The sequence below is a fragment of the Delphinus delphis genome, chromosome 7 (genome assembly GCF_949987515.2).
Source record: "Delphinus delphis chromosome 7, mDelDel1.2, whole genome shotgun sequence".
In the NCBI taxonomy this organism is placed as follows: Eukaryota; Metazoa; Chordata; class Mammalia; order Artiodactyla; family Delphinidae; genus Delphinus; species Delphinus delphis.
In genome coordinates, this window is record NC_082689.1 from 92,768,205 (window position 1) to 92,912,383 (window position 144,179).

Here is a 144,179-nt window from a genome sequence, read left to right on the forward strand (position 1 = left end):
AAGGGATGGAGGGGGGAGAGAGAGGGGAAGAAAGAGAGAACGAAAGATAGAAAGAGAGAGAAAGAAAAGAATGAAAAGAAAAGAAAGCAAGAATGAAAAATTCTGGTTTAATTGATTCCCTCTGGGGTATCCTCCCAACTGGAGATCAGCATCTGTCCATGAGACCCACCCCTGCACCAGTTTCCAAAAAGAGTCACTGGCCCTGAGCAAAATGGGCTAGAAGTAGAGACTTGTAGGTTGTATGTGAAGAGACATACATCGTATGCTATGTTTCGAGACGGGTGGAACCAGCCACAGAGTCCTCTGGGGCACAGGGTCTGCCTGGACACGTGTCTGCTGCAGGACACCCCATCATCGGAAGAGTTCCATCCTTTCCCTCCCTGTGCTCCTCACTGCCTCACCCAGGGCTGCTCGGAAGATCAAGGGGTGGTGGCCGCAAAGCTGGTGTGAGGATAAATCCACCATCAGCCACTGTGTGTTCTTTGCCATCACCAAAGAATGATTTTGAGGGACTCACTAAGTGAAAAAAACCAGACAAAGAGGGTTTCCCTGGTGGCGCAGTGGTTGGGGGTCCGCCTGCCGATGCAGGGGACATGGGTTCGTGCCCCGGTCTGGGAGGATCCCGCATGCCGCGGAGTGGCTGGCCCATGGGCCGTGGCTGCTGGGCCTGCACATCCAGGGCCTGTGCTCCGCAGTGGGAGAGGCCACGGCAGTGAGGGGCCCGCGTACTGCAAAAAAAATAAAAAACAAAACAAACAAACAAAAAACAAACAGACAAACATGTCACAAAGAAAGAAAACTACAGGCCAATATCACTGCTGAACACAGATGCAAAAATCCTCAACAAAATACTAGCAAACAGAATCCAACAGCACATTAAAAGGATCATACACCATGATCAAGTGGGGTTTACCCCAGGAATGCAAGGATTCTTCAATATACATAAATCAATCAACGTGATACACCATATTAACAAATTGAAGGAGAAAAACCATATGATCATCTCAACAGATGCAGAGAAAGCTTTTGACAAAATTCAACACCCCTTTATGATAAAAACCCTGCAGGAAGTAGGCATAGAGGGAACTTTCCTCAACATAATAAAGGCCATATATGACAAACCCACAGCAAACATCATCCTCAATGGTGAAAAACTGAAACCATTTCCACTAAGATCAGGAACAAGACAAGGTTGCCCACTCTCACCACTCTTATTCAACACAGTTTTGGAAGTTTCAGCCACAGCAATCAGAGAAGAAAAGGAAATAAAAGGAATCCAAATCGGAAAAGAAGAAGGAAAGCTGTCACTGTTTGCAGATGACATGACATTATAGATAGAGAATCCTGAAGATGCTACCAGAAAACTACTAGAGCTAATCAATGAATTTGGTAAAGTAGCAGGATACAAAATTAATGCACAGAAATCTCTGGCATTCCTATACACTAATGATGAAAAATCTGAAAGTGAAATCAAGAAAACACTCCCATTTACCATTGCAACAAAAAGAATAAAATATCTAGGAATAAACCTACCTAAGGAGACAAAAGACCTGTACGTGGAAAATTATAAGACACTGATGAAAGAAATTAAAGATGATACAAATAGATGGAGAGATATACCATGTTCTTGGATTGGAAGAATCAACATTGTGAAAATGACTCTACTACCCAAAGCAATCTACACATTCAATGCAATCCCTATCAAACTACCACTGGCATTTTTCACAGAACTAGAACAAAAAACTTCACAATTTGTATGGAAACACAAAAGACCCCGAATAGCCAAAGCAATCTTGAGAACGAAAAACAGAGCTGGAGTAATCAGCCTTCTTGACTTCAGATTATACTACAAAGATACAGTAATCAAGACAGTATGGTACTGGCACAAAAACAGAAAGATAGATCAATGGAACAGGATAGAAAGCCCAGAGATAAACCCATGCACATATGGTCACCTTATCTTTGATAAAGGAGGCAGGAATGTACAGTGGAGAAAGGACAGTCTCTTCAATAAGTGGTGCTGGGAAAACTGGACAGCTACATGTAAAAGTATGAGATTAGATCACTCCCTAACACCATACACAAAAATAAGCTCAAAATGGATTAAAGACCTAAATGTAAGGCCAGACACTGTCAAACTCTTAGAGGAAAACATAGGCAGAACACTCTATGACATAAATCACAGCAAGATCCTTTTTGACCCACCTCCTAGAGAAATGGAAATAAAAACAAAAATAAACAAATGGGACCTAATGAAACTTCAAAGCTTTTGCACAGCAAAGGAAACCATAAACAAGACCAAAAGACAACCCTCAGAATGGGAGAAAATATTTGCAAATGAAGCAACTGATAAAGGATTAATTTCCAAAATTTATAAGCAGCTCATGCAGCTGAACAGCAAAAAAACAAACAACCCAATCCAAAAATGGGCAGAAGACCTAAATAGACATTTCTCCAAAGACAATATACAGACTGCCAACAAACACGTGAAAGAATGCTCAACATCATTAATCATTAGAGAAATGCAAATCAAAACTACAATGAGATATCATCTCACACCAGTCAGAATGGCCATCATCAAAAAATCTAGAAACAATAAATGCTGGAGAGGGTGTGGAGAAAAGGGAACACTCTTGCACTGCTGGTGGGAATGTGAATTGGTGCAGCCACTATGGAGAACAGTATGGAGGTTCCTTAAAAAACTACAAATAGAACTACCATATGACCCAGCAATCCCACTACTGGGCATATATCCTGAGAAAACCATAATTCAAAAAGAGTCATGTACCAAAATGTTCATTGCAGCTCTATTTACAATAGCCCGGAGATGGAAACAACCTAAGTGTCCATCATTGGATGAATGGATAAAGAAGATGTGGCACATATATACAATGGAATATTACTCAGCCATAAAAAGAAACGAAATTGAGCTATTTGTAATGAGGTGGATGGACATAGAGTGTCATACAGAGTGAAGTAAGTCAGAAGGAGAAAGACAAATACCGTATGCTAACACATATATATGGCATTTAAGAAAAAAAAGGTCATGAAGAACCTAGGGGTAAGATAGGAATAAAGACACAGACCTACTAGAGAATGGACTTGAGGATATGGGGAGGGGGAAGGGTAAGCTGTGACAAAGCGAGAGAGTAGCATGGACACATATATACTACCAAACGTAAGGTAGATAGCTAGTGGGAAGCAGCCGCATAGCACAGGGAGATCAGCTCGGTGCTTTGTGACCGCCTGGAGGGGTGGGATAGGGAGGGTGGGAGGGAGGGAGACGCGGGAGGGAGGGGATGTGGGAACATATGTATATGTATGACTGATTCACTTTGTTATGAAGCAGAAACTAACACACCATTGTAAAGCAATTATACTCCAATAAAGATGTTTTAAAAAAAAAGGAAAAGAAAGCAGAGGCAGGCAAAATCTCCCGTCACAGAGCCATGCCCACCTCCCACCCAGTACTTGTCTCAAACTTCTTCTGCTGTGAGCACAGGTCTGCCCCAGTTACACAAAGTGGTTGTTGCCAGACACTATGCTTTCTGACCTGGCTTTGCTGTTGTGTCATGACCCACAGATGATCAGCCTGAAAGGATGGTACAGCTAACCAAGGACATCCGAGGTCATCTCCAGCTGGCCTGGGGTATCTCAATCGGCTTTAGCCAAAGGCAGATAAAACCTGGTAGCGCTGAGGCACCGTTGTATATATGATGTCTCCTTATTTTTAACGTGCTGCCATTAAGGTAACATCCTGCACCACCGTGATACTGAGCTGAGGCTGACTCCAGTCATGATCCCAGAGATCACAGGCCCTTTGTCACTCAAGAGACTTATGCCAACAGCGATGTAATGTCTGTGTATCGATCAGTATCAAAGGCATCCCTCCCAGGGTGAGAGGACAAGGGATCATTTGAATTATCTCCTTTCCAGCCTTTCTCTTTCCATCTGTACTTCCTGAAGGCTCACAGAGCCACAAAGAGGAGAACCATAATGGTTTTGCGGGGGGCGGAGTACCACAATTACTGCTGTTTCCACACCACTATAATACAGATTCAACTTCAAAGAAAGAGTACCCCTTGCTGGTTCATGTCGGCCGAGTGGAGGAAGCAAAGAAGGAAGGAGGGACACCTGTATAAGGCAGAGGGGGCCCCTAGTTCTGTTTTAGTCATTTGTCACAGTGATTTACAGTGGGGCTGTGCCTGCATCATTTTCACTCCAATAATGAATCATTTATGGAAGAGTCCACGGTACTTGCCTGTTTTATTGCCACACAGCCCAGCAAGAAGATCCATGGAACATTTTCTCGACAGAAGACTTCCTTCCACATCTGGGACACTAAAAGCCTGAGATGCACAGGTTTCCTTCCCCGGGGCACAGACTCCAGCCATGAACTGTAGTGGGTCAGCCTGACCACCAGAGGGTACCCTGTGGTCAGATTTCCCTCTCCCTCAGCTCTAGGTTGGCGTCCCTCCTGAGTCTGGACAGAACCAAGTGTCAAGTGCATCACACAAATTAATACTTAGGGTTTTTTGGGTTTTTTTTTCTTAACACTGCCTCTTGGGATGATATCAGACTCTCACCATACATATATATTTTGCTTTTGGCAATGTCCTTTGACCCATGCTATTGTGTACCCTAACTGAGGAATAATTCTCTGAACATCGTGCTTTCATTACGACAGCTGCTTATGTTTGCAAACCACTCATTTCAACACAACACACTATTCAAATCTCCATGACTCCAGGATGCAGGGAAAAGAGAGAAGTGACCCTCTCACCAGCCAAATCAGGGCTCATGGCTCTGACATGATGGTCATTGCTATGGGTTTTCCATCCCAAAGGTCTGATCCCCACCAATATCCTATCTGCTCTTCTATTACGGGTCTTCCCAGCCATCTTCTTCCAATGGGAAGATAATGATCCCTGGGTCACAGAGAGCTTTCAGCTGCGTTAAGAGAATGACTAGGTTTGGTCATTCCTGTGACAAAGATCTGTTTACAAGCTGGGTGGCTGTAGCTCCAATGCTCTATGGCCGTGGACCTGAATCTCCTCTATGCAAAGTTTGCTGGTCCATTAGAATGGGTGACTGTTCCCCTTCTTTTCTCAGCCATCGTTTTCCTCTCTGACTTCACTCTGAAGCCTCCCAAATCACAGTGTCAACCCCTGGGCAGTGTGCTCATACATAATCCTTTCTGTTTTTCAACATATTTTCAGCGCATTATCACACTGACATCTCATAATACAAAGCTGAAGTGCGTCGAGAGGGTATTCATGAACTTTTCCAATTCTCCCAAGCAAAATCAGTTGGTTTGCTCTGTACTCCCATATGTTGTATACCCCCTTTACGATAGATATTTTTGCTGTGTTGTAACTGCTCCTTTACCAAGTTCTACCACTAAGTGCTCCCCTAAGGCAGGGACTAGATTCATCTTACAGCTTTCTATCTTCAGAGCTTTGCAAAGTTCTCGACATACAGTCCGTATTGAATGAACGTTCCTTTGAAATAAAACACCCATTTGACAAATAAGGAAATCAAGTCACCCAGAGTGGCCAAGGGCACCACATGCCACACCCACGGCTTGAAATGAGTAAAGGAAGGATGTGGGATAGCACACGTATGGTCCAACCAGAGGAGTAAATAATCAATGAGAGAATATGTGGATTCTGACTTTAGAACAAGCATCCCGATAAATGCAAAAGATTTAATAATAAGGCGTGAGCAAAGTCCTAGATTCCCATCCAGGGACTAGTGGGGTCCTTAAACTTCTGTGGGTTTCAGCTTTAATTATTCAGTTTGGAGGATAAGATCTATAATGGCTCATTGAGATGGAGCCGGCTGAGTCTACAGCCCATCGATATTCTTGCTGAGAAGATGCTACATATATATTTGCATAGGTGTACCGCACGCAGATGAACAGACACACGTGTCACACGGGATTAACAAGACAATATGCCGTATCACCAAGTGGAATCAGGGTGGAAAGAGCAGTCCAGGCACCTCGAGAAATGTCTAGAGGACAAGAGAGCTCAGGGAGCAGAAGAGTGCAGAAGGTCGTACACAAGCGGGACTAACCTGTGAGTCAGGAGTAGCTGAGAAGGGAGGTAAATGACTCGAGAGGGAAGCACAGAGTGTGTGTATTCAGAGGACAAAAGTATCAGGAAACAGGGGAACTGCCTTTTCCCGTGGTCCTTCCCTGTCCATGAAACAGGGTTTGTGTTTAAAACAAACAAACAACAACAAAAAAAAACGGTCTCCATTTCAGTTCAATGTCTCTCTCTCATCTGAACTCACTCCCATTTCATTTCTTTTTGCTGCTAAACCCCAAATCTAAATTAGGTTTGACCCTACAGTCCAGTCTCATACCATTCTGCACTTTTACTTCATGGAAAAAAAACCTTAATTATACATCCACGTAGGCTATTATTTGTCTGTTGCCTTTATCCCCTACCAGACTGAAAGGTCTTTGAGAGCAAGACTTGTACCTGTTTGTTCATTGCCGAATCCCCTCAAAACCGAGAATATATTGTTTAATAAATGTGCAATTAACAAATGAAAATCAGCAAAATTTGGAAAGTGGGTCCCTATGTAAATGGCGAGGCTGCTTTCCAGGCCCCAGTTGCTTTGGCTCCCTCGGCAGCTTATCCCCAAGTCAAGTGAGGACAGCAGTGACAGGTGCAAACGCAGCCTGGCCTGCAAATCTGGACCTGTGCCGGCAGTTTGAGAAACACGACCTCGGAATTTCATCAGCAGCCCCTGCCTCTGGCGGCTACACCACATCCCCTCACCATTTCCTCTTGGTCAAAACGGAAGACACAGGGAAGTTTCCAAACAAACTTCTCCTGATGAGCATTAGACCCCCTCCCAGCCCTGCCCAGATGCCCCAATTCAAGCATCCCGCCTCCAACCCAGCCTGGTAATGAATGGCTTTGTCTGCACACACCCAGAACCGTACAGTACAGTCGTCTGACCTGTACCTCCACCTGCACGTCCCTGGGGCTATTTCTGTTTTTAAAAGAGCTGAAGCAACTCAGTCTCAGAAAGCATAGGTGACCTCTTGAAGGTCACATAGCTAAAAACCCATACAAGGGGACTGAAAGAGAAGAGCTCAGCCTCATAACACGAGTGACAATGCAGTGCTCACCATCAGCTAGGCAATCTGCTAAACGCTTCCTTGCTTTATCCCTGTGAATCCTCACAACCGCCCTGTGAGACAGGTCTAGTATTAATCCCGCTTTACAGTAAGACCAGAGTCACAGATTAGTTACCTCGCCAGCCCAAAGTCACTCAGCTTGAAGATCTGGATTCTAACTCAGGACCACATCTGACCCCATGGCCTAAACTCTTTCCCTGACATATTCATCACACAGCTACCGAGGTGATTTTTCCCTCCCCCAGCTTCTCACTCATTCAGTTATAAACTCCCTAAGCAATGGGGCTACACTGTAGGAAAAGTGACCCATGATTCATGAAAAGTGTTTGACAGTAGGATTCACCCAGCGGAGCCTTTCTTCAGAAAAATGCCACATCCAGTCTCCACCACTTTTCCAGACACGGCTTGTTCCTTGCTCTCCCATCCACATCAAAGTTTGGACCCTTGATGCCTCCACAGAGGCCTTCACCCATGCCTTCCCTCTTCCCTCCCAGTTGCTTCACCACCACACTTGACCTTAGCGAGTTTTCCAGAAGCAATGTCTCCAACAACCCAGCTCTGGTAACTAGCACGTGCCTAACACGCCTAGGGGGCATCTCTTTACAATCCAAGCGCATCTTATTTCAGCCAAATCTACGGGGGCCAATTCTGTCAGTTCTGTAGTAAAGTCTTGTGTTTGGGTCTCCAGTGTGACCATCTGACGCTGCTGCTGGAAGCCAGCATTTCTGCAGTCCTGGGAGTAACAGAGCTCTTACAGCCCTGAGGGTGCCCTCTACCCGGGGCTCCTGTACTCACCTTTTAACACACAGCAACCTTAAGAGGGAGAGGAAGGCCAGAGCACAAAGGCTGTGAGTGTAGTTGCTTTCTTCCTTGCCTCTTCCCACCCAGCCCTCTGAAGCCAAGAGCGTAGGCATAGCTCCTATACGTTGAGTCCCTACTATGTATCTGCCTACCTTTTTCCATTTAACCCTTAAAACTACTCCATAAGTAGGCCATAATGTTCCAAATTTACAGGTGAAGAAAATGAGATCTAGAGAGATCAAATAACTTCCCACAAGGTACAAAGGATTTGGAAGCCAGCTTTGCCTGACCTCAAGGCTTGGAGTATCGGCCACCATGCTAAGCTGCCCCATCCACTCTCTCTATAAGACTTAAGCTTTTGCAAAGCAAAACCCAACTCTTACCTTCCCAGACAATGCCAGCAAGAAGATGAATCAGGAGCGCTGTTTACAGTCAGCACATAGTAGAGACTGCATATGACACACAAGCAGACGTCTGTATTCTAATCTGCAATGAGTTCTGCTCCCACCTCTGAGATTTCTTACTGTATAATTGTTCCCACAAATCCAGACTGAGTTGCTGCGCCTCTTATTTAGTCTTTGCATTCGTTGGCCCAACCAAACTTAAAAATGGCAAATTAAACAAGAAGATGATGTGCTACACGCATGCGCTATCGATCAGGCTGAGACAACACAGAGCAGGAAGCCTGTCTTTTAACGCACCGCCAATATTTCTGCGACGCTTGACAACTTCCTCTAAGGCCTTTCAATAATTGCCTGTGTGCTTTGGTTTTTGAGTTGCCTGAACTTTGGGTGATGGAATCACAGCATATCATTTTAATCTCTTTATAATGGACTGGAGTTCAGTTCAGATAAACACGTCTCCTGAGTGCCCGGGCCAGGAGGCAGGAAAGGTCAAGAAGCAGGTCTCCCCACCTGCCACAGGGATCCCGAAAGGGCTGAAGTGCACCCTCCAGCTGAAAACTACAAAGGCTTCTGGGTCTGCTGCTCTTTTCCCTAAACCAGGGTTCCCCAAATGTGGTCCCCAGACCAGCAGCATCTCCATCACTTGGGAAAACACTACAAAGGCAAATTCTCAGGCCTTTGTTCAGATCAATCCTATATCCACATCACCCATTAGTAGCCACTCAATAAATATGTGTTGCTCATTGATTCAATAGCACCGGGAGAGGGATGAGTATAATGGAGAACCACACGGATGCTGAATGTCATCTCCTTCATCTCTGTCCAATGATGGCTTCTATTCCCCAACACAGTGATGCTCTAACTTGACCTCCTTCCAAATCATCTGAAAACACAGATTTCTAGGCTCTACCCCAGAGTTTCTGATTCAGCAGGTCTGGGCTGGGGGCCCAGAATATACAGGATAACAAGTTTCCCGATACAGACGCTACTGCTTGTGCTGGTGTCGGGACCACACTTTGAGAACCTCTGCCCCAGAGGTAGGACTCACCTGTCTCCACTTCCAGCCTCTCTTTCAGGTCTTGGCTATGAGACTTATTTTTAAGGCCTTCTCCCTAAACTTTTGAAACCTTGGCTCAAAATATTGCCTGATCCCCAAAATAACCAAAACCCAAACAAGAATGAATTCCTTTCTCTTTAAAAGAACAGGTGAGACCTTAACAATACAACAGTTGCTTTCTTCATTCAGGAAATAGAAAAGCAGAGACGGACAGTTGTTAGGATTTCACGGTCAGTTTTTACTGCTGAGCAGGTAGAGAACATGCACGCTGAACGTCTTGGTTCCTTTTTGGAAGGTTGCTCTAAAGTCTCCAGTAGCCTTTAGAGTTTGCCCAGCCCCAGGTACGTGACGGCAGGGCTCAGTCAGGAAATGTCATGCTGGATCCACAGACCCACCTTCCTCTGGGGAACTGACTACCCAGAGCAGGACAATAAGCCACCGACTAATATATGTGATGGAACCAAAATAGGCTACAGCTTTTCCTCCCAGGAAACCTGGCATTGAAGACATTCCCCACCCAGCAAACGCAAAGCCTGGAACAGAGACCCAAAGCAGAGCTGCATTCCGTTCAGTCTCTAAAGACACAGCCACAATTTCCCACACTCGAATTAGGAAACATGGGGCCAGTGGCCCCCCCAAAGCATCTGGGACACATAGCCATCTTAGTTACAAGGCAACTGGTGGTGAATTCGCACAATGAAAGAGGCATTAAAATTTGTACATCCTATGCAGACGGAAAGGTGTCCCCAAATCTATTCTCTCGTGGTCAGCCAAATCACGGTGTATTCTAAGTAACAGGCATCATTCTGCAGGTCAAAAATGGGGATTCGTGGTGAGATATGAGTCCTTAACAAAAGCATATATGAAAGGAAGAAACTTCCAGAACATCCAAAATGTATGGCGGCCACACTGAGAGCAAAACTGCTCGGAAAATGTAATTCTTCCTTCTCTGCTCAACCTCCCACCACTGTCACCTTTTCCAGAGGCCTGTCTGAGCTGAAATAGGTAAGATTTTTGCTTCGCCAGTACGCTTTCCACCCAAATGTCTCAAAAAGAGTTACTTGATATTTGCATAATTCTAATAAAAATGTGTTTTTGTGCTCGAATTATCTGGACAGTTGCTTCCATTTTCCTTGGCCTTGGCGACAGAACCCCCAAACTTTGTAAGACCCTTGCCTTCCCTGGATTAGTTCACTGGATCGGTTGTTTCCAAACCTGGCTTATCCTCAGCATAACCTGCAGAGTTTTGTTTCTTGGTTTTGTTTTTTCAAGTACAGATTCCATGTCCCAGTCCAGCCTGCTGAGTTAAAATCTTGGGAAGGAGGAGGCAGAGCCAGAAAGCTGTGTTGGTTTCTAACACATACGTAGGAACAGCTACCCAACTAGGCGGGCACAATGACCAGTCAGGTTTAGAAACGGCTGCACCAGGTAACACAGCTTTTCAGGCCTCAGAGCACGTTCTCTGTCATATTCACAGTGTCCTGTGGGGCCAGTGGGAAGGAAACAGTGTACGTCTACAGGTCCTCTAATTATCCATTTCTAGTCCATCCACTTCTATCCTTCGGATTTTCTCATTTGCTGTGGGCGCCGTAGACTCAAGTTTACCAGACACACTGTTGCATGGCTTCCCAAAGCCAGGAAATTACTGCACTCGCCCACTCCACTCCATCTTCCTGGAGGCCTTGTAATCCATCCCAGAATTCTGGCACAGCAGCATGGAAAGGAAGTGAGTGCAAATAAAGACATATGAGAAAAGGGTCCAGTTGCTGGGGCTCTTTGAACAGGAGAATCAAAGCCTCGGGGAGGAGCTGCTCGCGGCTGGGAGGGCGCTGGGGGTGGTGGGAGCCGGCCCGAGGCAGCTGGTGCGGAGAGCAGAGCAGCCCTCTACCGGCACTCACGCCCACACAGAACATCTGTTCGCGCCCATGGACGTGCAGGGATCTTTCGCTGTGATTAACTTGCGGGGTGGGGCGGGGGGCAGGCGGGGGAGGAAGGCATTCAGCTGCGAGGGGAGATTGGGAGAAGAGAGGAAGATGAACAGTTTGCCTTGGCACCTCTCCTGCCATCAGCCCTGCGGTGTGAGTCTCTGGCTGTAAAGGTGATGGTCAGACATTGGACACCGCTTTCACGAGAGGCTTTTATAACGGTTTTAGCGAAGCAGAACTGCTCCTGGGCCCAGGTAACCCCAAGTTGTGTGGGAGACCTGTCTGAGTCAGGGACCAGTCAGAGAAGCAGAGTCACTGTGAGTGATACGGAATAAGGCATTTATTACAGGGGTCAGACTTCACCCAGCTATGGGAGGCAGCAGGTTGTTTCACGCAGGATGTTGCTTCTGAATCTGGTGCTAAACTTGAAGTTGCTATAGATCAGCTAGACTGTCAGTCAAGAAGGAAAACTGGATGTGGACAAGAGCGAGGACAAACTGGAACCTATGAGAACTAACTGGGACTTGCATCCATCTCCCACCACCTGCAGCCTCCACGCCCTGGGTGATGTACGGGAGACGCCAGCCACCTTCGCTCCCAAGCTGCTGATGCACCTGGCCAGGGATGCTCAGAAGTGGAGGATCTGGACGGAGCTGCCCCAGCCAGAGAGCTGATGGTCATGCATGGCGGGGAGCTGCCATGGTGCTCAAGCTGACCACCCGAGGGGGGGGAAATGGCTGCTGCTTCCCTGCCGCCTTCTAAATCTCAGGCAAAATACTTCCTGCGAGCAGTGCTAACTTGATCCTATAAAGAAAGGGGGATCCTGTGAAAGGTCGCTCTTGCTGAGCTAAGGTGACGGAACGCAAATGTACAACAAGATTTTCTCCCTGCTCTGGCACTGAGACTGGTAGCTTTGGGCACCCAGCGTTTCAGTAAGTTTGGCGTGAACTCTGGAGTTCTTCCAGTGGGCAAAACTCCAAAACAAGAACAGAGAAATGGATGCAGCTCTTCAGGTCAGCTTGCTGGGCAGTAGATATCAAAAGCATCTGGGGAAGGAAAGGAAGAACACAGCAGACTGTTCTGGGAGCATATGAAAGCCCATCTGGAGACTCCCCCAGATAACTGGGGGATACTTTATCCCCCAGGCAGGGGTTTCGAGAGTGGTACCACTGCAATTTGCACATGAATGGAGAGGTGACCCCATTTTGTGTTCAGGGATGGGGATGCCTGGACAAGCTGGTCACGTGGGTGAGTGACATATTAGAGTGAGAATTTCTAATTTCCCTCGCGCTGGAAAGGAATACGAGAGCCATTGCCTGGCTCTCCTCTCATATCGCCTCGTCTTCATGAGCACCCTATGTTTTAGTCATGCCAACCCACATGCAGATCTCTTAATACACCACACGCTTATGTGCTTTGGAACTTTTGCATTTGGTGTAGCCTCCACGTAGAGAGCTCCCCACCCCTCCTGCCCTTCTTCACCCCCTACCCCTGAATAACAGACACTCAAATTCCAAATCTCAGATCAGGTATCCCCTCTTCGTTGACCACTTGACCACTGGGGAGTTTCAGTTAAGGGACTCTCCCATGTACTGTCTACTGATACAATTCTGAACTCGCCTCTTCCAAGGCATTCACTCTATTTTTAAGGAATCTTATTGAGGTATAATTGACCTACAGGATACTGCACATATTTAAAGCGAATAATTTAAATTCCACATATAAACAATATCATATGATATCTTAAAAAAGGACACAAATGAACTTATTTACAGAACAGAAATGGAATCACAGACAAAGAAAACAAACTTATGGTTACCCAAGGGGAAGCAGGGGGGGATAAATTAGGAGTTTGGGATTAACATATACACACTACTAAGTATAAAACATATAACCAACAAGGACCTACTGTATAGCACAGGGAACTAAAATAATAAAATTAAATTAAAATAAAGTGAACAACTTGATACATTTTGACATAGGTATACCCCCATGAAAGTATCACAACAGTCAGGATAATAAACAAATCCACCACCGCTAAAAGTTTCTGTATCATCCTGTATAATTTCTCCCCCTTAACTCCTCCAACTCCATCCACAGGCCAACTCTGATCTGATTTTTATCACTATAGATAGATTAATTTGCATTTTCTAGAGTTTTATTTATTGGACTCATATACTCTTTTTTGCCTGTCCTCTCTCATACTCAGCATAATTATTTTGAGATTCATCCATCTCATGTATGTCAATAGCTCATTCCTTTTTATTGCTGAGGAGTATTGCATTGTATGGATATACTGCAGTTGGCATATCCATTCACCTGTTGGTAGATATTTGGGTTGTTTCCAGTTTGGGGCTATTACAAATAAAGTTTATATGAACACTGTGTACAAATCTCTTTATAGACATTATTTCCTTTTCCCTTGGGTAATACCTGGGAATGAAACAGATATATGGTAAGTGTAAGTAGAATTTTTTTAGAAACTGCCAGAATGTTTATCAAAGTGGTTGTACCATTTTACCTTCCCACCAGCACTGTATGAGAGTTCCAGTTTCTCCACATCCTAGGCAACACTTGACATGGTCAGTCTTTTTCATTTTAGCCATTCTAATAGGTCTGTCATGGTATTTTACTGTGGTTTTAACTTGCATTTCCCTAATGACTAGTGATGTTGAGTATCTTTTCATGTGCTTTTTTTGCCATCCATATATCTTATCCTTTATCAAATATATGATTTACAAATAGTTTCTCCCAATCTGTGGTTTGTATTTTTATTCTCTTAATGTTGTCTTTTGAAGACCAAAGCTTTTTAATTTTGGTGAACACTAATTCATCAGTTTTTTAAACAACTGTATCATTTCTTTAATTCTCTAGTAATTGTCTATTCAACTCTTCTAGTCAGTGAATTCCTTGAGGGCAAAGGCCACCTTCTGCCATCTCTGCATTCCTAGCATCAAGACAAGGCCTAGCACTTATGAGACACTGAAATTATAGTTCTTATGGTTACATTATTATTCCTGGTTGTTATGGGAGAGCCCTTGAGCTTCCTGGCATCTGCTGTGTAATAATTATTCCTATTTACAGGAAAAGAGATTTTTAATCAATGTGATCATTTTTCTTAAGCAAGGAATGCCTATGAAGGCCTCTGTACATTTCCCCATAAGATATCTGTGTATTTGAATAGAGAGAATGAGTAACAGGAAAATTCTCTCCTGAAGACCCTTCATTTGGGAATCACTTTTAATCAGGGAGAGTCCTTTCTTTCTAGAATAAGTAAAGAAAAATCTTATAAGAGTGTCTCCCCATGGGCAGAAATCAAAGGGAAATTCAAAGGCAGGATTCAAGGAAAGCAGTTCAAGTAAATTTCACCATCAGCCCCAGGAGAGGTGTTTTAAGAAAGAGATAAAACATCTCCTCCATCTGTGAGAACCACTATTTAGAGATTCCCTCCAGCGGTCCCACTATAGGCAGCTGGCCCCCATCAAGGTTTTCCACATGGACAACACCAACAGTGATGCTGGCTCCTTCAGGCCGACAGCAATGAAGGGCCCATCTAAATATTGTTGGAATGTTAAATTCAATAGAAAACGAATAGACACTTGTCTTGTGGAGTCCTGAAACTGCCATCTTTCACAACAACATGATTCTAAGGATGATTTCAGTTCTGGAAATATGGGAGATTAAAGTAACAACCAATAACCACAACAAAACCACTTGCTTCAAAAACCAAGAATTGCTGATAAAATATAATTTTTAAAATATTTTTAAACTATATTGTTAGACTCCCAAGAAAAAAATAAGTGGAAATTTTCAGAGGCCAAAAAGGAGCATGAAACCAGAGTAGCAGCTTAGAAGCTAGTAATGCTGTGGGTAAATAATACAATGGCTTGAGTTTTAAAACTGTAAGAGAAAAGATGCTGGACCCAATGCAAGACTGGAGAGTTGGAATTGAGAACCCTCAAACTGGAACGCTGGAAAAGTGATATCCTCTGAAAATATAGACTAGAGCAAAATCTATCAGCACAGATAAACAAGAAGTCTTGTCTGTCTTTGAATTCTAGATGAGAAAAAAATGTCTCCTTGGGGAATTAGAAATCTTAGACAGAACTGGGGCTCAAATTTACCCACATTTTCTAGGAACTCCTCAGTTGAGAAATTAGCATAAAAATTGATCATATACCTGTGATAACTCTGAGGGTCATGAAAAGCAAAATCATTAACACCACAAGGAATTCAGGGAAGAAAAATAGGCTAATCAATTAAACTTTTCAAAATCCACGGGGAGAAATCTACCATATGGAAAAGGCAGCACCTGCAATAAATACAAGACTAGACTCTCAAGAACTTGAAGTAATGGAATTAAAATCTGAAAAAGAATTTTTAAAAACAGCAGGTAGTATTTAAAATAATTAAATACTATTTAATTAAATCTCTAATTTTAAAAAAGAAACCTTTAGAAAAGTTGAATAACAGGCAACCTGTAGAAGTTCTAAAGAGTGTAAATAGTAAGCATGAGCTAATACACATTTTTAGATACAAGTCTATACCTAATAATGGTAACCCTTCAAACTCCCAACATATTTCCAAACAAATTATTGTTTGGAAATAATTCATGGATCAATAAAAGTATTTTAATAAATATTAGAAAATATTTTGCACTGAAAGTAAATGAAAATACCATATATCGAGATGTGGGGATTGCAGCTATGTAGTACTTAAAGGATATTTTTTATAATGCATATAATAGGACTTAATAAAGACTTAGAATTAGTGAGCTCAGCATCCAACTCAAAAAGCTGGGAAAAGAGTAACAGTAACCTCCCATCAAAAACTGGATAATAAAAGAAATTCTAAAGATCAGTAGGGAAATTAATAAAAAAGAGAGAAACAATAGAAAAATCAATACAACTGAAAGTTCTCTCACTGTCGTGGCGTCTCCCGTTGCGGAGCACAGGCTCCGGACGCGCAGGCCCAGCGGCCATGGCTCACAGGCCCAGCCGCTCCGCGGCGTGTGGGATCCTCCCGGACCGGGGCACGAACCCACGTCCCCTGCATCGGCAGGCGGACTCTCAACCACTGTGCCACCAGTGAAGCCCCAAACTGAAAGTTTTTATTTGAAAAATGACTAAGTAAAATAAACAAACCTCTGACAAGACTGATTAAGAAAACAGTGACTGAGTTAAAAATTACACCCATACACATATGCTACCAATAAAAAAAAAAAAAAATAGGAAGCTAGTTACACATACAGTGGAGATTGTCAGAAATCACAAGAAAATACTACGAACAACAAAACTATGAACATTAGAATATTTAGATTCAAGATACAATACTTTAGAAAAATATAATTCACCAAAAACTGTTCAATAATATGTATAAAATTTGAATCGATCTATAATCAGTAAAGAAAATGAATCATTACTTTAAAATTTATTCACACATAAGCACACACGCACACAGGCACATACATACTTAAATATACCCACAAAAAAACCCAACCTCAAACGATTCCATGGGCAAGTTCTACCAAACACTGAAGGAACAGGTATTTTCAATCTTATTCAAATTGTTTCACAAAACAGAAAAAGAGGAAATGCCCCCCACTCATTTTATGAGAGTGGCATATCCTTGATACCAAACGAGACAGGGCAGTGCGAGAATCGAAAACCATAGGTCAATCTCATAAACACGAGCACGCAGGACATTTTTATAAACGATTACCAGACTAAATTCAGTGACGTAACAAAAAAACCTTGATGGCAGGTTTCATCTCAGAAAGGTTTAATGTTAGGAAATCTATTTGTACAATCCACCCAATAAAAAGTAAATAAGAAAAAGAAGCACATGATAAAATTAAATTCCCATTCTGGGGGGAAAATTCTTAGTAGAAATAAAAGTGATTTCTTTTAGAAAAAGGAAAATCTATCAAAAACAAATCATCAACAAAGCCATAGTGAAAAATTAGAGCTTCCCTTTTAAAATGAGGAAAAATATAAAGATGTCAGCTATTATTGCTTCTATGCAAACTTGTACTGTCATTGTTAATCAGTGCAGTAAGATAAGAAAATGAAGTTTTAAAATGTAGGAATTCGAAAAAAGAAAATAGTCACAATTCCCAGACAATGTTGATCAACACAGAAAAAGTCAACAACATCTATAGACAAACTCACAGCACTAATACGAACATTCAGTAAAGATGCTGGCACACAAACAATATACAAAGTCAATAATGTTCTCACACACTTGCAACAAATAGAAGATGTGATTTTGAAAAAGTTGTATGTAACAACAGCAACAAAAGCTATGAAGAACATAGAAGTACATCTAACAAATGATGTGAAAACATTCATGAACAAAATATGTTTTAAAAATTTAAGAGTACATTTAGAGAAACTAAATAAATGGAGAGATACACCGTTTTGTTATTTGGGACACGGATTTGACTGGGTATAACAGAGATTTTGAAATAATAGTGGTTTAAACTATTAGCCTCTTTCTCTTTCTCTCCGTAATAATTTGGAGGTAGGCATTCCACAGCTGGTATGGAAACTGGGGCAACTAATGTTATTTGCCATATTTATAGATAGTTGCAGAAATCAATTTTCCCACATTAATCTATAAATTCAAGTTCCATTATAAATCCCAATGAATTTTTATATAGGATAAGCTCATCATAACATTCATATAAAAGAGTGAAGGGCCAGGAATAGCAACACAATTTTGAAGAAGTAAAAGGACGGTACCATTTACTGTATATCGAAACACATGATGAGACAAAGGATTTGAACAAACATTTCTCTAAAGAACGTATGCAAATGACCAAAAAGCACATGAAAGGAAACTCAGCATCACTTGACATTAGGGAAATGCAAATCAAAACCACAATGAGATATGACTTTATACCTATGAGGATGACTATAATCAAAAACAGAGACAACAACAAGTGTTGATGAGGATGGAGAGAAATTGGAGCCTTGCAATAGAATATTATTCAGCCACAGAAAGAATGAAGTACTGATACATGCAACAACATGGATGAAACTTGAAAAATGCTAAGTGAAAGAAGCCAAAGACAAAAGATCACATATTGTATGATTCCATTTACATGAAATGCACAGAATGGGCAAATCTATAGAGATAGAAAGTAAATCAGTGGTTGCCAGGAGCTAGGGTTTAAAGGAAGAGACTACTAATGCGAATACAGTTTCTTTTTGGGGTGATAAATGTGTTCTGGAATTAGACAGTGATAGTAGTTGCATAACTTTGTGAATATACCAAATTTTATATTTAATAAAGGCAAATTTTACGGTACATATATTATATCTCAATAAATATAATAATAACTTATGGGGTTATAGCAATTAAAACAATGTGGTTTTAGTATAGAAGTAGACATCTTGACCAATAGAATTGAATACAGAGCGTAAAAGGGAACTACATACACACAAGCCAGGCATATGACACAGGTGACATTATATAGGGAAAGGATGAACTCTTGAAGAAATGATGAAAAAAATAAAATTAGGTTCCTCCTTCATACTTTCCCCAAAAGAAATTCCAAACAGATTAAAGATACAAATATGAAAAAGCAAAACTGTAAAACCTGTAAAATAAACATAGGAAAATATCTTTAATGAATTTGGGATAGGAAAGGATTTCACAAGTCACAAAAAAGAAAAAAACAAAGGAAAAAGAAATATACAGTCAATTTTAAAACACAAAGCAATCATAATATGATCATTTATGAATACACACCCTGTAGTTAAAATAGAAAGACGTTCATGAGAATAACATACATCAAGTTCAAGCGAATAGTTACCTCTGGGGACAGAGGAAAAAAGGAGAAAAAGACAATACTGGTGGGCAACAGCTGTGTGGGTATTAACTTATCTTCCTCTTCTTTAAGAACTCTAAAGCAAAGATGGCAAAATAATAACCATCATTTAAATTTTGTGATGGATACATAAGGGAATATCATATTATTTCCTCTAGTCTTCTGTAGTTTTTTGAAGTGTTTCACAAATAAGAAAAGTTTTATTACATATTAACATACCATCTTGCTGAGAAAGTTGAGGGATCCCCAGATGCATCCTCCTACCTTCCCAGGGTCAATACTTCTGTGGTGAAAGCATAGAATGTTAATCATCTTCTCGAAGTTAGAGAGCAAACTTGTGACAGAAACGGCGCGGAAACCCAGCTACACTCCACCGCAGTTGCCTGCTCTTTCTGGAACAGCACGTGTCTGCCGTGCTGGACAAGCGTTCAAGTTCTTTCCACTCTAAAGTGTTATGTGGATTTACTACACCAACAAGAAATCAGGGAAGAAACTTAAATCACTGCCTTTGCAAATCACTATTTGCTGCTAGTCCTGAGGACTTATTGCACCCTAAAATCAATGAGGGAAAGGAGAGTAAGGGAGTGAAAATAAGTACTTTTACTCCTCTGAAGTGCAGAGTATTACTCCTGTGCTCCATGGGGCCATCCCTGCTTCCCTGCTCTACTGCGTGATCACAGATACCCAGGCAAAGGCAACCACCAGCGGCTGCCAAGTCAGGACAGGGCAAAGGTGCACTTAGAGAAGCTCCCGCTAAACCGGGGACCTTCAGCAAGGAGCCTGCCAACAGCAAGGAGGGGCCACGCAGCCGCAAGGGAACTAGAGAAAGCCCACCTGCCCAACTCTTCCTCTTTAGCGACAGAACGTGAGGGGGGCAGCTCTGGGCACAGGTTAAGGGCATAGAGTGATGCAAAGCTGAGTTCTGGGAGCACACACAACATGCCCAAGGCAATGATTCTTAACCCTAACCACACATTATAATAACCAGGGAACCAAAAAATAAAATAAAAGTAAAATAAAAATTTAATTTAAATTAAAAAAAAAAACCAGATGACCAAGTGCCGCTCCCAGCAATTCTGATGCAATTGCTTTGAAGCAGGCCATTGGTATTATTTACTAGCCCACCAGGCAATTCTAATGTGTAGCCTCTCTGCTAAGGACTAAAAGCAATAATTTGGGAGGACTTTTAAGAGAAACGGTTTCCTCAGGGCTGACCATAAATGGAGTGAAATCAGATAAGCCCAGGTTCTAAAGCCAGCTCTGCTACTTATCATATGACCTGGGGCAAGTTATGCAATTTGACCCAACCCCTATTTTTTCTCATTTGAACCTGGAGACAATAACACCTACTCCTCCTGATAGCAGTAATTGAGATGATATACACAAAAGAGCGCCTGCCACGTGGCTATCATTATCAACAGTCATCTGGACCCCAGGAATGGTTCATCTGTGGTCAAGTGCATCCTGTGGTGGTGACTGATAGCCAGAGAGAAGCCAGAGCCTGGCATGTCTCAGCCACGCCTGCATTTGTGGAGGAAGGTGATGACCCACACACAGCACCTTACCTGGTTCTTTCTGGATCAAACATTGGGCTTTGGCTTGGATGGCAAGGCCTTAAACAGTTAACTCTCAGTTATTCAAAGGGATGGAAAAGAGCTAGTGGTAGTGCTATAGACTGAATGTTTATGTCCCCCCAAAATGCATATGCTAAAAACTAATCCAATATGACGGTATTAGGAGGTGGGGGTCTTTGGGAGGTAACTGGATCACGAGGGGCATTAGTGCCCTTATAAAAGGGACCCCAGAGAGCTCCCTCACCCCTTCCTGCGTGGAAGGACACAGCAAGAAGATGCCATCTGTGAACCAGCAAGAGGGTCCTCACCAGACACCACATCTGCTGGTGCCTTGACCTTGGACTTCCAGCCTCTAGAACTTTGAGAAATGAATTTCTGCTGTTTATAAGCCCCCAGTCTACAGTATTTTGTTACAGCAGCCCAAACGGACTAAGACAGGTAAGTAACCAAAAGATTCCCTATTGAGGATTTGAAATGTATCACAGGCTGTGGTAGGCAGAATAATGAGCCCCCAACGCTACCCACATCCTACTCCCCAGAATCTGTGAGTATGATAGGTTACCTGGTGGGGAGGAATTAAGGTTGCAGATGGCATTAAGTCTGCGAACCAGCTGACCTTGACATGGGGAGATGATCCCGTATTTGGGGCGGGCCCAATGTCATCACAAGGGTCTCTGTAAGTGGAAGAGGGAGGCAGAAGAGAGAAAATCTGGGAGATGGTATCGTGAGAAGGGCTGGACCAACTGATGCTGGAAGAAGCTACTGGAAGAAGCAGCGGCCGCAAGTGAGCAACGTGGGTGGCCTCGAGAGGCTGCCAAGGTGAGGAAACGTACTGTCCCCGGAGCTTCCAAAGGAAGACAGCCCTGCTGACACCTGGATTTCAGCCCATTGAGCCCTTTGACCTCCAAAATTGCCAGATAATAAATCTGTGTTGATTTAAGCCGCTGAGTTTATGGTAACTTTTTTTTCCAGCCTCTGATTCCATTTCACTTTTTTTTTCTTCTTATGTCTTTCCTTAACTGTATAGTCCATCACCCTGGCTCAGTGCCTGTCACCAAAAACTCTGCTGGGATTTCACAGTCTCTGACAGTCCATTACAGCTTGGGGTGCCCATCTTAAGTCTGTGGTAACCACAGCAATGGAAAACTAATAGGACAAATACTTGTATAACCAGAAGGTTTTCAAGTCCTCTCCTTGGGTGACCCTGGCTAAACTAGATGGCTGGGTGGTGACTCAAGGAAGCTGCAGACCAGGGAAAAAATGACCCTTAAAAACTGGTGCTTGAGAAGCAGATTCCAAGACCTGAGGTTTATTCACTCATTCACTTGAGAACTGGACAGTGGGTACACCAGATGAATCTGCAAGGCATGGTCTCGGACTGCAGGACCTCACCATCTAGACGCAGGAGGCAGTGACAGAAACAGGGAATTATGAGTGCTGTGATCTATGTCTACTGGCAGGAAATATTCCCCGTGAAGTGATGTTCCAGCTGAATTTGGGAAAACCGGCAGGTATTTGTGGAGCAAACTAAATTCCAGGAAAAGAGAGGTGTGAGTCAATGCGGGGCTCTTGCGAACACAATTCCCTATAAGCTGCCCCATGTGGCCCAAAAGCAATAGGTAAGACTTGCACTCTACATACCCTCTCCCCAGACCAGACGCCCCTCTGGGACATCCCCGGCTTGACCTGCTGCGCAGTATGGAAGCCCTGGCTCACATATCTCTCTCTCACACACCAGTACGTTACAAGTCTCTGACGCGTAGTAGGTGCTCAGTAAAAACTGTTGCGGGAAGGAATGGATGGAGAGAGGGAGGGAGGGAAAAACACCAAACTCCACACCTTCCTCATCCCTCACCCTCACTTCTAAGCTTACTTCCAGGCCTACTACTCAACCTCACTCTGATGTTCACCCCAGGAGCCCCCCTCAGCCCCACTCCCACTTCAGAAGCCCCCGAGACACAGCCCTGCCCACCTCCTCCCTGATGGACCACATTCCTGCAGTCTCCTCCCACCGCTCCCTCTGGTCTACCACCTACTGCTGGCCATAACCCAGCTCTGCTGAGAGAGAGAAACTAAGATGCTGGTGCCCTTCCAGAGCCCTTCCACTCTGGAAAGGAAAATTCCTTTTCATCTGGAAGAAGAGAGAGGGAGACCAGGTTCATACAGGTCTGTCTCTATTCTAATGCACTGGAGACTAACCCTCCTTCCAAACAGAAGGTCACACTTGTTCTCTAAAGAAAAGAGAGTATTTCTTCTTCTATGACAGTGATGCTTTTTTAAAGGCCTCTGGCACCCACCTAGAAATCCCAGGTTTTTAAAATAATAACGTTCTGTGACATGGACAATTGCCATCTCGTTGTTTTTATTTAAAATGTGACTATCTTTTAGGAAAAATGTCATTTCTTCATTGATCAGTATTACATAACCTAAGTTCTTTTTTTTTTTGTGGTACGGGAGCCTCTCACTGTTGTGGCCTCTCCCGCTGCGGAGCGCAGGCTCAGCGGCCATGGCTCATGGGCCCAGCCGCTCCGCAGCATGTGGGATCTTCCCGGACCGGGGCACGAACCCGTGTCCCCCGCATCGGCAGGCGGACTCTCAACCACTGCGCCACCAGGGAAGCCCTAAGTTTTTTCTTTTTAAGCTTCAAACGGGTCCCTACTCTCCCACCCTCTTACTGCTCAGTAAGACTACTGTTCCTACATGCTCCTAGGTATAAAGTCTAGAGCTTGCCAGGATTCTTACCATAGGAATCACTAATTTTAAGTATCGGCTGACATTTGCTTCAAACTATATTCACGTTTATTTGCCGTTACAACTGGTCCCCCGATCTCTGAGCTTTTCATAAACAAGCAAACAAACAAACAAACGAAAAACCTCAAACTAACGTGGCAGATAGTTCGACCAGCCCAAAGCAGTGGAAACACAGCATTGAAGAGTAAAGAATTTCCAAACCAAGATTTAAAATCAAGAATGTATTCAACTTTATAGTCAACAGCACCTGTGGCACACTGCACGTCATGTATCACTGTCCAGTCTAGACCATTAGCAGGGGAATTTGCAGTGGCTTCAGATGGGCCTAAGCAAGACACCTCACCCGTTTCACAACTTTGCAGAGGGCCGCCTGGGCAAAAACCACACAGCCAAAACCCGATGCAAAAAAGACGTACTTTACACAGACCAAGATGGAAAAGATGAATCAGTGCAGGGTTTTTTTCCTTTATTTGTATGGTTGTTTGGGGACCTAATGAGAACAGTATTCACACTGTGTGTGTGGGAGGTGTGACCCACACAGCCAGCCTGCTGCCCCAGCACTTTGTGTACTGTACACACTCCAGGTCAGAGCTTGATTTGTGGCTGTGAACATTGTTGCTCAACTAGTCAATAGTTGCCTTTCTCACTGCACCTCTGACCACGTGGCAAAAATCCTCAGCTTGGATTATACAGGCCGCGTTGCCCAAGAACCTGATTGGTCTGCCCTCGAGAATGGTTTCTCACCTGTGCATAGCTCTGTCAAAACGCTCCAAGAGGCTTCAACCTTTCTGAATGTTCTATGTGGCTTTCAAGCTGTTCTCACCCATCCAGAGAAGCTGCTTGCACACTTCACCTACCTCTGTGTGCACAGCAGGCCTGGCGAGCTTCCCACCACCACTCTGAGCCTTCTGACACCCAGCTCTTGATCCCCTTTTCCAGACCAGTTGGTGGCCCTTACCTGCACTCCCCTCATGTCTTGTATCTACCTGTATTGTTAATATGCAACAGAATCATAAGAGGATAATATGTGAATATGTTAGGTTCAAGCTGCATCTCATTTATCTTTGAACCTCCAACGTGTGAAACCATGACTAGCATCTAAGAGGTTCTCAATAAATGTGTCGGTGAAGCAGACGTATGTCATTGCTAAAGCTCCCTCCCATCAAAGGAAAGTCCAGAAAGTAAAGTTAGTCCTGCAAGGGCCTAGCAAATCCCAGCTAGACTGCTGGCTGGGTGGGAAGACCTCCCTTCCCCCATGAAGCCCACGGCTGCTATTCTCCACTCCTTGTGAGCCACTGGAGTTAATTATAACAGGCAGTGAGGGGCGCCTGGCTCTATTTTAGCATCACTCTACCAGTCTGACTCTGCTTTTCCCTTAATGTCGAAGACAAAGGACATTTGGTCTGATGGGAATAATCATCAAGTGGGGTGTTAAAGAGATTTGCTGTCCAGAGCCTAACTCTGCAACATATGAGGCTGTACAGGTCGTGTCTCCTCTCTGGTCCTCAGCTTATTCATCCTTAAAATGAGCTTGGATGCCACTTCACACCCACTATGATGCCATAATAAAAAGACAGATGATAACATGTGTTGGCGAGGAGGATATGGAGAAATTAAAACCCTCGTACACTGCTGGTGGGAATGTCAAATGGTGCAGTGCTTTGGGAAAAAACCGCTTTGGCGGTTCCTCAAAAAGTTGAACTGAGAGTCACCATAAGACTGAGCAATTTCACTCCCAGGTATAAACCCAAGAGAAATGAAAACATACTTTCAGACAAAAACTTGTACATGAATGTTCATAAACATACTTTCAGACAAAAACTTGTACATGAATGTTCATAAATATACTTTCAGACAAAAACTTGTACATGAATGTTCATAACAGCATTATTCATAAGAGCCAAAAAGTGGAAACAACCAATGAATCAACCAATGAATGGATAAACGAAATGTGGTATATCCGTATGATGTAATATTACCCAGCCGTAAAAAGGAACGAGATACTGATACATGCTACAACACGGATGAATCTTGAAGACATTATGGGAAGTGAAAGAAGGAATGGGGACTCTTTCATGGGTACCAGGTCTCCTTTGGGAGTGATGAAAATGCTTTGTAATTAGAGAGAGATGGTGGTTACACAATATTGTGGATATACTAAATGCACTAAATTATACTCTTTAAAATGGTTAATTTTAAGTCGTGTGAATGCACCTCAATTAAAAAAAAATTAGAGCTGAAGAAAGTGCTTTTTTTTTAACCCAGCCTAGATTGTATTAATCTTTTACCAACAGAGTCATAAAGTATCATTTCTAATATATATTTTTTAATGGAAAGGGGGGCCCACAAAAGCCTTCTGCAGCCCTGCTGGGGGTGGAGGCTGACTGTCCCACTGGGAGTTGGTCCCTTGGGGCAGACCCGTCAGCATCACAGGCATTAGAAATGTGAGTTATTGAATCCAAAGTGTCCTTTTTTTAACACCAGGCTGGGGTGGCATTTAGAAACGAAATCAGTAATAATGACTAATTTTTTATTCAGCCTCCTTTCTTTACTCATCTGGACACTGCTAGATATTCTGCCTACAAAGGAGGCCTCCCCGTTTTACAGATGTGGGAAGCGAGGCTGCTTAGAGAAGCTAAGTGGTTTACCAAAGTCACACAGGATGGAAGAGTAAGAGCCCAGGAATCACACCGGAGTTTGTGCATCTGGCTTTTCCCATCATACCATGTGGCCTCCTGCAAAGGGATATTTGGTTCTTACACAAAAGCATCTCAGCTGTAGCAAACCCTGAAGGTTGTGCCTTCACCCAGAGCTCGGTTTCTGATAATAGTCACCGTGGGCTTTCTAAAGTGTGCATGCACTTACGTGGGGGCAGGACCTGCCATGAGGCTCTGTAGGCAATCTTGTAGAGACAGTAGGCTATAAAAACGATCGGAGATGGGCTTCCCTGGTGGCGCAGCCGTTGGGAGTCTGCCTGCCAATGCAGGGGACACGGGTTCGTGACCCAGTCCGGGAAGATCCCACATGCCGCGGAGCGGCTGGGCCCGTGAGCCATGGCCGCTGAGCCTGCGCGTCCGGAGCCTGTGCTCCGCAACGGGAGAGGCCACAGCAGTGAGAGGCCCGCATAGCGCAAAAAAAAAAACCACCCTCGGAGAGGATAAACAAGAGCACAAACAGGATCAGAAAAATCTGTGGACTGTCACTGGAGGCATTTTCTTTCCTCAATCTGAAACCACCACAGATCAATTTCACTTGTAGACTGACAGCTAATCACTTTCTGATCTCATTAGCAGTTCCAGGGCTTAAGTGTATTAGTGAGTCGGGAAGGGGGAAGTGGGTTTTGCTCCAAATAGCAGAGGGATGGGGGAAACAAGCCTCACACACTTGACTTTCCAGAAAGATTCATGCGAATCAGTTGAGTTCAAGATCTGCTTGCATAAAGGTCAGTAGCAGGTTTGTAAGCCCGACCTAGAGGGTGGCCCTTTGGGAAACAGGTTAAGAGGGGCAGAAGTGCTTTTAGACTGAATTATTTAACCAGGGAGCCTCCTTCCAGCCCAGCACCTGGGGCGACTTGGATACAGGAAGATGGCCTTTCAGAATCTATGCCCAATTACCCAGTTAAACAAACAGAGCCCCAGGCGTCTCTCTGGATACCACATTTTATCATCTTTTGGCCGGGGACAGTTTCCAAGAAAGCTGTCCTGTTGAAAAATTGCTGGGTGGTGAGAGAAATCAGCGAAAGGTGCATATTTGTAAACAGAACCTCTAATATTCATTATTTTTCCCAGAAGCGATAAGGCCAGCTCCACCGCCACCAGATAAAAATGGCTTTGAAGGCTGTGGCTGTCATTCCGATGACAAATGTATTTTTCTTTGCTGCCCAGAGCACACGTCTCTTGACACACTCGCAAGGGGGGGAATGTTAATTGCTAAGCCCCACTGGAAAAAGAGAAGAGTGCTAACAACGCACTATTTTAATGAGAGGGTCTGCACTGCCAGGAAGGGTTGATTTAAACCCTTTGCTCACCTGCCTGTTCTCCAAGGAGAGTTCTCTGTCTTGTGGAGAAAATGGGGAGCAGGGGGGCGATTAGAAAAGAGGTGGTGTGACTGCTGAGCTGCACAGAACTGGTTAAGAGCTGTCCTTGAGAGCTGCTACTTACTAGGGTGGGGGCAGCATGTTCTCAGGGGAGGCCGCTATTACAGGAATGAAGCTGGTGTGGGGAAGATGCAGCAAAGCTGGCAGACGTGGATGCAGCAGGGTCTACTGTGGATGCTCAGCTGCCTCGATCCCACCTCCCTCTTCTTCTAACCCAGATCCCTGCAGCCCACATTTCCCCTCCCTGTTCCATGCCGAGTGTCTCAGGTCAGGGAGTGTGAAAGCTGGGAGGGACCACAGAGATCAGCTGCAGGCGGGGATGGCAAATACTTGCCCCCTGCACCTCCTTCTTCGCCTCCTGTGCCCAGAGTAGACATCATTAATTGATCACAGTGCTCGCTCTTTTTGAGTCTAAATGCAGCCTTAAAATTCTCTTTAGCTCACCATTCCAAAAAGCCATGACAGATTCAATAGACCAGATGAAACTTTTCCAATTTTAGTTTTGTCTAACCTTATCTCATTTTTTTTCTGTTTTAACACGTTTCTTGTTTATTTGGCTAAAGATTCCATACTATACTAATGTTCTTGATTTTCTTCTTTTTTTCTTCTGTCCCTGACTCCCTTGCCTTTAAAACAAATAACCGCTTTACTGAGATATAATCCACATGCCATAAAATAAACCATTTTAACATGTACAATTCAGTGATTTTTAGTATATTCCCCAGGTTGTACAACCTTCACCACTATCTAATTTCAGGACATTTTTAATCACCCCAACAAGCCACCCCTAAATCTATCAGCAGTCACCCCTCACTCCCCGCTTCTCCCCAGACCCTGGCAACCTCTAATCTACTTTCTGTCTCTTAGGATCTGCCTCCTCTGGACACTTCATATAAATGGAATCATGCAACATGTGACCCTTCGTGTCTTCAAGGTTCATTTTTTTCCCTCTGGTATCCATTTTATTATTATTATTAATAATAATTATTATTATCATTATTACTTTTGGCCACACAGCTTGTGGGATCTTAGTTCCCCAACCAGGGGTCAAACCCTGACCCTCAGCAGTGAAAGTGAGGAGTCTTAACCACTGGACCGCCAGGAAATTCCCTCCTTCTGATTTTGAAAGAAAGCAAAACCTTCTCGTGGCTCCTACAAGTGTCCTGGGCCCCAGGCACTGAGGCTGCAGGAGAAATGGGCCCCGCCTCCCAGGCCGTCTCCCACCCGCTGGAACACCACCAACCCTGTAGCCACCACACAGCGCCTCTGCCGGTTTCTGACACACCTCCTCGGGAGGTACCCAAAGGGCCAGGGCCTGAGAGTGAACAAGGTGGGGGAGGGGTGCTGCCCTCCCCCCATGTCATGCCGTGCCTGCCCTGCTCCCCACTGCCCTGCTCATGGCACTGACCCAGAAATTAGATCCAGCTCATCCTTGACTCAGCCCACCCTGTGAGGCCCGGAGCTTTGATCTTAGGCCAGGCTTGTCTGCCTGGTCTGTTTCTCACTTAAAACAGCTCCCTCCAGAGGGTTTCCTTATGCAGAGAGATTGTCCACCATCAGGGCTGAATCCCAGGGTGGGCCAGCTTACGAGTAAATGCTCTGCTGTTAGCAAATCTCTTCTGCTTCCCCTGTTACCAGCGGGCTGTTCTGGAGGCAGCTCAGAACCCTGCGTGGGCAGCGGGCACAGGGCACAGGAAGCTCAAATTTGTGCCTTTGTCAATTTTCCTGGCCCCTCCTCCCCAGTCTGTTCCCAGAAAACTCCTTCTGCTCCCTGAGCCTGTCCAGCTGGATGGGTGGGAAAAGGAGACTGGCTGTCAGACCCTTTAAAGGGACTTCCAGAAATTGGGGTGGGGAGACGGAATTTTGAGGAGAGGACCACACAAAGGGGGCCTTGGGGAATTTACATCTTCTGCGTGTGATTAAGTGGCCGACAGGCTGAAGGGAGGGCTGAGAGCCAAAGGCCAAGCCAGGAGGCTGCAAAGCACAAGACAGTTCCAAGGCCTGTGAGCCAGCAGGAGGCAGCGCAGTGGATGAGGGTCTAGGTGACCACCACTCCTGGGTCCTGCCCCTCTCCCTGATCCCTCTCCGTCTCTGGATCCCTCAATCCTTCCAGAACTTCCACAAAGAGTCAAACTACCCACAAGCAGTTATCAGACCCCTTGTTCATTCACTCATTCATTCATTCATTCACCTACCTTTTCCCAAGTTCAGGATGCGGCCAGCACTGTGCTAGATGCCAGAAACACATGAGCCAGGTGTGGCCCTCAGGAACGTGTGGCCCAGGGGTCATCACAAAGAGGAAAACAGCTCAATAAAGGCGACCTGGTGAGAGCACCAAGGAAAGAGTGTTAGTTCTTCCTGGGGGTGGGGCTGGGTGTCAGGGAAGGCTTTAGGGAGTGTACTGGTTCGCTAGGGCTGCCATAACAAAATAGCACAGAATGTGGGGCTTAAACAACACAAGTGTATTTCCTTGCCATTCTGGAGGCTAGAAGCCCAAGATCAAGGTGTCAGCAATGTCGGTTTCTCCTAAGGCTTCTCTCCCTGCCCTGCAAGTGGCCTTTCCTTGCGTGTACGCATCCCTGGTATCTCTACGTACACCTAAATTTTCTCTACTTACAAGGACACCAGTCAGATTGGGTTAGGGCCCACCCTAAGACCTCATTTTAAATTAATCACCTCTTTAAAGATCTTATCTCCAAATACAGTCACATTCTAAGGTACTGGTGTTTAGAGCTTCAACATAGGGATTTGGGGGAGACACAATTCAGCCCGTAACAGAGAGGCTACCTTTGGCTGTGCCACAATAGCAGAGCCAAAACCAGCCAGATGGGCAGAACAGGCAACTATTCGTGATATCAAGCCCAGCAGAGCAAAGACCCAGAGATATGAAACACTTGTCTCCTTCAGGGGGTGGCAAAAATTCTCATAGGTGGAAACACAGGACAGAGGCCAGACAAAAATGCAGCAGCATTCAGGAGGGCTGCGTGTTTTCCTGGCAGTTGAGCACGGGAAGGTGGATGGTGGGTAACTGTTCAGGTTCTGAAAGTCCTCATGTGTAGATGGACTGTTGTGCAGATTAAATAAAACAAAGTTTATTAGATACCCAGTGTTTATAACAAACACTTACTACTCTTACAAGTGGTGTTTTCCTTCTCCACCTTTGTAATTCTTTATGTCCTTCGGTGACCAAACATTAGTTTTATAATGAAAACATAAGCTTAAAAAGGTAGTCAAGAGGCAGCAGACGCTGGGGAAGTCAGAAGCGTGAGAAAATCCGTTCCGTGTCGCTGTCTAATCAAGCATTTACTGGGTTTAGTTCTCTGCTCGGCGCTGCGTGGAGGGGAAAAACAACCTAAGGCAGGATCCTGCTGCAGCCGAGTTGACAGCTCATTTGGGAATATTCCTCAGAAGATGAGCCCACCCCACAGGTTGCTGGCAGGGGCGCTGCCATTGTAATCACAGCCCTCACTCCTCAAGCCCCCAGAAGGCACAGTACTCAGAACCGGTAGCTAAATCAAAGCACGAGGGACAGAAATGACTTAAAAGACCTCCCAGAAAGTGGCTGAAGGCCATAAGCTCTCTTGGAAAGGACTCTGAGCTCACCTTTAGGTTTCCTTGGAACTGTAACAGAAAGAAAGCTTGGAAGATCTGAGTGTGCCGGTCTCCGAGAGGGACGTGGATGGAGCCATGAGCCTGGAGCCAGAGGGACAAACCTGAGTTCTGGCTCTGCCTTTTCTGACTGGGCAACTTTGGTGGAATCACTGGTCAATGAATCTTTCCTAGTGGTTGGTTCCTTCATCTCCAAAATCAGGAGCAGATTACGACCCATTCCCATCTGCCTTAGGACCAAACACGGTAATTAAGGAGAACATGCTCTGAAACCCCAAAGTTCTACACACCCTTAGCTGTCTTCCAGAACGGTGAGGCCACTGGGCTTCCGGAGTGGAGGTCCAAGGATGTCTCTCTAGTCCCAGCCTGGGTGTACATGGAAAGCATCTGGTTGCTGGTGGGAAGCATCCTGCCTGAGCTCTCGGAATGGGTCCTGCGTGTTGTCAATGCTCCTCAAGTGATCCCAGTGTACGGTCAGGGTTGAGAGGCACAGCTTCCTTACCAAATTGGCTGACTAGGTTGCTTTACTCTTTTAGCAAAACAGACTTCTTCCACAGTTGCAGTGGTAGAGGAAAATCTCTCCTTCCAAAACCCGCGTCCTCAGCAGTCAAAATCCTCCCACCTAATTACTAAGGGCTTTGGATCTCAAAATTTAGTGTGTACAAGAGACATCTGGGATGCTTGTTAAAGAGGAGGCCAGGGAACCCCCCCCACACCCCGCCTCGAGATTCTGATCCAGTCAGTCTGAGAAGGGACTCAGGAAATCTGCATTTAATCACATGTGGTCTAAAGAGAATGCACTGGACTCAACAGAAAAACAAAAACCCTTAAATCTTATTTTTGCTCTTCTACTAAAACAATGAGTAACCTTGGCCCTCTAACAGCAAGAATAACCACAATAGTTATTGTTTATTGAGCACATACCATATTCCAGGACCTTAGGGACAGTGGAGTCTTCCTAAGAGCTGGGGGTGGGGGGTAATTCTGGGTTGGCGCATGCACACCCAGCATCCCTCCCTCTGTTGAGAGGTGCCCTTCCCCCATGTCATGTGACTCAGGTAGAACTGCCAATCAAACGGCCCAGTACCACCCCCCTGGGGAGATGGAGTCAGAGGAGAACATGTGACTCAATCCCAGCCAATCAGGATCCTCCTCCTGGGAGCCTGACTTGAGCGAAGAGAGGTTAGGGCCAAGGGCAGGTGCCACCTGCTTTTCCCAGGCTGAATCCCCAGCCAGCGTTTCCCAAGACTTGGTGGTTTAGCTCTTTCTCCCGTTTCATGAGCTATCCAATAGCCTACCTGTAGATCTTTTTCTGGATTAAGTTAACCAGAGTGGGTTTCATTTATTACAACAAAAATTTAATGAAACATTTATTTTACAGGTCAGAAGCTGAGGCTGAAAGGAAGTAAATGCCCCAAGGTCTCCACAGCCAGGAGAGGACAAAGCAGGATGCACAGCCGGGCATGTGTGGCTGCACATTACCTGTGCCTGACATTACACCATGCCCCTCATACCCTCCTGGGAGATCAAAAAACTGAGAGGGGGAGGAGAAAGTGCACTTCAAAAAAATACGTATTTATATGCTTTGAAAGGTATGAAGAGAAATTTAAAAGTTACCATTAACTCCCACACTCATCCCTCTGTAGGTTTAAAAGCTCCCAGTCAGAGACCTAGACTAATTGTTAATTTATCCATTTCTATTAAATGTCCCAAGGGGCAGACCAGCAAATCTCTTACTAAATTATATATTACATTACAACACATAGCAGAGCAAAAAAGGGCATAGAAATGCAAACAGTGGTTGCAGTCGGGAAATTGCCAAAGAAAAGTATTTCAACAAGGTAAACAATTAGCAGAATTCACCACCACTTTGGTTGAGCTTCTATTTTATTTGATTAAATTACTGATGTTTTAGATTCATGGACCCTAGATTAGGAACCTAAAATCGCACAACAGAGGCTAGACTTGTGGTCAAAAGTTTGACCAAGTCATTGAATGCTTACAAGCATTAAATCTTCCCACTCTTGCTCCTAGAACACATGGCTTCCTCTACTTCCTCTTCTTTCTTTTTCTTCTTCCAACTATATGCATGAGGCTATCAGGCAAAAAAAAATCTATATTTGACTCCCCAATATGACTTTTGTTCTGCTATTCAGCACAGTGCAAAGCCAAGACCAAGCAGGTATTTGTCACTAAACAGAAACTAATCTAGCAGAATTTACTTTAAAAACAACTGACCTCACTGGAGGATTCCAGGCAGCCTTCTCACGCCCTGTATCCCCTATGTGTCCTCCACACCTAATGCCCCTCACGATAAGCCCTTGGCCACGTTCCACCCACTGCTTCACTGCACTGCTAAGCCAGTACCAGGCAGCAGTTTGCTGGAGAACCACTAACTCCATTGCTGGGAATTTAATCTAAAAATACGACCACCAATGTTTAGTGATCAAATATTTAGCCCTAAATGCTATTCAGAATAACATTGCTTATAATAGGAAAAAAATGGAAACAATGGCAATGTCTCAAAATAAAAGATTAATTAAATATATTATGGCATGATCATTGTAAAAATCTGGTTAAAGAAGAGTTAAACGTTCATCAGAAAAATGTACATGAGAAGCCGCGTAGCACAGGGAGATCAGCTCAATGCTTTGTGACCCCCTAGAGGGGTGGGATAGGGAGGGTGGGAGGGAGACGCAAGAGGGAGGAGATATGGGGACATATGTATATGTATAGCTGATTCACTTTGTTATAAAGCAGAAACTAACACATCATTGTAAAGCAATTATATTCCAATAAAGATGTTAAAAACAAAAGAAAAATGTTCATGGAATATGTTCATGAGAGATTGTTAAAAAAAATGTATGGAACAGTTATATCTGTTGTGATTCCAATTTTGTAAATATATATGAAATATTCTCCCCCCCAAAAAGATTGAAAGGATAGTCATCAAAATAGAAAGGACAGTTATCTCTGAGAACTACAATTATAAATTATTTTTATTTTATTTTCTGACTAGTCCATATCACTTAAATTTTAAGAAGAAGAAAGGATTCTTTTAAGGCAGACTATTGGGTTGGCCATAGAATGTCCAAGCTAGTTACATTTACTGTTCCCAGGCAGATCTCAGTTAGCTGTTGATATCCCCCAGGACTGAATTTTCCGATCCTTAACTGCACACTGTCTGAGGAGGCCATTAGGATGATTCCAGGTATTCTGTCATGTACAAAGCTGTGGAGAAAGAATCCACAGAGAAAATTCTGTAAACTGAAGGGATTAAAAAGTAAGAGGGAAGAAAAAAGTAAACAAATTGCCAAAGGTCTGAAATGTAACTGGTCAAATTTAACAGGTGATTTGTGAAACTTTGCCAACTTGCTTTTAAAAATAATAAGAAAATTAGTCTGATGCTAGTAAAAGGTCTTGGTTTGAACAGGTCAGGTCTCAAGCCAGTCTGGAAGGAGCACTACCACCCTGGTGGCCTAAAGCTGGTCTGACAGAAATGAGGAAGGCAACAATTATATGTCTCCCTCAGTGTCCAAACGCAATCTCAACTCCATCACCAGGCAACCTGAAGCAGGAGGTTGTTTCAAAAGATGTGGAGAATTACCTTCCTCCCTAATATAGTTCAAGGTCTAGAGATCACTGAAGACACCATCTTGGTTTTGACCCAACCTCCCAAAGCATCTCACATAGAAGGCTCGTCTCTGACTGCCTGTTACAAAGACACAAAGGATTAATAGGAAGTCTCTACTTCAGGCTGTGACATGACTCCACAGTTTGCTAATGTGGTAAGCCAGTCCTTCAAACTCTTTTTTTTTTAATTTAATTTTATTTATTTTTTATACAGCAGGTTCTTATCAGTCGTCCATTTTATACACATCAGTGTATACATGTCAATCCCAATCTCCCAATTCATCACACCACCACCAACACCCGCCGCTGCTTTCCCCTTTTGGTGTCCATACGTTTGTTCTCTATATCTGTGTCTCAATTTTTGCCCTTCAAACCAGTTGACCTGTAACATTTTTCTAGGTTCCACATATATGCGTTAATATGCGATATTTGTTCTGCTCTTTCTGACTTACTTCACTCTGTATGACAGTCTCTAGATTCATCCACGTCTCTACAAATGATCCAATTTTGTTCCTTTTTGTGGCTGAGTAATATTCCATTGTGTATATGTACCACAACTTCTTTATCCATTCGTCTGTCGATGGGCATTTAGGTTGCTTCCATCTCCGGGCTATTGTAAATCGTGCTGCAATGAACATTGGGGTGCATGTGTCTTTTTGAATTATGGTTTTCACTGGGTATATATCCAGTAGTAGGACTGCTGGGTCATATGGTAATTCTATTTTTAGTTTTCTAAGGAACCTCCATACTGTTCTCCATAGTCGCTGTATCAATTTACATTCCCACCAACAGTACAAGAGGGTTCCCTTTTCTCCACACCCTCTCCAGCATTTGTTGGTTGTAGATTTTCTGATGATGCCATTCTAACTGGTGTGAGGTGATACCTCATTGTAGTTTTCATTTGCATTTCTCTAATAATTAGTGATCTTGAGCAGCTTTTCATGGGCTTTTTGGCCATCCGTATGACCTTTTTGAAGAAATGTCTCTCTAGGTCTTCTGCCCATTTTTTGATTGGGTTGTTTTTTTTAATTTTGAGCTGCATGAGCTGTTTATATATTTTGGAGATTAATCCTTTCTCTGTTGATCTGTTTGCAAATATTTTCTCCCATTCTGAGGGTTGTCTTTTTGTCTTGTTTGTAGCTTCCTTTGCTTTGCAAAAGCATTTAAGTTTCATTAGGTCCCATTTGTTTATTTTTGTTTTTATTTCCATTACTCTAGGAGGTGGATCAAAAAAGATCTTGCTGTGATTTATGTCAAAGAGTGTTCTTCCTATGTTTTCCTATAAGAGTTTTATAGTGTCCGGTCTTACATTTAGGTCTCTAATCCATTTTGAGTTTATTTTTGTGTATGGTGTTAGGAAGTGTTCTACTTTCATTCTTTTACATGTAGCTGTCCAGTTTTATCAGCACCACTTACTGAAGAGACTGTCTTTTCTCCATTGTATATCCTTGCCTCCTGTCATAGATTAGTTGACCATAGGTGCGTGGGTTTATCTCTGGGCTTTCTATCCTGTTCCATTGATCTATATTTCTGTTTTTGTGTCAGTACCATATTGTCTTGATTACTGTAGCTTTGCAGTATAGTCTGAAGTCAGGGAGTCTGATTCCTCCAGCTCTGTTTTTTTCCCTCAAGACTGCCTTGGCTATTCAGGGTCTTTTGTGTCTCCATACAAATTTTAAGATTTTTTTGTTCTATCTCTGTAAAAAAATGCCATTGGTAATTTGATAGGGATTGCACTGAATCTGTAGATTGCTCTGGGTAGTAGAGTCATTTTCACAATGTTGATTCTTTCAATCCAAGAACATGGTATATCTCTCCATCTGTTGGTATCATCCGTAATATCTTTCAACAGTGTCTTATAGCTTTCTGCTTACAGGTTTTTTGTCTCCTTAGGTAGGTTTATTCCTAGGTATCTTATTCTTTTTGCTGCAATGATAAATGGGAGTGTTTCCTTAATTTCACTTTCAGATTTTTCATTAGTGTATAGGAATGCAAGAGATTTCTGTGCATTAATTTTGTATCCTGCAACTTTACCAAATTCATTGATTAGCTCTAGTAGTTTTCTGGTGGCATCTTTAGGATTCCCTATGTATAGTATCATGTCATCTGCAAACAGTGACAGTTTTACTTCTTCTTTTCCAATTATATTCCTTTTATTTCTTTTTCTTCTCTGATTGCCATGGCTAGGACTTCCAAAACTATGTTGAATAAGAGTGGCAAGAGTGGACATCCTTGTCTTGTTCCTGATCTTAGAGGAAATGCTTTCAGTTTTTCACCAATGATGTTTGCTGTGGGTTTATCATATATGGCCTTTATTATGTTGAGGTAGGTTCCCTCTATGCCCACTTTCTGGAAAGTTTTTATCATAAAAGTGTGTTGATTTTTGTCAAAACCTCTTTCTGCATCTATTGAGATGATCATATATGGTTTTTCTCCTTCAATTTTTTAATATGGTGTATCATATTGATTGATTTGCGTATACTGAAGAATCCTTGCATCTCTGGGATAAATCCCACTTGATCATGGTGTATGACCCTTTTAATGTGTTGTTGGATTCTGTCTGCTAGTATTTTGTTGATGATTTTTGCATCTATATTCATCAGTGATATTGGTCTGTAATTTTCTTTTTTTTTTGTAGTATCTTTGTGTGGTTTTGGTATCAGGGTGATGGTGGCCTCATAGAATGAGGTTGGGAGTGTTCCTTCCTCTTCAATTTTTGGAAGAGTTTGAGTAGGATGGGTGTTAGGTCTTCTCTAAATGTTTGATAGAATTCATCTGTGAAGCCATCTGGTCCTGGACTTTTGTTTGTTGGAAGAATTTTAATCACCGTATCAATTTCATTACTTGTGATTGGTCTGTTCATATTTTCTATTTCTTCCTGGTTCAGTTTTGGAAGGTTATACCTTTCTAAGAATTTGTCCGTTTCTTCCAGGTTGTCCATTTTATTGTCCATTTTATTGGCATTTAGTAGTCTCTTAGGATGCTTTTTATTTCTGCGGTGTCCTTTGTAACTTCTCCTTTTGCATTTCTAATTTTATTGATTTGAGTCCTCTCCCTCTTTTTCTTGATGAGTCTGTCTAATGGTTTATCAATTTTGTTTATCTTCTCAAAGAACCAGCTTTTAGTTTTATTGATCTTTGCTATTGTTTTCTTTGTTTCTATTTCATTCATTTCTGCTCTGATCTTTATGATTTCTTTCCTTCTGCTAACTTTGGGTTTTTTTTGTTCTACTTTCTCTAGTTCCTTTAAGGTGTAAGGTTAGATTGTTTGAGATTTTTCTTGTTTCTTGAGGTAGGCTTGTATAGCTATAAACTTCTCCCTTAGAACTGCTTTTGCTGCATCCAATAGGTGCTGGATTGTCGTGTCTCCATTGTCATTTGTCTCTAGGTATTTTCTGATTTCCTCTTTGATTTCTTCAGTGACCTCTTGGTTATTTAGTAACGTATTGTTTAGCCTCCATGTGTTTGTGTTTTTTATGTATTTCTCCCCTGTAATTGATTTCTAATCTCATAGCGTTGTGGTCAGAAAAGATGCTTGATATGATTTCAGTTTTCTTCAACTTACCGAGACTTGATTTGTGACCCAAGATGTGATCTATCCTGGAGAATGTTCCGTGCACACTTGAGAAGAAAGTGTAATCCGCTGTTTTTGTATGGAATGTCCTATAAATATCAATGAAATCTATCTGGTCTATTGTGTCATTTAAAGCTTCTGTTTCCTTATTAATTTTCTGTCTGGATGTTCTGTCCATTAGTGTAAGTGAGGAGTTAAAGCCCCCCACTATTATTGTGTTACTGTTGATTTCCTCTTTTATAGCTGTTAGCAGTTGCCTCATGTATTGAGGTGCTCCTGTGTTGGGTGCATATATATTTATAATTGTTATGTCTTCTTCTTGGATTGATCCCTTGATCATTACATAGTGTCCTTCCTTGACTCTTGTAACATTCTTTATTTTAAAGTCTATTTTGTCTGATATGAGTATTGCTACTCCAGCTTTCTATTGATTTCCATTTGCATGGAATATCTTTTTCCATCCCCTCACTTTCAGTCTGAATGTGTCCCTAGGTCTGAAGTGGGTCTCTTGTAGACAGCATATACGTGGGTCTTGTTTTTGTATCCATTCAGCGAGCCTGTGTCTTTTGGTTGGAGCATTTAATCCATTCATGTTTAAGGTAATTATCGATATGTATGTTCCTATGACCATTTTCTTAATTGTTTGTGGTTTGTTTTTGTAGGTCCTTTTCTTCTCTAGTGTTTCCTACTTACAGAAGTTCCTTTAGCATTTGTTGTAGAGCTGGTTTGGTGTCCTGAATTCTCTTAGCTTTTGCTTGTCTGTAAAGCTTTTGATTTCTCCGTCAAATCTGAATGAGATCCTTGCCGGGTAGAGTCATCTTGGTTGGAGGTTCTTCCCTTTCATCACTTTAAATATGTCGTGCCACTCCCTTCTGGCTTGTAGAGTTTCTGCTGAGAAATCAGCTGTTAACCTTATGGGAGTTCCCTTGTATATTATATGCCATTTTTCCCTTGCTGCTTTCAATAATATTTCTTTGTTTTAATTTTTGCCAGTTTGATTACTATGTGTCTTGGATTGTTTCTCCTGGGTTTATCCTGTACGGGACTCACTGTGCTTCCTGGACTTGCGTTTCTATTTCCTTTCCCATGTTAGGGAAGTTTTCGACTATAATCTCTTCATATATTTTCTCAGGTCCTTTCTCTCTCTCTTCTCCTTCTGGGACCCCTATAATGCATATGTTGTTGTGTTTAATGTTTTCCCAGAGGTTTCTTAGGCTGTCTTCATTTCTTTTCATTCTTCATTCTTTATTCTGTTCTTCAGCAGTGAATTCCACCATTCTGTCTTCCAGGTCACTTATCAGTTCTTCTGCCTCAGTTATTCTGCTATTGATTCCTTCTAGTGTAGTTTTCATTTCAGTTATTGTGTTCATCTCTGTTTGTTTGTTCTTTAATTCTTCTAGGTGTTTGTTCTTTAATTCTTCTAGGTTTGTTAAACATTTCTTGCATCTTCTTGATCTTTGCCTCCATTTCCGAGGTCCTGGATCATCTTCACTATCATTATTCTGAATTCTTTTTCTGGAAGGTTGCCTATTTCCACTTCATTTAGTTGTTTTTCTGGGGTTTTATCTTGTTCCTTCATCTGGTACATAGTCCTCTGTCTTTTCATCTTGTCTCTCTTTCTGTGAATGTGATTTTTGTTCCACAGGCTTCAGGATTATAGTTCTTCCTGCTTCTGCTGTCTGCCCTCTGGCGAATGAGGCTATCTAAGAGGCTTGTGCAAGTTTCCTGATTCAGTTCTTCAAACTCTTAATGCCATTTACCACATCAACAAATGTCTCTGTGTTACAGCTAGAGTAATTTCAGAATAAGCACTTCATAAAAAGGCAAATAGCTATGAAATATCTATGTCTTGAAGTCTTAAGAGAAACACTGGCAGGTCAGCTGGAGGCTGGCTGGTCTGGGATGGTCTTGCTTACTTGTCTGACAGTTGACCTGTCAGTGAGAATAACTCATTTCTCCTCCATGGCCTGTCAAGCAGGCAGCTCATCTTCTGCACACGGCAGCTGGGTCCAAGAGGGTAAGAATAGAAGTTCTCCAAGACCCTGAGGCCTGAGCATGGAAGTCACACATAAGTTTCCTGCATTCTATCAGTCAGAGCAAGTCACAAGACCAGTCCGGCTTCAGGAAGTGTGGAAATAAGCTCCACCTCCTGATGAAAGGAGCTTTCATTAATTTCTGGCCAAGTTTAACCTATCACCCAGAGTACTTGCAGTCCCCATAGTTTAAAATTATCAGAAATGTAAAAGCAATTCTCTAACAACAACACAATTTTTTTTTTAGTTGTGCATATTGGTCTCAGAGCTACATATATGTTACTGTGTTTATTCAGGTAAAGATGTTGACCAAAAAATTAGGTAGGAAGGGAGGGCAGGTAGATTTACTATTTTCCAATCTGAGAGGTAAGACTACAAAATGAAATAAAAAGTTCTTACAGGGCTTGCCTGGTGGTGCAGTGGTTGAGAGTCCGCCTGCCAACGCAGGGGACATGGGTTCGTGCCCCGGTCCGGGAAGATCCCACATGCCGCGGAGTGGCTGGGCCCGTGAGACATGGCCGCTGAGCCTGCACGTCTGGAGCCTGTGCTCCGCAACGGGAGAGGCCACAACAGTGAGAGGCCCACGTAGCGCAAAAAAAAAAAAGTTCTTAGAAAACAAATTTGCTTGTTTTTTCACAAAATTTATGTTTCTAGATAGATTAGAATTATTATTCTATTTAATCACAGATTACCTTTGGAAAACTTTGTTACAGTCGTTCTCAATCTGGCTGCATTATTGAATCTCCCAGAGAAGGCTCAGCCCCTGGAGATTCTGATGCAGCTGTTTGAGGTTGGAAAATCATTTATTTGGTGTATGTCCAGCTTTTTCAGTTCTGCCCCTAATCCACAGAGGATATACCCTCTCTGCATGCCAGATCTTGGAGCATCAAAGTTTTCTGACTTTTCTGTTGAGTTCAAGGCACAGTTTGGGTTCCAAGTCAAAATTACACTCTCTGTGGTCCTCTGACCCCAGAATTATTTACTTGGGCTCTGATAAACAATTCTTTTACAATCCTTCTAAATCCTTCATTTAGAGGCTGCAAAATGTTGGCCCACAGGCTAGAAATGACCCAAGTTTTATTTGACCTGTATATATACTGGTGGCCCAAACAATACATTCTAAAAAGAGGGGAGAGGAGTTAGGTGCCCACATTTATGAATCAGGACGTTTCACCTTAAGACCAGAGTGGGGCTTCTCTTGAAAATGCTAAAGATCTGAGAAGACACAGTGGAGTTAATAGGCTCTACTCAGCCAGTGTCCCGTTTTTCAGTCTGCAGCAGTTTTTATACCTGTCTGCTTTCACTCATTTACATTATCTGTCTCAACCCTGTAAGCATTTGAGTTTGCACCCTTGGTCTAGTTCAATACCAGCTGCCATTTTATAATTGAAGATTCTGAGGCCTAGAATCTTGGGTGGCATTCATGGTATTTGAGCCCTTATGCTGTACTTGCTAGCACACCTATTATTTCATTTGGTTTTCATTTCAACCCTGAGAGGAAGGCTTTACTAGCGCCGTTTTATAGATGATGGAACTGAGGCTCAAAGAGGTTGAGTAACTTGCCCATAGGCACAAATAGCTGGTCAGAGATGGAGCTGATACTCAAATCCAGGTATTTGTGGGTCTAAAACCAGGCTCTTTGTGCTCTTCCATGGCCATTCTTGCCCACCATGATGACTGCTTTTTTTTGCCTCCAATCCCTTTCACCTCCTCTTCCCCACAACACCCATTTTACCTCTCCATTAGCACATTCTAACATTTCCTGCCTTCTCTCTCTCATCTCATATTGTATGATCCTGTCCAGCAACTTACACCTGTTAGTCCCAAGACTCATATTCCCATATCATACAGCATATCACAATCATAAAATAACTTGTTCTGAGGCAGGAAGGGGTCCAATTACCACCCATATAATTGGCAAAAGAGAGTCATTCATCACAATGGTCATGGGATTGGAGGTCATCAGAGCAATTCCCTTTGTTGGACATTTTCCTGTTTGTTTCAGCCATGCCTTCATCACACTCCTTTACAGATCCTGGTGGACTCACTGGGACACTTCACAAGTTATCAAATACATGCATTAAGGATGGTTAATAGCAGCCAAGGAGCAGAAACCATTATGTGAGAATAAAATGCATTGCATAAAATGCAATTTTGGAGTGACAGAGTGGAAAAGGGGTGATATTTTTTCCCTCCAAGTGACCCGTAGCTAAGGCCCCGTGGGGTGACTATCTTGCATGGAGGAAATCCTCCACATCCTATAAATCTGAAAAATAACGTGATGGGAGTCCCGTTGCCTTGCTACTTGAACCAGTCTTGCCACGCTGTGAGTTGGTTTTCTCTGTGTCATTGGAGAGGCAGCCATTGGTTCTCTAAGGAGCAAACTTTCCCCTGTCAGGTTGGGAAGACAAATATCCTAATCTTTCCCATTTTAGTCAAATAATTTGGTTTGAGTTTAATTAGTCTGTATGTTCTCACTGCAGTGGGAAAGATAAAAACAATTTAATAGAAGTATAGAATTTTAGAATAGAATAGGATAGAATAAAATAGAATTTTAGAGGGAGAGTATCTAGTCCAGACATCCCATCCTGGTGCCCACCTCTCAGACCTGACTCATGGATATGTTTTACAAAAAACTATGTGAGGCTTTCGTAAAAATGAGACTTCGTTACCAACATTTAAAAATCAAGTGATTTCACTTTTATAAAAATCTCATTTTCTGGCCTTTACGCGGGTCTCTCGCTGCCGTGGCCTCTCCCGTTGCGGAGCATAGGCTCCGGACACACAGGCTCAGCGGCCATGGCTCCCGTGCCCAGCCACTCCGCGGCATGTGGGATCTTCCAGGACCGGGGCACGAACCCGTGTCCCCTGCATCGGCAGGCGGACTCTCAACCACTGCGCCACCAGGGAAGCCCTTTCTGGCCTTCTTAAAAGAAAAACTTGAAAGTCTTGCAATACTGAGCCAGCACCCCTGTGACAAGAGTTGGCTGGAGCTGTGGAGTGGCTGCCCCCCAGATGAAGAAGAGCTGATCACGGAAGTTTGCCCCAGGCCCCACCAACCACTACTGTCTCCCCAATTCTCAGGCCAACGGGCAGTTACCACTTCACTCATTTAAGTTTTAGACTTGCAGAAAATTTAAGTAACATGCCCAAGGTCATTAATTCAACTTATTCAACAAATATTTATTGAGGCACAGACTCTGTGCCAGGTACTATTCCAGGCACCAAGGACACAGCAGTGAACACAACGACCCAGAGTTCTGGTCCTGTAGGGTTGACATCCAGTGAGAGACACAGACAGTAAACAAAATCATGAAAATATACAGCATAACAATTGGTGATAAGTACCGTGGAGAAAAATCAAGCAGGTAAAGGGGAGATTTTAAGTGGGATGATGAGGAAGGCCTCTCTAAGAAGGTGAGTGGCATTTGAGCACAAACTCGAAGGACAGGAATGAGGGAGCCATTTGCCCTTTTAGAGGGAGAGCGTTCCAGGCAGGAGTAGCAGGGCCTGCAGAGGACACATTAGCACCAGTACTAGGACTTAAACCAGGGCCAGGCTGTCCTTCCAATTAGAGACCATGCCACTGCCCATTAACCCTCAGCAGAAGTGCCAGGATATGCTTTTCCAGAGCACCTGCCATCTCTTTTCTCATGGAAACCCAAAACACCCTAAGTGAAAAACCAGATTTATGCCAATGATAAAATGGAGAAGGATTATTCACTTTACCCAGGGCTTCACAATAGGAGTTTGTATTCAGGAAACTCCCTTAGCACATGTAAAATGGTTTTGGAATTTAGAATTGTGATGCTCACAATTTTTTGAACACCCAAAGATTTCGGCTGAGCCAGCCATAGTCCCTCACCAGGTCCTAGGGTCCCCCCACACCTCCTTAACCAGCGTTCTTTGCAAGCTGCCCAGCTAAGGTTAGAAGCCCAGATCCTCAGTGGGAGCCAGTGCCAAGTGACAGGCTGGGCTGGACTCCGCAATCCAGGGCTGCTGCTGCCAAAAGCACTGGGCGCTGACCCCTGGCTACTGTCGTAGCTGCTGTCATAGCCACTGTGCCCACCCACCTCAGCCCACCCGCAGGGTTTCACTCAAAGCCGTGGGGCTTGTTTCGTTGTTTCTTTTATTAGAGGCTATTGTTTTTCAGATTCCAAAAATACCCCATTTGGAAGATTTCGAAAACACAGAGGAGAATGAGTAGGTTTTTAAAAAGCCTCCTAACCCCATCATCCCGAGAAAACCATTGGCATCCAGCCTGGCTGGCCACTCATTATTGAAGTTGTAGGGATTTAGATTAATGGTCCTCTTTTCTGTCTTCAGAAAGCTTCTCTGCCATGATGCCATTCCCCTCAAGAAAGCTGGAAGCAAAGGCTTGGATGTAGGTAATCAGAAAGGTAGAAAGGATGGAGGTCAACTTAAAATGGCTGGTTCAATTCAAGATGCAAACATGCATGTCTGTAACAAGCTGGGCAGATGCTGAATCTACAGATGGAGTGAGGGGGCTTTCTAGATGTGCAGGGGCACCTTCTAAAACCTGGCTTCAGGCAGAGGCTGGGACCCCCCTGTAGAGATTGAAGGAGGGAGTGGTTACAGCATTGTGCAAGGTAGGAAAAGGACCCAACTCCTTCCCTTCCAGTGCCTGGATGTGCTATGAAGGGCTTGGCTCTGCATGGTGCCCCTCAGGGGTCTAGCTCTATGGTGAGAATCTGCCTTAGTACCTGGGGCTATACTCCTGCCAGTGTTGCGGGCACCCCAAAACAGTAATGAGGCAGTGATGGTAGAGACGGTGGTGGGAAGGGGTGGGTATGACAATTACAGAGACAGAATGTATCAGTCAGCTTTTGCCACAGTAATGCTGTATGACAAGCCATCCCCAAATAAAGCAGCTTAAAACAGTAATCAGTTATTCCTACTTAAGCATCTATTGGTTAGCTAGGGATTGGCTGACCTAGGTTGGGTTCAGCTCCGCCGGGTTTCAAACTGCTACAAGGTATAATCTCCATGTCTCTCTAATCCACCTTGGCGCAATGGAGCAGCTAGATTATGTTCTTCTTGTGCTAACGGTAGAAGTGCAGGAACATAAACTCCGTTTCAAGGTACATTTCAGGCCTTGGCTCACATCACATATGATAACATTCCATTGGCCAAAGCAAGTCACATGGCCAAGCCCAATATCAGCGGGATGAGGAGATATTCTGCAAACTCCTGCAAGGGAGGGAAACTGCAAACTCACATAGCAATGGGTGAAGAGTGAAGAACTGAGGCCAATAATGCAATCTACCACATAGATGATAGGCCAACCAGCATAGGCATCAAGAGTTTGCAACGACTCAAGTAGGACACAAGGTGATAGAGAGCCAGAGAAGAATCATGGGACCAATGGGGTAAAATCACCCCAGGGTTAGGGGTAGCCAGGACACACCAGTGCTGCCTGGCCTGACTCTTCTGATGCCCTGTAGGGTCTGCCATCCTGGTGGTTGGTGGAGGCTGTGGAAAAACTCTGTCACTCACTATGTACTGAATGTTTATATTCCCCCCAAATCCGTATGTTGGAACCCTATCCCCCAATGTGATGGTATTAGGAGATGGAGCCTTTAGGTGGTCACTGAAATTAGATGAGGTTATGGGGTGGAACCCACAGGAAGAGGATTAGTGCCTTTATAAGAGTCATGGGAGAGTTTTCATCCTCCCTCTGCTCTCTGCCACATGAGAATACAACGAGCCGTCTGCAACACAGAACAGGGCTCTCACCAGAACCCTGTGCTAGCATCCTAATCTCAGACTTCCAGCCTCCAGAACTGTGAGAAATAAATTTCTGTCGTTTGTAAACCACACGTATAGTCTACAGTATGGATACTTTGTTATAGCAGCCCAAACTGACTAAGACATCAGTCCATGTCCTCAACTTCCTTCTTTAAAAAACTGAAACAGATGGAGGATTTCTTCTGAAGCCCCACCTCTCTCCTGCCCCCTTTCTTATCTTTACACTCCTCTGCCTCCGTCTTCCTCTTCATTAATGTTACCTCACCCATGGGGTACTTATCCAAAGCAGGTAGAATTGCAAGTACCACCAGAAACTGGGCAGGGGCAGATGTTTCTAGGTGGGTTGGACCCCCTTAGAGAAGGCAGTCTAGCTCTATAGTAAGGCAATCTAACTTTAGAGTCAGGCAGAAACGTGGTCAAGTCTTAGCCCCACCCTATCAGTGTGATCATTTTAGTATTTCTTAGCTTCAGTTTCCTTACCTACAAAATGTATATAATCATTTTTACCTTGGCATTGCTGTGAGAATTAACCATGCTAATGTGCATAAGGCAGGAATTTTCCAGCACAACCTTGGATGCAAGAAATATTTCCTTAAGATAAAAGTAAATCTAACTCTGAATCCCCATCCTAAAAGTTAGTAGTAAATTCCATCACAAGCATTATTAGGGTTCTCTCCTGTTTCATGGTGTGATATAAATATGTGTTCATTAGTTTCTCTAAGCTGCGCTCCAGGGACTGTCACTTGCTCTTTCCTAAAGTCCCACTCTACAGGTGGTCAGCTAGTATATATCAGGAAGGTTACCCTCCAGAGGTAGCTACTGCTCTTTCATCTGTTATCTACATTGTGATCATTAGCAGACTTACTATATAGCATCCTAAATAGCAGAAAGGGGTTTTATTGAGCAGTGGTTGAATTGTGACTGCAAAAATATGTCCATGTCTGAATCATCAGAACCTGTGAAAGTGACTTTATTTGGAAAAATGGTCTTTTCAGATATAATTAAGTTAGAGATCTTAAGATAAGGAGATTATTTTAGATTATTCAGTTGGACCCTAAATCCAGTGCCAAGTATCCCTATAGAGGGAGATTATACAGACAGAAGTGAAGGAGTCAGTGTCAAGATAGAGGCAAATATTGGAGTGATGTGACCACAGCCAAGGAATGCAAGCAGCCACGAGAATCTGGAAGAGGCAAGGAACAGATGGTCCCCTAAAGCCTCCAGAGGGAGTGCAGTCCTGACACACCTTGATTTCACACTTCTGGCCTCCAGAAACATATGAGGATAAACTTCTGTTGTTTTAGGAAACCACATTTGTGGTAATTTCTTACAGCTTTCACAGTAAACTAATACATTGATAACACTAATAGTGTGCTAAACTACATAAAGATGCTAGAAAGAAGCTCTCATTGGTCAACTATGAGGACTGACTAAAATAGTTGAGAGACACGATGCTACCAACAAGGGATTAATTTCCAAAATATACAAACAGCTCATACAGCTTAATATCAAGAAAACAAACAACCCAATCAAAAAATGGGCAGAAGACCTAAATAGACATTTCTCCAAAGAGGGCATACAGATGGCCAACAGGCACATGAAAAGATGCTCAACATCGCTAATTATTAGAGAAATGCAAGTCAAAACTACTATGAGGTATCACATCACACCAGTCAGAGTGGCCATAACCAAAAAGACTACAAATAATAAATGCTGGAGACGATGTGGAGAAAAGGAAACCCTCCTACACTGTTGATGGGAATGTAAATTTGTGCAGCCACTATGGAGAACAGTATGGAGGTTCCTCAAAAACAGTCCTTCAATCCCACTCCTGGGCGTATATCTGAAGAAAATTCTAATTCAAAAAGATACACGCAACCCAATGTTCATTGCAACACTATTTACAATAACCAAGACATCAAAGCAACCTAAGTATCCATCAACATTTGAATGGCTAAAGAAGATGTGGTATATATACAACGGAATGTTACTCATCCATAAAAAAAGAATGAAATAATACCATTTGTAGGAACATGGATGGACCTAGAGATGATCCTACTAAGTGAAGTAAATCGGGGAAAGACAAATATCATATGATATCACTTATTTGTGGAATCTAAAAAAATGATACAAATGAACTTATTTACACACCAGAAATAGACTCACAGATGTAGATGACAATCTTATGGTTACCAAAGGGGATGGGGGGGGAGATAAATTAGGAGTTTGGGATTAACATATATACGCTACTATATATAAAATAGGTAAACAACAAGGACCTACTGTATCGCACAGGGAACTATATTCAGTATCTAGTAATAACCTATAATGGCACAGAATCTGAAAAAGTATACATATGTATACGTTAAAAAAAAAATAGTTGAGAGATACTCCCCATCTCTACATGAACTAGCATAAGAACCCACCAAGGCCTTTAGCCTGGACGTGTAGGGAGGATACACAGACTTAATCTACAAACAATCCCGTGTTGAGCTATTGGTCTGGATGCCTGATGTCGACTATAAAGGGACTAGAACCTTGCCTCTGGTGTACTATTACATCTGTATCAAGTGACTAGTGCACATAGGAAGTGTTCAAAGCACCTAATAGGACAGAGAACCGGGGCTTCACCAAGTGTACAAGAGCATGTGGTAGGAAGAGTGTGCGACTGCTCACTACTAAACGCTAGTTCAAGCTACTCTACCCTCCACATCTCTGAAATTCACTTATTCTTACTACCTGTGTTTCTTTAACATTTTTCTTCGGAGTATTGCAGACCAACCCTTAATATGTTGGACCATATGCTAAACATAAAGACTTGGTCCTCCAGTGTTTCGTGTACAAGCAAGCAGGCTATGTAAGTGCTTCCTAATGGTAAGGAATATAAAGTTTGTCACAGCAAGTGGATTTTAAGTGAGATGTAAGAAAGAATTCCTTAATGAGACATCAAGGGTGTTGTGGAAACTCCTTTGGTGGAAGTCTATTAAAACAGCACACTTTTTCTTTCTGGCCGATTAAAGTATCACTTCCCTAAAGATAAGGGATCCTTATATCCCTTCCAAAGTTATAAGATTTTATTTTTCAGTGCTTAAATTAATAACACTTTCTTCCAAAAGTTAAAAATAATGATTAACAATAATAATAAGGCAAGAGGGAAGAGATATGGGGACATATGTATAACTGATTCACTTTGTTGTAAAGCGGAAACTAACACACCATTGTAAAGCAATTATACTCCAATAAAGGTGTTAAAAAAAATAATAATAAATGCTAGTTCAATGATGGCTGTGTGGCAACATTTGACCTGAATCTGATTTTCTTCTAATCTGGTAATGAGTTTATGCTGGCAACTGTTATGTTGCAAAAAGAATTTAAGACTGGTGTGTGATCAAAGTAGCTTAGATCAGCTCTACAAAGGCTCTAAAGACCACATGGATCCTGAAACATCAGGGACCCTACAATCATCCCTCCACACTGGTCAGCAAGCAGGTGCCACTGTCAAGGTCTTCATGGGCCCCTGAGACAGGTGGCTCAGTGCTCTGTTGCACAAGTGGGTTTGATGACCTTGTCTGTTGCTTCAAGCACAGGGACCTGGAGTCCTCCTCCTGGATGTGCCACAAGCCTTTCCCTCCGACTCCCCCAGGGAAAAGAACGCAGATCTCCACTGCCCTCAGCCAGCCCCGTCTGTCCCCTTTCCAGTTCTGCAGAAGTTGTTGGCTTTCACAGTGCCCACCTCTGTCTCCTCCAACCACAGTGCTCTGTCCTCTCCTCCTCTTGGACCCCAGCCATGATCTCCTCTGAGATTATGCCTAGAGGCCTCCACAAAAGATGAGGAGAGAAGGTGTTCCCAGGCAACATGAACCTCACCCTCTGGCAAGAGAACATCGGTGTGGGCCAGCACCCTTGGAGTGGGGAGAAGGAAAACTCTGAGAGAATACACGTACAATACCAAAAGAATTAAATTTTCCTGACACACAGGCAAATTGCTAACACAGCGCTAGCTACACACTCAGTGAGTCACATTAATACCTGTCGACATCCATCAGACCACACCGCCTAGGAATGGTGCGTGTGTACGGGCAGCCCGTACTGGTTTGCTCACTTATGTATCCTCAAGGCCTAGCAGAGTTCCTGGCACATGACAGGCATTCCATAAACAGTGTTCAATGACTAATTTGCTATTCCATGAATGAACAGTGCGGAGTTTTCTAGAAACTGGTGCAAAGTTTAGAGATATGATTAGATATGAAATCTACTAAGTTTGTGGGTAAAACCAGGCAGTCGCTCGAAAAACATACAACCATTTTGGTTGCTGACACCGGGGTCAGCCATTTATCTTTATAGACAAGTTTCCTTTTTTTCTACTTTTCTGTGTGTTCCAAAATGTAATAAACAGATAGCAATTGTACTTTGGGTAAATTAACTGTCTAAAAACATAATTTCTTCCCTTCCCCACTGCCTATTTTCCTATTAATTTTGGAGACAGAAAGATGCATGTGTTCCCCACATTGCATGTTCCTGATTGGTCCCACTGGTTGGTAGGGTAAAGAATGTCATTTGCAGAAATTGAAAGAAAATGGATCTAAGAAGCAGCTAATAGTGGTTAGTGACTCTGTCTAATCCCTCCCAGACTTCACGGATGGGGTATGAGGAAATATCGAGTTCTTCAGTTCCTTTATTTGTTTACCCTGAGCTTCTGGGTAGGAATAACTTTCCTGCCATGTTATCAAAAAACAGGTGGAGGGCTTCCCTGGTGGCGCAGTGATTGGGAGTCCGCCTGCCGATGCAAGGGACGCAGGTTCGTGCTCCGGTCCGGGAGGATCCCACATGCCGCGGAGCGGCTGAGCCCGTGAGCCATGGCCGCTGGGTCTGCGCGTCTGGAGCCTGTGCTCCGCAATGGGAGAGGCCACAACAGTGAGAGGCCCGTGTACCACAAAAACAAAAAAAAAAACAAACAGGTGGAGTAAATACCTTCACCAGGGAGAGCTGGACCCTGTGAGCCTCTAAAGGAAGAAATGAGTCAACACAAAAGTAAGACATTTGGGACCGCATCTCACAGACCTGCACAGTAGGACTGTCTCTACTGGTCACATGCCTGTGATGTCTCTAACAGGAGCTCTCTCTGGGATGGGGGTTCTGAGGGTTGTCACCATTTAAATGACACCATGGTGTGGAGGTGAGGATAGGGCCAGAAAGGATTTTGCTGGCTCCTTTCCAGCCCCAGTGGAGGTCCTCTGAGGGCTTCTGAGGGGCCGCACCGGGTTGGGAGCTGTTCCTTTCCAGGAACAGGAAAGCAGAGTTGGCAAGCCCTTAGCACTAACATGCCAATGCTGATGTCCCTTCATTCTCCACTGCTCTCGTGGAAAAAACAAGAGGAAGTAATTCACTCATCAATTGTAAGAAACATTTAGGTCACTACAGGAAAAACTGGGCAAGGCTCAGAGGATGAATGGTACTCAAATCCATGCTCTCAAGAGGAGGAGAGGAGGGTTTCAGCTTCTCCTGGCTGAGAAAACTGAGCAAGAGGGGTATATAAGGCCAGGGGCTGCCCTGGCCCACGGTCTTGACCTTGAAGACAATTGCAGACAATAAACTCAGAGGAGAAGGCAAAGCCAAAGAACATATCCAGGACTACACGGCACCACTGGATGTCAAAATGCCAGAAGGATCGGGGTGTTTCCAACTCTGGAGGGATGCAAGCTGGGCCTGGGGGTCTAAGTCTGAAGACAGAGTAACTGCTCATTCAGAACCAGCAGCACAAGAGCAAACAAGGATGGAGTTTGAATGAATGAGCACAACAATAAGTGAATGAACGGAGGGCTGGTGTCATGGGGACAACGCTGGAACATGCCCAGGCAGGAAGTTTTTGGGCTCCAACCAAAGGATGATGACGGGGGGTTGTCCAGCTTAAAGACAGAGCCAGCATGGAAGTGGCTCAGTGTTGGCTGCAAGCAGAGCAAAGGCCTGGATCATTATCTCCAAAACCCCATTTCTCAGAATGCTTGTCTCAGGATATCATCCTTGAATAAATAATTCCCCCATGAAATAATTTAAGGAGGGGCTACACACCACGGGCTGGTAATGGAGCCCCATAATGCACTTATTGAAAGCTCTGAGACGGAACATGCTAAAGAAACCTGTTGCACCAAACATCTCTCAAATGGGTGAGGCCATAGTATATCTCTCGTCCATTAAAAAAAAATGCCACATAAAACACCAATGAATACCATACGGGACATGAGCCCTCCTCTGAATACACTTTGGGGAAAGCTGGCCTGGGTGCATGATCCCTTCAACTGTTTTTTGTTTAAGATTAAAGGCAGCACCCACAAGTGTTACACAGTCAGCCCTCCGTATCTGCAGGTGTCGCATCTCTAGATTCAACCAACCACAGACGGAAAAGATTTTTTTAAAAAACAAAATTCCAAAGTTCCAAAAACGAAAAACTTGAATGCAGGCAACTATTGACATAGCTTCACATTGTTTTAGGTATTATAAGATGATTTAAATTATACGGGAGGGTGTGTGCAGGTTATATGCAAATACTGTGCCATTTTATATGAGGGACTTGAACATCCAAGGATTTTGGTATCTGAGCGGGACCTGGAACCAATCCTCCGCCCCCATACTGAGGAAAGGCTATAGTCTCTCCCTCCCTCCTTCCCTTTCCCCATTCTCTCCCTCCCTCCTTTCCTCTCTCCTTCTTTACCCTCCTTCCCCTTTTTTAAACTGGGGGTTCCCTTTCATTTCCCTCTTTTCCTTGCCCACCTTCCCTGACAATGCACAGTCACTCCTTGGACCTGAGAGTTGATGTCCCACCATAGCTGTAGTGGACCCAGCTTCCCCTCATCCCCAAAGCCATCCAGAGATCACCACCTCAGCAATTTGCAAATGGTACAGAGGGTGGGCACTGCTCCAACAATGGCCCTGTTAGCTGCCAGCTCCATGTCACCAGCCTCCAGGTTAATTGGCTCACGTGACAGAGATGGAGAGTCAACTGCACCCCATTAAATCGATCCTCTCTGGGTAACAATCCACTGTGTTCCCCACCTGTTTTCACAAAGCTTCCAAGAGACAGGTGAAGGCACCGGGCTTAAAGCTGAGGAATGTTTCTCATTAGCCTCCCTTTTATAGAAGACGGCCTGGGCCCCCTGTCCCCTCCCCCATCCCCAAGCAAATCCAGTGGGCTCCCCACTTCTGTGGCCTTTGATAGCTCCACAAATTCATCAAAGGCCCTGCCTCTGGGTTTCCAGTCTTCTGTGGAAATAACTGCTCTTTATTTCTGAGAAGCTTTAGGTGAGGGTTTCTGGGGGGGAGCGGGTTGTTTTTCTTTTTTTTTTAAAGCGCATTTAGAGTCTCCCCAAGACTTTTCAAATAGTTGCCAGACCTTGGATTCTAACACGCTGTTTCATCATATTCAAACATTGACTGCACGGGTGGAAACCTATATTCCTTCTCATACTTAAGAGCCTTTTCCCCTGACTAACGTCTGCCCTGCTATTTTATTCTAGGTACTATCGATCTTCCTGCTTCCCTCCAAAGTGCCTTCAGAGTGTAATAGAAACCTTTTATTAATGGACTCCCCACAGCTTAATTCTTTTTAGATAAGTTTAAGCGTGCACGTGCACACACACACACACACACACACACGAGAAAGAAAGCAACAGTTGACAAACTTTTATTTGCCCCAAAAGTCAGGCCACCTGTGGAGTGGCTTATAGGGACTTGGGGGTATGGAGTGAGCAGGCGGCGCCGTTAGAAACAAAACTTCAACCAGCTGCTGGGGAGCTCTGCATCACCCAAAGCAAGCAGGATGTTCCACTAACCTACAGACTGTTTGATTACACCCAGAGCCGAGTGGCCCCAAGCCCAGCGGTGACTGATGCATCAGGGCCCAAGGCAGACAAACACCTCTTAGCGGGCTGTCCCAAGATGCCTCTGGAGCAGCTGTGGGCTGACATGTCGTACGTGTGTGACGTGAGAGGGAGTGCATTTCTTTCCCAAGATTAGCCTCTACGCAGAGAGATTAAATCAGTCCCATACAGAGAAACTGGTTTTCCCACGCTGACCTGTGTTTGTGAAAAGCTGTCAAAAGTTCTTGCGAGTGAAGCTAATCAGAATGAAAGTGCTGACGGGACAGATCATACCCACAATCTGAGCGCCCTGACCACAGACAGAGGCTCACCACTGAAACCCTCCAAGGAGGTCAGCAGCGGGACCCAGGGCAGGTGCTTGCAGAGGCCTCCTCACCTGCTACAAACCTGGGCCTTCCCAGCAGTAGGGCCTTTGCGGCCTCGGCTACAAGGTGATTTCACATTCTATAATGACAGCAATTAGGCAGAGATGACTTTGGACTAAGCAGAATCCTGACAGAACAGATTTAAGCTAACTAGCTCTATGATTAGGCAGAGAATGGGACAGCTAAATTCACCATATGTTCCTCCCCAAATATTTACCCCATTCGCCTGCTATCATGCCAGAAATCCCTTCAACAGGGGAAGGCTTAATGTTAAGACTTTTAAAGCCATTAGCACTGTAGTCTAAATTAACTTGCCCGAATGGTCAGTTGGTTGGTTGGATGGTGGTTGGTTGGAGGATGGGAGAGATGAGTGGATAAAAGTATAAATGGATAGAAGGAGAGATGGAGGGATGGAGAGAAGGCAGACTTAGGCTCCAGAAAATATAGAATAAGACAGTAGAACACACATCAGTAGGGGTAAGAAAATGAGAAGAGGAAAACAAAGAACATGAGAGACTGCCTAATAGGACCCATTTTGTAGAGGAGATGATGTGGATGACCATGACAATACTGGTGGAGAGTGGAAGATGGAAATGAAAATGCAGATGGAAATCCTAGGAGAGGTGAGACAAAAATGAATATCTTCTTCACAATTTTGACCAAGTTTTTTTACAGTCAGAATCTCAGCTGTGCATAGAGCCATTAACCATCATTTCATTCCAGCCATTCATCCAACTACTACACTAGTCCCTTCCCTTCTCCAACTCATGGAATGTAAAGGAAAACGACCCAGAGGGAAGATTGTCCGGTTAAGGATATTTAGTAACTGGACCCCTGGATAGATCTTTAGAGTGTACCTCACTGGCCACAAGGGTTGTTGTGTGGCTTGGGAGAAGCACACACTCTCAGCAGCTGGAAGACCCGCATTCTCTGCACGTGTAAATAACCTTGAACTCCTCTGGCACGTCTAAGTTCTCTTTTCCTGCCGCCCCTTTGATCTCTTTACACCGACTCAATATTCCACCAAAGATCCGGAAGATGAAGTACATTTCAAAACCCTACCATTTGGCTACTGGTTGGCAGTGGAAAGATTTAGGAGAAAGGTAAAGAGTTGGCTGGAATGACATTGAGAGTCGAGTGAAGACTTCCTTTTTGACCTTTGGCCCTATCGGCAGGGATGATCAAGAGCTGATGAGCAACGTCATCCTGCAACCTCCGCCTGAAGTCACCTCCTCCAGGGAAATGCCTGCGTGCTCCAACTTTCACCAATCCTTTCCACACCATGCAGAGTCTGACCTTCACAGCTCAGCATCTCAGTTAATCCCTGACTCTAGCTGCTTCCTGTGTACAAAACTGCCTCACCTGTCTTCTATGTCAACATCCCCATGGTGTCTGGCGGTTTTACACAATAGAAGGTTATTAATGAAAGTGTGTTTAACGAGCATGCCCCTGCAACTTTGGTAGAACTGAACTTTTAGCACCAATCATTTGGGAAAATAATTTGGCATGAGTCTTCCGGCAGAGACAACGGCTGCCCACCAATAATCATTCTCCCCATCTTTAGACGCCTGAATTTTAATTAGGCATAGCCAAGCTAGACACTATATTTTGTAGCCTTCTTGCAGCTTAATACATGGCTATGGGACCAAGTCCTGACAAGGAGATGTGGGTAGAAAAATATGTGGCACCTCTGGGTCATGCCCTTGTAAGGAAAGCCCATGTGCCCTCTTAACGTTTTCCTCCCTTGTTGGCTGGGACAGGATGGGAGCTGGAAAAGCCTCCAGGACCAGAGGTGCAAGCTGGTGTGGACGTGGCAGAGCCACTTAGCTCTGGTCTGTTGTATAAAAGAGAAGTAAATTTCCTTCTTTGTTAAGTCATTATATTTTTGAATTTCACTGTATTTAGGGCTTTACTTCTAGCAATTTAATCAGTGCCCTAACCATTACAAGTTTTAAAATATCTTTGGCCAAGTAATTCCACTTCAGGACACACTATAATTCCACTTCAGGACACACTAGTGAGGAAATAACACTAAAATAGCAAATAACAACAATAACAATAATAATGAGTTAAGCTTTTGTTCAATTCAACTATTATTTTTTAATATAAAAAATGACAACATCCTAAATTTATAACACTAGGGAAATTTATATCACTGGTGCAACACGTATGCCATCAGGCCTTACCACTTCAGAGCCTTAACTTATCTGCATTACTTTGCCTGAAGATTTTCTCTGCCCTTGCATGAGGCAGGCTGGAAACGCTGGGAAACAAAGCCTTCTAGAAATTATCCACCAACCAATGATTGGCAGGAGTTGGTGTACACAGAACAAACCTTGGGAAATGCTGCCCATTTCATTTCAGAGATCATAGTACTGAGGTGCAAATGATTTACCCATGGCAAGAAATGGGTTAAAACTCAAGTCTCCTGCCTTTTCTCTTTGCTCACCACACCACACTGCAGTGTTAGGTGGGGTATAGATACAGCAACGCTGGAAGGCTTGTCACCTGTTCCTAGAAAAGGGCTAAGAACCCAATGGGGGGTCAAAATTAAGAGTGGCATCAACGGTAGATTAAACCCAGTGATACTTTAAATGGAGAAAGTGACTGCTGATTCAGCTACGACACTTGTAGCCCCATAAAGTGGTTGTTCCCACTAATCACATTTAAGGAACAGGTTCAGACCCCAGCTTTATTTAATTACTTCATTCAGGTAAATGGACTGGAGGGAAAATTCTTCTAGAAAGATCTGCTAGTAAATTTCAGCCTTGGTATCCAGGAGTCCATCCTCTGGGGATAAAACCAAAGGGGCACTTGCCCTGATGGACCCCTTAGCTTTAATGGCCTTACAGGGTCCCTCCCACAAGGATGGAGGGTTGTCCTGCCTCCCAGCCAGGTCTAACTGTGCTTTCCCCTTCTCAAGCTGATTTCTTGTCACTGCGCAGCAAACCCACTGTTTACATCCATTCCCTACTGCGTCCTTTCTGTTGAGGTTCCTCTTCTTTATCTCATCTCTTCTGTTGCAATTTGTGACTGGGTGAGGAAATGCATCACAGAAAGAGCAGCTCTCTTGCCTTCATTGGTCCCGGTTCTGTTGGCACAAATGGTGGGCTAGAGATAAGGTGAGACTGGGCCTCCAAGGGTGGGAGACAAGCCAGACCTAAACACCAACCCCCAGGCAGGTGTCTGCTTCCTCTTTGTCGGAGCCCTGCTGTATTTACGTTTAGAGATTTGGAGAACTGTGTTCACCAACTGTCTTTTCACCTTACCTACAAAGCCTCCTTTAAGAGCATGAAGAAACTGTCTCATCAGGTAAGGGTAGCCCCGTTTAGAGGATTCAAGCTGAGTGCTTTCTCTTGAACAAGAAAAAATTAAAATACAGCAAAGATCTCTCTCACATTTTCTTAACAACCAAGTTCAGAAGAAGGAGACACTCCTGACCAGATAAATGTGTGTTTCATCTGAAGGGGTCATCTTTAGAGAATCACAACATGGGGCGTCTTCATTTCTTTTACAAGTTGATTCTCCTTTTGAAAAATACAGAAGGGCCCCGGTCACCCAGTTTCAGACTTATCAACACCCTGGATCTTAACAGGTAACAAAAAATAGAAATGATGGATGAATGGATAAATAAAATGTGTTATAAACATACAGTGGACTCAGCCATAAAAAGGAACAAAGTTCTGATACATGGTACAACATAGATGAACCTGAAAAATATGCTAAATGAAAGAAACCAGATACATAGGTCATACATTGTATGATCACATTTATATGACATATCCAGAATAGATAAATCCACAGAGGCAGAAAACAGAGAGGTAGCTGCCAGGGCCTGTGGGAGGGAAAAGGAGGAGGGACTGCTTGGGGGTATGGGATTTCCTTTTGGGGTGATGAAAATGTTTTGGACTTAGATAGAGGTAGTGGTGGCACAACATTGTGAAAGTACAAAATGTCACTAAATTATATACTTTAAAATGGCTAATTTTGTTTTATAAGAATTTGTCCCAATTAAAAAAAAATAGACGTGACAAATCAGGCAGCCACTTCTCTCCCCACAGACAAGCTGGATCTGTCTGAATGCTTGAAAAATAATTCATGAAAATTTCCAAATTTACAGAACACTCCACCATATGACAGGTGAGGCCTAGACAAGCTTCCACAAATGCCTGACCAGAAACCTCAGACAGGTTCAACAGGGCCTAACTTTGAAGGAGCAGAGGATCACTTGTCTGGGCTGTTTGAACTCTTGACCTAGAACTGAAACCAACCTGGGAACTGATGTTCAGACTGTGGGCAGCCTCCTTGAATCACTCTTTCCTCCCAGGGTATTTCTTTCTGAAGCACTCACAGGTCTGGTCTTCAGGCTAGCCCCATCCTGGAAGACCTAGTCAATATCACTTAAAAGAGAAGGGTCCTACTGACACCTGGGGGCTATCATTCTGGGAGAGCTGTTTGACCTGAGAAGGTCAAAATTTGGGGAGGAAGTAGAGGCTTGGTGTGGGGTAAAGGGGGTTGGCGGGGAAAATATGGATTGAGCCAGGCAATGCAGATCTGGCTTAAATTGCTTCTCATTCTAAAGAACTATTTTTCTAACGAGGGCACCAAGTTCCTCATTTCCCAATGCAACTGTGTTACCACGCAAGGACTGTGTGCCCTCGGCACAGAAAGTCAAACTCTGACAGCAGGTGTTTGATGTAAAGTAAGTGTTTATTTTCAGGGTGCCACACAAGAAGAACAGGGAGCTCATGCTCAAAAAACCAGAACTCCTAGTGGCTTTCTGGCAAGGGTTTTTAAAGACGCTTTTATGGGAGAAGGTCATAGGATGCCTGATCAGCTCCTGGACCTTCTTCTGACTGGTTGATGGTGAGATAGCAGGTGATGTTTTGAGAATCTCAAGACTGCTGGTTCCCAGTCTTGGGTCTATGTATTTGTGGTCAGTATAGTCACCATCTTCCATTTGGTTAGGGGTGTTAGTTTCTATAGAACAACTCAAAGATATCATCAGATTGTTCTCTACATCCCTCAGGAGGAACTAGGAATCCTGTGACTCTAGTGTCCTAATCATTAACTGCTTGAGCCTGCTCTTTGGAACTCGAGGAAGGCCTAGGAGACCGAAGCCTTTTTTACAAAGAAGAGACAGGAGACGCAGAAAGGCTTTTGTACCCGAGAAGGTCCCACAGGGTCCTGCTTGGTTTCAGTCCCCTCTTTTCTTTGACACTCCTCAATCCTGAGGGGAACGGGGACAGAACAAGGACAGGAATAAAGTTTTGGAAAGAGAGGTTAATCATAAACTCAGTAAGGGTATTCAGTTTCGGGGCACTCGATTAATCCCCACTCCTGTTTTAACTTCCCTCAAATCTTCAAGGGAATAGGGTGACAACTGCTCTGGCTACTTCCTGCTGAAAAGGGACATAGTCCTGCCTGGATCTGGGGAACAGACACCATTTCATCTGGACAGGTTTTTACAATCTGATTTGGCCCACACCCTGGACACCCCACTCCCCCGCTCCCAGGCTCACTTTGGCTCAGGCAGAGGCACGTTACTCTGGGACCCCTCCACACATTCCTGTGTGAGGTAGGAAGTGTCTTCTCAGACCCCTAGGGGAAGGTCACCAACCTCCTGGCTACTCTATGTCTTCACTTCTGATGGAAGAACTATCTCCCTGGCTCACCCCCATGGGTTTCACCAGCTCAGGACCATCAGTCTAACAGCTGAAATTAGGATTTCAGGCTTTATAATGGGGGTTGGACTTTTAATCAGTCACCTCTTGACTGCCCACTTGATCTCTCTGCCTCCCACTGGAGATAGGACTTGGGTCTTACAACATGGTGTCTCCCTCACTGTGCCCAGCACATAGCAGAGCCTGAAAGGTCATCTGCTAAATGATCAATAAGTTAATGTCAGATATTCATATGAAGCACTGGAAAAAGCTTTGAGGGTAAAAAATGAGAAGAGGTCACCATTATTAGGAAGGCCAATGAGCTGCTATACAATACGACAGATGCTGGAATGGAGGTTTGTATCAAAGGCTTTGGGAGCACAGAGGAGACTGCAAGTGACCCTCTGGGGAAAGTCTGGACCAGCTGAGCAGGAGAAGGTGGAAGGAGTTGGACAAACCACAGAGGAGAAATGAACTGGGACCTGAAGGATGAGGAAGAGTTCACCCAGGACAGAGGGGTGTGGTATCTTAGAGACAAGTCAGTCATTCAAGGGTAGATTTTACTTCTAAGTCCTTTATGCAACTGGCTTTTCCTTTATTTTCCTTTCTTCATTTTTTAAATCTTATTTTTACCCTTTGGAATACCCAAGTGGCCTTCTTCTATGGGTATTTTTTATTGCCTTGGTTTAAATGTTTTTAAAAGAAATAAAAGGAAAGAAAACAAAATGGGATCATCTTTCTATACATACATTAAAAAACAGAGCAGCACACACACCATAAGATATATGTCATTGATGGATTTTTTTTACATTCTGTTCTGGTCTTAGCTTAACAGACAAGCTCTTGGATGGGTCCTGATGGGACATCAGATGTGCTCCACCTCATGTCCTCCTGGCTCACCTTTTCACTCTAGCCAGTGATGAGGCGACAGCCGTGTGGAATAACCTGACAACACCTTGTTTCAGCTGCCCCAGAGCTTCCCTGCAACACCATATGGGACACCATGCATTTCTAACAGGACACAAGCCTGGAAGTGTGAGGAGTTAACACACGCTGGGGCAAACCTTGACTAATGGAGGAAGGGAGACAGTGGGTACATTGGACAAACACTCCTGTCTTGTGTCTCCTAAGCAGACATTCCTTAGGCATATGCTGCATAGCTCCTCAAAGGGACCCCATTGGTATCAAGCCCCAGTGTCCCAAAGAGATGCCCAACTCATTCAGTTAACAATGCCCTCTTGAATTAACTTCCCCTCCTTGCCTGTTACACTCTTCCCGGTACCTTGTGGTCACTTCCTAAAATAATATGGATGTAAGCCCTTCTCTCAGGCTCACACTTTTGGGAAAAACCAAGGTTAAGACAGTGGATACCAGAAGTGGACCTAGAAAGCAGACTCTTGGGATGGGATTTTGGAATTTTTTCACTCATGGGTCAGAAATCCTCTGTTGCTGGTGGTAAGTGAGGTGGTAACAAGCACTGGTGTGCAGTAGCATCACAATAACTAAGACTCTCACTGGTAGTCATCCTGGATGAAGCATAGGTGAAAGGTGAAGCATAGGCTTATGTGGTAGTGGTAGCCCTTGAATGGTAGGGACAATGTCATTTCAAGAATTATGGAGGTATGCACTTTTTTGTCAATGACTTTAGATACTTTGGTAAAAAGAAAAAGAGAGATCAACTGAAGATACATATTCAACGATCAACTTCAAGATACCCTGTGAAAGTGAAAATGTATCTTTTGTAGTTTTTAAGATAGAAGATATAGCTTATTTCCTAAAGCCAGAGAACAGGCTGTGGTGAAAACCACGGGCAGGATTTAATAATAAGGTTAGCAGAGCTCCAAAGGAGACTGAATGCACAGCCTCAATCAATCTCTTTAACAAAGTCAGAATCCTCAAAGAGCTGGTTCCCAAAACTCAGGATGGGGACATTTGGATAGATGAGCCTGCACACTTGGAATGCTCAGAATCTTCTTAATCTGCAGCCTAGCAAGTGGCTCCCTCTCCCTCTCCAGAAAAAAACCAGTCTCTTCTCATCTGCAAACAGCAATAGGACCTCTCCTGAGGAAAGAACCTTGTAGGATGACACTTGTCCTCCTCAAGATCATCTTGCTTCCCCTCATAACCTCCAGACTAAAAATTGGAGTCAGGTTACAGCACAACCCAAGCAAGTACACTCAGTCCTTGCTAGGAAGGAAGGAAATAGCATATAAAACCAAAGAATTGTAGGATCTGCTCAGACCCCTAGGGGAGGGTCACCAACCTCCTGGCTACTCTATATCTTCACTTCTGATGGAATCACTATCTCCCTGCATCATGTGTTTCTACCATGAGCACAAGCCTGGTTATATGTGCCAGAGGAGGGAGCAGGTGAATGGATCTTGAAAGTTGAATATAAGGCTGGATAAGGAAGAATTTTACTGAGATCAGACCATTGTCCCATGAATCTGGGTTTAATATTCTTCCTGGCGAGGATATCTGGAACCAGTCCTAATACACTGCTAGGATGTCTCCTTGAAGGCTGAACACAACAATGGGACTCAAATGCACTAGAGATTCACCAGACTGTCTCGGTGGGGTAATGGGGGAAGAGGGGAAATGGAAGGCTCAGGAACATGTAAATGTTAAAGTGGATTTGTTATGTAAAGCTGAGAACCATCCCCTAGGCTCTGTCTCTGAAAGGGCCTACAGGGTACACACTTTGAAACGAAAGCACTGGTGAGGGAGTGCTTTCTGGACCATCTTCACAGACCTTGTAAAGCCTGAGGGCCTTGGTGCTGTACCTATAGTGCCTAGTGAATAAATGGCCTTATTCGTAAAATTCTCTGAGAGTCTCTTTCAGACAATATCAGTGGGGAGCATCCCTTCTGATTCTTAAGCTGATACCCTTAAAGAGAGCATTTTCAAATGTCACAGAATTTACACATTGAAAAATATTCTCAGGACCTTAAGCAAGTAGAAATGTAATATTATCATTGCTTTCTCTCTGTGTCATGAACTTGACCCCCTTTGGAAACAAATAGATGGCTCCCAGATGAAGAAAAGTGTATAATCATCTACAGAGGGAAGAGAAAGAACTTTTGAAGCAATGTCATACCAACTTCAAATAGGGAACAAGCCAGTAACTTCACAAAGCATTTATATAAATCCAAACCAAAATCTTAGGCACCCCACGTAAATCAAGTCAATTTTGTGGGAAGTCTGACAGAGTAAATGGTCCTTTGAAAAACTTGTGTGCCTCTGCCTTTCCTCTGGCTCTCTCTGCCTAAAGGAAATTTAGGACCCTATGCATCCCCACTCCTACTCAAGAGTATTTAAAAGCTCATAGATTCTCAATATTCTGTTACTGGAACAGACATAGAGCATCCCAACCAGTAGTTCTCGGGCCCAAATGCTATAGAGTGAATTACAGAACTTTAAGAAAATGCAAGGTTCTGGATCCCAACCCTGGAGATTTTAATGTAGTAGGTTTGGAAGGGAGAGGTCCCCAAGCAATTTCAATGACCAGCCAGGTTTGAGAACTGTGTCTGTCAATCCTTCACTGTAAAATCTCAAAGTTAATTGATTTCATAAATTTATGTTACACACACACAGACACTTGCAGAAGAAAAAACCAATAGATTCTGGACAGAGGAAAAAAAAAAACAGTTTGCATCTCTTAGTCTTAGTTTCACCAAATTCAAAGCCTGAGGCAAGGACTTATGTACAAGTATTTTCAATAGTTTATTTTAGGAAGCGATCCCAGGGAACAAGTGTGGGCAACTAGGAATAATGAAACAGAGAAAAAGGGTACATCTCCAAGATAATCATCACAGTAAGTACCTGAGGGTCAGTCCCACTGGGGACTCCGATGGTCTATGTAAATGCACCTTAAGATTATACAACTGAAGGAAAGAAGATAGGAGCATTTATCCACACGCCTCTATTATCCTTAGCCAAGGATGCTCCATAGGGTGGTAATACCTCACGCTGCAGGTTTTTTAATGCATCAGCATGGCTGAGCATCTCTTGTGAAGTAGCAGAGAATGTCCAAGGTAGAAAGCAAGAGAAATGAGGATCAGTTGAAGAACGATGCTCTCAGGATCTAACTGTATGCAGCTGGTGACCCCAGCAGTGCTGAAATTTAAAAAGCGGGCCAAGATAATATGAAGCAAGCTACGTAAGCTGTCAGATAAGTCCACCCCTTACACTGCTCAGCTCCGCTCAAGCCTTCCTTTAAGTCAAAACCATCACAGAACCTTCAAGGTGTTAGCCAGCCAAAATCTCAACAGAAACCTTCAAACAGCTTTAGTGGTCTAAACTCTAGTCCCTGCTGATGCCAAGGCCATATCTGGTATTTTTCATCTCCCTCCTCCCTCACTTGTTGTAGGTGTCCCTCACCCTCAGCCAGCACTGCAGTGACAGCTCAGACCTCGAATCAGAATCCTCAGTGGCTTTACTCTTCTTGGACTGTGGTTGCCGCACTTGCTCATTTACAGTTAGCACAGAGACACCCCAATGAATCCCCTTCATTCCAGATACAGTCCTTCCTGTCCCCATTGTGTAGCAGCAATTCTAGTTCTTAATGATAGTCAGGGTCAGTCACTCCTGCAAATATGGTCCATCAGCATAAGGAACCTAAACTGACTGGGTGGTCATCATAGCTTCAGATGCAGCAGAACCTTAGCTGGGTCCCTTGCCTGTGGTTCTCTAGCCCCTCTGACCAAAACCCCAAAACCAGGTCTTCTAATCCAGCACAGCCTAAATTCTCAAGGATGAGAAGTATGAATTCCACAAGCAGGTCATGAGAATTGTTGATATGAGGGGCTGGTCCTCTTAGATCCTGGACCTATGTAATCTAGCTATTGAGGACAAGAGGCAAAAAGCAACAATGACACAATAATACTTCTTCAAGGTCCTGTGCATTTTTAAAATACTTTATGACTTTAAAGAATTTTATAAACTGGGCCTTTATAAATATCAGGTGGTATGGACACAAGCCTTCTTAAGAATCTATAGAAATGTTAGAGATTGAGGGAAAAATGTATTTGTTTCAAAATACAAAAAAATAAAATCACAAAATCTAAATAAACATTTAATTCAATAGCTACAAATATAACAAACTTGACACTGTCACCAATTGTTAAATTTAATATGTGTAAAAACGGAATTATATTTGAAAAGAATTTGCGGGCTAGATTTTTCTCACGTCAAAAGGATTTCTAATTATTCACGAATCATGGCCAATTCTAGTCAATTACAAATAAATAAGTTTTAATAACTATATAATTTTAAAATCTAATTTATAAAAATCCATAAGACTGTGTGTATGTGTGTGTTTAATGTGAAATATGGGTGCTTTGTAATATGTATGCTTGGATGTACAGTGGGAAATCTCTGGGAGTAGTAGTTTGGTCCATAAAATTCTTAAATAAGCCTTGTTTATAAACATCAACTTGATATTATCATTCCTGTGATTATGTCATTAATTCTAATTTATAGATGTGTTGACTTCATATGGAAATATCTTTGACTCTTCAACCTGGATTCAGAACATACCTGTTAATATGTATTATTATAATTTAAAATTTTAACAAATAATCTTGTGTGAAGTAGCTGACTAATATATTTAAATCAAGCCTTCTCAGGAAATACACTCTATTATCTATTAAATGAAAGTTTTACCAATGGCAAAACTGGTCCACAAAGTTTGACCACTGGATAATACTGATTAGAAATTCAAGTCCCTGGACTTCAGCTCAACTCTGAACTGTTTAATCCAAGAGGAACAATCAGTCCTGCTTTATATTATCATAAATTATCATCTTTTTCAGATCACTTCCTAGTTTTCTCAGGCGTAATCGCCAGTTGGGATTATATTCATTTACAAAAGGATTATGAAATTTCAATAGTTTAAAATTTAACAGGCCAACCTGGCAGAACTGTCAGAGATGAACGATGCTTTAAGGGCATAAAATTTTAAAAGATACATAGTGAAGATGCTGCCCCAAAGATCTGTTTCCTGAAGTGTGTGGTAAGATGGTGGTGGTTTCTTTTGGACAATTTTGACACCATTTCTAATGAGAGAAGAGACCAATATTCTATTTTGTTTAACCACGGAAACAAGTGGGACCAGAAGCTTCTTCCTCCTCCCTCCTGGGAATAGACTTCAGGTTCACAGCAAAATTCCCCTCTCTTTCATTCTGTGAGATTTCACAACAGAGGCCCACTGGCTATGCTAAGGCACTCTAGTTATTTTGCAAACCAACCATCAGAAGAAAAATGCCCACAGATGATGTAGCACATCTCGGTGTGAAGACTGTAGAAATGGTGGCATTGTTTCAGTGCCCTCTTGACTGTTTTACGCCAGTGTATTTCCTGTGTCTGAATCTTCTATGCAAAATCTGACCTTAAATTGGGCTACCTGATACCAGCTCAAAGCTTTGTGGTTTTTCTTGAATAATATAGGCCGTTTTTGAAAGTTGGGAAAAAAAGACAAGAGGATTTATCTATCTGAGGTTTATGGGAACTTTAGACATGTGTCTCTTGAGGTCCTTTGGAGAGACAAACAGTCTGATACCAGGAGCCCCATTATTTAGCCTTCCTTAAACACCAGGTCAGATGTTTTGCTTCCCTGTTTCCCATTTCTGTCGTCAAGGGATGTTCCAGCTTTGCTCTGACACCCCATCTTCATTGTCTGTCCTCACCTCTGCCCCCGCCACCCAGGGAATCTGTTTACGAAGCCATCTGGTTAGTCCCTGAAAGCCACAGAGCTACAGTGCTGGCGGCCCTGACCCCAGCTACCAGAAGCTCGCTCTGTGGACTAAAAAAAAAAAAAAAAAAAAAAAAGGCAGGTTTCTGTTGTTGTTTTTAAGTTGATGAAACTAACAAGGTCCAGTAACTCCTTTGGAAAGCTGGGACTTGGTGATAAATGAAAATTGAAGACTTTTTTTTCCAAACTTCTGCTCCATCCATTTTTTAAAACTACAAATGTAAAACTAGAAATCATCAGGAAAAGTGATTGAACTTAGGGGCAATGCCAGTGAGCCTGGCGTCTCTTAAGTGTGTTTTGAGAACCCATAGAGCCCACAGTGGATTCCTACTCACACATAATTCTGCAGAATTTGAGAACCTACAGCTGTACACAGATTTAGAGAAAATATCTCATAATATCTCAACATATCGCATCCTGGCACAGCTTGCAAATAAAGCATGTGTAGTACATGAACATGCTGTCCGTGTTTGCATTTCAGGTAGGCGCACTGTAAAGCAATAGAGCAGGGAAAGCAGGACCTGAGTCAGCCCTTGTGGGGTTGCTGCTTTCAGCGCTCTCTTGATGAAACCCAGACGCCCACACAAAGTCAGCACAGATTTGAGGAAGGTTTACCAAGTGTCTTGGGGAAACTTCTGTGGCCTGCGAATGGTTGTCTGAAAATGTGTGCCTGAGGTTTTGCATAGCATGCCAGGAGTGCTGCCCCGGAACCGCTTAGGGAGTGCACAGCATCCCTTAGGCTCCGCTGCCTGGGGACTTCCAGGGCTGAGTGATGAAGAAATGATGCTCCCGACGCTCTCCCGAAGCGGTCAGGGTTCTCTTTCTGTCACATAAACAGAGCCTCAGAGCAGCATCTCTGCAGACACCCATCTTTGGCTTCAGCACTAATTTCAATCTCCCTAGGGTAAGTCATAATAAGAGGGAGAGAGGACCAGAGAAAGCAGCTCTTAACTGGACGTTGTACCATTTAGCTGACTCTGACTCTGAACCTCAACTGCCTCATCTTTAAAATGGGGATCATAATTCTTATATAGCTGGTTTTGAGAAACAAAAGTATGTAAAAGGACTTGGAAAATATAAAAAGCACAAAGTAATGAAAGATATCATTGCGAGGCTCAGCTCTGATACCAACTAGTTGTGTGATCTTAGTGATTATGAATAAAACTGCTAAAGGCCCTTCTGAAAATGCTGTGAGCCTGTGAAAGATCAAAGAAGAATTTTAAAGAGCCAGGTACTTTCTGTCCGGCTAATATGATGCTCAGCGCAAATGTGTTCTCTCGGCCTGATCACGTGGAGTCAGTTCTTCTAGTTCGAGTTTAAGTGGTGAAACCCATCCTCCTCTCCGCTTCTCCGCCTCTTGTAGTCTTGGGTCTACTTTAGAACTTTTCCCTCAAAGCGCCCTGGCTTTGGAGAGGAAACTGAACGCTTCCGCAGAGGGTCAGGCAGCTCCGTTCGTCTCTCTCTTGAGTTTTAATTCTATGAACAAATGAGTACTTAGTGGCCTGCAAGGTGAAATAACTTGGGAGCTTAACAAACGCTGCACCTATGACTGCGGGCAGCCCGAATCTGCTTCCTAATTGGCAGAGATGGGCACACCCAACCTCCCTCTGAGAGCATTTCCGTTAGAGTTGACTGTCCTAATTAAAACTGTGACCCAGATATAGCCCCCTCTGATCCAGAGAGCTGATATAACTGTCTCTGCAGGAAAGGGTTTCCAGTTTGAGTTTTAAGTACATTGAAGTGAACTAGACTCCGATTTCTATCAAGTCAACCTCCAAAGCAGTGAAGGAGGTGATGTGCTCAGCTGGGGAAGAGGAATTGGGACAAATGCCTGGAAGCTCCCAAGCTTCCAAGAGTTGACCTGCCCTGACCCAAACCATCGCGCTCAGCCAGGCTGATGCCGGGCCCTGTCCGCGCTGTGGCCACGCCCATCTCTGTGCCTTTGCTCTTGCTCTGACTTCTCTTCCAGAATTGCCTTCTGCCCTTCTTTTCAGTGCTTCAATTGGTCATGCAACAAACACTTTCTGAACACATTTTGTGGTTCAGCACTGGGTTAGGTACTGTGGATCTAGAAAGATAAACCTGATATGACCAAGGCTCTCAAGGAGCTTGTTTCCTGGCAAGGGAGATGGGGCATGTGCCCAAGTCATTCTAGTAGCAAATATGCAGGGAGAATGGGATGAATGCCTGATAGAGTGGCTAGGAGAGTATGGAGAAAGGAGAAATCCCTTATGACAGAAAGGGGTGAGGAAGGCTTGGTGGAGGGGGTGGCATTTTGTGGAAGCCTCGATAAAGGTTTCAGGAGACGAAGACTGGCACAAGGTGATGTGGAATTGGCTTGATTGGCTTGGCTGGGTCTGCAGGCCTAATAGGTCCAGGAAAGGATCTGAAGGGACAGTGCAAAGGAAGGGAAGCAATGTTTATTGAGCACCTACTATGTGCAAGTCCATATGCCTTCATATAGTCTATATTACCGCTCTCCGTAGGTTTTACTATTCCTGTTTTGTGGGTGGTAAAACAGAGCTTCAAAGAAATTAAGTCGCTTGCTTTAGGTCCCAACAGCTAGTGAGCGGCAGATCCAGGACTTTTAGGCATGTCTGCCCGACTCCAAAGCCTGTCCGCTTTCTCTACACGAAGCTTTCTCTATGGGAAGGATCTGAGACTCGAAAAGGCAGATTACAGAAATCTGTATATTCACTTCCTAGAAAGCGAAAGAAGTTGGATTTATCCTTCCTCTTTGCTTAGTTGCTCAAACTCTACCCTTCCCACTAGACTTTGTGTGCATGTTCCAAGCCTTCTGACATTCCCAGTTACTGTTGACAGGGTCCCATTGCCCCTGTAACATAATTTATTTGCCCCATGTGAATCTATCATAAATCCCCAGTAAAGATGCAAGTTCTTAAGGAAGAGGAACTGATCTTACCCTTCTTCCTTACCCCTGAAAGAGCAGTTGTGGAATTATCTCTTTTCCAAGAAGATGTAGAGATCAGCAGTGGCTGCCCCTCCCCAGTATGGTCTGCCTGCACTGATGTTAGAATGAGTGTGGACTCCTCAATTCCCCAAGACCCATCCACAGACATTTGCCTTCCCTGAAGTTTCTCTCTACAAGGAAGTCACAGGGAAACATGCCCAGTTCTGCTGAGAGCAAACAACTCAGTGGGCCAGTGTGCCACAGTTGGCCTTGCTTACTCATACACTGGCCTGAGAGTTGATTATGGAGTTTTTACTGATGGCTCTAAAGAGCTGCACCTCCCTCCCTAAGTGCGAAGGAGAAGTTCCCAGCCTGGAAGGAGACACGGCCCCAGGCAGCTCCAGCTCCCACGTGGAAAGGCCTGCAGATGGTGCCAATTCACAGCCTAGGAATTTACTTGGGTATCTCTGAATTTAGGGCCTTGATAGATGTGTCAAAGGGAGGAGGTTTCCCACTGGTGTGGATTTGATGGCCCTGATCATTTCCAGACCATTTAACACTTCCACTCTTATAATGGTTGATTTTCCAGGTCACAAATTTCATGGGCATACTTGCTACTTACAGGATAACTATTGATCATTTAATTGCAAGGTAAGTACCATGGAAAGGATGAGAAAATCACATGGTAAACAATTATAGCCTACGGCGCTTGGTTATTTTTGAGCCTGCCTGGCTACCAGTCATTTATTTTCAAAGTAAAATTTAGTCCCAGAAAAACTCCCATTGGTGTACATAGGGATGATCAAGAAGCATCTTCCTTTTCATTCATAATTATATCAGCAGTATATTAAGTATGTTCTTATTTACTCTCCCTGAAATCTAACGTGGCCATTTTCTTTCCATGGTACATTCCCCAATGTAACAAAGTAGAAGAAGGCCAGAACTGGGGGATACAAACCTGGTAAAGAATCCCAATCCCAGCAATTACCAGGGTACAAATTACCAGATAACACCTTAGGCAGGATACTTAAACTCTCTAAGCCTTAGTTTTTCATCGGTCAGATGAAGTGAACATACCTGCTTCATGGGAATATTGTTAGCAACAAGTAAGATAATTGATGTAATGTGCCTGGTGCATAGCCCTAATGACTGTAAGTACCCACATGGCGATTACTCTGTGTCAGCCACTGTCTTAAACACTCCATATTACGCATTGACTTGATCTTCACAGCCACCACCAAAAAGGAGCAACTGTTATCAGCCCCATTTTATGGATGGGAAACTGAGTCACAAGTAGGTTACTCAAGCTCATCAGCTATCAAGTGGTAGAGCTAGAATTCGAACCCAGGAAGATGAGCTGCAGAGTCTGTGCTCTTAACCTCTGCACTAGACTGGTCCAGAGGCAGTGAGCACGAGTTATTTAAACTCAGAAGGCGCTGTGTGATGACGTGGATTCACCAAATGAATGAGAGGATCAGATGTTAGGTTAGAGGTTGTAGTAGGCGGCCTTTAAGATGCCTCTCAGGGATTCACGCCTCCTGGTATTCAGGCCTGTATGGAATCCCCTCCCCTTGAATGTGAGCTGGACCTAGTGACTCGAGTCTGAAAATTAAAATATGGCCAAAGTGATGGGGTGTCACTACCAAGACTAGGTTGCAAGAAGGTTGTAGTTTCCATTTTGGAGCCCCTTTTACTCTACTCCCTCTGAGGGAAGCCAGCTGCCATACTGTGAGCTGTCCCAAGGTCAGGTCCATGTGGCAAGGAACGCATGTCTCTTGGTGAACAGCCAGCCATGGTTTGCCAACAGCCATGCCAGTGAGCTTGGAGGCAGATCCTCCACAAGTCGAGCCTTGAGAGAGCTGTAACCAGCATTGTCAACATCACCAACTTCAGCCCACAGTTTCTAAACCCAATAAGCTAAGCAAATACATGGTTCTTTCCAGCACGGTCAGATCCTTCACGAACAAACTTACCAAAGACAAACTTACAGCCAAACAAAAAGAGATAAGGAAGAAGATAGGTTTGTCTATTTGTTGGTTTACGTTTTCTTAATAAGGACCATTCATGTCCCTGGCAGAGCAGGGGAGTGGGTGGAACTATGTCTGCATCAGAAAGAATAAGAACTGGGTCCCTCCCAGTCCTGTCCCAGTCTCTCTCCTCTTCCTATCTCTGCACTGAACAGCCACAGAGCTTTGGGAAAGTCTGTGAACCCTCTGGGTCTCAGTTGTCCCATCTGTAAAAAGGGGTAATACTTAGCCTGCCTGAGAAATGAAGTGGACAGAGCCAGATTACCCTTCAAGGTTCCTTCTAGTTCTGAAATATATGATACTCCGTTGCTTTATTCAGACTGAGTTTTAACAGCTCTGTTACTGTGATTCTCAAACTTTCTGGTCTCGGGACCTCTTTACTCTTTAAAAATTTTTGAGGATCTGAAAGTTCCTTTTGTTTTAGAGGGAGATATATATATATATATATATATATAGAGAGAGAGAGAGAGAGAGAGAGAGAGAGAGAGAGACATATATATATGTATCAGTCTTGACTGTATTAGAAATTAAAACAAGAAAATTTCTAAAAATTATTAGTTCATTTAAAAATACTAAGCATATTTCATGTTAACATAAAACTATAACTTTATGGAAAGTAGCTACATGCCACATTTTCTTAAGATAAATGAGAAGAGGGGACATTGTTTTCCATTTTTGCAATTCTCCTTATGTCTGGCCTAATAGGAGACAGTTTCTTATATCTGCTTTTGCATTCATTCTGTTGCAACATCACATGTCAGGCAGCTTCTGGAAACTCCTCAGTACTGGTGGTAAGAGAATGAAAGTGAAAAGAGCAAACATCTTAGTGTTATTATGAAAACTGTTTTGACTTTACAAAACCCCTGAAAGGGTTTCTGGAACCCCCAGGGGTCCCTGGACCACACTTTGAAAACTGCTGTTCTGTTAGTACTGGTTGGAAATGCCAAGATTTCTTCTCAACATTTTGACTACCTACCCACCATCCAAAAAACAAACAAAAAACACACGTATATACAACACACAGACACACACAAACACACACATACAAGGGCAATTTCCACACTTCCGTTCTAAAGCCTCTCTCTGAGAAACTGCAAGTCAAAATAATTCACCCCAAGGGACTTCCCTAGCTGTCCAGTGGTTAAGACTCCACCCTTCCACTGCAGGGGGTATGGGTTCGATCTCCGGTCGGGGAACTAAGATCCCACAGGCCTCACAACGCGAGCAAAAAAAAAAAAAAAAAAATTCACACCAAGCAGATCCTCTGCAGAGACTCTGCTCCTCAAGGCAGGTGTCAGCTCATCCTCCAAATGGTGGCTTCCTGCTTATCTACAGAACCCAGTGAAAGTAACAAATGGCTTCTTGAGGGTCTCCATCTAGCTTCTCCAACCAGATAAATAGCTGAGGAATTTCAGATGCTGCTTGCCTTTGAAGCTTTGGCTTCAAAAACAAATGCCTAGAGGAAGTCAGCAATGAGCAGGCCTGCTTCAAAAGCTAGCAACACACACACCCCCATCCAGCAAAACAACAGGGACCCTCTAAAGCCTCTGCAGTCAGCCAACCAGGAAGCAACCCAAAGTACGGGTGGGGGAAACATCAGACCAGTTGGGGGCTTTCTGAGAAGACCTTTAATAAAGAGCTAAGTGGAAGAGGAAATCACTAGGTCTGGTCATACTAATTGGGCGGGATATGAAGTAGGAAGGCTGCCTAACAAGGAGTTTTAGTTCTGGTTCTACCATCTTGGTGTCGGTAGCAAATGACTTTTTCTGAAAAGGACAAAGGGGGTAAGAAAAGTGCCAAAGTTCCTTCCAGCTCTTTCATGCTGCATTTCTCACCAATAATGCACATAGGTCTATGGATATATTTCGGAAACAAAGAGAGGACACAGCCGCAATCCCATTTATGCCTGAAGTACATAACTCTTTCATTTATTCAACAGCTGTCAAGACCCCAGTTTGTTGCAGGCACTGTTGTAGCACTGAAACAATGCTATTACTGAAGTGATATTCAGTGTTCTATCACTGAAGCAGTGACCACAACAATGAAAAATGCTTGCCTTTATATTCTAGTGGGAGAGATAGACAAACAAAATATATCAGACGTCAGTGATGATAAGCGTCATAGAGAAACTTAAAGCAGGGAAGGGGAATACAGGCTATAGGGCTGAAGGCTGTTTTCAATTTTAAATAGACTGGTCATTGTAAGCAAACCGTATCTATGAGCCTTGGAATTTGAAATATTATATAACTTTGCATGAATTTGGCCATCATAAAGTCAATCAGCATTCATCCTTACAGTGAGTCAGTTAATCAGTCGGTCGGTCAGCAAACATTTACTTGGAACACTGAAGACGTTGCAACTTTGGGAGCTTGGGGAGATAGCCCCCTTGGGTACAGATCAGTTATTGTCCAAGAGGCAGCATAGGGGGATTTGTTCCAGGACCCCTCACGGATACCAAAATCTGAGGATGCTCTAGTCCCTTATATACAATAACATGGTACACTCAGCTCTCCACATCCATGGGTTCCGCATCTGTGGAATCAACCAGCAGCAGATACAGAGAGCCAACTCTACTTACTTGAAGGGTTGTCGTAGGATGTAGCTTTAGCCACGCTTGACACTAGACATAGAACCACTCCCAGATGGTAACCATCAAAGCAGAAATCAGAAGAGAAGTCCACGAGGGAATTGTCTTTGGGCACATGAGACACTCCCTCACGGAACCCTCCCCCCAAAATAAATGGGGTGCAGTGAGATTTGAGACTTATTTGGATCCCATTTGGCTGATTGAGTCTTGGGAAACTCAGGTTACACTACTCTTTTTCAGTAGATTCTGCTGGGCTCCCAGAGCAGAAGGGAAAACAACTCCCACTGATGATTATAACTGACCAACAGAGCTGGCTGCAAAAGGGGCCGTTCGAAACAGATCAGCTGATTTTTTCAGAGAAGGAACTGGTTTTCCATGAAATAAAGGACTGTTACGCCTCTGCCTAACCGGAATCCAGGCTTTGCCACCCTCACTGTCCGAGGGCTGGCCAAACCCACTTGGGATATGAGCATCCCCACTCCTGCCCCAAAAATGTTGCCATCAAATGACTATAGCCCGTTCTTCATTTGAATAAGAATCCTGCTCCATCTGTTAGAAGGAGCAATATCTGTTCATGCTAATCTGATTGCTCCTACAACTTGTATTAAAAAACATGGAGGTTACCAGAGGCTTTACTCTGACCTTTGATTTTCCAATATCGCATCTGGGGTAAGCTCTTCCTTTTAATCTCTACGGACAATAGGCAAAATATCACCGAGGGCTCTGCCGACAGAGGCAGAGATCATAGAGCATGTGTCCATGACCCCAGGTTAGATGATTATAGTAACGCTTTTTAGGCTCTTCTAATAAAGAATATGCTGAACAGGCTCCAATGCACGCGTGCAAAAGTCTAATTGCTGTTAACATGTCACTCCCATCACGGAGGAGCAACAATGTCCTGACGGCTTGTCAAATCCCGAATTGATTTTGAAATTGCTTTAATGAGGCAATGAATAAGTTTGTAGGGGCCCTGGCCATCTGAGAGGCCTCCGCGGCATCAGCCCAGATCACCTGCATTTGCTTTGTTGGCCGCTTATAAATGAGGACAGGGCACACAGAGGATTGCTGTTTGGCGGCTGAGTATTTGCAAGCTCTGAGCTGGGATTTCAGTCCCTGTTCCCACCTCTGAAGTCCCTTCTTGCATTTTAGATTTGTTTTGAGGTGTGCGTGTTTGTGTACATTTCCCTTCCAGCTTCATCCCCCCCTCCCCCAATAAATACCTCCCACGGAAAGGGCTGAGCTGGTTTTTCTCGGAAGCACAAGGAAGGGTTACGAGTTCCTTCTTGCTCCTCATCCTTTACGTATGAGAGTCGCTCTGAGAGTAACGCGCCTCCCCGTTTTGAGCTTTGTCCTGTCAATCAAGACTGACAGTGGATGGGCTTCCCTGGTGGCGCAGTGGTTGGGAGTCCGCCTGCCGATGCCGGGGACATGGGTTCGTGCCCCGGTCCGGGAAGATCCCACATGCCGCGGAGAGGCTGGGCCCGTGAGCCATGGCCGCTGAGCCGGCGCGTCTGGAGCCTATGCTCCACAACGGGAGAGGCCACAACAGTGAGAGGCCCGCGTACCGCAAAAAAAAAAAAAAAAGAAGAAGACTGACAGTGGATAAAGATGGATAGAATCAAGCTTTCTACCTGCATCACTGCCCAAGGCAGAGGAGTTGAACAACCGTCCCTCTGCCTCCAAAACTACTGCACCCACTTTCTGTTTCCCCTGAAGGATGAGAAAAGTTGGTAACGGTTTTCCAGACTGTCAAAGGCTGGACCTCACGGCTCTTCTCAGTATCCAGCCAATAAAACCTAGTGGGGCAGAACGGGCCACGTTTGTTGTGATATCACGCTCTAATAGCAATATCACCGGGTATTTCGACGTTGCAAGGAGGGTTTGGGCACAGTACCAAAGAAACCTTCCAAATCTGACCAAATCTGACATGATGTGCCACCTCATTCCTGCTTAAGATGTGGTTTGGGATTCATGATGGGGAAATGGTGTTTCCCTGGCCAAGAGAACTGAATGAGCTTTCCTGTTTCCTTGTCTTTCCCATGTAAACAACACCAACACTCTTGACAATGGGGACAAATGTATGCCCAGCTTGCAGTAAAAATGAAAAAAAACTGCCAGTAACACTTCACAATCCTTGCTTTTATCACCTGCCTCCCCCGCCCGGAACATTATTTCATTCAGAGCCAAGGTAGAGAGCCAAACTGCCTATTTCAAATGGACATGAGCGCATTTTAGAAAAGCATCTGTGTATATTATATTCCGTGGGGCTGCGTCTCATTTATACAGCCCCTGTGCTTCCGAGCGCCTGACCGGCATCCTTATCGGGTGCAGATGCCTTCAAGAAATTGGATGCTACAGTATCCATACATCAACGTTATGATGATGTATTTTTCATGAAATCTGTAAATGAGGTCAACAGGTTAGGGATATTCTGGATGACAGACTCTATAATGGTTTTGAGGAATGGCCTGTTTCTCTCTAAAAAGTCAATTTAACCTTTTTTTTTTTGAATGCTCGCTCATTACAGTCTGATCTGGCTACTTTGGTACAAAGTTCCCTCCACCATGGCATGCTGTGAGAAAGAGGTATTTACTTCTCTATAAACCAATGAGTAGAAATGCAAGTTTGTTAACATGGAAGGGGTAGGTAGTTGGTACCTCTGGGGTTTCTGATATCTTGTCTTTTCTTATCACCAGAAACATAGTCTCAAGCTGAAGGAACAGATGACCCGGTCGTCAAAGAAAAGAGTGACATAAAAGGACAAAGAAAATGCTGAGGGTCAGGAGTGCCAGGAATTGAAGTTCCAAAATGTCATTTTATACTCTCAGTGAAATTGGAAAGTAACCTCAGCTTCTGCCAAGACCTCTGTCCGTCCCAGAATCAACTGCACGTTGGGGCCTGTTATTATAAGAAGTGTCTGACGGGGCTCAAGAGTGAAGGAAAATGGAGCTCTTACGTGCTGCTGTCCATTCCCCCGCTCGACGCTGGGCGACTCAGGGCTGAACGCAGGCACCCAGCACAACTCACACACCTCCCTACCCCACTGAAGGCCAAAAGTAGAGCTGGGTCCCAGGAAGGAGAGACACCAGGGACAAAGGTGACAGAAATGAAGCATGGCTCAGACTGAAACTGACTACTGCCAGCAGAACCGGCAAGGCTGAAGTCTAGTCACCAGATTTGCTGTCTGGGCATGAGTGTGTTTTATCATTTTTCTGGGCCCTCCTCTCCGGAGCTGCGAAATAGGAATGACAGGAACCCTGTACAAGAAGGCAGGTATGAAGAAAAGGAAATGTTAGGGCTGCAGAGGCCTTAGCAAAGGCCAGTTCTGTGAACGCAGTAAATATTGAACTCATGCTGTAGACTTAGATCCTGATCTATATACACATATGTATATATGTGTGTGTATACACAAACATAAAGAGGGAGAGACGGAAATGTGGTTTTAAAGATGTAATAGGAACTTTTAAGCAACTTAAAAAAAGGAAAATACCCTTCTATATTACATGCATTACTTTCTTATTGTCCTTACGATTAACAAAGTGGTGTAGACAGTCTCTTCCAGATCAATGAGCGTGGCCTCAGGCCTAAACGCAAGAGGGAAAATGAATCCTGAGTGACAGAGCCTGGCATTTCACTTGTTCCTGCCACCTGCTCTTGGAGGTCACCGGCACCACGGTATGTAATTACCAACCTCATGGCCGCCTCTTCCTTCCCCTCTCCCACTGGCTAATTGATGGCCTTCACACCAGTGCTGGGTCAGCCCTCTGAAAACATCTTGAGCAGGAACTACTCCTCCATCTAACAGATGCCGCTCACTCGGGAGCCCCCCAGAGCCAGGACCTCAACGATGGCTTGTGTTCGCTCAGCCGTGAGAAAAAAATGATAGAGCAAAGAACAAGATTACAGATCTACTCAAAGCAGAAGGATTTATTGGTCCTCTTCCAGGAGAAAGATACCTGAGCTTCAGTTTCTTGCCTTTCTTTTCAGGTCTTCCTTGCTTCCCTCTGAAATTACACGCAGACAGTGAAATCATTGCCTCAGCAAATGCTGAAATATTAGAAGGAGTCCACATGGCAATGGGTGGATCACATCTGTCAGCGGCTGCAAAGAGAGCCCCCAACTGCTCCCAGAGCTTCTGTACAAATGAAATACAAATCGTCAGCCCGAATCTGGGACTCTATGCCTAGGTGCTGTGCCGTGATACTGACCCCTCCAAAACAAGAACCAACTTGGCACCCAGGAGAATTGGGGGGAAACTGGTCTCTCTTCTTGCTCATCTCTGAACCACTAGAGAATAAAGCTCCTAGCTGACTCCTGGAAGCATGTCGCTTCTTTCTCCCCAAGCAGCAAACCCCAACTGCCCTGGGGGACCCAGATCCTCTGTGAAAGGTCAGGTTTCCATTCTAAGCCCTTTTTTATTTCAGCCCATGATTGTAGCCCAGCCAAGACAGGACAAGAGGCTTCCCCTTGAAAACGCGAGGGCAGGGTACCACTCAGAGCTTCTGGTCATCAAATACCTCTGTAAACACTCTCACTTGAACCCCTCACTCTACTTATACATGTAATGTTCAAAAAACACAAAACTGGTAGCAGGTGCTATCTGCTAAGAGTCAGCTTAAAAGCAGGGCTTCAAAGGCCAGTGGGGTAGGCTAGATATTTTTCGTAGCTAAAGCTATCTGTTTCTATCACTTGCTCTAGATTAGAGATCAGCAAACACAGCCTACAGGACAAATCTGGCCTGTTGCCTGTATTTGTCAATACAGTTTTTGGAATATAGCCATGCTCGTTCATTGACATACTGTCGATGGCTGTGTTGGTCTCACAAAGGCAGAGGTGAGCAGTTATGACAGAAACTATGCAACTCACAAAGCCTAATGTATTTCCTATCTGGCCCTTTATAGGAAAAGTTTGCCGACCCCTGCTCTATTGGCTGTCCTGACATCTCCCAATTATTGTTAGTGGCAGTATTCATCAATTCATCTTCTATGGACTATTTTGGCTTATGATGGAAAAGCTTACATAATCCTTCTGAAAAAAGGAAACTCATATGCACTAGGTCCTGGTTTGAAGTGGTTACATACATGAAAGGTAGAGCTAACAATTACACGCGAGCAAAATAGTCCAATGGTTTTTTTTAAAGAATGACAAGGCAGGAGTTGCATACGTTTAACTGACACCCACACTGTGGACATTGAGCAAGTGCTTTAAAATCATGGAGCAAATAAAGATAAAAGAACTCTGCCCTGTAGAGTATCAATGCAAAAAAATTTATTGAAGATTGTTTTGTATCAGACTCGACTCGCCAAAGTCCACAGATAGGAAGACAAAGGAAATCTCTTTAGAGATTTGTCTCAAATTTGTCTCGCTTGATCAAATACCAACTATTAAGTGATTCTTCACAAAGAAACCTTTTCATAAGGAGTACATTTTAAAATGAGAGCAAAGAAATGGGTATTTGTTTTTCCACAGAATACATAATGCCAAATCTAGTCCACTTCCTGACTCTGCCCCACACCTATTGGCCATTTTAGGAGTCACTGTTGAAACCTTCCTGCTGGTCTGATATGAAGTGAGACAAGGTCTCTGCAGAGCTCTGACTTGTATGTTTTCCAAGCAGTACGTAACTAGACCTTACAGCAAACTTAAGTTGTCTAAGTCTCCCTCAAACCCCAATCCCTTGGACAGAACTTGACCCAGGTCCCATTGGCTTGGCCAAAAGAGTTGAAGATTGACATGGATTGGGGGTGGAAGTGAGCTGGAAAAGCTCCCTCCTGGACCAACTTGGATTTTCCCAATTGTTGGATCACAGACCAAAGGAGTTAATTGTCCAGTATTGTGAGGCTCATGTTTGCACCACAGTCCCAGATGGCTGCACACATGCCCCACCCATTTGACCAAGCCCCTTTGGATGGTGGGCAAAGAGCCTTGAACCTTCCTATACTGCCTCCAGGCTAGGATGGGGCAGGCATAGTCAGACAGGCAGGCAGCATCTACATCCACATCCACATCTCTCACACACATACCCACCCAGAGAAAGCCTATTTCTTGCAATTAAAATACAAGTCACATTTAAAATTCAAGGGCAGAAGGACTCTGCTGGAGTTGAGAAAGATGAGTGCTACAAATGCATCCCCTCTTTATTTGAAGCTCATCTCCCCATAGGACATGGTGCCCTTCCACTCTACACTGTTCACACTATTTTATAATTAAACTGTGTCTTATCCATCTATGAATTCCCGGTGTCTGGCAAAGTACGTGGCAAGTAGGTGCTCAATAAATGTTTTTTCATGCATCCATTCATTCAAGCAATAAATGTTTATTGAACACCTACTATGTGACAAATGCCTTGCTAAGAACAGTAAATTAAAGAAATGAATAAGACAATCTGTGTGTCCAATGTTCCTCAAATCTAGAGGAGGAAGAGCAAATAAACAGATAATTACAATATGGGGTGGAGATGCTTCAGTCAAGACTTAACAGAGTTGGGCACCTAACCTTGCCGTGGGGTGGGTGGGTGTGGGAGTAGTTAAGCCATGGATGAGGACACTTCCTCTCTCTGGAAATGTAGATAAATGTTGTCATATTGGGACTTGGATCTTTACAGAGTGCAGTTAGAGAGGAGTTTACTTTCTGACTACGAAATTCACATTTTTCAGCACTGATAGTTCACTAAGATGTGGGATTGCTCTTCACAAGCAGACAAACTTAACAAAAGGTTGTTTTGATTCTCCTATTGATGTGCAACGACATCACCAAAATTCCTTGGGTCTTGCCTTGCTTTAGGCACATGGCAGTTAAAAACAACAATAAAAGGAAAAAAAATCAGTCAATAAGTTAGAATCAGAGGATCATAGAATGCTAGAGTCTATAAAAGGGCATTTAAAATGTTACTAGAGTCTGTCTGATGCCAGATGACTAGTGTGACCTGTTTCATTCTTCTGTTCAATTGATAGAGTGACTGACGGATCATTTGGGCTTTGCCGGAAGGGAGAGTTGCACAGGAAGACTTGGCATGGGGTGGTCATTTGATAAATGGGCTCTGAATGAATGAAGGCAAACACCTCAGGCTCTGTAGAGCAAAGTGGGGGGGTTCAAAATCCACAAGCTCAAATAACACTGCCACATTGACCTTCTCATCAATCATCAGTCAAGGTCCAGCAATGTTCTGGGAGCAGTGGAGAATGCAGAAGAAATTATACCTGGTCTCTGACCTTAAAGAATATACAAACAAGGATATGAACAGGCAGTCTTTGGAACAGGGAAGTCAAAAGTATATGAAGAGATGCTCAGACTCATCAACTGTTGGAAAAAGTGCAGATCAAAATATTAATGAGATGTGATTTCATACAAATAACCTGGAAAAAAATGTATTTAACTGGATGGTAATATTGAGTGTCAGCTTAGAGGTGAGATACAGGGTCCTTTATGCATGGTAGGTGGGAATGGAGACCAGTGCAGCTTTACTGTGAGTAACTGGGCACTTCCTAGTCAAATGAAGCGTGTGTGTAACCTACATGTCATTATTCTGGTTCTGGGTATGCATACATCCCAAAGAAATCCTCACACAGATTCATAAGGGACCACGAATTAAGATGCTCATGGCACATTATTTGGGATGATGGCGTGAAGTTGGAGGTAATCTGGGCACCCGTCCCTAGGCGACTGGACAGATAACATTTGGAGGGAAGGGGTATAACCCATGGTGTACTACACATAGTTGGAAGCAACTGACTAGATGTCCACATAAAAACATGGATGATTCTTGAAAGCTTAGGGATGGTTGAAAAGAGTGAGAAACAGAAGAAGATATATAAAACAATACCATTTAGGAACGTAAAAAGTTACACTCATAAAATGAGTATAATCTTGTAAGAAATTTTCACAAAGTGATTTTCTTTAAATACATTAGAATAGTTGCCTCTGGAGGTAAGATGTGGAAAGGATAAACAGAGATTTCGGTTCCTGGAAGTGGGGTGATGCTCTAACAAATACGTGTGGGAGTGGCTTTGGAACCTAACAGTAAGCAGAGCCTGGGGAGAATTTGAGGAGTGTGTTAAGGGAAAGCCTTGTTGTCTTGAATAAACTGTTAGTAGAAATTGTGACTTTGAGGACACTGCTGATGAAGTCTTAGAAGGAAATGAGAAACATGCTCTTGGAAACTGCAGGAAGAGAAACCTTATTATAGAATGGCAAAGTTTAGCAACACTGGTACCTGCAGGTATTTTAAACTAAAAATATGTCTAATGAACTGGGCATTCAAGTTAAGAAGGAGTGTTTTCAAAGTAATGGATGTGCCACCTGGTCTCTTGCTGATATTTATAGTAAAATGCACAAGGAGAGAAATAAACTGAGCAAAACATTGTCATACAAACAAAACAAAACAGGTTTTAAAATTTTTCACCTTCTCCAGACAGCAAACAATGCTAAAACTCAGAAACGACTTCCAAGCAAATGCCAAGTCCAGGCACTGCTAGGAAAACAGGGTCTAAAGATAAAACTGAGGATGTAAAAGTAAAACTTTAAAACCTCAGAAAGATCAAAGGTGGTGCCTCAGAGTCTATAAAATCCCTCTTAAAGAGGAAAGGAAAAACTCCACTTTCCCTCTACTTACACTCCTGACACCAGATGTGCAGGATTTTCCACATCAAGAAATTCTCTGATTCTCAGAGGACGCCAACTGCGTGTCCTACAATTTAACTCTATTCTGACACTAACTGCCCGGAGTTAGCACAGTCCCAACAGGTTAAGGTCTTGGCCCCATAAGACTGTGCCCCCCCTTATCCCCCCAACTTCAGACCCCAATCTCAAGTCTGTCCTATTTGCTAGAAAGGACACAACTCAGGGACGGCCAAATGGAAGAGATGCAGAGGGCAAGGTATGTGGGAAGGGGCACAGGGCTTCCATGCCCTCTCCAGGGGCTCCACCTCCCAGCACCTCCATGTGTTCGCCAACTCAGAAGTTCTCTGAACCCCTTTAGTCAGGGTTTTTATGGAGACTTCATTACACAGGCATGATTGATTAAATAATTAGTGTCCCCTGGAGGTCAGGGGGTGGGGCTGAGGCTGAAAGTCCCAATTCTCTAGGCATATGGTTGGTTCCCCTGGCAACCAGCCTCCCACCCCGCCATCCTTAGGGGCTTTCCGAAAGTTGTCTCATTAACATAAACTCAGGTGTGATTGAAAGGGACTTGGTATGACAAAAGAGTCGCCTTTTACCTTTAGCACTCTGGAGCTGTTCCAGGAGCCAGGGACAAAATCCAAATAAAAAAAAGATGCTCCTAACGCTATCATCATTTAGGACTTTACAGTGTTCTGTGGAGCTCTGGCCAGGAGCTGGGGATGAAGACCAAACACATATTTCTTATAATATCATAAGATATTAAGGGTGTGCCTCACAAGTTCTCTCAATCAAACTACAGGGTCCCTAGGAAGTTAAGGGTATTGGACCTCAGCCATCACACAAGGGGTTTATCTCAAAAAAAATTGTAAGTATGGATTTGCCGAATGGAGTGAACCCCAAAGAGTTTCACAGGAGACCTACAAGTTTCTTAAAATACATACTTTTGGAAACATCGCCAACTTGGACTGCAGGAGACAGAGATGGAACAGAATGAGCAGATGCTTTTTGACTCCCAAAATTCTATTGGCAGAAAGCAAGCTAAGAGAGCTGCTCAGCTGCAAAAAAGTACCACCTTCCATAAAAAAGTAAAGATGATCTAGAGGGCAGAATTGATAGCCCAGAGAGTGGAGCCATGAACCATGGAGAAATAACCCCAGGACTTGGGCTCTAATCAAGGAACATCCAACATTTGCTTGGCTGGCTTTCAGAATTTCTATGGTCCAATGAGCCTTTGTGCCTCCAATTTTCCACCTTGTTAAACAGGAATATATTCTTGACCAACAATATATTCCTGTATGTTGGGTATTTGGGGGCCAGATCACTTATCTCTTTAGCTCCACAGGTCTATAGATCGAGTCTACACTTGAGGAGCCTCATCCACACCTGAACGATTTAGATGCAATTCTAGACTTTGAACGGATGTAATGAGACGAGGCTTTAGGGACCTCGGTAGCGGAGGAATGTATTTTGCATGTGGGAGGGTTGTGAACCATTGGAGGTCAGAGGGTGGACTGTGGAAGGCAACCTTTAAGACAGCTCCAAATTATTCCTGCCCCTGATACTCAGGCCCTTGTATAATAACCCCCTTGAGTATGGGGCAGACCTTAGTTTCTTTTTTTTTTTTAACATCTTTATTGGAGTATAATTGCTTTATAATGGTGTGTTAGTTTCTGCTTTATAACAAAGTGAATCATCTATACATATACACATACCCCCCATATCTCTTCCCTCTTGTGTCTCCATCCCTCCCACCCTCCCTATCCCAGCCCTCTAGGTGGGCACACAGCACCGAGCTGATCTCCCTGTGCTATGCAGCTGCTTCCGACTAGCTATCTATTTTACATTTGGTAGTGAATATATGTCCATGCCACTCTCTCCCTTTGTCCCAGCTTACCCTTCCCCCTCCCCGTGTCCTCAAGTCCATTCTCTAGTAGGTCTGCATCTTTATTCCTGTCATGCCCCTAGGTTCTTCTTGACCTTTTTTTTTTTAGATTCCATATATATGTGTTAGCAATATGGTATTTGTTTTTCTCTTTCTGACATACTTCACTCTGCATGACACACACTAAGTCCATCCACCTCACTACAAATAACTCAGTTTCATTTCTTTTTATGGCTGAGTAATATTCCATTGTATATATGTGCCACATCTTCTTTATCCATTCATCTGATGATGGACACTTAGGTTGCTTCCATGTCCTGGCTATTGTAAATAGAGCTGCAATGAACACTGTGGTACATGACTTTTTTTGAATTACGGTTTTCTCAGGGTATATGCCCAGCAGTGGGATTGCTGGGTCATATGGTAGTTCTATTTTCAGTTTTTTAAGGAACCTTCATACTGTTCTCCATAGTGGCTGTATCAGTTTACATTCCCACCAACAGTGCAAGAGGGTTCCCTTTTCTCCACACCCTCTCCAGCATTTTTTTTTTTTTTTTTTTTTTTTTTTTGCAGTACGCGGGCCTCCCACTGCTGTGGCCTCTCCCGTTGGGGAGCACAGGTTCTGGATGCGCAGGCCCAGCGGCCATGGCTCACAGGCCCACCCGCTGTGTGGCATGTGGGATCCTCCTGGACCGGGGCACGAACCTGCGTCCTCTGCATTGACAGGCAGACTCCCAACCACTGCGCCACCAGGGAAGCCCCTCTCCAGCATTTGCTGTTTGTAGATTTTTTGATGATGGCCATTCTGACCAGTGTGAGGTGATATCTCACTGTAGTTTTGATTTGCGTTTCTCTGATGATTAGTGATGTTGAACATCCTTTCACGTGTTTCTTGGCAATCTGTACATCTTCTTTGGAGAAATGTCTATTTAGGTCTTCTGCCCATTTTTGGATTGGGTTGTTTGCTTTTTTGATATTGAGCTGCATGAGCTGCTTGTAAATTTTGGAGATTAATCCTTTGTCAGTTGCTTCATTTGCAAAGATTTTCTCCCATTCTGAGGGTTGCCTTTTGGTCTTGTTTATGGTTTCCTTTGCTGTGCAAAAGCTTTGAAGTTTCATTAGGTCCCATTTGTTTATTTTTGTTTTTATTTCCATTTCTCCAGGAGGTGGGTCAAAAAGGATCTTGCTGTGATTTATGTCATAGAGTGTTCTGCCTATGTTTTCCTCTAAGAGTTTGATAGTTTCTGGCCTTACATTTAGGTGTTTAATCCATTTTGAGTTTATTTTTGTGTATGGTGTTAGGGAGTGTTCTAATTTCATTCTTTTATATGTAGCTGTCCAGTTTTCCCAGCACCACTTACTGAAGAGGCTGTCTTTTCTCCATTGTATATTCTTGTCTCCTTTATCAAAAATAAGGTGACCATATGTGCATGGGTTTATCTCTGGGCTTTCTATCCTGTTCCATTGATCTATATTTCTGTTTCTGTGCCAGTACCATACTATCTTGATTACTGTAGCTTTGTAGTATAGTCTGAAGTCAGGAAACCTGATTCCTCCAGCTCCGTTTTTCTTTCTCAAGATTGCTTTGGCTATTTGGGGTCTTTTGTGTTTCCATACAAATTGTGAAGTTTTTTGTTCTAGTTCTGTGCCAGTGGTAGTTTGATAGGGATTGCATTGAATCTGTAGATTGCTTTGGGTAGTAGAGTCATTTTCACAATGCTGATTCTTCCAATCCAAGAACATGGTATATCTCTCCATCTGTTTGTATCATCTTTAATTTCTTTCATCAGTGTCTTATAGTTTTCTGCATACACGTCTTTTGTCTCCTTAGGTAGGTTTATTCCTAGGTATTTTATTCTTTTTTTGTTGCAATGGTAAATGGAAGTGTTTCCTTTATTTCACTTTCAGATTTTTCATCATTAGTGTATAGGAATGCAAGAGATTTCTGTGCATTAATTTTGTATCCTGCTACTTTACCAAATTCATTGATTAGCTCTAGTAGTTTTCTGGTAGCATCTTTAGGATTCTCTACGTATAGTATCATGTCATCTGCAAACAGTGACAGCTTTACTTCTCCTTTTTCAATCTGGATTCCTTTTATTTCTTTTTCTTCTCTGGTTGCTGTGGCTAAGACTTCCAAAACTATGTAGAATAATAGCGGTGAGAGTGGGCAACCTTGTCTTGTTCCGGATCTTAGTGGAAATGGTTTCAGTTTTTCACCATTGATGATGCTGTTGGCTGTGGGTTTGTCATATATGGCCTTTATTATGTTGCGGTAAGTTCCCTCTATGCCTACTTTCTGCAGGGTTTTTATCATAAATGGGTGTTGAATTTTGTCAAAAGATTTTTCTGCATCTATTGAGATTATCATATGGTTTTTATTCTTCATTTGGTAATATAGTGTATCACATTGCTTGGTTTGCATATATAGAAGAATCCTTGCATTCCTAGGATAAACCCCACTTGATCATGGTGTATGATCCTTTTAATGTGCTGTTGGATTCTGTTTGCTAGTATTTTGTTGAGGATTTTTACATCTATGTTCATCAGTGATATTGGCCTGTAGTTTTCTTTCTTTGTGATATCTTTGTCTGGTTTCGGTATCAGAGTGATGGCGGCCTCATAGAATGAATTTGGGAGTGTTCCTCCCTCTGCTATATTTTGGACGAGTTTGAGAAAGATACGTGTTAGCTCTTCTCTAAATATTTGATAGAATTCGCCTGTGAAGCCATCTGGTCCTGGGTTTTTTTTTTGTTGGAAGATTTTTAATCACAGTTTCAATTTCAGTGCTTGTGATTGGTCTGTTTATATTTTCTATTGCTTCCTGGGTCAGTCTCGGAAGGTTGTGCTTTTCTAAGAGTTTGTCCATTTCTTCCAGGTTGTCCATTTTATTGGCATAGAGTTGCTTGTAGTAATCTCTCATGATCCTTTGCATTTCTGCAGTGTCAGTTTTTACTTCTTTTTGTTTTCTAATTCTATTGATTTGAGTCTTCTCCCTTTTTTTCTTGATGAGTCTGGCTAATGGCTTATCAATTTTGTTTATCTTCTCACGGAACCAGTTTTTAGTTTTATTGATCTTTGCTACTGTTTCCTTCAATTCTTTTTCATTTATTTCTGATCTGATATTTATGATTTCTTTCCTTCTGCTAATTTTGGGGGGTTATTTTGTTCTTCTTTCTCTAATTACTTTAGGTGTAAGGTTAGGTTGTTTATTTAAGCTGTTTCTTGTTTCTTAAGGTATGACTGTACTGCTATAAACTTCCCTCTTAGAACTGTTTTTGCTGCATCCCATAGGTTTTGGTTCGTTGTGTCTTCATTGTCATTTGTTTCTAGGTATTTTTTAATTTCCTCTTTGATTTCATCCATGATCTCTTGGTTATTAAGGAGTGTATTGTTTAGCCTCCATGTGTTTGTATTTTTTACAGATTTCTTTCCTGTGATAGATATCTAGTCTGAAGCGTTGTGGTCAGAAAAGATACTTGATACTATTTCAATTTTCTTACATTTACCAAGGCTTGATTTGTGACCCAAGTATGAGCTATCCTGCAGAATGTTCCATAAGCACTTGAGAAAAATGTGTATTCTGTTGTTTTTGGATGGAATGTCCTATAAATATCAATTAAGTCCATCTTGTTTAATGTATCATTTAAAGCTTGTGTTTTCTTTATTTATTTTCATTTTGGATGATCTGTCCATTGGTAAAAGTGGAGTGTTAAAGGTCCCTACTATGATTGTGTTACTGTCGATTTCCCCTTTCATGGCTGTTAGTATTTGCCTTATGTATTGAGGTGCTCCTATATTGGGTGCATAGATATTTACAATCGTTATATCTTCTTCTTGGATCGATCCCTTGATCATTATGTAGTGTCCTTCCTGGTCTCTTGTAATAATCTTTATTTTAATGTCTATTTTGTCTGATATGAGAATTGCTACTCCAGCTTTCTTTTGATTTCCATTTGCATGGAATATCTTTTTCCGTCCCCTCACTTTCAGTCTGTATGTGTCCCTAGGTCTGAAGTGGGTCTCTTGTAGACAGCATATATACAGGTCTTGTTTTTGTATCCATTCAGCCAGTCTATGTCTTTTGGTTGGAGCATTTAATCCATTTACATTTAAGGTAATTATCATTATGTATGTTCCTATTCTCATTTTCTTAATTGTTTTGGGTTTGTTATTGTAGGTCTTTTCCTTCTCTTGTGTTTCCTGCCTAGAGAAGTTCCTTTAGCATTTGTTGTAAAGCTGGTTTCATGGTGCTGAATTCTCTTAACTTTTGCTTGTCTGTAAAGGTGTTTATTTCTCCATCAAATCTGAATAAGATCCTTGCTCGTTACAGCAATCTTGGTTGTAGGTTTTTCCCTTTCATCACTTTAAATATGTCCTACCACTCCCTTCTGGCTTGCAGAGTTTCTGCTGAAAGATCAGCTGTTAACCTTATGGGGATTCCCTTGTATTTTATTTGTCATTTTTCCCTTGCTGCTTTTAATATTTTTTCTTTGTATTTAATTTTTGATAGTTTGATTAATGTGTCTTGGTGTGTTCCTCCTTGGATTTATCCTGTATGGGACTCTCTGCACTTCCTGGACTTGATTGACTCTTTCCTTTCCCATATTAGGGAAGTTTTCAACTATAATCTCTTCAAATATTTTCTCAGTCCCTTTCTTTTTCTCTTCTTCTTCTGGGACCCCTATAATTCAAATGTTAGTGTGTTTAATGTTGTCCCAGAGGTCTCTGAGACTGTCCTCAATTCTTATAATTCTTTTTTCTTTATTCTGCTCTGCAGTAGTTATTTCCACTCTTTTATCTTCCAGGTCACTTATCCGTTCTTCGGCTTCAGTTATTCTGCTATTGATTCCTTCTAGAGAATATTTAATTTCATTTATTGTGTTGTTCATCACTGTTTGTTTGCTCTTTAGTTCTTCTAGGTCCTTGTCAAACGTTTCTTGTATTTTCTCCATTGTATTTCTAAGATTTTGGATCATCTTTACTATCACTACTCTGAATTCTTTTTCAGGTAGACTGCCTATTTCCTCTTCATTTGTTTGGTCTGGTGGGTTTTTACCCTGCTCCTTCATCTGCTGTGTGTTTCTCTGTCTTCTCATTTTGCTTAACTTACTGTGTTTGGGGTCTCCTTTTTGCAGGCTGCAAGTTCATAGTTTCCATTGTTTTTGGTTTCTGCCCCCAGTGGCTAAGGTTGGTTCAGTGGGTTGTGTAGGCTTCCTGGTGGAGGGGACTAGTGCCTGTGTTCTGGTGGATGAGGCTGGATCTTGTCTTTCTGTTGGGCAGAACCACATCCAGTGGTGTGTTTTGGGGTGTCTGTGGCCTTATTATGATTTTAGGCAGCCTCTCTGCTAATGGGCGGGGTTGTGTTCCTGTCTTGCTAGTTGTTTGGCATAGGGTGACCAGCATGATGGTTTGCTGGTTGTTGAGTGGAACTGGGTCTTGGCATTGAGATGGAGATCTCTGGGAGATTTTCAACGTTTGATAGTACGTGGAGCTGGGAGGTCTCTGGTGGACCAATATCCTGAACTCAGCTCTCCCACCTTAGCAGACCTTGGTTTCTAACAAATAGAAAATGGGGAAAGTGTTGTGATGTCACTTCTGAGGTTAGGTTATAGAAACATTGTGACTGCCACCTTGGATCTCTCTCTCTTTCTCTCTCATTCACTCTGGAGGGAGCCAATTGTGAGCAGCTCTATGGAGAGGCCCATGTGACAAGGAACAGACTTCTCTAGCCCACAGCCAGTGAGGACCTGAGGTTTGCAAACAGCCCCACAAATGAGCTTGCAGGTGGATCCTTTCCCACTTGGGCCTTGACATGACGGCAGCTTCAGCAACACGGTGACTGTTGCCTTGTGAGGGATCCAGAGCCAGAGGATTCCAGCTAAGCTGCACCTGATTCCAGACTCTGAGAAACTGAGATAATAAATGTTTGTCATTCTAAGCTGATGAGTTTCAGGGTAATTTATTATGCAGCAAAAATGACTAATACAGATTTTATCTCCAATTACAGATTTGATTTTCTAAGGGGATAAGAAATGTTTTTAATGTATACTTTTAAAATATTAAGAGGAGTTTTCATCCTGTTTATAATTACCTAGTTGAGTAATTATACACAGTCCAGCACAGTTTTATTCAGTTAAGTCCTCATTCTACAGAGATTTTTGTCTGATTCTGTGCAAGGGCATGTATGAAGCATAGAGATTAAAAAAGAGAAAGAGAGAGAGAGAAGTCAGATCCCCGGGTTTCTAAGAGCAGATGTCCCTTGGGGAGGCAGGCATGTGAGACAGAATAGTACAAGGTGATCTGGACCACGATGAAGGCAAGTTCAAGGCAGAATAGGAACCCAGGGGTAGCAGTTTCTGAGGCCCACTGTGGTGTCACTAAGAGGGTGTACTTGACTCAGGACTCAGTGACACAAAAACACACCTAATTTGCTGCTGCTCAATAACTAAAAGGCCCAACAAGTGTCACACTGGCTTTCAGCACAGCTAGATTTAGGGGAGCCAAGATGATGTTATAGAGACTCAGTCACCCCCTCTCTGTCTCTGTTTCCTCTATTTTGGCTCCTTTTCAAGCAGACTGTTGATCAAGGGCCGAGCTGATCTGCGAACTGTCAAAGTAGTCAATTAAGACAACATGGCAAAAGGAAAGTAACAATTAAGCCTTCATTTACTTACTGCCATAGTATAGAGAAGAGGCTAAAGCCCTGGCCCCCCCAATGTTCCATGGAACCGCACCTGGGGAGGGGCAGATATATCAGCACAGATGGGGGGAACTGTCTCACTACTGAGGGAGACCTAAACAATAGGCTCCTGCCTTTCTCTGGATCTGGGGTGAGGGGGAGTGGGGATACCTAGGAGGAGAAAAGACCTCAGTACTAAGTCAGAGTAGAGAAAGTATCTGCAAGGTTCCCCCAACTTCCCCCACAAGAAGGTTTCAGCCGAGTCTTCTGCACCCCACCCCACCCCCCACCCCCCCCCCACCCCCCAGTAAAGAGGCCTCTGACAGAGGTGCCTGGGCCGGGAATGCAGTTATGCATAAGATTAGGTTGGCCATGGGACCTAGTCCTTGACTGCAACTCCCTTCAGAGCCTACCATGCATTGGCTGGTGTGGGGAGGACAGCTTTCCCCTGTGAGGCCTGCCAGGTAAAGTGTTAAGGACTAAATGTTTCTGCCCCCCTCCCAAATTCCTATGTTGAAGCCCTAAACCCCATCTGATGATATTTGGAGGTAGAGCCTCTGGGAAGTAACGAGGGTTAGGTTAGGTCATGAGCGTGGGCCCTGCATGATGGGATTGGTGTCCTTATAAAAAGAGGAAGAGGAACCAGGGCTCCCCCCTCTCTCTACACATGCATATACACAAAGAGGTCACGTGAGCACACAGGGAGATAGTGGCTGTCTGCAGACTAGGAAGCAGGCCCTCATCAAGACCAGAATCTGCCAGCACCTTGATCTTGGACTTCCCAGCCTCCAGAACTGTGATAACAAGTGTGCCTTGTTCAAGCCACCCAATCTGTGGTGTTCTCTTATAGCAGACCGAGTTGACATGAAGCCTTTGTAATTGCCTATGGTCAGGCCTGAAAGATCACCCATAGTTTTTTGGCCAGGATCTGACCCCTTGCTTTTCCTTTATGGTAGTGAGATGGCTATCAGAAGCTCCAGACAGACATCCTATTCCTCTCAGAAATACCAGTAGGAAGAGAATACTCTGTCTTAGCAGTTCCAGCAGAAACTCTGAGACTGGCTTTGATGAGACTGACTCGGGTTCTGTACCCATCCCTGAACCAAAGACTGTGACCAAGTGGATGAAACTAACAGATTGGTCTGGACCTGAATCTGGGGTTTGAGGCAGGACTTTCCCAAACTACTTAAACTGAGAGTGAGGGAGGAAAACTTTCACCAAAAGTGGAAGTGGATCCTAGGTAAGCAAAACCCATAGATGCCCACTCTCCAGTTCTTGAAAGTGAACGGATTTCTTTCTTCAACCATTCAATAAACATTTACTGAACTATGTGCCAAGGTACTGCTCTAGGCCCTGGAGAGACAGCAGTGAACAAGATCATCAGCTTAAATTCTACTGGGGGTGATAGATGATAAAAACTATCAGCAGGTGAAATATAGCCTGTTAGATTGTGATAAGGGATAAGGGGGGAAAAAATAAAAGCAAGGAAGGAGGATAGAAGGCGTGTGTATAAGGGAGGGGTACCCAGAAAGGCCTTGCTGAAGGCAGTCAGAGAACATGCATCCCAGAGAACTGGGGAAAATGTGTTCAAAGCAGAGGGAATAGCCAAGACAAAGGCCTTGAGATGGGAACATGCTTGTTGTGTTCAAGAAACAAGGAATACAAGTTGCCAGATAAAATACGACATGCCCAGTTAAATTTGAATTCCAGATAAACAATGGATACATTTTTTAGCATAAGCACGTCCCAAATATTGAATGGGACATATTTATGTGAAAAAAAAAATTTGTTTCATGCAACATCTGGAACATATTTATACTAAAAAAGTACTTGTTGTTTACCTGAAATTCAATTTTAACTGGGTGTCCTGTACTTTTATTTGCTAAATCTGGCATCTATCTCTAGGCCAGTGTGACTGAAGTAGAATGAAGAAGCAGGAGAGGGTGTTATGGGTTGAATTATGTCCCCCCCACCAAAGAAGATATTTTGAAGTCCTCACCCCCAGTGTCCCAGAATATGACCTTACTTGGTAATAGGGTCATTGCAGATGTAATATTCAAGATGAGGCCATAATGAAGTAGGGTGGTCCCTGATCCAATATAACTGCTGTCCTTATAAGAAGATGGCCCTTCCGTGACACAGAGACATACAGAGAGAAGGCCATGTGATGACAGAGGCAGAGATTAAAGAGCTGCAGCTGCAAGGCAACAAATGCTAAAAATAGCAACAACTACCAGAAGCTAGAAAGAGGCAAGAAAGGATCCTTCCCCTTCAAGTTTCAGAGGGAACGTGTCCCTGTCAACACCTTGATTTTGGACTTCTAGCTCTAAGAACCATGAGAGAAATTTCTGTTGTTTTAAGCCACCCAATTTATGGTGCTTTGTTACAGCTGCCCTGGGAAACTAACAGAGGGGAACAGCAGGGGATGAGGGCAGAGAGGTAAAGAGGGTGATGGCCAGATCCCACGAGGCCTTGGAGGCCACATGAGGACTTGGCTTGCACTCTGAGTCATCTGAGAGTTTGGGGAGAGGAGTGACATGTGGAAAGAGATGTAAGAGCTCTCCCAAAGGATGCCAGGGAAGGAAACGGTATGCAGTGCTCCAGGAACTACGTGCAGTGAAGTCCTGCTAAAGTGTGTAGTGCGGGCAGTGGGTATGAAGGCAAGAGGTGAGCCAGATCTTGAAGAGCCTCTTGGTAACAAAAAATAGGGATATGCTTCCCCCTGTAGGCAATAGGAAGCCACAGAAAACTTGGAGCAGAGAGCTGGGATCCAATATGCCCACTCTTCATGGTTTTTGTTATTCATCATATTAGAGATGGGTGCTGAAGAGTTCAAGATGGTGGACAGTGGTGGAATTCCAAGTACCTCGATTGGCAAGGGAAGGAGATGACCTTTCCATTAGATAGGGGATCTTAATCCAAGCCTCCCGAATCACACAACTGAGACAGCTGCATTCCCACACACACCCAATCTAACTTGGAAAATAGCTAGTATTCTCTGGAATATTAGAGATTCTACCCAAGACCACTGCTATGAGAAGGGAGATAAGATTCCCATCTGCAGGGTAGGGTCTAGAGGAGCAAGTAGATGGTCTAGGAGAGAGCAACAGGGAGATTCTAAGAATTCCTGGGTCCCATCCGGGGTATCTTATGTAAAGGTGGTCCTAGAACCACACTGAGTGGGTGTGGACAGGAATAATGGTGCAATTTTGGACAGGGTAGCAGGTAATGTCACTAAGAAGGTAGTATTATACGCTGGAAATAAATGCAAATTTTTGTGAGTATATCCCTTCCTGGGGAAATGGATACACAACTTCCAGGAGATCCTTAAAGAGATTTTGAACCCAACTGTAAGGAGAACCACTGCAGATTAGTTAACAGACATTTTCTTTTTTCAGATAGAAAGCATTTTCTTTTAGATCGAAGTTCAGAAGCCACTTGTATTTTGAGTGTCCATAATACTTTGACCTTGAACAGTGGTTCTTGGCCTTAGCTGCATATTAGAATTACCTGAAGAGTAATTTTTAAAAATACTAATGGCTGGGTCTTAGCCCCAGAAAGTCTGATTTAATTTGTTTGAGGGTATGATCTAGGATTTGGGGTACTAAAAGCTCCCCAGGAGATGCTAATTGCAGGAAAAGCTGAGAAAAACTGAGGTAGGGTTTTAGATGAGCCTCACCTGGTGATAGGAAGACTGGCGTGATTATTTCTGCTCACCGACTGGGAAACTGAGAGTCTGGAGAAGGTGTGACAACCTGAGGTCCCATAGCTGGTGAGTAATTCAAGACTCAAGACCAGGTTCTTGGGCTCCCAATTCTGTGCTCTGGCCACTATCTCACCGTGGGGCAGAGGCCAGCAGGATTTTGATAAGGAATGAAGGGCCAGAGCTCGGGCTCCCGCACTAGGAAGGGCAGGCCTGGGGGGAACCCCTCCTGCTAGGAAGGGTGGGGTGATTATTCTGGGGTGATTAAGGTACAGAGGGGAAGAAGAGGTGGCTCAGAGAAAAAGCGATCAAGAGCTGATAAAACCAGCTGCCACCTAGCAGGCCAGCGAGAGAAGCTAGCGCTTGGCCTGCATCTGCAATCCAGTCAACACCGGCCTCCCGGCTGGCCCAGTGCTGAACAAAACAACAGCCACAACAAACACTCTCCTCTGAGACAAACGACATTAACAGCCTTGTGGCTTCCGATAATCCAATTCCTTCCTCATTCCTTACCACCAGCCAGGACTGCTGATGTGGGGAGCAGGGGGGTGAGCAGAAGGTAGACCTGAAAGAAGTCGCTATGCAAAAAGTAACGGCTCCATCAGGTCGGTAAAATCCTAAAATGCTTTCAACTGGGACAAAGCTTTCCATTCTCCACGTGGTCATTAGTCACGACTTCAAAGGCAAATGCCCTTAGGAGAGAGAAGACCGCTGAGTAAGAGCTCAAGGTCTTAGTGTTCAAACTTCTGTTTAAACAGAACGCTTTTGGCAAAACTATCTTGTATGTGTGTGTATGTGTGGGCATGTGTATGTCTGTGTATCATATATATGCCATATTATCCTTTACATTTGATGTGTTACGTATACATACATGTAATATGACTATTACATGTATACTCTATTGTATAGTAAGTATATTACAGGAGATAGACATAATATATATAATTTAATATATGTGTATAGAAATATAAAACAGATCAAAGTAAAAACTTGCTGTGGACACAGCAGGGGCCTGGAAGTTTCCTGGTGGGTAGGAGACGGTGGCAGAGGAGAACGCCCCTCCCCGCGCCCCCTGGCCCCCAGCCTGCCCTTCCCCCAAGCCGGCTGGCCCTTGAGCCACTTCAGCCAAACCCTAGGACAGTTGGTAAGAGCTGCAGGAAGGAATGCATTAATTCATCGGACGTGTGTTGAGAGCCCACCGTGTGCTCGGCATTGTGCTCAATGCTAGGGCCACAGGTGCAGGAAGAAGAGCCTCTTTCTTCAAGGACCTCATCGTCTCTTGAAGGTCATGGACAGGAAAGGATAATTATGCAAAATGTGCCAGGCATCTCACCCTGTGGGAGTGGAGGAGGGAGCAAGGAAGGAGGAGACCCCCAAAGTGAAGGTCCATCCTTATAGCAGCGGTTTTGTTTAATTGAGGTATAGTTGATTTATAATATTGTACTGGTTTCAGTTGTGCAACATATGATTCAAAATTTTTATAGATTCTGCTCCATTGATACTTATTACAAAATATTGGCTATATTCCCTAGCTCAGAGCGGATTTTGATGAGATGTTGATGGGGGAGCAGGAAGACTTTGAAAATCAGAAGATAAATGGGGCAGAGCCAGAGAGAGGAAAAGCCAGGGCACCTGCAGGTGCCAGAGACCAGGGTCTCAGGGGACAAATCCTGCTACCTCACAAGCTTTCCCCACTGGCCCCAGTGCCAGGATGCCGGGCTCTCCTCGCAGTATGTAAAGACGAGACCAGAGGCCCCATCCAGACCTTCAGCCCAAAGGGGCAGGTCCGGGGCCACCAGACTGGGGCTCTGGTGTGAAAAGAACTCCCTTTGAAGTGAAAAGATCAAAATGGCTTTTGAGAAATCGGATCTCCTCAGCTGGATTTCAACGGAGAGCTGGCTTTGCCAAAGGCTGGCAGTAAAAAGAGAGCAAACGCTCAATAAAGTTCTGTAGGGCCAGAGGGGAACCTCTCCATCTGAGGCTGACTTCCAAGAAGACCCGCCCCCTACAAACAGGCAAGCAAAGCCGCGCAGAAGAGGGAGGGGGCAGGGGCCTGGGTCAGGGGTACCACGAGGCCAGGCATCACTGGGAGGAGAGGCTGAGCAGAGCATCACCCTCTGAACAAGCTCCGCTGTAGGAATCCGGTCACAATGGTTGTCTGTTTGAGGCAATGGAGATAAAAAGAGAGAGGGCGGTGTGTGGTGTCATCACACCTGCCGCGGGGCCCTCGCCGTGTTCCTCTTCACCCCAAGAGGAAATCAGAAAGCATTTTGGCCTTTTTTCATGGTCTCTGGTCTCAAAAACTGCTTTTCCCTCTCTGCTCCTTCATCTTCCTCCTTCTTCCCCAAGACTCTCCTTTCTCCCATGATAGATACCCTGGCCAAGAAAAATGCCCACGTGGACTTTGTTTTCAAGGTTCAATCAAGGCTCTCAGCTTTTATCTTGCTCTTAATAGCACCTTGCACCGATAGAGCCCGGCAAGGCTTTGCGGGCCTTAATTATCTCCCAGAGATGGATGGGGCCCCTCACTCCGGGGAGCAGGCACCGCCAGCATTTCTTCCAGATGGATGAGCTGTGTCCCAGAAGGCAAGGCTGGGCTACCCTGCTTCTCCTCGCAGGCACCCATCTTCGTTTCCACCCCCCAGGGGATTTTTCAATGAGACTGCAGGCTCAAGAAGGCCCGCCCAGCTCAGACGAGAGGAAACCGAGGCCCAGGGACTTCCCGGTGACCCAGCCCAGGCCTGCGATGAGACACAAGAGCCCAGCGCGAGGATTCCCCGGCCCACGCGCTATCACGTCTCCTTCCGGGGGACCCTCAGCACAGGGGGCAGTATTACTAAGCAGCCTGGGGAAGCCAAGGGGCCGTCAAGGCCTCCTTGGAGAGGCAGAGAAGAGCTCGCTTTCGGTTCCATCCCCTCCTTCTGCAACCGGCACGAAGGAGGAAATTAGAGCTTCAGGGAGAGTTGGCTGACGAGAATGCCCTTCACACTAAGGTGCTCGTATCAAGAACCTCAAACGGCCTGGTGCCACCTGGAGCAGTCTGCAAGCTGCAGCCTGTGACACTGTGCCCGAACCTGGGGGAGGATGTGAGATGCTGCAAGACTGAGGAGGCAGGGAGGCGGAGGCAGGGAGGCTGGGCCTCTGATAATCTTTACTTGATAAGAACAGTGCGTTTTAGAGCAATGTACGTGGGTAATAACAGCTGCTAACTTTCACCGAGCTCTTCTGTGCTCTCACAGGGTTTCTTTATTTTAAACTCAGAGCAGCGCAGCCCACAAGGTAGGCATAGAGAACTGAGTCTCTTGCCAACAGCCAGAAAGTGGGGGATCTGGGATTTGAACCTAAGCAGTCTGGCACCAAAGCCCACGTTACTACTACTCCCTTTGCCAGGTCATTCAGCAAAGTTTTAGGCCCCCTGGGCTTCATCACAGAAGGCAGGAGGGCTTCAGGTAGAAGGCACCTGACAGTGTCTCATTTCCTCATTAGCCCAAAGTTGTTTCCCAGGCTGGGCAAAAGCTATACATTATCCAGGGTGACCCTCCAGAAAGGGGAAGGCTGTGGGCTCCCTGAGGACAGGCACCAGATTTGATTCCTCTTTGCATCCTCACACCTAGTACAGTGCTTGGGTCAAAGCAGAAGCTCAAACAGTCCTTGCTGACTCCCAGCCCAGCCAAGTACAGACTGTGCAGTCAGAGGCAAGCTACTGAACTTCTCTGGGTTCCAGGTCCCCAAGCTGTAAAATGGGGGTAACAATGCAGCCCTCCCAGGGTAGCTGCATGATTAGAAACCCTATGTGTAAAGTCCCACCCACCAGGCCTGGCACACAGTAGGTGCTTAATGACAATGGCTGTCATGGCTATGTTCAAAGCCATGATACCAAGGTTCAGGAGTGGGATTGGACAGACCCATAGTTCTTGCCTAACAGCCAGAGAGAGCAAAAGGAGACAGCTCAAGATATTCTTATACATGTTTTTCAAGCACCCGTCTCTAAAAGTTCTCTTTTAGAACTTTAGAAGGCTCTGGGTCCTTCAGCCTCTCAAAGAAGGAAGATTCTGGGGAATCTTTATTGTACAGAATACTTTGATTGGGTGCTCCCCTTCTCTTTCCTCCTAACAGAATCCTGATGTCATGCTACACTCCTCAGTAGGGTCTTATGCTCCCAAGAAGTCTGGCTCCAGCCCCAGAAGATGAGACATAATTGGTCTAAACCTATAATTGTGGTTCATGGCCCATGTCAGAAATTCATTCAGACATGGGCACAGAACGTGGTTATGACTAATGGAAGATGAGAAAAACTAAGAAGCTTCTAGAAAGAATTTTCCTGAAGGACCAAAAGGATGCGTGCAGTCCCTTTTCTCCTCTAGGATACTGTCATGATGATGTGACACCTGGAGCTATGGCAGCCATCTTGTACTCATGAGGAAAGCGGATGCAAAGACAAAGACAACACACTAAGTATAGCAGAAAAGAGAAGAAAGAACTTGATCCTTAACGACAAACTGGAGCTACTGAATTAAACAACTCTGTAGCGCCCTACCTTGGGACTTCTTGTTATGAGATAATAACGTTCCTTTCTATTCAAGCCAGTTGAGTGCATGATATCTATTACTCAAGACAGTTGAGCACCCAAGAGTATTCTGGCAAACTTGCCATCTTATAAAAGGTAATCTCTGAGAGGAAGTAATCCTTAAATTACCTTGGTAGAGAACCAAATATCCTGAGTTGAATAAGAACCCATATTCTGAGGCTCAAACACAAATATAATACTTTTGCAAGCACAGGGTGAAGCCAATCACAATACTTCTGAGTCCAAAAAGGTAACCATGGTCTCAGGAAGGAGCAGTCAATGTTCCTGACTCTGCTGAAATGATTTGTGCTGTGTAGCAGACACTGCTCTGGGTGCTGACAGGGGATGAGGTGGTTGAAAACCTGCTGCTGCTGCTGCCCTCATGCGTCTCTCAGAGGAGCTGGAGAGTGTGGGGTGAGGCAGGGAGACCAGCCTGGGCACACATGAACACAGGAAACCATCCTTCCCAAGGCCAGGCAGTGGGTGCTAACTGCCAAGACGGTCCTGCAGAACAGGATTTCCACGGGCTGGGGGATTGGTCAGAGGGTCCAAGGAGTCATGTGACTTCTCAAGTACATGTCCAGTTTTCCAAAAGGGGTATCCAGATCTGAGTACCTTTTTGTCCAAAATGTACCCAGACTCGCTGCTGGGTGCCCACCATCACATCTCAGTGGCTTCAGTGTGGATAGCAAAAATATCCACTGTGTTGTCAACAAACACAATACAGGAGGCAGGGCCGGCTACTATGGCCCTGGGGCCAAATCCAGCCTGAAGCCTGTTTTATAACTGCCCATGAGCTAAGATCGGTTTTTACATGTGGAACAACAAAGAAAAAGAAGGAGGAGGAGGGAGGAGGGAGGGAGGAGCAGGTGAGGATGGGGAGGAGGGGAGGGGAGGATGGGGAGGATGGGGAGGATGGGGAGGATGGGGAGGATGGGGAGGAGGGGAGCAGAGGAGGGGAGGGGGAGGGGAGGGAGGGAGGGGGAGGAGGAGGAAGAGAAGCGGGGAGGAAGAACGAGCAGCAGCAGCAGGGAAATCTGTGGTCTGCAAAGCCTAAAATATTTACCATCTGGTCCTTCACAGAAAAAATTTGCTGATTCCTGGACTAGACCACAGTGGCCAAAAGTGTAACCCTTATTTGTCAAGGTTTCCTTGAGGCTGCCTCGGAAAACCGGAATGCCTTTGGCTGCCAAGGTCCCCTCCTGGTCCAGGCAGGTGCTCTAGGTGTGAGAGGGGCCAGTTCAAGGGCTGAGGGGTTTGAACTCCTCCTAATTCTCCTCTGCATTCAACCTGGCAGGCCTGTGCCAGCCTGCAGCGACTCCCCACTAATGATTCATGCAGGACAAATGGACATTCCAACACACTCCTGGCATCCACCGCCCCTGAACACCAGGCCTTCAGGAAAGCCATGGAGAGTTTAGCGCAGCACACAGCCCATCAAACAGACATACTCTTCCTTCCCCAGGTGCGCAGAGCAGGTGGGGGAAAAAACGAGAAGTAAATGCCAGGAGGTCTGGGGCACCCTCCAGCTCCCCATGCCAAGGGGACCTTCTGGCTTGCAGACTGCAGGGCCCCCAGCCCTGCACCAGACTTATCCCTTGGGCACCAGCCCTGCCTGCCCTGACAGGAAGCTGTGCCAGAGCGGCTGCCCCATGTTGGGGCCAAGGATCTATTCTAGGGATCCTTATCACCCAGGAACAGAAGCTACAAAGGGAGCCAGTCCCCTTATGTATCTGAATAGGATGCAAACAATCTAAGTTTTTGGAGTCTTCCAGCTGGCTGGTATTTCAAGCGGCAATCGGCAGACAGAGGCAGTTACTGTATCAGCTCAGAGGAGACACTTTTATGATCAATGAAACTCATTATATTCAAATATACGATTCCTGCCAATACACAATTTAAATAATTTCAAAGCAATTTGTTATATAATTGAGTCTTTTATACATATTATATATATATAATTTGCTATATAATTGGGTCTTTTATAATTACCGCCTCCACAAAGCAGCAGCAGCAATTTTTATTTTGGGAGGTAGGCATCAGACTTGGCTGGCAAAGGGACTTTTGGTTGTCCCTGGACATCTGGGCCACAGGCAGTATTGGTAGTGAGAGGGGAGGGGTGGAGGGGGGTCGTTTGAGGGGTTCCTGCCTATTCTCTTCCTTTAGCTTGAGGGGTTGACTGTTAACCTAAGGGTACTTTGAGAGATGTGTTTATTTTTGGCAAAATGTTAATAGCCTTGGAAGGTCACCTCTCTCAAATATTCCATAATGGGCATGTCTTTTCTAGTGGAAAAATTATATTTTTAAAGAGAAATAAATGGTGTGCGAGGTCTGATGTGAACCTCACTGATGAAAATACCTTCTGCTATAGGTGGCCAGTGACAGAGGATAAGGTAAGGCTGGACCAGCAGTGGGGACCTGACTACTTAACAAAATCCCAGGGTCCACGAAAAAGGCTATTCCGGCCTTGAACTAAGGGGAATCCGATTCCTGGAGGCCCAGATCATGCAGGATGGGTAAGATATGGTGGGGTGGTGAAGATTCCTCTTTCCACCTCTTGATCCATTTATCTTTGTCAAGGGCAAAACACAGATGTCAATAGGGGTCAGACAGGTAACATAAATGAAAGAAGTGGACAGGTACAAGTCAGCAGGAAGTTCTGGGGGCTGTGAGTAGCTGGAGAACTCTTTTCAATAAAGGGAGCAGCCACTGTTCAGCTCCAACCAATACTGGCAGGAACAAAGGGCCAGTGCTGCCATATCATCTACTTTTTAAAATAGAAGTTGGAAATTCAGAGTTTATGTGTGATATCCCAATTTTTGTATTTTGACTCATTTTTGTAAACATCGTACAGGCCAATCACAATATGTCAATGGACTGTCTCTGCCTCCTGTATACCGCGACAGTGATATCTGTCAAATGGGAGTGAATAGAGAGGGTACTGTCGCAGGCCGGGTCTCCAGCAGCAGACGCTAAGATGGGGTGTGAGGGGCAGGATGTTTACTAGGGATCCACACCTGTGGAAAGAAGGGGGCAGAAGCAAGATTGGACAAAGGGAGAAGGCAGACATGCCTGACCAAGTTTCTACCAACCTGGCAAAAAGTTCTAGATCAAATACTGCTTGTCAGAGTTGTCTCATGTCAGTCCAAACTGGCTGGACATTATTTTTAAATGGAAGTATAGCTGATTTACAACATTGTGCTAGTTTCGGGTGTCCAGCAAAGTGATTCAGTTACGTATTTTTTTAGATTATCTTCCATTATAGGTTATTACAAGATATTGAATATTGTCTCCTGTGTTATACAGCATATCCTTCTTGCTTATCTACTTTATATATAGTAGTTTGTGTCTGTTAATCCCATACTCCTAATTGATCCCTACCCCACCCCTTTCCCTTTTGGTAACCATAAGTTTGTGTTCTATGTCTATGAGTCCATTTTTGTTTTGCTATATACATTCATTTGTATTATTTTTTAGATTCCACATATAAGTGATGATATATGATATTTGTCTTTCTCTGACTTACTTCACTTAATATGATAATCTCTAGGTCCATCCATGTTGCTTTCATTCTTTTTATTTTCATTCTTTTTATGGCTGAGTAATATTCCATTGTATATATATACTACATCCACTTAAACCAATCATCTACTGATGGGCATTTGGGTTGTTTCTATATCTTGGCTATTGTAAATAATGCTTCTATGAGCATTGGGGTGCATGTATCTTTTTTAATTAGAGTTTTCGTCTTTTCTGAATATATGCCTGGGAGTGGGATCGCTGGATTATATGGTAGCTCTATTTTTAGTTTTTTAAGGAACCTCCATACTGTTCTCCATAGTGGCTGCACCAATTTACATTCCCACCAACAGTGTAGGAGGGTTCCCTTTTCTCCACACCTTCTCCAGCATTTATTATTTGTAGACTTTTTGATGATGGAGATTCTGACCAGTGTGAAGTGATACCTCATTGTGGTTTTGATTTGCATTTCTCTAATAATTAGCAGTGCTGAGCATCCTTTCATGTTTCTGTTGGTCATCTGTATGTCTTCTTTGGAGAAATGTCTACTTAAGTCTTCTGCCAAAATGACTAGACATTTATAATCCATCTTGCTCAGTCATCAGATACAGATTGTCCTAGGAAAGGTTTGACCCTGGGCAAGGCAGCTCTCAGCAGCAGAGGCTGACCATGGAGGAGCTCAGTGCTGGAGGCTGTTTCATAGCTGGGCAGCACATCCTTTCTTGAAGGTCAAACCCTTCCTAGGACATATGGACAGTGCGTCTCACGTCTACCAGAGGTACAGAATCAAAATCCCAGACTCAGTATGACACAATTGGCCAGGCATGTAATAGAGTCAGTGTCCAAAGCCACCTTCTACAGGTCACTGAGACGGCCTGGTCTGTAGGAACAAGCTTGAACTGATGGCCAGAGTGTCTGGGGAATTCATCCCAGGACTGACACTTGCTTCCTTGTTTTCTTGCCCTGGAAATATAGAGAGTAACCCCTTCTTTTCCCGAGCTCTGCAGTGAAGATCAAATGCTATGTAAGTTCTTAGAAAAGTTAAATACACTTTGCAAGAGTCTTGGAAAAACTGTTAATCTTAACCACCCCCAAGATGATGACTGTCACACTTTCCTTAACTGTGTATGGTAAACCAGCAGTTTGGGTCCCTCTAGTAGAAAGTTCCTGAAGCCTAGGATTCTGGGTTCTGAACTGACCAGACTTCTGAGTTTCAATTCAATGTCCTTTATGGATACAGATGACAGAAATGACTCGATCCATTTGTTTGGACTAAGGCATCAGTAAGACCACCATTATAAAAAATAATAAGTGGTACATAAAATATGGTTCTAAAGAGCTAAAGATTGTCTCCTCTGACCTCCTGGGTACCAGCCTACAAATGTGCATAGTCAGGCCATCCTTGGCATCTCAAACCCAGTATCTCTAAAACACACCCTGCAAAAGTATGTAAGATGACTAACAAACCTAAACTACAAACAAATCCAAGCAGCTGGCAGGACTTGGGTCTAACCCCTTGGGAACTCATGGCCCCAGGACCTTCCTGCCACTTCCCATATAACCCAGCAAGCCACAAAGATTTACTGAGAGCTTGTGTAAGACCTGGGCTCTGAGCTCTCTGGAGGGACAACAAGAAGGAGAAAACCTGGCCCCAGCTCTCAAGAGCAGCTCACGACATAGGGATGGCAAAACATGCACCCATGAAAATAGTGGCAGGAATCAAAAGAATCAGAAGCATCAGAGGGGCACCCTCGAAAGTCCCTTCTGCTCTAAACTTCTGGGATCTAACAAGTCACTGTCCAATGTATTTTAGGTTTTCTTTCTCAGTAAAGTTACCATTTAAAAGTAATAGTACTTGCCTACTTTCTCAGTTCTCTCCTCTACATCAGTTAGCTATGGCTACGTAACAAACAATCCCAAAATTCTGTGGCTTAAAACAACCTTCAAAATTTTTCTGATTTGCTCATAGGTCTCTGGGTTAGCAATCTGAGCTGGGCTCAGCCGGGCAACTCTTCCCCCAATCTCACCTGGGGTCAGTCATGTGGCTGCAGTTATCTGGATCCTGACTGGGGCTGGACACAGCCTCAGATGACCCAATAGAGCCTCAGTCCTATGTCTGCAGGTTGAGGCTGGCTCTCAGCTGGTGGGCCCAGGGGGCCTCACCTGGGATGGCTTGTCTCTGCTCCATGTGGCTTCTTCACGTGTCAGGCTCAGGGTGGTGTTCCAAGAAGACAAGAGCTGAAGCTGTTATGGCCTCTCAAGAATTAGAGGCCATAGAGGCTCCAGAGTTTTACAGCCTCCACTGCATTTTATGAGTTAAAAAAGCAAGTCACAGGGCCACATAGATTCAAGGGATGAGATTTTGCCTCTTGATGCAAGGAATAACTAAGGTCACTGAGAATGAACTTAAATTGTTTGCAGCTTATCCTGACATTATCTGCTCACTTATCTCCACAGTCCGTTGGTCACCAATACCAAGTATTCATGTCAATTTCATTGGAAATCCACCCACGTTGCGAAAATACATAACTACAACCACAGAATGTGATTAAGCAGCTTTTGGAAAACTGCCTTTTGCTTTCCCACACATGGAGCAAAAAAATAAAAAATAAAAATATATAAATATATATCGTCTACTTCCTTACTTTATACCACACTTGATCCAATATCTTCACAATGTCTACCAAAGAATTTCAAACAAAACAGTCAGTCACCTTCTTTTGGAACCAAGTCCAACAAGCATTGATTACAATGTTCCAAACAACTGTTGTAAATAAAGGTAAATTAAGAATGATGCATTAAAGAAAGGCCAGGTGACGTTCACAGTTCCGGATTAATTCTAGATGCATTTTAGATCTAAAGGCTGAGTAATTTTTCACGGTTATGCTAGAACATTATATAACAAGCAAGTCACCTAGAGCTCTGTCGTGGGAACTGATTATTGACCATATTCCTTAGGACCTTATTAGTTTACAGCTGTCTCTCCCCTCCCCCCACCCAAATTTTTGGAGGGAGAAATCTAAGTAGCAAGTCATGGATCAGGTTGTCCAGCAGTTCACAGATCTAAAACAACTCATAAATCAAAACTGACAAGATACTAGTAGACTAGCTTAGACACTAAAAATCTTGCCATCAAATCTTCCAACTCAGAGGCTGACAAACACTTGATACCCCTTGATAAGACAGAACTTCGCCTTGACACGCAAAGCCAGCAATAACAAAGGCACTCATATTGCCTTCTTTGTATGTCACACAGAGTCAACTTTGTCAAAAATTCAGCCCTTCCAGTGACGACTCACCCAAAACACTTACAGCTTCCTCAGACCCTTGAGAAGATACTCTGAAAGACAAATAAGCTCAGGCCCAGTTTGGTTGAAATTTGTCACTGCCTCAAAATTTACTCAAATCATCAAGGCAAATCAAGGCAACTTCTCTTTCTGGTGTTTGGAATTTGTTCATTCCATTATTTTAGGAGGATTTCCTTTGGGGGTTAGAGAGAAAAACAAACAAACAAAACAAAAAGTAGATCCTGCCTTCAAGGAAGAAGAAGTAGGGCTGTGACAGTGAGCTTGGCTTTTTCACATATCCGCACATTTCTTGTTTAACACTCACAACACCCCTATGATACCAGTATTATTATTATCCCCATTTTAAAGATTGGGAAACTGAGGTTTCAGTTAGCAACCAACAGAGCCAAGATTCAAATTCAGGGAAGAACAAAGTGAAAGAAGCAGAGTTGGGAGGGTGATGGAGCTCACGTGAAACACTGGGGGTATGGCACTTTCTAAGCAATAAAGCACTTTGCAAACACTGTCGATGGTAATGGTGGTGAGTATGGGACATAGATGGGACATCCAGGTGGACGATAGCCTGCTGCCTGTTGGAAATGAAAATTTGAAACCTGGGCAAGAGTTGAGATGTGCTGAGAGAGTGAAAATGAAGAAAGGGCCCAAGGATGGGTCCTGGGTGAATCTGGCACAGGTGGAAGGGAAAAATGCAAATGAGAGAAAGAGCATCTGAGTGAAGCATCCACTGGTCCAGAAGCCAAGAGCGTCAAGCTCTATGAAGGAGTTAAATGCAGCCGGAGGGTAGAGTGGGATGAGGCTTGCGGTAAAAGTCACTGGAGTTTTGAAAGTGGGAGACCACTGGGGATTATCAAGAGAGATTTCGGGTAGATGACAGATTGTGGGGCATTAGAGAGAGGGTGGGTGGTGAGGGAGTGAGGCCATCAGTGTAGACTCCCCTTCCAGAAAGCTTCTCAAGGAAGGAATGAGGGAACTGAATGCAATGACAGTTTAGAGGATGGTAAGATCAAAGGAAGGGATGGGTTCCTAATATCCAGGAACTCTGGAGGAGGGACGAGTGTGGGCATGGAGATTTGATCCCCACTTCCTCGCCTGTGTAACTTTGGGACTATCCGTATAAAGAGAGATTTCTCTCATTGCTGCCACAGCTAATTAGAAAACAGGTCTGCACTTTTTCATCCCACCATGTTCCATTAATTCTTTCTGTTCTACGTTTCTTTACTTCATCTTCTCTTTTCTGCTCCCCTACCGGAGGACAGCACAGTCCTCTCTCCCGGAACTCTGTGTCATCGTGCTCTCCGCTTTTCCAAGCCTCCCACTCCCTCCCCTCATTCTGAATCTGAACCAGATTAACCTGCCATAAAAACTAGCTTGCGAAACATGAAAAGCACCCTCATACGCATTGGCCCAAGTCCAAAACTCCTGGCCCAAAACGGAACAGATTCCATCAGGAGTCTCCATTCTTCAAACCCAGCCTTTCTTACACCCCTTCTATATGACTTGATGGTCCCGGGACTGTCCTCAGCCCTTTTGCACACTAGACCCATCAAGGAAGCTATAAAGTGCCAAGGCCCAGGCACATTCTGGAGGCTCTGGTTCATTTGGTCGGCAGTGGGGTCCAGACACAGGTGTATTTGAAATATTCTTGTCAATTCTTTCCTGCAGCTCTTTACTGCTCTATGGGATATTCATAAATCTTGCTCTGAGCCTTTGGTCAGAGATGCTTTCCATGCCTGAAATGCCCTCCTTCTTCCTTTCCATGAATCTAAATATGTCACGTTTCCCAAGACCTAATACAAGCCTGACTTTTTTTTTAGGAAGTCTTCCCGGACCACCCCGGCCTGTAAAGATCTTCCCCATCTCTAGTTCTGATAATGCTTACAGATGGTACCGCGAAATCCAGTTCTTAATTCAAGAAGCATGTGCCAGGTCCTCACTTAGTTCCTGGGGGTCCATACAGATAAAAGATGCTTTCTGTCTTCAGAGTTTATCACTGAGGGGGGGTATGGTTTCGGGGGTGCTGATGAGGTACACAAAGCAAAGAGAGCTGCACACGTTAGGGGAGGGCAGCACAGAGGCCCAGGAGTCAGGAAAGCCCCCAAGGTTCGGGCAGCAGGACGTGGGTCTGGATTTGTAGCCATGGCGAGATCAAGAAGGACCCTGTACACCAACAAAAGATTGGATCCTGCAGTCCCCAAACCCTTGTCCGAGGAAAGGTCCTCTGAGCCTGTCCTTCTGCCTTTGACCTGACCCCATGCTCACCTAGCCGCCCCTCCAATTCCAATCCACCTTCCCTGGGTGGGGCAGGGGGTTCCTCCCCAATGGCAGATACAAACCGTTTTCCCCAGGAAGGAAAGATCCCTTATTACAAGTGAGCAAGATTGTCAGCGGCTTATTATTGTGTTTATCTCAAGGCAGATAGCTCTGCCTTGATAACTGCCGGATAACTCAGTTCCAACGACATCCTGCAGAACGACAGATGGGCCCCTTCTCACCACACCACCCCCAGGTATGGGGGGATGCACATCACACAACAGGAGGGCTCCGGAAACACAGTGTGAAAACCACTGTCACAGGCCGCTGGGGAGTCCTCAGAGGCATAGGTTGTCCTATAATTATTTCATGTATACAAATCTCACCTCCAATAGGTTTTAAACACTTAAAGGCAAGAAACCTGCTTCTCATAGCTTTGCCTCCTCTAGTTCGTCATTCGGGACACAGAGTATAATAAAGAGTTGATACGTGAGCTTGAACAAAGGAGGCTGCCCACAGTCAGGAAGCATGGAAGACAGAATTTTCAAAGGGCTATTAATCATTTCAAGACAAATTTAAGTATCTAGATGGTACATGAGGAATAGAAGTGAAGTTGACTTCCAAGAACTTGAAAGACAGCTGCCCTTGGAAAGTTAGGTTGGTGAAATTCATGAACAAGTGGATGAGGTTAGCTATTATACTAAGAGAAAAGGGGAAAAAATAACCTAAAAGAGTTTCGGCAAGTGTGTGTCCAAGGAGTTTGGGAACACCTAAGGCTCCCTTCAAGGTGACAGGGTTGAAATACAATTGGATTTAGAAAATGTGCTGCCTGGGAAAGTTCTGTATAAACAGAAAGAGGCCAAGTTCATGGAGAAAGGAAAACCAGCGGGGTCAGAGGTCGGCAGTGTTTACCCATGACCCCCAGGGGAGAGAGAGACAATTCAATGACAGAGCCTCATCATTAGAGGGGTGCACCCTGTGTGAGGCAAGGAGGGCTCCATAGGTCTAACCAGGACCTTCATCTGTCAAGGTTTTTGACTGCAACACAGCAACTGACACTGGACTATTTCAGGAAAAAAGGGAGGTAGGGATGGGGTATGCTTTATTGGAAGGGAAAACATATAGAAAAGCACAGAAGATCACAGGGGCTGGCAAACCAGGCTTGGAACAGATGAGACCCCGGCCACCTGTGAAGGTCTCGGTCACAGAAGCTACTACACAGCCTCGGCTGGGTCCTGTCCCCAGTATAAATGAACTCCAGCCATTACTCGCATTCAAGAAGCAAAGCCCTGGGAGAGAGAGTGCAGTGGAGCAAAATGAGGTCATTTGCTTCCTTCTCGGTGGAAGGCTCCATTAGGAAGAGCCTTTCACTTATAACATAGGAGGGGATGTATTGGACCCACCAGTCCCAAAGCCTAAGCGCAACGGAGGAGAGAAAAATCCCTGGAAGGGAACTGGGGTGCTGCTGGAAAGAGGAAATGGTCACTGGGCAGTCAATATCCACAGCATGGTCTGAGGAAATGTTTTCTGAGGCCGTCCCTCTATCTTTGACCTGACCCCATGCTCACCTAGTCACCTTTCCAATTCCAATCCACCTTCCCTGGGCTGGGGCAGAGGACTCCTCCCCGATGGCAGATGCAAACTTTCCAAGGGAAGAAGGATCCCTCACTGTAGGTTAGCAAGATTGTCAGTCACTTGGGGACATCAGTCCTGCAGATATGATGCTCAGGCGGGAATAAATGGACCTGTGGCAACAGACCAGTCTGCTGAGACCTCAGAATCTGGAAGGCTGCTCTGATGATATTTATCCTTTGGATCGTACTTAAAGCTGAAAGGCCTTTAAGCAAACACTTGGTTCAGTTTTCTTCTTTTTTAAGATGAAAGCTTTTCTGAGTCCAGAGAGAGGAAGTGACTTGCTCAACATTGTACAGCTCGTGAGTGGAAAAACTAAAACAAACCTTGATCTCATCCATCCTTTGCATTACCTCATAACACTGTCTTAAAAATGAGAAATGGCCTCAACTTTCCAGGCCTTCTGGAAGTAAAGTGGGTGTTCACCTCACTGTCTTCTCCACCCTTCAGTTGAGGGCAGTGATGAGAGCAACTTCTGACCCTTTGTACCCAAATACCAGTCGTGATGCCTCCCTTGCCTTGATATGTTAACTCAGTGAAACTTGCATACCCAAAGCTCAGGAACTGTGGTGCCCTGAGAATTCAGATGCCTGAAGAGCAACTGGAAAGAAATCGATTGGCAAGACCTTTTTAAGAAATACTTATTACTGAAAATATTACTAAATTGTGTGTGTGTGTGTGTGTGTGTGTGTGTGTGTGTGAGAGAGAGAGAGACAGAGAGAGAGAGAGAGTTTCCCACCTTAGTAAATATCATCAGAGCCAAGCTCAGACTCTGAGGTCAGCGCCCCTGGATCGGCATTTCTGCTGCATCACCTTGGGAAAGTTCCTTAACTTATTTGAAGGTCAGTTTCCTCTTCTATGATATAAATAAACTACCTCCTCGGCATGCTGTTTTAAACTTTGAGTTAGATAATTTACAGAAAACATTTGGGACAGTGCCTGGCTAATGGCAAACCCTCAAGTGTTCTTAATGTTATTTTGAACGTAATGAAATCCTCGGTGTTTGCGCTTTCTCACAACATCCCAAGAACACCTCCCACATGTTTCAAGGCATAGCACTGATTCTCACCCTGTTTAGAATCACCTGCAGAGTTTTCAGAAGTACAGATGCCTGGGTCCCACTCCCAAAGATTCCAGTTCCACTGGTCTAGGGTGCACCTGGGACATGGCTCCCATTACATCAAGCTCCCAGGGGAACCTACACACAACAAAGTCTGGCGATCATTGATCAACAGAACTGAACCTATAACTAGAGGCCACCAAGCAGCCAAGCTTACAGCCACTGTACCACCACCTGTCTCCCTACTTCACTGAGGACATCAATGAGAAAGAACCTGCAGCTGTTCTCAACCATCTCAAGCTTCTCCTTCCAAGACAATTAGAACGAAAGAAATTAGGCCAAAGTTGAGCTAATTCCAGATCCCACCCTGGCAGCTAATTTGGGGGGACCAAATCCTTTACCATTTTCTCCTTAAAAGAAAAAAAGAAAAGCACCTAAAAATATTAGAATTTTAAAAACCCAGCTCATCAAAAGTACAGTGATGGTGGTCCTGAAAAATTCAGGCAGTCACTGCTTTGTTTGCCATATGGAGGGTAGGTTCTCACTGTGCCGATAAAACATTTTCCTACCTGTTTGTCAGGCTTGAGGTTGGCCACATTTTAATAGGACACAAAAGTCTGGCTATATTTGAATAGGGCACAAGAGACTCGGAGGAAGCTATTTTTGGAGGCAGACTTTCTTTTTAAGGCTGGCCAGGATGGAGGGGAATCAGGCATGTGACCTCCTTTTCCAGCTGACTTCACAAAAGACCGGGAAGAGGAGAGCACCCCGGATGGTCCCCATGAGTCACTGACTCAGATCCCACCCTTCTGCTGGCCTGGTCTTAAAGATCCCAGGGTGCTGCGGGCCAGGCGGCTGCAACTTTTCACATGCCCACATTTGGGGAAGTGAGCCTGGGAAAGCAGCAGTGCAGGGGCAGAGTTTGTTGCTCGTCAACGGAATTTTGCCCCGAGAGCTGGGCTTCCTCCTCTCAGAGGTCCAGTCCTGGCAAGTCCCTTCACGAGCCAGCCTGTCCAAAGAGGAACGCCTGGGGGTGAGCTCCTGCCCCCTCAGCTTCCTCTCCTTCCCTAGCCCCGCTGGGAGGCTGGCCCCAAGGTCCCTGTCCAAGCAGCTCCAAGGGCCGCTGTGGTGGAAATCTTCAGGGTGGTGGCTCACACCTGGGACCGATGGCCTGACACCAGCAGGAGACCGCTTTCAATGTAGGCAATAACTTTCCAAGAGTTCCATCTGGGGGCAGCTCCAGTGGTTGGAGAGGCGAGTCAGAACAGGGGTTCACACAGGGCCTTAAGCAAGTCACAGAGGAGATTCTGGAACCAGACAGAGGTTGACCAGATGTTCTCAAAGGCCTTCTCCCCCCTGAGAGTCTATTTCTGTGATTCTTCAAGTTAGTGTCACTTACCCAAGACAATATTTAAGCCCGAGAAATACTTTTCTTATTATTTTAAATGTGTAAAGGGGAAATATTTCAACCATACTGAATAAAGAAAATAATAAACTAGACCTTTATAAGCCCATCACCAAGATTACACATATTTTACCAAACTTGCTTCAGACCTCTTTCTCTCTCCTTTCAAAGAAATAAAAATGTCCAGATATAGTTCCATTTCTTCAGCCTTCCCTTTTCCTTCCCCAAAGGAACTATTAACCTACAGTTGGCCTAGATCATTCCCATGTATGTTTTTGTTTTTTAATAAACATGAGTGTATTCATAAAAATCAATTGTTTATACTTTAATATAAATTACATCTATATATATTATGTATATGTGTGTCACACACATATGTCCTTTTACAACTTGTTTTTTCGCTCAACAATGTTTTAGAATTTATACCTTTTGATAAAAAGCCTAGTACCCTTACATTAACTTCTGCATAGTATAGCATTCAATTCCATGAACACCTTCATAAACCACAGCTTGTGGGCTGTGTGATCAGTACTCTTTTGTGTATGTGTGTATATATGTGTGCATATATGTACATGTGCATCCATGTGTGTATATACATGTACAGGTATACTATACATATATACACAACACAAATCTGTACACATATATGATAGCTTCTCTGGGCTTTATGCCCAGGAGCAGAATTGATATTTCATAGCAGGAGCACATCTTCGACTTCAGTAGGTATTGCCAAATTGTTCTCCAAAGTGACTGTTCCAATTTACACTCCCACCAGCGTTCTTTTATGCCCACATCTCACCATTCCTGTTGTCATCAGGCTTAATTAATTTTTGCTAAGCTGGTAGATGTGAATGGTATTTCATTGTCTCAATTTGCATTTCTCTTATCGTGGGGAACCAATTATAGTTTTTGAGGCCAAGAATAGAAGCTAACCCCTCACCACCCCAATCCCACACACACACACACACACACACACACACACGCACACTTGGTGGAGGCAGGAGGAAGCATGGGAGCCCAAATGGTGAGGTTCCAGACACTCAGGGCTGGAGCAGGGATGTTTCACTTAAGGGTCAAGCACAGATGAGCGTCAGAACGGAAGAAAGGCTGAATCCCAAAAGGACAGGCCGCGGAGTTGCCAAAGAGAAGGGACAGAGTCATAACTCTGAAATCAGAGAAGGTCGACAAGCGCAAAGCACATTGGAATCAATGGGAAGGGGTCCACACTGCTTCCTGAGAACAAGGGCAGTTGTTTGCAGCTTGCAGCTGAAGAGGGAGCAAGATTGGGGTTGGGACAGGTGAGCAGAAAGGAAGGGGGAGTAACAGGCACCAAGGTTCCCGCAGCTCAGCCTGCCGCTTTCACCATACCCTTGGCCGTCGTTGTTCTCCACTGTGAACCCCGAGAGCCCTAAATAACGGTGTTATGTCCTTCTAAATGAAACTCCTCAGGTCAGGCCATAAAATCTGGGCCACACTTGGGTTTGAGGGTTTGGGGTTTTCATTTCTTTTGAGCAAACAACAACAGAAGCTCTGCGATGGGTGAGTGACTTATTTTTGGCAAATTGTTTCTCCTTCTGGTGGCTTCTTTTCAAAACATGTTTTGGAAACATTTAACCGTCTTTCCCATAGCACTGCTTCTCAGGGAAGTTAAACAAAGCCAGATTGACAGACGGACTTCAAGACATGTGCGTCAAAACATGTCTCCCATATTAAAGAAGCTGGAGCTTTCTGGGAATAACTCATTTCCTTGGGGGGCACTGGGGGTTGTGGGAATCCCATATATCTCCATGTCCTCTTACCAGGCAGAACTCTGAGAAGCAGAAACCTCTGTCAGTGTGTGTGACAGATATGGTTCTTAATGGGGACAGGAAACCACTCTAACCTCAATAAGTCCACAGTTTCAAAGTCAACTTTCCCTTCGGCTCACTTTGCTTCAAGTATGGCCCAGTGTTAAGGACGACAGCCAAGGAAGCCTCCAGAGAGACAGGTGAGGAATAACAAGTCATGGCTGCACAATGGCATCTTGAGGAGCTGAGACACCAGGACCCTAATGTCTCCTTTTCCTCTTTTGACACCATGGCAGTATAAAATGGGATGAAGTCCTCAGTCCAAAATGGACAGCATCTCATAAAAACCTAGAAACACTGAGCGTCTGGAATTATTCTGTAAACCCAAGATGTAGTGAGAGTGAATCCTCACTATTCTGACCTCAGATTAAATATGACCAAGATATATTATATTTCTGATGACTTGTGGAGGACAAGGCCATGCATGATACTGATGGGCCTTTCTAATATCTCTTGGCTTTGAAATCTACTGTAGAATACCTGCATCTTTGAAGTAAGTTTTAGGGCCCATCATGTACGTGCAACACACACACACACACACACACACACACACACGCACACACAGAGTAGCATCGTATTAACATAAGACCACATGAGTCATGCCCTCTGGGATACCGAAAATGCCACAGAGCTGCTCCATTCAAGATTCCTGGCTGAGCACCTGCTAGGTAGGGTTGATTAGAACAGGCTATGAGTAAGTCAGGGTCAGCCAGCAGGCAGCTCACAAGCCCTCGCAGATGCTTCTCGTGAAAGGACTCCTGATTCAGGTGTGGGCCAGGTTGAGGGAACAGACCAAGGATGGTGAGGTGCCCAGCCACCAGCGGGAAGCCATAGCACGCTAGGGCTGAGGGGGCTCAAGGAGGAAGTCATGTGTGGAAGTAGGAGCCCACTGGGAGCTGGAGCCTTGAAGGATGGCTGCCCAGTGGGAACTGCAGTGATGGAAGGACACAGCCACTGCTAGAGACTCAGGACAGAGACAGAACCCAACCTCTCTCTCTTCCCATCCTTGGACCTCCTGCTGTGTTGTCCTTTTTGCTAAACCCACCTGGAAAGCAGCTGGCAAGGAGACCTGGGTGATACAGTCCTCTGGAGTCAGGCCCCACTGAGCGCAGAGCAGGGTGGGGAAGAGAGAAGCCGGCTCAGGGGCTGGAGGGCAGGTGGGTGTGCTCATGGAAAATAATCTGCCCGGTGGCTCTCCTTCCGTCCTGTGCTGCTTCCTGTTTGAACTGGGGTGTCCCGCAGTCAGAAGGCACCTGCAGAAAACAGCACAAATCCTCTCTTGATCTCTTGATCAAACAGCTCGTAAGTTCTCCTGATCCAGGGTCAGTCTCCACATTTCTTAGCAGAAAGATAGTCCAGTTCAGAGTCATTTAACTCAGCAGTTCACCAAGCAGGAGTTACCCTCATAACTTGACCATGGTCACAGCCAACTATGTGGGCAAGGAACTATACCAGGTTTTGCTCCAGCAGCTAGTTCCACGTCTCCAAACCAACTCTCTATGGTTTGCAGCAGAGAGAAAAGAGCTCTCTATTCATTCTCTGGAGAAACAGTGTCAAGCAGGCCCCAGACCAGAGGACGCAGATACCACTGAGGGAATAACGGTCAGCACTGACTTGTCCCTTACTATGTGCCAGGCACCATTCTCCAGGCTTTGGGGGGGGTGTGGGTGAGTCCCGTTTGCCAAGGCACAGGATCGCAGAGGGAGAAGAGGAAAGTTGGGGGACTGATTCCCCTGCTCTGCCCATCCCCACTTTGGCAGGAGCTGCCTGCCTCTAACTATGCCCTCAGCTTCTGTCTAGAAGTGTCTCTCCCAGGGCCACAGTTATCCTTGGGTTTGAGAAAACACTCCCTCTGTTTGCCCCTCCAGGCCCAGAGTGCTATCCCCTGGGCGCCCTTCTATTCCCTGTTGGTTCCCTAACCCTACCCAGCCTCTGTAAACTGTTTTTTTCATTAAACTCTCCTCCATTACTCCTTTGAATATTACATCTGCCTCTTAGCGACTCCCTGGCTGGTACAAGATACATGAACTCGGTTAGTGATGCTGCAGACCCCAGACTAAGAGGGTCACCTTCACAAGTGCACCGTGGAAACTGATGCTGGCAGGGAGGGGCTGGCCTCCTCTAGGGACACAGGGATACAGAATAGGGGTCTGACTTCAACAAAGACATAGTCTAACTTCTTTTCTTTTCACAAGGATTAAGTCAAGCAGTCTATAGGGAACCCAGAAATGGGCTGAGCATTGCTATCTTGAAAAGCACTTAGAATTCAGAGAAAAACATGAGCTTTGGAGTCAGCCTTCCAATCATTCGGACCCCAACTCTACTACCTACCTGCCAGCTGACACAGGGCAAGTTATTTCTCTGGGCCTCAGCATCTTAGTCTGTTAAACGGGACTAATAATATCTACCCTACAGGGTCATTAAAAGGTAACAAATGTTAAATACCTGGTACAGAGTACACCTTTACTGCATCTAAATTCTCTCTCCCCTTACTTTGAGGATTCTACTGTTTTCTCTTGGGCCCTAGCTTTAACTCTGTTGCATCTGGGCCTGAGAATCCTTCTCTGATTCCTCTCCTTCACATGAATTGAGTTCACTTTGTCTCTTCATCTGGAATCCATGAGTTCCGAGGGCTTTATTCCTGGAGTTGGGTGGAAGGACGGCTTTCTTGATGAGACCTGAGATTCTGGGTACAGGCAGTTTTCCCTCTGATGTAATGCTGCACACGCACACACGCGCACACACACACACACAGGGGTACACATGCAAACACATCGAAATCCGATCTCGGACAAGCTCATTCCCACTTATGACTCATGCTTCCATTCAGATAGCATTAATTGGTCCCTGGAGAACATTACGGGGGATAAAATGGCAGGGATAATAAATGGGGGATGAGAGTGAGAACATTTTTTGAAAATAATAGTCACTAAGGGCCCAGGAAGCTGACGCCTGGCTTGGTTAGAGTGTAGTAGGTATTTCTTCTAAGGCAATTTTGGGTTAATGCTCAGTCCTCTGTGGAAAATTCAGGAATATTTCTAATTACTTTAGTCATAACCGTTGGGTGGAAACAGTCCATGCCTCCTCTTCTAGTGCTTATGTCTGGAACAACAAGGCCTGTGAAATTCCAATTTGGAGTCCTCCAGCATGCCATTATCAGCCTATAGACTATAGGAATAGATTTCAGGCAGTGGATCTCAAACTTCATGTGTATCAGAATCACATGCCCAGAATGTAATCATATGCCCCGTATCCAATGGCGTCAAAATCACCCCTGCATTTTTAGGAAGTTCCGCAGATAATTCTGATCAATATAAAACATTGATAACAAATGAGGTTAAAGGACTTGCAGGAGAGCTTGTCACATCCCCTCAGGCCACCTGCCCAATGAATCACAGAAGGTAGACCCATCACTGATGAACACAGACTTGCAAGTAGCCACTGGCCGATGATGAAGGGACAGCAGGAGAAATGACCCAAAAGCCATTTCTATCTGGCTTTCAGAAGGGGCTTCTCTCTGATTTATCTCTTGCAAAAGATTCACCGAACATGTACAATACAAACCTCCACACGTAAAATTTCTTAGGGGCAACTGGTGAAGTACATTGCTCGGTAAGAGAAGAAAGTAAGAGGGGTGATAGGCAAGGAGGTGGCTTCAATTTGGAAGGGGAGGGAGAGCAAGTCTGAGTGGGGCAGAGAAGCCCAGACATTAGAGCTGAGCTGGAAAACTCTAGAGAGCGGAAATCCACATGCCACCTGTATAACGCTGGCATGCCTGCATATCACTGAGACCTACACTGCCAGCGCGATAGCCACAGCAACACGTGGCCACTGAGACCATGAAACATGCCCAGGTCAAACTGAGATGTGATGGAAGTGTAAAATCCACATCAGATTTTGAAGACTTATTACCAAAAAAATATAAAATATCTCTTGTTTTACCAAGTACACGTCAAAATGATGTTTTAGATATATCAGCTTAAATAAAATCTATTCTTAAAACTACTTTCACCTGTTTCTTTTTTTAATGTGACTAATATAAAATTTTAAATTACATACGTGGTTTGCATGTTTGCCTCCCATCATAGTTCTACTGCCCAGCACTAACCTATACCATTATTTAACTGAGTTTTTTTCTTTACATACGACTCCTTTTTTTTTTTTTTTTTTTTTTTGCTGTACGCGGGCCTCTCACTGTTGTGGCCTCTCCCATTGTGGAGCACAGGCTCCAGACGCGCAGGCTCAGAGGCCATGGCTCACGGGCCCAGCCGCTCCGCGGCATGTGGGATCCTCCCGGACCGGGGCACGAACCCGCGTCCCCTGCATCTGCAGGCGGACTCTCAACCACTGCACCACCAGGGAAGCCCTTGACTCCCTTTTTTTTACTTCAATAAACTTAGCCTTATCCCAGGCTAATACTAACCATGAAACCAGAAGTTTGACGTGCCAGTTTTCTTCTAATAAGCGCTAAAATAAATACATAAAATAGCTCATCCACACGCTACCTAAATTCCACTTATGTTTTGCCAGTGGGACAGAAAGCCACATTTTGGGAAACATGGATCTATTGCAAACCCTTTGACACCCAGAGAGAGAGAAAATGACCCGTCCACAGTCACTAGTGTGGTCAGGGACAGAGGTAGCCCAGGGCTGTTTGGTAAGCTCTGAGGGTGGGTGGAGTTGGGGTAACCCGGACGCTCCCCCCCCCAATCACTTGCAGGTCTGGACAGTAGAGTGTGTGACCGTCAGCACAGAGGGACTGGTGTCTGGTCACGCTCTCTGGGTTTTCACTCCACTGGTGCCTTTCTTAAAGGGTCAGTAGGGAATGCAGCTTCTGTCTTTGAGTAATTGTGGAGGCAGGCAGAGCCCTGCCGTAACCCAATAAGCCATGCCAACCCCCGACTCCCCGGCCACCACCAGCCTCTCCCTCGACACCCCCCTTCACCAGCCCTGCTTCCGGTGGCAGTTGCCACTGCCCACAATTCAAGGTCCCTCTGGGTCACAGCCCAGCTCTGGCTGCCCTACCCCAGCTGCCCTTTCTGATCTCAGGAGAGGATCAAGGACAGCCACCCTCCGGGGGGGTCCCTGCAAGGGCCTTAATTTGGCAAGAGTTAGGGACCCCCCCAGGGAAGTGGAGGGGGCCAGGCCAACAGCCCTTGACCTGCAACTTTTTATATCTCACCCTAACCCAGCAGGTGCTAATGAACGCTGGTGAGGAACCAGCCTGTGGGTGTGGGAGCCCTGCCATTTCCATCTAGTATCCTCCAACCTGAGGAGGAGGGGGCTTGGGATCAGTCCCAGCAGCCAATATTCACCACAGATGCAAAGGGAGGGGACCCTGGCTTCTGCTCAAAGGAGCCTTCTAGAACACTCTTGACCCTTCAAAAATGGCACTGCCAGAGGTCTGAAACCACCTCTTCACAGACATCAGTGTATGCCCCCCGCCATTGCCTTGAGCAACTTTCCTTTTCCTCACCTTCCTGCTGCTCCTCTCACCGCCCCTAGCATCCAGATTCCTCAAAGTTCCTACCTGCCCTTGGCCTTCTTCACAGTTTTAATGTGACTTCAACTTTTGACTCACTGGTCCAGAGTTAGAGCTGCCCACGACCCCAGATGCGATCTCCTCTGCCCCAGAGCGGGCCCGAGGGGCGCCCACCCATCAGACCAGCTGCTGCCTCCACCACAGGCAGGAGACAGCCCCCCACATGGCCAGGCGTGTAGCCCTCGGAAGAGAACCCGGGCAGCTGCACCCACACACAGGGCTGGCAGGCCTGTCCCATCCCCCGGCAGACCATCTGAAGACCTAGCTGGGAAGCAACCCGTGTGGGAGACCTGGCCCCCAATCCCAGCCTGGCCTTTACACACTCATCCTTCCATGGGCGCTAGAGGTTATGAGGCCATGTAGAGTTAAAATGCTACTGAAATGAGAAACCAGCAAGGAATCCAAGCTGCCTTGCGTTTCACCTCCACAAACTCTAGTCATAGCTGATAATCATTGAGCAATTACCACGCGCCAGGCCCTGCGCTTAGCAGTGCTTCGTCTCATGCAGTCTTTACCACAACCTCAGGAAACAGATTCAGAGAGATTCAGTAATTTGCCCAAGGTCACACAGCTTCCAGGTGGCAGCAGTTGGTATCCTTAAGCGGCTCCATGGACTGCCTCCTTCCAAGTTCCTGGTGAGAGCTGGCACAGCGGCGCTGAGGGGGGAAACACTCAGTGTGGCTGCCCAGACGCCCCCCAAGGACAGACATAGAGGGGCTGGCGTGGACCAGCACAATGGGCTATTGGCCCAGGTGGCTTCTTCCCATTTGTCCTTCTTATCGCCACAGTGCCACACTCAGCAGAGCCCCCTCAAGGTCGCCCACCGCACGCGCGTCCCCAGGGGTCTGGGACAGGCTTTCAGGGTCTGTGCGGTTGACAGCTTGAATCTGACAAGATCTGTGCTGAAGACAGAGCCCCATAACCAACTCGCAGAGAAATGCCCGTGGCCCTCCCCGGGGACCCCTGTGATGGATGGGCCTCTCTCTGAGGGTCCCGGGGGCCCACTGGGGGAGGGCTGAGGGCTTCAGGGCCTCACTCAAGCTGCCAGGAGGTCAACCACTGTTTTAATGACCATGCCGTGCCAGCCGCCTCTCACTTGCTCAGAAGCTCAGCCCTGGCCAATCTCGTCTCTGGCAAACTCCACGCTTCCCAGAGGGCTGGGCACACTCCTGTCCCAACACGTTCCTTTGTCCCGGCAGGATCACAGAGGCCAGGGCTGGATGGAGGCCCGCGGGGCTGCAGAGCTGAGACGGCCTCTCATCCTAGCCCAGTGCTCTCCCTGTCTCCCTCCTAGTCCCAGAACCACGGAAACGACAAGGGGAGGGACCCACCATGCACCTAAAGGGAATCAGGAATTCACTCATTCATTCATTCATACATGCATTCATTCACAGATATTTACTGGGCCCCTACTCCATACCAGACTCTGTGTAAGCACTGGGGCCATAAGAGTGAGGCAAACAGACATCGTCGCTGTCCCAGGGAGCAGACCATTTGGCAACAGTGTTAAACAAGGGCCCCCCTTGGGAATTCCCTGGTGATTCAGTGGTTAGGACTCCACGCTTTCACTCCCAAGGGCACAGCTTCAATCCCTGGTCAGGGAACTAGGTTCCCACAAGCCACACAGTGTGGCCAAAAATAAATAAATAAAAATAATAAAACTAACTAAATAAACAAGGACACCCCCCCCCCCAGGAAGAAGTAAGCACTTCAGGACAGTTAGAGGCCATTGAGCCCAAATACAAAGGATTAGGGATGAGACAGGGCAACACCCGCCTGCAGTAGCCCTGTGTCTTGGTTTCCACTCCTTCTCAGGGTGTTCGCTGTACAGGGAAAATCTCCCAGACGAGAGGCTGTCCAAACCGGCTGTGTCTCAGAGCTACGCTGAGCGCATCTTAAATATACAGGTTCCTACAGTTACAAGGTTACTGCTCCTAGAGATTCACCTCTGGAGGGATCAGGTGGGGACTAGGAATCTGTATTTGTAAAAATTGTTCTACGTGAGACTAAGGCATATCCAGGTTTAAGAGACCCTATCCTTAATTGTGAGTTTCTTATTTATCCAGATCTCTATAGGACTTAGATGAGTGGGGAAATAAATGAAAGAATAAATGAACGAATGACGTAGGAACGAAAGCACGCATGTTTGGAAGCTTGCATGTGGCTGTGGTTAAGAGCAGGAGCCCAGGGCTTCCCTGGTGGCGCAGTGGTTGAGAGTCCGCCTGCTGATGCAGGGGACGCGGGTTTGTGCCCTGGTCCGGGAAGATCCCACATGCTGCGGAGCGGCTGGGCCCGTGAGCCATGCCGCTGAGCCTGCGCGTCTGGAGCCTGTGCTCCGCAACGGGAGGGGCCACAACAGTGAGAGGCCCGCGTACCGCAAAAAAAAAAAAAAAAAAAAAAAAGAGCAGGAGCCCAGGCCCAGAGATCTGGGAAGCTGGCGTGGTCTCGAATCTATGGGTGAATTAGTGCTACACGAAAGGTGTGCAGGATGGAAGCAGGATGTGAGACCCCATGCCAGGCATTGGGCCCAGGCCGTCCTGCCAGGGAGACGCAGATGAGCTAAGAGTACACAGAGTGCTGATGATTCAGGGGAAGTGGAGTCCACAGGCCACAGACACGGTCGTGGCATCTCAGGCAGCCCATCTGTGACAGGCAATACAGAGATGGAGGCAGGCAGACAGCGTGGGATGGCCCTGTACCCTGAAACGCCCACGGTCACTGCCTTGCATTCATCAGTTACTAATTTTACACACACTGGGTGGAGGCCTGCCATGGGCCAGGCAAGCCACCAGCACTGAGAAAGCAGGGACTGACCCAGCCCCTGGCCTCAGGGATGCCTGAGGCTGGCAGGGGAGGCAAGCATGGAAAGAGACAGAGGTGATAGAGGTAAGGATAGGAAGCCTCTGGACATCCTGGCTGAGGACACAGCCGCATACCCAGGGAAGAATGAATCCTGGAAATGCCAAAAACTAAAGAGAAAGTAGTGACCCCAGGTTTAGGGTAAAATGTGTTGTGTAGGGCTCAGGTTGGGAGCAATGTGGAAGGGTCCAGTTCCTACTATTTACTTGCTCTGTGACCTCAGACAAGTTACTTAGCCTCTCTGAGCCTCAGTTTCCCAATCCATGAAATGGAAATAATAACACTACTAATCTCGTAAGATTATTGTATTGACAAAATGAGAAATCAGGTGTGAGACCACTGAGCACACAGTCAGCACTTAATAAAACGTAATAAGGACAACCATTAACGGAGTCATTTTCATACAATTCTCATAAATGCAATACAATCTGAAGGAGCTGCTCTTAGGCCCAGTCTGATAAGGAAACAGACTCAAAGAAATGAAGTTTCATATAGCAGATAAATGGTGAATCCAGAACGTGAACCTAGGCCGGTCTCATTCCAGAGGCTCTAGTATTATGCTAAGCTGTATGCAAATATATTTTTGAAAGGGAAGATATTTAAAAATCATAATAATTATCAGAACCATTAAAAGTGGAAGTTAATTGGAATTTCACATTGGATTAAGAAAACTGGACTGTATTTATCCCGCAGGATGCTAATAATTAGCTTCTTTTTTTTGAGTACTTACTTGGTGCCAGGCACTGTACAAAAGCACTCTTAGAAATCCATAAAAAACAACTGTTTTACAGACAAAGCAAGTGGGACTTAAAAAGATTAAATGCCTAGCCTGAGGTCATTCCGTAACCAAGAATGGCTGAGTGAAGATTTGAACCCAGGACTCTGAGTCCTTACGCCCTTAACAAGGCTGCTGTACTATAGATTCTCACAAGGGAGCACTCAGCAGATCATCCAGAAGATAAGACTCCCGAGACTCCGAGACACATGAGGTATTTCTCAGGGGATGTCCTCATTGACGTTGGAATTGTTAGGGGAAACACTGACCGAAATCGCCTGCCCTGGCCTGGCAAGATAGTAGCCACTTGCATGAGTTATCTTACAACGGGAGGTCCTGGTAAGGAACACAGAACTAACAAGCTACCACCAACCGGAAGAATTCAGTAGAGGTCAAAAGGAGAGAGGAGATGCCAGTCCATATGTCCTCCCAGAATCCTTCTCGCTGGATTCCATCTTGGTTGAGCGATGTGCGTACCACCAGGAAGGACCTTGAGCCAGAAGGATTGGCCAGAGACAACCCGGAAAATAACCCCATCACCATAAAACCTGAGACTGCGAGCCACGTGGCAGAGCAGTCCTCCTGGTTTCCCTTACCCTGCTGCTCTCTGCCCGGGTGCCCCTTCCCAATAAAGTCTCTTGCCTTGTCAGCACGTGTGTCTCCTCGGACAATTCATTTCCGAGGGTCAGACAAGAGCCCACTCTCGGGCCCTGGAAGGGGTCCCCCTTCCTGAAACAGAATCAGACCTGGTTTGGGGGGCAGAAGGGGAGAAGGAAGAAGCACAGGGGGACAGAGCAGGGGCCAGCCCAGGGTGAGCTGGTACCTTCCTTGCGGGCACTGGGGAAACACTTAAGGCCAACATCTGTCAGGGCAGCAGGGGTAGGGTGCGGAAGGGCACCTTCCCGTACGGAAGCAGGAATTAAGGAGACTCTAGAATAATCTCCAGTTATGCCCCAGATATCTGCCTGCCCCTTTCTCGTGGCCTTGATAACTTTGTGATGGTCTCATCTGCTTTGGATAGTTTCCCTAGCACCTTCAGTCACATCTGAATCTTTAGTCTGTCTGGGTGGAAGTCTATTTTTTATGGTGTGGTTTCGTTGCTTTTGTCAAGTAAAAATGAAAGACCAGCGTTCCAAACCCACCCTGGCCTTGGAAGCCCACTGACGCTGAATGGGTCCCTTCCCTCCTCCGTCTGAAGTCTCCCATCCACCAGTGACGCCTGTCCTCCTGACCTCATGGGGTGGCTGCAGAGGAGAAATGAGGTCATTTAAAGGATTACACAGAAACAAGGGGGTTTTTTTTGGTTTGGGATTTTACTGGGTTTTTTCTTGTTTTAAGTCATGGCACTAAGCCCTGTCGCCTCTCTTCCCTTGGGCTCAGGGAAGCACTTGATTTTGACTGAGGAATATAAAGGGCTGAGTTGTCGAGCGAGCCCACCTCAGCACACAGAATTACATAATTGGCCAGACTTCCACCATCATCACCCAGAGAAAAGGCAGTGAAGAGAGGACTCAGACAGGAGGGGATTTCCTCATTCTTGTGCCAAGGTTGGCACAAATGCCAGAGGCCCAGACATTTTCTCAGCCCCAGGGGTCCCTTGGCCTGGGGTAAGGTAGAGTGAGGGAGGATTTGGCCTTGGCCCCTCACGCCCCTGGGAAGCAGAGCAGTCCAGGCCCCTCCTCTGAAAATGGAGCCTTTGTGAGTCCAACTACGGCCTCAGGAGACCCCAACGGAACTGCCCACAGTGACATTCCGACCCTTCACAACTGCCATGTCCAACCGTTCCCTTGTTCAGCGAAGTTTTCACACAGAGAAGGAGCAGAATGTCAAGTCTCAAGTGCTGGTTTCCATGTTTTTATGATTCCCCAGCCTTCCCCTTCCCCCCACCCCCCGCCAAAAGCTGCCATTGCCTTAAGGGCAGAATAAATCTCCTCTCTCCCATTATCTTAAATTCCCTGAATCCATCCATCTGCCTTAACCAAAAAAGAAATAAGGTGAGTCTGGTACAGCTCAGGCCAGCAAAGCGCCTGTCCCTAGAGGGCCCGGAAGCTGTGTAAGTGATATATCATAAATATTCTATTCCTAGACATAAATGTCTTGGGGCTTTCATCCCCTTCCTCCAAAGTCAGGCCATTCCGTGGAAAGAAAGGTTAAATGAAGTGAACTTTTCAGGGACTAAAACGTTTCTCTTTCTTTGGCAAAAATAAGCAAATCTGCATTTAGTAGCATTTTTGTGGGCCTGACTAGAAGCATTTCATCAGAGCTGAACCCTTTGAAGAGGAGAGGAAATGGGACACCAGTGAACCCAAGACTGGGAAAGGAGGCATGGGGGAGGCACCAGGAGGATGGCTAAGCCTGTCACCCCTGAAGCAGCCTCGTTCTGAGAGCTGGACCCCTGGGGCTTGGGACCCACATGGGGCTCAGGAGCTCTTGTTTAGGGAGAGAAAAACGCTATTGAATTGGTGGGGATGGAGGTGGGGAAGGTCACCTCCACCCCCATCACCACATCCACACGAGGGAGAGAAAGTCCCAAAGTCTGAAAAACAAAAACTCATAAATAAGGAAGTATCTGAAGCTGAGAAAACCAGCAGACACCTGACAGCTTTCCTTACGCAAATCTGTTAGGATACCAAAACAAATGACTAAAGCTGGCATCACTGATGAAGAAGTTGACCCCTGGTTTCTACAGTCGGATGACTTGAGTCAGAGACTTTAAAAACAGGAAGCACCAGATGCAATATCAAATGACCCAGACAGTGAAAAGTGAGGCAGAAAGCTAAATTGGAAGACAGGAAGTCACAATCATGCCACAAACAATACAGATATTTGTCTGAGATATGTTTGGCATGGTGCCCTATCACAGCCAGAAAATGGAAAAGTGCAGCCAAGATGAGGGTGCTTATCAGACACAAGGCCACTAGAAGTGGCCAACCTGATACCCTCTCCCGCAAAACCTCATCTCTGCAGTTGAGCAAACCTTCAGAGGTTACATTGCTGGGTTGAAAGTGCAACTTGCAGGCCTAAGGCCAGATACCATTACTAAGCCCTGCGACTTAGCTCCCACAATAAAAGCTCTAGTCTCCCCCAGACTCCCTCCTTGATCAAGGTAAGAGAAGGGGGCATCTATCATTTCTGGCAACTGTCATTCCTCCTCCAGGTAACAACAGCAAGGTCACTTTTGTCACCCCTCCCCGACTCTCAGCCTCCCTTCAACTGGCTTGCGTGGAGCCCACCCCTCCCCGAGCTGCTAGAGTCTGGGGTGGTCCCACGATGCTAACAGTACCGCCAATCCCTAGCCACAGTGACCCTCTCTGAGCCCAAGAACATGAGCCCTGGGATTCTGCAGGAACTCTTGGAAAATAGAAGCTCTTTATCAAATAGAATTACTAATCTGATAGCATAAAACCTAACTGTTGCCAAAAGCCACTACATGGATTGAATCTGCTGGAGAATCAAAGCCAACACAGAGGAAAGCAGTGCAATTAGTACAGAGGGAAAAAAAAAAAAGACTTGTCTTTATGACATAATTATGAACTCTTGGATCCACCCTTACTTGAAGTTAGACCAGTCTCCTGGATTTTTCAGCTATGAGAGCAATAAAGTCCTCTTTTGCTGATTTCAGTGGCGGAGATGTGTCACTTGCAGCTGAAGGGTGTTACTACAGTGAGCAAAGGGTTTAGTCTCTGGTCTCTGCGAGGTATGCAGAGGGACCCTCTCTATTCTCCTAGTTCTTTTTTTTTTTTTTTTTTTTTTTGCGGTACGCGGGCCTCTCACTGTTGTGGCCTTTCCCATTGCGGACCACAGGCTCCGGACACGCAGGCTCAGCGGCCATGGCTCATGGGCCTAGCCGCTCCGTGGCATGTGGGATCTTCCCGGACTGGGGCATGAACCCGTATCCCCTGCATCGGCAGGCGGCCTCTCAACCACTGCGCCACCAGGGAAGCCCTCTCCTAGTTCTTGGTAGTTCTGCAACCATATTGGCTATGAGACCTTAACAAAGCTTCTTCGTCTCTCTGAATCTTTCCTCCTCTGAAATGAGGAAGTTGGACAAACAGAGTTCTAGGATCCAGGCACACACTAAAACTGTGATTTCAGAACTTTGTAATATTCTCTGAAATGTTTCAGATCCCTGAAAGCACTACCCAGATATACAGGATACGCTTGACTTTCCAATTCAGCAGATGATTTCTACAACTTTTCTACATAACCCAGAGGGTCAACATTTGCCTGAGGAGTTTTCAGTGTTAACAAAATACAAATAGACAAAAATGTAAGTTCTCTGGAAAACCTTGGTTCAGGAAAGTTCTGCAACTAATTGTTCCCTTTGACTCTCTTCTCTGTGTCTAGGTGGCCGATAGCCACAGGTATTAGAGATGTGAAAGGACCACCTCCTTGCCGCCCAAGATTGCTGTGATCCCTGGATGGGTGACAGGCTGCTGGTATACCAGAGATATGTGAAGACACAGTCATCAGGAAAATTTAAGTTTATAAATGTAACTGTACCTATTTTGGATGGTCTAGATTGTGGCCTGTATCTTCCAAGATTATTTAGACTGTAAGTGACAGACAGACCAGTTCAAAATGGCTCAAACAAACAAACAAAAAAATAACTTATTTGGCTCATATAACTGAAATGAAAAGAAACCTATATTATGTCTTCAGGAACAGTTGGATCCAGGTGCTCAATTGATATCTTCAGGAATATGCCCCTCTCTTTCTCTCAGTTTTACTTTATTCTCTGGGCAAGTTCTTCTTACCTCTTCCCTTAGATTTCTACCAGTTGTTCCAAGTTTATACCCATTTACCAAGTTAGCAACCTCAGGAGAAAGTAAGCACCTCTTTGCCAATAGTGACATTGAAAGCCCCAGGACTAATACCCATCAGTTCAGCTTGACTTATATGTGTCTATCTCTGCAACAAGAACTACGATGCCCATTGGCCAAGTCTAGAACACATACCACACGCGCACGCACACACGTTGGACTCAGGAGGAGTGTGAGTCTGCCTCATTTGGCCCACATGGGCTAAGACTGAAAGAGGGATGCTGACCCAAAGGGAAACTAGAACATTACTTCTAGAGGAAAAGGAAATGGATGCATGGAAAACAACCGACAGACACTACCCAGGTTTGGGGCGAAATGCAAAGGGCCCGACCCTGGGGTACAAAATGTTTCTAGAACTAAAAGGAGAGGGAGTCATTCTTTTCCCCCTACAGAGGGCCTCTCTCCCTGCAAGGAGGACAGCGTGGAATAGGGAAGAGGACACAGGAGCGCAGTTCCATGGGCCAGGAATGCAAGCGTAGCTTGTCTGTGGAAAGGATTTGCCATCCTCTATGGGAAGGACCTGGTCCCAGGGAGGCAGCTGATGTTAAGGCTGTGCCCTGAGCCGAACAGTGACAGGTACAGGGCTGTAGGTATCCTCTTCCTTCTCTCTTAGGCCCCTCTTCCATACCTTCTTCTCTGGGACCCACACACTAATAATAACAACCCCAGATCACAGGCTACCCGAGCTGCCATCATCATCTGTCTGGTTCACCAGCACGTGTGGCCCCAGGGCCAGTCACTGCAGGGGTACCTGCTGCGGAGCATCCTGAAAGAGCACTGGTGTTGAATGCCTTTCCTTCCATCACATCCACATCACACAATTGCACTGATAGTCCAGCTGGAGCACAGTGAAGACCTGCTGGCAAAAGACAATAGGGCTGGACCAAGCCTCTGTGTGCACCTGACTCGCCATGAGTCATATCCCCTGGGGACCACCTCAGTGCACCATTGTTATCAATTAAAAAGAGTCACGTATGTTCCCAACATTTGAACGTCAGAGCGGCAGCTGAGTTTGAGGATGTTGTTCTTTGGTTTGGAATATAATTCTCCACTAAGACGTCCACTGACAACAGCACAAAAATAATATCCCTTCCAAAGGCAGTTACATTTTAATTAACAATAAGTTAAGCTACAGCATCGAAAAGAATAACGAAGGTTCTAAAGAGTGTGTGGTATTTCACCTGCTTTGCCAGTTCTCTTTTAGCAATTCTGGTCACTCTGAATCTTCTTCAAGGACGAGGTCTTAAGTTTGTCTGAGGAAAAAAAAACATCCTGGTCCCTTCAGACCTTTTACTGCCTTCTTCTTCAGAGGGTGGAATAGCCTGACCATCACTCCCATCCCTCATTTTCACATGAGAATCTCTGGCTGCTCACGGTGGTAAATGCTAACAGAAGAGGTAACTAAATGTCATTGTGTTTATATCTATGTGTGTCCTCTGCAATATAAGATAAACAAACTAATCTTCTTACCAAGCTTAGGAGGCTAAAGAACAAAAATTATAGTTGAGTAACCTGCCAACGTAAATATTTCACAAAAGCTAAGTGACAGTAAATACAGCCAAATTGTGAGACTGGAGTGGGACTTTCCTGAAGTATTCTCAAGCTCGACCCCTTAAAGGAATAATTTCTTGTTGTTTTTAATATTTGGCTTGTCAAACTTACTACGATTTTACCATGCTGATGAAATGAGTATTAATATTAATTCACATATAGCAGCTAATTTTTAGGCTCGTGCAATGTGCTGGGCACTGTGTTAAATATTTACATGTATATAAAATAGATTATCAACAAGGACCTCCTGTATAGCACACGGAACTCTAGTCAATACTCTGTAATAAGCTATATGGGAAAAGAATCTGAAAAAGAATAGATACATGTACATGTATAACTGGATCACTTTGCTGTACATCTGAAACGAATACAACATTATAAAGCAATTATATTCCAATATAAAATAAAATAATTTTTAAAAAATATTTTACATGGATTATCTCCTTTATCCTCAGAACAATTCTATGAGAAGGAGCTATCACCATCCTGATTTTACAGATGGGGAAACTGAGTCTCAAACAGGTAACACAAATTGGGACCGGGAATCAAACCCAGGCAGCATCACCCAGAGCCCGTGTCATTAACCATTTTCAGGCTGCATTACATGAGCCCTTCCCTGAGAGTGACAATAGCTTCCTACCACCCCCCACTTCAAGGCTATGCCACTGTTCTGTTCTCACAGCCCTCCCACACCTCACCCATCCCCAGCTCTCCAGCCTAACGCCCCAGTCTTCCTCACTTAGCATTTTATTCTAGATAACACATTTTCTTCCCCCTTCCCACCTGTTATTCACTTCCTTGCTACCCCCTAAAGCTAATCACATGGGCTGACCTTACTTCCACGCCTTTCTGCAAGCTGTTTCCTACCCTGGAAGGCTGCCTCCTCTTCTCCACCGATGGAGACCTCGAAATCTCATCTCAAAACACCACGTTCTTTGTTCTCTTTTTTTTTTTTTCCGCACCGTGAGATATGCGGGATCTTAGTTCCTCAACCAGGGATCGAAACTGGACCACCAGGGAAGTCCCTTAAAACACCACATTCTTTTTTTTTTTTTTTAACATCTTACTGGAGTGTAATTGCTTTACAATGTTGTGTTAGTTTCTGCTGTATCACAAAGTGAATCAGCTGTATGTATACTTATACCCCCATATCCCTTCCCTCTTGCGTCTCCCTACCCCCCTCCCTATCCCACCCCCTGGGGGGGTCACACAGCACAGAGCTGATCTCCCTGTGCTATGCAGCTGCTTCCCACTAGCTAGCTATTTGACATTTGGCAGTGTATATATGTCAATGCTACTCTCTCACTTCGTCCCAGCTTACCCTTCCCCCTCCCCATGTCCTCAAGTCCATTCTCTACATCTTCATCTTTATTCCTGTCCTGCCCCTAGGTTCATCAGAACCTTTTTTTTTTTAGATTCCATATATATGTGTTAGCATAGGGTATTTGTTTTTCTCTTTCTGACTTACTTCACTCTGTATGACAGACTCTAGGTCCATCCACCTCACTACAAATAACTCAATTTCATTTCCTTTTATGGCTGAGTAATATTCCATTGTGTATATGTGCCACATATTCTTTATCCAGTCATCTGTTGATGGACACTTAGGTTGATGTCATGCCCTGGCTATTGTAAATAGTGCTGCAATGAACACTGTGGCACATGTCTCTTTATGAGTTATGGTTTTCTCAGGGTATATGCCCAGTAGCGGGATTGCTGGGTCATATGGTAGTTCTATTTGTAGTTTTGTAAGGAACCTCCATACTGTTCTCCATAGTGGCTGTATCAGTTTACATTCCCACCAACAGTGTAAGAGGGTTCCCTTTTCTCCACACCCTCTCCAGCATTTATTGTTTCTAGATTTTCTGAGGATGGCCATTCTGACCCATGTGAGGTGATTCCTCACTGCTGTTTTGATTTGCATTTCTCTGATGATTAGTGATGTTGAGCATCCTTTCATGTGTTTGCTGCCAATCTGTATATCGCCTTTGGAGAAATGTCTATTTAGGTCTTCTGCCCATTTTTGGATTGGGTTGTTTGTTTGTTTTTTATATTGAGCTGCATGAGCCGCTTGTATATTTTGGAGATTAAGCCTTTGTCAGTTGCTTCATTTGAAAATATTTTCTCCCATTCTAAGAGTTGTCTTTTCATCTTGTTTATGGTTTCCTTTGTTGTGCAAAAGCTTTGAAGTTTCATTAGGTCCCATTTGTTTATTTTTGTTTTTATTTCCATTTCTCTAGGAGGTGGGTCAAAAAGGATCTTGCTGTGATTTATGTCATACAGTGTTCTGCCTATGTTTTCCTCTAAGAGTTTGATAGTGTCTGGCCTCACATTTAGGTCTTTAATCCATTTGGAGTTTATTTTTGTGTATGGTGTTAGGAAGTGTTCTAATTTCATTCTTTTACATGTACCTGTCCAGTTTTCCCAGCATCACTTATTGAAGAGGCTATCTTTTCTCCATTGTATACTCTTGCCTCCTTTATCAAAGATAAGGTGACCATATGTGCGTGGGTTTATCTCTGGGCTTTCTATCCTGTTCCATTGATCTATATTTCTGTTTTTGTGCCATTACCATCCTTTCTTGATTACTGTAGCTTTGTAGTATAGTCTGAAGTCAGGGAGCCTGATGCCTCCAGCTCCATTTTTCTTTCTCAAGATTGCTTTGGTTATCTGGGGTCTTTTGTGTTTCCATACAAATTGTGAAATTTTTTGTTCTAGTTCTGTGAAAAATATCATTGATATTTTGATAGGGATTGCACTGAATCTGTAGATTGCTTTGGGTAGTAGAGTCATTTTCACAATGTTGGTTCTTCCAATCCAACAACACGGTATATCTCTCCATCTGTTTGTATCATCTTTAATTTCTTTCATCAGTATCTTATAGTTTTCTGCATACAGGTCTTTTGTCTCCTTAGGTAGGTTTATCCCTAGGTATTTTATTCTTTTTGTTGCAGTGATAAATCAGACTGTTGCCTTAATTTCACTTTCAGATTTTTCATTATTAGTGTATAGGAGTGCAAGAGATTTCTGTGCATTAATTTTGTATCCTGCTACTTTACCAAATTCATTGATTAGCTCTAGTAGTTTTCTGGTAGCATCTTTAGGATTCTCTATGTATAGTATTGTCATCTGCAAACAGTGACAGTTTTTCTTCTTCTTTTCCGATTTGGATTCCTTTTATTTCTTTTTCTTCTCTGATTGTTGTGGCTACGACTTCCAAAACTATGTTGAATAATAGCAGTGAGAGTGGGCAACCTTGTCTTGTTCCTGATCTTAGAGGAAATGGTTTCAGGTCTTCACCATTGAGAATGATGTTGGCTGTGGGTTTGTCATATATGGCCTTTATTATGTTGAGGTAGGTTCCCTCTATGCCTACCTTCTGCCGGGTTTTTATCAAAAATGGGTGTTGAAATTTGTCAAAAGCTTTTTCTGCATCTATTGAGATTATCGTATGGTTTTTATTCTTCAATTTGCTAATATGGTGTATCACATTGATTGATTTGCTTATATTGAAGAATCCTTGCATTCCTGGGATAAACCCCACTTGATCATGGAAAACACCAGATTCTTATATAGCCTTTCCACTCTCTCTCCCTCCTAGAAATGCCCATGGCCCATTTGCGGTTTTTTTTTTTTACCATTTATTTGAAGTTTAAACACTGCCTTGTGATGTTGATTAGCTGCTGAAGCTTACAAATCACTAGCCCCACTATTAGATCAGCCTCCTAGAAGGCATGAACCACATCCTGGCTCCTTTGACTCACCTTCACATCTAGCACAGAACCTGGCCCAGTCCTCAGCTCAGCCCTCAATGAAGTCACAGGCTGGGGTCAAGAACCTGAGTGCCTTCTAACTGCTGGGATATTTAGTATATGAAACATTCAATACAGGTTTTGATTTGTGCTTGATTATCATGACACAGCTCAAATCAATCCCTGGAAGGGAACAGCCCACAATAGACTCAATCCTCAGCTCTGCTACCCACGTGGCCACCTGTCACAAGGATGTGGGCCCGTTTGTGGGTGACTTTGAGGAAGAGTCAGCTTCCCTGAATATCAGAAGCTGAGGCAGAGGATATGCTGCAATAGCCTTTAGCATGGACATTTGTTCAACACACTCCTCTCCTCTCTGATCCTAAGTGCTCAAAGAAAAAAAACTATTTTTTTAAAGTTTTCTGATTCTCTAAGTAACACTTCTTCATGGTTTTTAAAAAAAAAAGAAAAAGAAAACATGAAAAATGTGGTGCTCCAAAGACAATGGTGCTTCAAGGACAAAGGACGACCCTGCCTGAAAAAGTTTCATGTTACACCCCCTACTGGACTCTTAATCGCCCTCCCCTCCATGTTGCGATGGTTATGAAATTCCTGAGCCCACCTGAGCGACACCCACCTCGGCAACGGGACCTGTACCAAATAAGGAAAGGCATCTTTCTTATTTGAAAGAGTCTGTCCCACTCCCACCCTATAGAAGGAACATATATGTGCCTCAACCAATTAGTAAACGAAGTTTTCACCTCAGACCATTCCTTTGTTTTCTGGCTATAAAAACTGATCAAGAGCACATGTTCAGGCTCGACTCTCCCAGACTCCTAGGAAGTCGGCCTGCTGTTCTGGCAGCGACCCTTCCCTCTAATATATTCTATCTTCTTTACATTCTGCCTTATGTCTGGAAATTCTTTTCCAGCCCACCTTCAGACCACAACAAAAATGTATGAAGAATAACATATTACCCATTATCTCACCATTGTTATCTTTCTGGTATATTTCCTTCCAGTCTTTTTTTTTTTTTTGGCTACCAGCCCGCCACTTGCTAAACAATGGAATGACAACAGTAAAGACCCATCCCAGCCCTCTAGTCTCCTGCAGATGAGCGAGAGAGACATGCAGGACAACAGTGACGGGTCACACAGTATGAAGACCAGGACAGTACAAAGGACAAGGCCATGGAACTTTCCACCTAGAGGGAGAAGAAAGGGCAAAGATGGAGAAAGAACTGTGAAAGGGCCTGCGTTTTGTTCCCTCCAGCACAGTTACCAAGATCCTGCTGTGTGTCAGGGTGGTGGGGAACTGAGAAGACCCAGAGGCAGGAAATGACTTGTTCAAGGTCACTCAGCTAGTTAGCTATTTCCACAATACTTACCAGAACACATGTTCTGAAGCCACAAGATCCTAAAGAAGACTTCATGCAAATAAACCCATAAATCACGTATATATGTGTGTGTGCAATATATTTTTATATTATATTTACATATTATTTATAAACATATATATTTCACACACACACACATAAATATACGCTTTATCAAATTCTGTGTTAATACACACAAAATAAACTGCCTTAATTGAAGCCTCAAACTACATGAATAGAGGACCATCCAGGAAAATCTGGGGCACACGGTTTGGTCACAAGCATTACACTACAGCTTTTTCTCAATCCAGCACGCATTTCCTAAAACAGCCTTGCATTCCATCAGGATATAAAACCCTGTTGAGGATGCCCCGCTCAGGAATCAAAGAGTATGAGTGGCTGGGAAGAGATCTCGTTGACTTTACCCTCTAAGTGAAATGGGATGCAAAACTAAACAATGTCATTAGGGAGACAGAACTTCATTTCCCTCAAACAGTCCTTTCAACTTAGAAAGCAAAAGGGCCTGGGCCATTAGCAAGCAGAACTATTTCTTGCTATTTTGCATTTCCTTCCTCGAAACTACCTTTAATAGTTTGAGCCATGAAGGCTCTAGGCAAGGGAGGAGGAAGAAGGCAAACTAGAAGTAATTTGAAAATTAAATAACAAAAAGGAAGCCCAGGCAGAAACCTCAGCAGCCCCAGAATCTGATGTACTTTTGAGTCCAGGGCTCACTCCATCCTGACAAAAGGAGTGGAGAGAGCTGGGCTCTGTTCCGCCTGATTAATTCCACATTGTTCAGCAAAGGTCTATCCAAATGGTTAGAACAACAACTAGATGATAATCACAAAGCCCTCCGCAAGCCGTTGAAAATGAATTTGTCTGATACATTCGCAGCGTCTACTGAGCAACATCAAAGGAGCTCAAAACACAGTGGACTTTGTTGAGTAACCGGTTTTAAGTAGGGTAAAAAAAAATGAACACTTTTCTGCCTGCAAACTCTAAAAGCCCAACTTGTGTTCTCAGAGTCCAGAAGAATAAATCACTCCAGCAAAGAAATAATAATAATGAAGACGTATGGTGCGGCTCCCAAAAGCCCATCACGTACCCGTCATTAATACACAGCAGATCGTTCATCACAACGCCATCTTTTGATTACTTTCTCATAGGGACAAACTCAAATGGATTTTCTTTCTCCCTTTCTCTTTGCAAGAATACTTTCTTAAGAAACCAGCTAAGGCATTACAATGGTCAGCACTAGAGGATGACCTTCTGGCAGCAGGATTCCCAACTCAGTGAGAGCTCTTTCCAACCTTTGCAGCGGAGGAAGCGGAGGAAGCGGGGCATTTGGCTGGCTTTCACAGCAGGATCCCAGCATCCCTCCAACTCGCTGATCTTCCTGCTTTACTTTATTGCATGTGCTGCTATTTTCCACACATCACTGGCTCCAAACTTGCTTCTCTCCAGACCCCTTTCATCTCATTCACCATCTCTATTACTTTCTGACTCTGTTTTCTTTCCTTCCTTGCCTTCATTAATTCAGCAAACATGGCTGAAGCACCTACTCTTGCAAAACACAGCATCACTTTCTCTCTCTGTCACACTCCCATACGCATTTTCCTCCCCGAGCAAAACTTCCCTCGACTCTCCATACATTCTGTGTGCATAGGAAGGAGATGCTTACGTTATCATGAAATATTTCAGACTTACCCAAAAACTGTAAACAGTAATATAACAAAACACTTGTGTACCGACTGCCCACCTTAAGGGATAAGACATCAATATAACTGATATCTTAATGTGTCCCCCTTCCTCCCTGGTGACATTCCCCCTCCCCACTTACCCACAGATAATCACTAAACTAAATAAGGTTTTTCTTATTCCCGTGAATTTTTAAACATCTTTACAACATATGTAAATATCCAAACATAATATATAGCGTTGTTTTACATTTTCTTGACCTTTATAGTCATGGTTTTGTACCACATATTTTCTTCAGTGTGCTCCTTGGCTCAGCATTGTAAAGTTGAACATCATTCATGTGAACACTTTAGCTCTAGTTATTCTTTTGTCATCACCGTCTATTATTCCACTGCATCAAGGCAGCCCAGTTCATTTATCCAGTCTCCTCCTGATGGACATTTAAGTTAATCCCAATGTTTTTATTATCACGGAGAGTGTGAACATTCTGGCATACGGCTCCTTGCACACATTCCCAATACCCTCTTGATCTCCACCTGCACATCGAATATCAGGGGAATTGCTACTCCTTAACGTTGCCAATGAGACACCTTCCAACGCAGCCGTATTTGCCTCAGCCTGAACTCTGGCCCTTTTCCATCTAATCCGTGACTTAAAAGGACATGGCCGGGTGACTTTGATCAGTGAGGCCGAAAAGACAGACCCCAGTAGATGCCATCCCCAGGCTCCCTGGTCTTCGGCTCTGCCTCTCATCAACATGCCGTGGAGCTGGGGAGGTGGCATTCCCATGCTGGGGACCTCGGCACAGAATCAAGTCGCTGCTATTGGGTTTTATGTGGCACATCCGACCCGCTGTTTGTTGCCTTACACAAAGGAGTTGATGCTCTCCTGAGAAATTAATTTGGATTTCCATTCCACTTCAAATTGTGAAACAAGAATGAACACATCTCAGCCTGGGTGGTCTGTTTCCCTCGCTGTTTCTCCTAATCCCTTTCCCCACAGTTGGGCTAAAAGCACCATTATCCACTCCTCGTAAGGGTCTGGGATGCCCTGTCCTGGGCTTGTTCTGTTCCCTTGCTTTGCTTTATTTCCTGTGTCATCTCTTTTGTCTGTGCTTCCAGATGTTATTAAATAATCCTCTAGATATGCCTTTAGGATTTGCTGTAAAGACACTTGAGATAAAATATCTGTCAGAACCAAGCTGGTAAGAATAAATGGGAAATGTTTGGTATGAGAGTCGGGACCTTCCCTCAAGCAACAATTACACCAGGACAAATCAGTTTTGACTGAAGACAGAGCCTCTTCCAGAGTCTCCTTTATCAAGAAATTAAAATCTTCCCCTTATTTCCTGAAAGTTAAATCTCCTTTTTGTCATTTGCCTGAATACTGAGGGTTTTCTAAATTACTTTATAAGATGCATGTGGGGAGTCTGAATAAAACCATAATACGAATAAGGATGTTTGAGAAATAAGGATATTGAGAAAGAATACCCAACTAATAACGAGGAGCAAGGAGTTGTTAATACCTATAATCATTGGCATTCCATGCACAGAAGACAAAGTTCTTTACAAAGAATGGTACAACCAGGAACAACATAAGGAACTATGCCTAGCAAAGACCATACAACTGAAATATATATTTCCAAAGGCCTCATATATTATAAAACTGGTGTTGGGGAGGAAGGCATTATCATCTAAATTTCCCACATGAGAAGCTAAACAGATATAGAATTTATCACCATAAACACATAGGGAAATCTTGCCCCATAAGGTATCTATTCCTTGATTTACACACACACACACACACACACACACTCACAAAGCATGAATAGTCACTTGCCTGCACATGAGGTATGTGCCTAAAATTTGCACCTACTTTGAATTTTTGCAAGCTAAATAATATTTAAGCATTTCAGAGGTGCTTTTTCTTCACTATGCAGTTGTATTCTATTTAATGAGCACGTACTATAGTCACGTATTGTGTCAGTTACTCTTTTACAAGAATTTCATTCATGCTCCAACCAAGGCAAAACGCTGCACGTATATTATTTCATTGGCTCCTCACAAGAGGATATTCTTACCCTCATTTTTCTGATGAGGAAACTGGTGCTTCAATAGGTAGGCAACCTAGTGACGTTTCCTCAGTTAGCGAATGAAGAGTAGGATTATAAGCCCAAAGCAGTCTGTTGGACTCTAAAATCAAAGAACTTAAGCACTACCCTAACCTGGCTCCACAAAAAAGACAACTATGGTACTTACAAACTTTCAGTACCTTGACTATAGTAGATTCAGATGGATGGATGCATGGATGGAAGAATAGATGGATGGACGGGCAGATGATGAATGAATGAACAATGGGTGGATGGAGACAAAGGAGCTTCACATCTCAATGAAGGATGACTCAACAAACAGTGTCTTTTTTCCTCCATGATAAGGGATGTATATAAATAACCATCCTTCTAGACACACAGATCCTTTATTGTTATTCATAACAGATAGATAGATAAAATGTAAATCCAAACCTTTAATTTATCTGTTTACGAATTTCATTTTCCCTTCTGAATTTCTTTTGACCTTTGTATCTGAATCCACAGAACGGGAAAAAATACTTGGAAATGGGGATTTCCTGAGTTGTGCCTTTATACCTCAAATTCAGTTGCTGAAAACATGAAAACAACAAGGCCAAGGTTCCATCCCTACATAGGTCTGCTGGTGTTACCAGTTCCTGTCACATAGAACATTTCAGCACAGCCAGCCGCCTCCCTTGGACAGGAGGGGTCTGATCACATCGATCTCCAGGAAAGAACTAGGGGATGGACCCACACACCCACCTCTGTTTGTCTACCAACCCACGCGTCCCCAGTGGATTCACAAAATCCTCTTCATATAGAGAGGCCAGCATTTTCTCAGCATTGCCAAACCTTGAATATGAAACTGGGAAACTCAAATAAGGAAGAACAAACCTGTGAACGAGCTACAGGAAGCAGAAATGCCAGTTCTATGCCAGGAGTGACATCTAAGCTGGGACAACACAAGAACCATGAGTCACAGGCCCCGTGCAAGTCAGGCACTCCCATGTAAACTCTAGTGGCAAGCTCCAGCTAGGAGCTCTACACATCATTTAGTGAATCTTCACCTGCTGGAGTCTCTATTAAATGGATCCCATTTTGCAGGTGAAGAAAGTAAGGTTCTGAGAGGTCAAGTCACTTACAGGACAGAGCCAAGGTTCAAGCCCTCATCTGTTCCCTTTCCAAGCTGCTGCTCTTTCAGACACAGTGAACCCCTCACGGTCTCTTTCTGTTGCTGGTCCATCCATCTGTCACCCAGCTGCACAGTACAGCTCTCCTGGTGCATGGTAATGTGACACTTAATTAAATAACAGTGGTAAAGACCCACATAAAATGTTTATGGCTGTATTAAGTTTTTCTCAGTGCCAAGTGACCAGGTGCTGCCTGCATCTGATGACCATTTGGCTTTGGGGTTTAACCAAGACTGTTCACAGTGCAGACATGGCGGTCCGCAGGAGAGTGGAGACTGTGTCAGAGGCAAGGAAATGACCTGTGTCCTGCATTTTGTGTTCAAGACCTGATAACCCTAGACACTTCAGTCCAGGGGGCCTCCCCAAGATGGAAATAAATCTGTCATGCAAAGCGTTGAGTGGGCTGATGAACATTCTTGGGAACCCATCCACAGCTTTCACCCAGTTTCCAAAGGGGGCCTGTGACCATCCCCCAGGGTGGGAGAGCACTGCCTAAGCTGCCTATTTTAATGCCAGTTCCTTTGGGTGTTGTCCCAGGGCAGCCGTGGCGAAGGCTTGGAGCCGGCACCTGTTTGTCATTCAGGTCTCAACCCGGGCTGTTATCTAAGGCTTCCGTGCTTAGCCTTCCAGGAAATGCAGATTAACATCCTAAACAGGCCCCTCTCCAAGTTCTCACCTGCATCCCTGTCCAACAAGTCCAAATGTTCACCACAAGCCACAGCAGTTGTAAAGCTGGGTCTCTGGGCTCTGTTCCTTATTCCTTAGAAGGAGCACACCTCACAGCTGATTTCAAACTTCCACGGACCGGACTGGGAAGGCAGGCAACCAACGGGCCCTTAGCTGTTACGCAAAGAGCACAGATTCTCAAGAAAGAGAAACTGGGGAGGAAGCCAAGACTGCCGTTTGGAATCTCAGCTTTGACAGTGCTGAGAAGGTCCGAAGGCCTCCAGCCCTTGTGTTCTGGCAGGTTCCGTTTCGCCAGAAAAGAAGGGGTGGGCCCTGTTAGGTCAAGCTAATGTTTGCAGGGTTCCCAGACACATGCTGTGTGTCAAAACAGACCTCGAAGGTATGGGCATCAGGCAGAACTGATAGGAGGCCAAGAGAAGCCCACAGGTGATAATAACCCTCACTGAAGCCTGGAAACCAAGAATAAGCAAACACCCAGTGTCCTTGGGATGTCCTTGGGATGTCACATCACAGAACTCCTGCCAGGGCACGCTGAGGGCTGCAGAGCCTGCCCCTCCCCTGCTATCTCTCTGAACTGCCCCCAGCCCTGAATTCTAGGCAAAGACCATGCTCCCCAACAGCTAAACTGTAAGGGAAAGAAACTTCTTTAAACTACAGTGGGGACAATGTTCATTGCAGCACTATTTACAATAGCCAGGACATGGAAGCAACCTAAGTGTCCATCGACAGATGAATGGATAAAGGAGATGTGGCACATACGTACAATGGAATATTACCCAGCCATAAGAAGAAACGAAATTGAGTTATTTGTAGTGAGGTGGATGGACCTAGAGTCTGTCATGCAAAGTAAGTCAGAAAGAGAAAAACAAATACCGTATGCTAACACATATATATAGAATCTAAAAGAAAAAAAAAAGGTTCTGAAGAACCAAGGGGCAGGACAGGAATAAAGACACAGACGTAGAGAATGGACTTGAGGACAAGGGGAGGGGGAAGGGCAAGCTGGGACAAAGTGAGAGAGTGGCATGGACATATATACACTGCCAAATGTAAAACAGACAGCTAGTGGGAAACAGCCGCACAGCACAGGGAGATCAGCTTGGTCCTTTGTGACCACCTAGAGGGGTGGGATAGGGAGGGTGGGAGGGAGATGCAAGAGGGAGGGGATATGGGGATATATGTATGCGTATAGCTGATTCACTTTGTGATGCAGCAGAAACTAACACACCATTGTAAAGCATAAAGATGTTAAAAAATAAAATAAAATAAATTACAGTGGGGAAAGTTAAGATTTCAAGAACAAGTTTGACAGCAGGGAGATTGATAGAAAGCAGATAAAAGGCAGAAAGGCTTTCCCAGCAAACATCAGTCAGGGCAACAGTCTCATTTGTAAACCTAATGGGAAATTCAAGGAGCAGGAGGCATGCCTCCAAGCTGAACATTTTAATAAGGAAGCCCACGTTGTATGAACCAAAGCCAATAAATTAATTAGGAATAGCATCACACTGATATATGGCATTATCCACTTGTCAATTTAATTTCTTTTTCTTTTTAATGAAAAATAAAAATAGAAGAGGCCGTCTTGCAAGTTGGCCAGTGACTCTCCCCAGAGCAAGTTCTGGGTACATTTGCTGAAGAAGTGAATTCTCATTGGGTTTCACACTTGCAATGACGCACAATGATAACTTGTGCAGGAGGACAGATGATCAAGTACAGAAAATGGAAAACGCCAGTGGGAGCCTTATTGATCCAGGGAGGGCTGAGGGCTGTTTTCAACTGCAAGAAACCTGGAATCTCTTCTTCTGAATATTTGCTGGACCATCAGAAGGCACTGAATCCCAGCACAGTTGAAAAGTAAATGCAACAGGAAAAGATCTTTCTGGGCAGCTCTCCTATGGCCATCTGTTCAGGGATTCACTAACCATAAGCTCATACTTATTGAGCACTCACTGTATATCAGTCCCTGTGCTAAGTGCTTTAGGTATCCTCACTCATTTAATCCCTATCTCAGCGCTCTGAACAGAATACTTTCACTACCTCCATTTTACAGTAGAAAGTGGGACCCAGAGGTCCAGGCACTTTCCAGAGGTGCCATGGTGTGGAGAGGCACAGTGAGGTCCGTCGCAGGCCTTCTGACTCCCACGCTGAATTGCCACCAATTCTTCTTGCTTCCTAACCTGGAAGCGTTTAGCGGTAGATAATTTTAAACCTCTTTGGGGATTCACATTATTGCTGTTGTAGGCAGCCTTGCTATTTAACCCCTACCCTACCTCCCAAGTAGTTCGCTTTGGAATTCTCAAATACAAATCCTGTGTCTCAAACTACCAATACTACTACTAACAGCAGTAGTGATAACCATACTTGGCATCTGTGTGAGCATCATACATTTACACACCACTTCATTTCCATGTTAAGTCGTGCTCTCACCAGATCCCCAAAAGATCCCAATGGTGGCAGGTAGCCTGGGTGTCAGAGAGATTGATCAGGGGTAGGAGGACGGAAAGCTGGCATTTCACTCTATTTTCTTCTATCATGTATTACTTCTTATTGTAAGCACATATTACTTTTCCATTTCTTTAAAAGAGTCAATAGAAATATTAAAAAAAACTCTATGAGGTAGATATCATATTATTGCCCCATGTTCTATGGCTTACCCAAGGCCACATGGCCAATTAGTTCAGAACCAGAACCCAGGCCTTCTAACGCTTACCTATTTGTATGGTTCACCCCACCAGGGATATCTATAATAGCTTCCTGAATTTCAACCTTTTACAGAATCTTCTAGAACAGTAAAGGTGATTTTTATAGGCCCAGGGCAATAGGGGCACTCCCCTCAGATGTCAGCCATGGTGGGTGGAAGAGCGAGGGCCAGCGCCCTGTTCAGTCTACGCCTCATATACACTCTGCAAACACTAACTTGTGGTTAGTCTCCTAGGCCCAGGCAACTCCCCTAGGTCTAGGGAACACACAGGCATTGAGAAATGGTCCCTGG